The sequence below is a fragment of the Balaenoptera acutorostrata genome, chromosome 12, assembly GCF_949987535.1.
Source record: "Balaenoptera acutorostrata chromosome 12, mBalAcu1.1, whole genome shotgun sequence".
Classification (NCBI taxonomy): domain Eukaryota; kingdom Metazoa; phylum Chordata; class Mammalia; order Artiodactyla; family Balaenopteridae; genus Balaenoptera; species Balaenoptera acutorostrata.
The window spans coordinates 33,346,215-33,490,393 of record NC_080075.1 but is presented as its reverse complement, the minus strand read 5'-3'; the positions used below and the strand labels follow the sequence as shown (position 1 = coordinate 33,490,393).

At 43.5% G+C, this 144,179-nt stretch overlaps 1 protein-coding gene across 2 annotated transcripts; it reads right to left on the bottom strand.

Moving 5' to 3' along the window:
* Positions 1-37,445: 37,445 nt before the first annotated feature.
* Positions 37,446-143,692, bottom strand: TGFA (transforming growth factor alpha). 2 transcript variants are annotated; one of them, XM_007175564.3, is made up of 6 exons: positions 143,604-143,692; positions 106,988-107,041; positions 56,689-56,809; positions 43,635-43,784; positions 40,721-40,830; positions 37,446-38,761 (listed from the first exon to the last, which is right to left on the bottom strand). In XM_007175564.3, exons 1-6 carry the CDS (start codon positions 143,641-143,643, stop codon positions 38,754-38,756), a joined length of 483 nt encoding a protein of 160 aa, XP_007175626.2. In that variant the 5' UTR covers positions 143,644-143,692; the 3' UTR covers positions 37,446-38,753. The 2 variants fall into 2 exon arrangements, with proteins under 2 accessions (XP_007175626.2, XP_057414415.1); XM_057558432.1 differs by having other exon boundaries at positions 56,689-56,806.
* Between the last annotated feature and the right edge of the window lie 487 nt (positions 143,693-144,179).

Below are 144,179 nucleotides of genomic sequence, written 5' to 3'. Positions count from 1 at the left end.
CCCATAACAGACTTATTATTTAAGTCTCTTTTAGTTGGGTCTTCAGTTGCTTGCAGCCCAAAGTATCATGCAGGTGAGATGCAGCCCAATGGGATGACTATTTCCTGGCTTGCTGTCCTGGGGTCACAGTGGCACTGTTCATTTTTCTGACTTTCCCAAGGTCAGGCTCGCATGCTACAGGGTGTATTATTGAATACCAACTCTGCAGCCTGGCCTGATGGAGAAGTGGGGGATCAGGGGCTAGAACATGGGTCAGAGAGCCTGTCTCTCTTTTTTTTTTTTTTATACTTAAGCATTGTTATTTATTCAGCAAATATTCTTAAGCACTTACTACGTGCCTGGCACTATTCTAGGTGCTGTGGTGACCAAAGAAAAAGGCACAATTTCTAGGTTCAAAGAGGTGCATCCACTACAGAGGTGACCATGTAGACTGATGTAATACAGGAACATTGTGATATGCTTTCCAAAAGCATAAAGAAATGGCCAGTGAGTGAACTGTGTACAAATTAGAAATTATAAGGCTTTAGTTTCTTTCCTTTTGTGTGTGTGTTTCTCTGTTCTTTTTTAAATTGAAGTATAGGTGATTTACAATGTTGTGTTAATTTCTGCTGTACAGCAAAGTGATTCAGTTATGTGTGTATATATATATATATATATATGCATTCTTTTTTTAAAAAAATATATATTTATGTATTTGGCTGCGCTGGGTCTTAGTTGCGGCACACGGGATCTTTTAGTTGTGGTCTGTGGGATCTAGTTCCCTGATCATGGATTGAACCCAGGTCCCCTGCATTGGGAGCATAGGCAGAGTCCTAACCACTGGACCACAGGGAAGTCCCTGTACATCCTTTTTTAAAAAATATTCTTTTCCGTTATGGTTTATCATAGGATATTGAATATAGTTCCCTGTGCTATACAGTAGGGCCTTACTGTCTATCCATCCTATATATAATAGCTTACATCTGCTAACCCCAACCTCCCACTCCGTCCCTCCCCCAACCCCCTCCCCCTTGGCAACCCCCAGTCTGTTAGAGAGCCTCTCTTACAGTCTCATCTTACGCCAGAGAGTGCCCAGCACCTCCAGAAACCATGAGCATCCCAGGCTGGAAAGGCACCTTGGCCACCATCTGGGTCAGAGGGCAAGCAAGTGATTTAAATGAATGAACAGGCCTGTGTTAGCTTAGTAAACATGTAGGAATATCCTTTATTTCATGCAGAAAGATGTTCTCTTTAAGTTTTTCTTGATGCAGATGGACCTCTTGGTTTACCTTTCATTGTTCTCATGGGAATGGAAAAAGAAGAACTGTTCTATTGAAAAATAAACTCAGCCTCCAGGTTGGGGAGACATAGGCTATATTGGGAAATGTGGTGGACTGCAAAGAGTGCCCATCTAAAGGGGATGGCTGTGGGTGGCACCAAGTGATTGCTGCCATGTGGAAATCCCAGAGCAGTATGATAGGTCTTCTGATTTCTCAAGAGAAGCCCGAAATCTGATCTAAAAATTTTTGGAAGGTGGATATATCCTTCTGTGTGGTGAGCATGTGCATTCTAGGCACAAACATCTGGAAGCAGAACCTAGGGACAGAGGCATTTGGGGTTAGGAGTGCAGAGTGTGTGGGTGAAGATTCAGAGAGAGGGAGACAGGAGCTTGGGCTTTTGAGGGACAGAGGCTGAATTCTTGTCTAGGTGACAAACATGAAAATGAGGTTAAAAAGCACACTATAGAAAATACAGAAATGACTAAAGAAGAAAATGAAAACCACTCACAAGCCTGCTATATAAAGAAACATTAATTTTTAATCTTTTCCCTTATAGTCTTTTTTTTTTCTCTTATAGTTTTCTTTCCTGACTTTGTTTATTTTTTATTTTTTAATTTTTGGCTGCGTTGGGTCTTCGTTGCTGCGTGCTGGCTTTTCTCTAGTTGCGGAGAGGTGGGGGCTACTCTTTGCTGTGGTGTGCAGGCTTCTCCTTGCGGTGGCTTCTCTTGTTGTGGAGCACAGGCTCTAGGCATGCGGACTTCAGTAGTTGCGGCATGCGGACTCAGTAGTTGTGGAGCACAGGCTTAGTTGCTCTGCGGCGTGTGGGATCTTCCCGGACCAGGGATCGAACCCGTGTCCCCTGCATTGGCTGACGGATTCCTAACACTGCGCCACCAGGGAAGTCCCCTTTCCTGACTTTAGATTGTGAGCATTTCCCCCTCATCATTAAAAGCTCTCTACAGACTTACTTTGGAATGGCAATAATGTAAGTCTAATACCAAGGCCATGTCTCGTGTAACCCCAAATATTTTTATTCTGTCAGAATAAAACTCCTTCCTGAATCTTGGCTGGTTGCTGTGTTCGCCACATGTGACACTTGTCATGATACTGCAGTAGGTTGTCTGCATCCCATGCTTGGGGGCAAGATGGGGGGTAATAGGAAAGGATAAAATCTGGCAGACAGAGAAATCTAGGGAGAGGACCAAGGCTAACCAGTCACTGGAGATCTTTAAGTGAAACTTAAATGCCCAAGTGGGATTCCTTTTATGAAACTTTAATTAAATAAACTTCCTGGGTGTAAGCCACATCTGCTCCTGGGTTCTTTAGGGGCTCTGGGAGTGGGTAGGAAGTGTTTACATTGACCTCCTGCTAATGTTACTCTCAGATCGCCAGGCTAGGAGTGAAAGAAAGGGTACCAGCAAATCCATGCCTGGTCAATTCAAAGTATTTGCTGACAGATGGCCGAGAGGCAAATGAAAAGATGCTTAATATTGCTAATTATTAGAAAAATGCAAATCAAAACTACAATGAGGTATCACCTCACACCAGTCAGAATGGCCATCATTAAAAAGTCTACAAATAATAAATGCTGGAGAGGGTGTGGAGAAAAAGGAACCCTCCTACACTGTTGGTGGGAATGTAAATTGATACAGCCACTATGGAGGTCCCTTAAAAAACTAAAAATAGAGCTACCATATGACCCAGCAATCCCACTCCTGGGCATATATCTAATTCTAAGATACACGCACCCCAGTGTTCATAGCAGCACTATTTACGATAGCCAAGATATGGAAGCAACCTAAATGTCCAACCACAGGTGAATGGATAAAGATGTGCCATATATACATATAAATATACACACTATGTATATATTTATGTGTCTATACATATACACACTATATATATATATTTAAGTGTATATATATATACACACTATGTATATATTTATGTGTCTATACATATACACACTATATATATATTTAAGTGTATATATATATACACACTATGTATATATTTATGTGTCTATACATATACACACTATATATATATATTTAAGTGTATATATATATACACACTATGTATATATTTATGTGTCTATACATATACACACTATATATATATATTTAAGTGTATATATATATACACACTATGTATATATTTTTGTGTCTATACATATACACACTATATATATATATTTAAGTGTATATATATATACACACTATGTATATATTTGTGTCTATACATATACACACTATATATATATATTTAAGTGTATATATATATACACACGCTACGTATATATTTATGTGTCTATACATATACACACTATATATATATATTTAAGTGTATATATATACACACGCTACGTATATATTTATGTGTCTATACATATACACACTATATATATATATTTAAGTGTATATATATACACACGCTACGTATATATTTATGTGTCTATACATATACACACTATATATATATATTTAAGTGTATATATATACACACGCTACGTATATATTTGTGTCTATACATATACACACTATATATATATATTTAAGTGTATATATATATACACACGCTACGTATATATTGATGTGTCTATACATATACACACTATATATATATATTTAAGTGTGTGTATACACACGCTACGTATATATTGATGTGTCTATACATATACACACTATATATATATATTTAAGTGTGTGTATACACACGCTACGTATATATTGATGTGTCTATACATATACACCCTATATATATATATATTTAAGTGTGTGTATACACACGCTACGTATATATTGATGTGTCTATACATATACACCCTATATATATATATATTTAAGTGTGTGTATACACACGCTACGTATATATTGATGTGTCTATACATATACACCCTATATATATATATATTTAAGTGTGTGTATACACACGCTACGTATATATTGATGTGTCTATACATATACACCCTATATATATATATATTTAAGTGTGTGTATACACCCGCTACGTATATATTGATGTGTCTATACATATACACCCTATATATATATATATTTAAGTGTGTGTATACACCCGCTACGTATATATTGATGTGTCTATACATATACACCCTATATATATATATATTTAAGTGTGTGTATACACCCGCTACGTATATATTGATGTGTCTATACATATACACCCTATATATATATATATTTAAGTGTGTGTATACACCCGCTACGTATATATTGATGTGTCTATACATATACACCCTATATATATATATATTTAAGTGTGTGTATACACCCGCTACGTATATATTGATGTGTCTATACATATACACCCTATATATATATATATTTAAGTGTGTGTATACACCCGCTACGTATATATTGATGTGTCTATACATATACACCCTATATATATATATATTTAAGTGTGTGTATACACCCGCTACGTATATATTGATGTGTCTATACATATACACCCTATATATATATATATTTAAGTGTGTGTATACACCCGCTACGTATATATTGATGTGTCTATACATATACACCCTATATATATATATATTTAAGTGTGTGTATACACCCGCTACGTATATATTGATGTGTCTATACATATACACCCTATATATATATATATTTAAGTGTGTGTATACACCCGCTACGTATATATTGATGTGTCTATACATATACACCCTATATATATATATATTTAAGTGTGTGTATACACCCGCTACGTATATATTGATGTGTCTATACATATACACCCTATATATATATATATTTAAGTGTGTGTATACACCCGCTACGTATATATTGATGTGTCTATACATATACACCCTATATATATATATATTTAAGTGTGTGTATACACCCGCTACGTATATATTGATGTGTCTATACATATACACCCTATATATATATATATTTAAGTGTGTGTATACACCCGCTACGTATATATTGATGTGTCTATACATATACACCCTATATATATATATATTTAAGTGTGTGTATACACCCGCTACGTATATATTGATGTGTCTATACATATACACCCTATATATATATATATTTAAGTGTGTGTATACACCCGCTACGTATATATTGATGTGTCTATACATATACACCCTATATATATATATATTTAAGTGTGTGTATACACCCGCTACGTATATATTGATGTGTCTATACATATACACCCTATATATATATATATTTAAGTGTGTGTATACACCCGCTACGTATATATTGATGTGTCTATACATATACACCCTATATATATATATATTTAAGTGTGTGTATACACCCGCTACGTATATATTGATGTGTCTATACATATACACCCTATATATATATATATTTAAGTGTGTGTATACACCCGCTACGTATATATTGATGTGTCTATACATATACACCCTATATATATATATATTTAAGTGTGTGTATACACCCGCTACGTATATATTGATGTGTCTATACATATACACCCTATATATATATATATTTAAGTGTGTGTATACACCCGCTACGTATATATTGATGTGTCTATACATATACACCCTATATATATATATATTTAAGTGTGTGTATACACCCGCTACGTATATATTGATGTGTCTATACATATACACCCTATATATATATATATTTAAGTGTGTGTATACACCCGCTACGTATATATTGATGTGTCTATACATATACACCCTATATATATATATATTTAAGTGTGTGTATACACCCGCTACGTATATATTGATGTGTCTATACATATACACCCTATATATATATATATTTAAGTGTGTGTATACACCCGCTACGTATATATTGATGTGTCTATACATATACACCCTATATATATATATATTTAAGTGTGTGTATACACCCGCTACGTATATATTGATGTGTCTATACATATACACCCTATATATATATATATTTAAGTGTGTGTATACACCCGCTACGTATATATTGATGTGTCTATACATATACACCCTATATATATATATATTTAAGTGTGTGTATACACCCGCTACGTATATATTGATGTGTCTATACATATACACCCTATATATATATATATTTAAGTGTGTGTATACACCCGCTACGTATATATTGATGTGTCTATACATATACACCCTATATATATATATATTTAAGTGTGTGTATACACCCGCTACGTATATATTGATGTGTCTATACATATACACCCTATATATATATATATTTAAGTGTGTGTATACACCCGCTACGTATATATTGATGTGTCTATACATATACACCCTATATATATATATATTTAAGTGTGTGTATACACCCGCTACGTATATATTGATGTGTCTATACATATACACCCTATATATATATATATTTAAGTGTGTGTATACACCCGCTACGTATATATTGATGTGTCTATACATATACACCCTATATATATATATATTTAAGTGTGTGTATACACCCGCTACGTATATATTGATGTGTCTATACATATACACCCTATATATATATATATTTAAGTGTGTGTATACACCCGCTACGTATATATTGATGTGTCTATACATATACACCCTATATATATATATATTTAAGTGTGTGTATACACCCGCTACGTATATATTGATGTGTCTATACATATACACCCTATATATATATATATTTAAGTGTGTGTATACACCCGCTACGTATATATTGATGTGTCTATACATATACACCCTATATATATATATATTTAAGTGTGTGTATACACCCGCTACGTATATATTGATGTGTCTATACATATACACCCTATATATATATATATTTAAGTGTGTGTATACACCCGCTACGTATATATTGATGTGTCTATACATATACACCCTATATATATATATATTTAAGTGTGTGTATACACCCGCTACGTATATATTGATGTGTCTATACATATACACCCTATATATATATATATTTAAGTGTGTGTATATATACCCGCTACGTATATATTGATGTGTCTATACATATACACCCTATATATATATATATTTAAGTGTGTGTATATATACCCGCTACGTATATATTGATGTGTCTATACATATACACCCTATATATATATATATTTAAGTGTGTGTATATATACCCGCTACGTATATATTGATGTGTCTATACATATACACCCTATATATATATATATTTAAGTGTGTGTATATATACCCGCTACGTATATATTGATGTGTCTATACATATACACCCTATATATATATATATATATTTGTGTGTGTATATATACCCGCTACGTATATATTGATGTGTCTATACATATACACCCTATATATATATATATATATTTGTGTGTGTATATATACACGCTACGTATATATTGATGTGTCTATACATATACACCCTATATATATATATATATTTGTGTGTGTATATATACACGCTACGTATATATTGATGTGTCTATACATATACACACACTATATATATATATATATATTTGTGTGTGTATATATACACGCTACGTATATATTGATGTGTCTATACATATACACACACTATATATATATATATATATTTGTGTGTGTATATATACACGCTACGTATATATTGATGTGTCTATACATATACACCCTATATATATATATATATTTGTGTGTGTATATATACACGCTACGTATATATTGATGTGTCTATACATATACACCCTATATATATATATATATATTTGTGTGTGTATATATACACGCTACGTATATATTGATGTGTCTATACATATACACCCTATATATATATATATATATTTGTGTGTGTATATATACACGCTACGTATATATTGATGTGTCTATACATATACACCCTATATATATATATATATTTGTGTGTGTATATATACACGCTACGTATATATTGATGTGTCTATACATATACACACACTATATATATATATATATTTGTGTGTGTATATATACACGCTACGTATATATTGATGTGTCTATACATATACACACTATATATATATATATATTTGTGTGTGTATATATACACGCTACGTATATATTGATGTGTCTATACATATACACACTATATATATATATATTTGTGTGTGTATATATACACGCTACGTATATATTGATGTGTCTATACATATACACACTATATATATATATATATTTGTGTGTGTATATATACACGCTACGTATATATTGATGTGTCTATACATATACACACTATATATATATATATTTGTGTGTGTATATATACACGCTACGTATATATTGATGTGTCTATACATATACACACTATATATATATATATTTGTGTGTGTATATATACACGCTACGTATATATTGATGTGTCTATACATATACACACTATATATATATATATTTGTGTGTGTATATATACACGCTACGTATATATTGATGTGTCTATACATATACACACTATATATATATATATTTGTGTGTGTATATATACACGCTACGTATATATTGATGTGTCTATACATATACACACTATATATATATATATTTGTGTGTGTATATATACACGCTACGTATATATTGATGTGTCTATACATATACACACTATATATATATATATTTGTGTGTGTATATATACACGCTACGTATATATTGATGTGTCTATACATATACACACTATATATATATATATATTTGTGTGTGTATATATACACGCTACGTATATATTGATGTGTCTATACATATACACACTATATATATATATATATTTGTGTGTGTATATATACACGCTACGTATATATTTATGTGTCTATACATATACACACTATATATATATATATTTGTGTGTGTATATATACACACTACGTATATATTTATGTGTCTATACATATACACACTATATATATATATTTATGTGTGTATATATACACACTATATATATATATTTATGTGTCTATATATACACACTATGTATATATTTATGTGTATATACATATACACACTATATATATATTTATGTGTCTATATATACACACTATATATATATATTTATGTGTATATATATACACACTATGTATATATTTATGTGTATATATATACACACTATGTATATATTTATGTGTATACATATACACACTATATATATATATTTATGTGTATATATATACACACTATATATATATATTTATGTGTATATATATACACACTATATATATATTTATGTGTATATATATATACACACTATGTATATATTTATGTGTATATACATATACACACTATATATATATATTTATGTGTATATATATACACACTATATATATATTTATGTGTATATATATACACACTATATATATATATTTATGTGTATATATATACACACTATGTATATATTTATGTGTATATACATATACACACTATATATATATATTTATGTGTATATATATACACACTATATATATATATTTATGTGTATATATATACACACTATATATATATTTATGTGTATATATATACACACTATGTATATATATTTATGTGTATATATATACACACTATGTATATATTTATGTGTATATACATATACACACTATATATATATATTTATGTGTATATATATACACACTATATATATATTTATGTGTATATATATACACACTATGTATATATTTATGTGTATATATATACACACTATGTATATATTTATGTGTATATACATATACACACTATATATATATATTTATGTGTATATATATACACACTATATATATATATTTATGTGTATATATATACACACTATATATATATTTATGTGTATATATATATACACACTATGTATATATTTATGTGTATATACATATACACACTATGTATATATTTATGTGTATATACATATACACACTATATATATATATTTATGTGTATATATATACACACTATATATATATTTATGTGTATATATATACACACTATATATATATATTTATGTGTATATATATATACACACTATGTATATATTTATGTGTATATACATATACACACTATATATATATATTTATGTGTATATATATACACACTATATATATATATTTATATGTATATATATACACCCTATATATATATATTTATGTGTATATATATACGCACATATATATATATTTATGTGTATATATATACACACATATATATATATTTATGTGTATATATATACACACTATGTATAATTTATGTGTATATACAGATACACACTATATATATATATTTATGTGTATATATATATACACACACATATATATATTTATGTGTATATATATACACACTATATATATATATTTATGTGTATATATATACACACTATATATATATATTTATGTGTATATATATACACACTATATATATATATTTATGTGTATATATATACACACTATATATATATATTTATGTGTATATATATACACACTATGTATATATTTATGTGTATATACATACACACACTATATATATAATGGAATATTACTCAGCCATAAAAAAGGATGAAATAATGCCATTTGTAGCAACATGGATGGATTTAGAGATTATCATATTAAGTGAAGTAAGTCAAAGAGAGAAAGACAAATGATATCACTTATATGTGGAATATAAAAAAATGATACAAATGAACTTATTTATAAGACAGAAATAGACACACAGACATAGAGGGCAAATTTATGGTTACCAAAGGGGATGGGGGCACGGAGAGAGAGATAAATTAGGAGTTTGTGATTAACAGATACACACTACTATATTTAAAACAGATAAGCAACAAGGACCTACTGTAGAGCACAGAGAACTTATATTCAATATCTTGTAATAGCCTATAATGGAAAAGAATCTTGGGAATTCCCTCGTGGTGCAGTGGTTAGGACTTGGTGCTTTCATTGCCCGGGCTGGGTTCAACCCCTGGTCAGGGAACTAAGAGCCTGCAAGCCTCATGGTGGGGACAAAAAAAGAAAAGAAAAGAATCTGAAATATATGTATATGTACATGTATAACTGATTCACTTTGCTGTACACCTGAAACTAACACAACATAGTAAATCAACTATGCTTCAATTTTAAAAAATTGTTAAAAAAAATACTTGCTGAGCAGCAATTTCCAACAGTTAAGTCAGTCAGCGAGCAAGGCCCTCTAGCTGTCCCCTCTGGAGTAGGTGGCCCTGGGGCCGGCTGGAAGGAATGTGAGCGATGACGGCCTGCAGGAGTCTCTGGGGAATGAGGTTGTCACACGGCCTCTGAGTCTCATCTTTGTGTCTGTCACCTCTCACTGCCCTCTGGTTTAGGGGAGGGGGACCCTGACAGACACACTATACCTACTTTGTGACTGCGTGCCTCTCCCCGAGGGTGTGTTCCTGTGCCTTGTGCAATGACGGCTGAGTCGCCGGGCACAGGTCTGAATGCATTTCCCAGGCAGCTGGCATGATGAAAACTGGCTGGCCCAGCTCCCCAGCGAACACTTGGCTCCCTTCCTCTCTACTGTGTTCCCTTAACAGACACTTGACATGGTAGTGGGAACCGGCTTCAAAGATCATTCACAACACACCTGCGTGAGTGAGATCTTGCTTTGTGTGTATGTAACACCATTCCCAGGGATCAATGAGGGTGAAATCAATAAGACAAACTGATGTGCAATGCAGATTGTTTGTAGTGCTAATAATAATTAATACAATAACTATTTATTGAGCATTTGCTATGTGCCAGTTTTTGGGTGAAGGGCTCTTATGCATGAACTCATTTAAGCTTCATGAAACCTCCCTGAGTTGGATATCATTAATATCTTAATTGTAATGATGAGGAAACTGAGGCCCATGAGAGCATATTACAAACAAACAAAACAAAACACCTCCAGGTTGCCCAGGAAGGGTGAAGGAGAGCTTCCCAAGAAAATGACACAAACTCAGAGCTGGAATGTTACCAATTTTTGTAAAGGTTATATTTCATTTGGTCAACGAACTGAACTCTTTAAATTAATTGCAGTAGATTTTTCAGTTGCTTTGCTGGGTTTTTTAAGTGTACAATGAAATCATTATAATATTTCCTCTTTTAAAAAATTTATATTTCTAACTTCTGTTTCATGTCTATTGTACTGGCCAGATCTTTCCAAATAATGCTAAGTAACCATGACAATGGTGAGAAGTTCATGATTTTAAAATGAATAATTTAGTGCTTTACAATTAAGAATGATGGTAGCTCTTGGTTTGAAAGAGATAATCATGTTAAGAAAGTGGTCTCAGGCTTCCCTGGTGGCGCAGTGGTTGAGAATCTGCCTGCCAATGCAGGGGACACAGGTTCGAGCCCTGGTCTGGGAAGATCCCACATGCCGCGGAGCGACTAGGCCTGTGAGCCACAGTTGCTGAGCCTGCGCGTCTGGAGCCTGTGTTCCGCAACAAGAGAGGCCGCGATAGTGAGAGGCCCGCGCACCTCGATGAAGAGTGGCCCCCACTTGCCGCAACTAGAGAAAGCCCTCGCACAGAAACGAAGACCCAACACAGCCATAAATAAAATAAAATAAATAAATTTATAAAAAAAAGAAAGTGGTCTCTGTTCCTACTGATTTTATGTTTTGTGTTAAAAATGGAGATTGTATTTTATCAAATGTTCTTAGGAAAATATTGACCCAAATGTAAGGTTTTCCTCATTTGACTTACTACAGTGTGTTTTCTTAGCTGCCCCTTTTCCTTGTAGTCCTGGATATGCCGCATCGGGGAGGAAGAAATTTTCCTCTACTCTTCTAGGTTCTTCTGGCTGGGCTAAGAATTAAAGTGACATGAGACAGACGAACAAGAGAAAGTCACACAAAGTTTAATAACATGTATACTTGGGAGAGACCAGGAAAACTGAATAACTCTCCAAAATGGCTGAAGCCCTCACCATACATAGCATTCAGCTAAAGACAAAAGAGGATGTCGGGATAGCGGTTTGGGGCTTCAAAAGGGAAGAAGGCCAATTCACATGGAGATGAAAAAGTAAATGTTTGGTAAAGAAATGATTGACGGGTCACGCAGAGAAATTGGGACACAGAATTTTAATAAATAGACTTTGCTAGATTCCTCCCTGTCTACACACCTAGCTCAAACTATAGTTATCTATGGTGATGACTCCCATCCTGGAACAGGTCCTCTATCTACATTTTTAAGGCAGTTAGTGGGAAGGTCAAAGTTTCTTCTTGAGTTTTTTGGGCCTTAAATGTCTTCAGATTGAAATAATCTGCATGCCAAAGAGACATTTTGGCGCGGCAAATTTTGTTCCCCACAGATCTATTGGTTGTGATACTTTTTTTTAAAATGGACTTCAAATTAAAAAACCTAAAATTTTATTTAGAATTTTTCAATATTCATTTATAAATGAGACTGAGCTATAGTTCTCTGTCTCTGTTTCTCTTTCCCTAAGTTGTTTGGACACCTCATCATTTTTGCTTTGAATCTGAAATGAATGCTTTCTAAGCTCTGGAATTATTCTAATTCATTGAAGGAGAAAGGGAAGACTTTCCTAAGCAATACAGGAAACCCAGAATCAATTAAGAAACAAATAGACAAAACTGACTGCATACATAACAGTTTTTAACATGGCAAAATACACCATAAATAAAGCCAAAGATAAACACTTTGGGAAAGCATTTGTAATACAAATGACAGAAAAATAGTTACTATCACACAAAAAGATTCTACAAGTTATAAGTGTCAACTACAAATTGGCACTTGCCATTGGCACTTGCCATCTACTTCTGCAAGGATTAAATCATGTGCTGCTACAGCTGCTGACTTTCCCTGAAAGGAGTTCATGGTGGAGAGCAGAAATGAGGCACTCTTTGCTCTGGGAAAAACTGGCAGAACAGGTCTTCAGATAGATATTTTCAGGAGCCAATTTTATGATCCCAATTCTTGTATCTCCTCATATCTAGAAAAGCACTAAAATCCTTCATGGTGATGACTGCTCCTTGTGACTAGCAGAAACCTCTGCAAAAAAATATGTGCTTGATTGCAGGTACTCCCCCTTCACCAAAATCACATATGTACTGACCTTCCCCCCTACCTCTTTGGAGCAGTATCTCAGAGCTATCTAAAATGCTGTCTCCCGGGCTATAGTCCTCATTTTTCCCCAAATAAAACTTAACTCACAGCTCACATTGTGCATTTTTTTAAGTCAACATAAGGAAAACAAAAACAAGCCGATTAAAAATGATAAAGAATTTGAATAATAATTCAGAGAAGAGGAAATCTAAATGGCCAATTATCATATAACAAGATGTTTAATCTCATTAATTGTCAGAAAATGTAAATTAAAACATCACTGATATACTTTTTCACATATTAGACCAGTAAAAATGAAAAAGGCTTCTTTCTATATATAGAGGTGTTAAGGATGCAAAAAATAGACACTCTCCCTGTGATAGATATGTGAATTATTACAGTTTATTAGGAACCTGTCCTAGCAATAACTATTAAAGTAAAATATATGCTATGGTAGACACTGTTAGTTGCCTATCCAATATCCACAACTTTTATCTTCCTGGCAATAGAATCCTAATTTTGTTTATGGAAGCAAGGCGATAGATTGTAATTGAGTTAAACCATCATGAAAATCCTGTTCTTTTCTAGCTATTCAATTTCTCAGTTTCCCTTCCACCTGACAGTGGTCATATAACCCAGTTTTTGTCAACAGAATGTAAGAGAAAGACTGCTGAAAGATCTCTGAGAAGACCTTTGTTTTGCTAAGGTACAAATGTAAGTGTGGCTACCGTTTTCCCTTTACCTTGAATGTGAACATGATCGATGCCTGGAGTTGTGGCAGCCGTCTTGTAACCATGAGGAGGCAAACATGAAAACAAAATGTCAAAATGCTAATGTCGACTGAAACAAAAACACACAACATGAGCGTTGTGAGTTTCAGTTTTATTCAGGGATCTTACTGAAGACTATATGAGCCAGGAAACAGTCTCTTAGATAGCTCTGAGGAACTGCTCTGTAGAGGTAGGGGAGGAGCCAGTATACATACAAATTTTTTGGCTTGGAAATACCTGTAGTCAAGCATGTATCTTGGTGAAATACTACTGTCAATTACAAAGAACAGACATCTCAAGTTAATGATTTTAGTGCTTTTCTATGTATGAGAAGATCCAAGAATCTAGGGTCATTGAAATTCTTCTTGAGATATGCATCTTAACTTTCTAGGGGTCTGTTTCTCCAAAGCACAGAATACTTTATCCTGTTTTCTCCATCCTGAACTCCCCTCAGGGCTCCCTGTAGGTGGGTGACTGCAGTGGGTTGCAACTTAACCCTTTGTATAACTGGATGATGAGAAACACTCTGTTCTGTTTGTTCACACTAAGGATATGAGAGCAGAAAAACATATAAGAGCTTGGGTTTCTCAAGCAATACGTACTATTACTTACCTCCAGATGCTTGTTATGTAAGCAAAACAAATCCTTGTTTAAGCCTTTGTTAGTAGGGTTTCTGTTACTGGTAGCCAAATATACCTCTAATAAGACACACAAAAAAATTTTGACCTAGCCATTCCCATGTGTGACTCTATCCTAAAGAAATGAAAGTACCAGTATATAGAAAGTTATGTAGAATTTATGTATAACATTGATTTTTGGAAGCAAAGAACTGACAACAAATGGAATGTCTATCAATAGCCATATGGCTCAATAAAATGTAGTATATTCATACAACAGAATGCTGTATAACTATTAGAAAGAATGATTTGAACTGATGTCTATTGACCTTGAAGGATGTTCATGATGTATAATTCCGTGAAAAACAGCAAATTGAATTGTTAACATTTATAGTATAATCTATTATTTGTGAAAAAAATCTATATAAGTGTATAAATGTTTGTATACGTCTACACAAGCATAGAAAAGAGGGATAAAAAATGTCTACAGGAGTGAGTGAAGTAACACAATTGAATGAAACAAGTCTAACAGAAAAAATAAGCTGCCTGAAGTATTATCCAAATTTATTTTTATTGAACTATGAAGAGAAACATCTAATGTGATGTAAATATACATGATATTAGCAATTATGTTTTAAATATAGAGTTAGAAGAAAATTTTAAAGTGATATGTTTTTGTTTTCTCATAGTTTCTTACTCTTCTTTTTGTAGAATATGAATTCCAATTTTATTTACCCTTGTCCCAGGAATTTCAAGATAGGTCTTATTTTCTTTTTAATGATGAGAAGGCAGAAATCAGCCTGGAATCCTTTACCTAGTAGTGATACTTAATTTTCAGAATGAAAAATATCTGTTTAAAAGTGTGGTACTCCTAAACAGAGATATAGTGTTTGCACATTAAAACAAAAAAACCAAAAAACAAAACAAAAGCAAAAAACCTCACTGTAGTTCTTTACCACACAGTCAATATTAATTGAGAAAGACAACTGAGTAACGTTAATTCATTTTCATAATTTTAATAGATTTTTGGAATTCAGTTTTCACCTCCTCAAAATAAGAACAAATTTCAGATCATCACTTTCATTACTAGAAAACTGATTTTTGTGTAGGAAAGTGAGCCAGGTTATTTCTTGTCGAATAAGTTTCCCAAAGACACAGTTTCTCTAGAATGAATAAATCAAATCATACATTTGACAAACTACTTGTGAATGCCCTTCAAAGTCATTTTGGAGGTATCTTCTTGACAAAGAAAAATACCAAGAATTAATCCAATTTTAATTAGTGAACTGAGGTAGAGACCTTTCCTCAGATAACCTGAGCAATGCATTTTTTTTTTCCCTTTACAGTTAAAAAAATTCCATTCACATTAAGACACTGGTTAGTCACATAACCTCTGTGTAGTGCAGCAGCCCGCCATACTGTACTGCCAATTTATTGTGCATTGAAATGTTTGGGTTAAGCCAGGGTGGGAATCTAGTATACAGAGTTAATTACTACTTTCATATGTGTTCTCTTTTTAATGTTTTCACAACAAAGAGATTCTTGGTGAATGACACAATGAGTTTAAATTCTGTTTCCATGCTGAATGAGGACACCATGGAATTGTTTCATATGAAGTCTCAGCTTAATATCAACATCACAAAAGCACTGTTTGCAGTTATGCTGACTAATTTTGACCTGAGCACATTAAACTTTTCAAGAATGTTTTCAATGCAAGATAATTTATTCCTCAATATTTTGTCTGATATGGGCATATGTCCAAAAATTCTTTGCACATGTTAACCCCATCCCTGCCCAAAACCCCCAAACCAACAATACCTATTGGATCTCATGAATAAGTTTAGTTAGTTGTATGATATTATTTATATCTATGTTCTCATCAGTTACAAGAAAAAAATCACAAATTATCCAATTGTTTCTACCTAACTTGTCCTGAACGTTTTGAACCCTATCTTTATCATGCTGAGCAACAGTATTTTTGGTAAATGTGTATTTCTGTATAATTTAGACAAAAACAATGGAAAAGTCCATTTCTTCAGTTCAGTGATTTTTTTTTCATCTGATTGATTTTTTTCCCTTTTCTACACAATGGGATTTTTAGTTATTTTTTTTTGTTTTAGTAATAGCTTTACTGAGATGTATTTCTATACCATAAATTACCCCCACTTTTAAGTATACAATTAGCAGTTTTTAGTATAGTCACAAAATTGTGCAACCATTGCCACTACTTAATTTTAGTACATTTCAACATTCCCCCCAAAGAAACCCCGTACCCTTTAGCAGGCACACTCCTCTCCTATCCCCAGACCCTGATAACCACTAATCTACAGATTTACCTATTTTAAATATTAGACATTTCATGTAAATAGAATCATACCGATATGTGACTGTCTATTGTGACTGGCCTCTTTCATTTGGTATTATGTTTTCAAGATTCATTTATGTCATAGCATGTATCGGTACTTTATTCCTTTTTTTTTTTTTTTTTTGGTGAAATAATATTCCATAGTATGGATATACCACTTCAAAAAAATTCTGTTCATTGGTTGATGGACATTTGGGTTTTTCTACTTTTTAGCTATTATGTGTAATGTTCCTATGAACATTCATGCACAAGTTCTTATGCTGACATATATTTTCATTTCTCTTGTGTTTTATACTTAGGAGCAGAATTTCTGAGTCATTTGGTAATTTCATGGTTAATCATTTGAGGAACTGCTAAACTGTTTCCAAAGTGGTTGCATCATTTTACTTTCCCACCAGCTGTGTATGCGGGTTTTAATTCCTCCACCTCCTCACCAACACTTGTTATTATCTGACTTTTTGACTGTAGGCATTCTAGTGGGCATAACATGGTATCTCATTGTGGTTTTGATTTGTGTTTCTCTGATGATTAATGATGTTGAGCATCTTTTCACATGTGTTGGTCATTTGTATATCTTTGGAGAGATGTCTATGCAAATCCTTTGCCCATTTTTATTTCTATTTTAAATTTTTAAAAATTTAAAAAATTTTTATTAAAAAATTTTTGCCACACAGCTTGCAGGATCTTAGTTCCCCACCAGGGATCCAACCTGTGCCCCCTGAAGTGGAAGAACAGAGTCTTAACCAGTGGACCACTGGGGAAGTTCCTGCCCATTTTTAAATTGGGCTCTTTTTCTTTTTACTGTTGAGTTATGAGTTCTTCATATATTCCAGATACTTGACTCTTACTGGATATATGATTTGAAAGTATTTTCTTTCATTCTGTGGATTGTCTTTTCATTCTCTTGATGGTATTCTTTTAAGCACAAAAGATTTTTATTATGATGAAATCCAATTTATCTAATTTTTCTTTTGTTGCTTGTGCTTTTGGTGTCTTACTTAAGAACTGTTGCCTAGCCCAAGGTCAAAGATTTACTCCTATGTTTTCTTCTAAGAGTTTTACAGTTTTAGTTCTTTAGGTCTATGATCTGTTTTGAATTAGTTGTTATATATGGTGTGAGATAGGGGTCCAACTTCATTCATTTGCTGGTGGACATCCATTTGTCGAAAAGACTGTTCTTTCTCAATTGCATTGTCTTGGCACCCTTGTCAAAGATCAATTAGCCGTAGATGTATGGCTTTATTTATGGACTTTCAATTCTATTCCCATTAATCTATTCTTAAGTCAATTCTCCCCTGTGCCAATGCCACACTGCCTTGATTACCACTGCTTTGTTGTAAGTTTTGAAATCAGGAACTGTGAGTCCTCTCACTTTGTTCTCCTTTGTTTTAGCTACTCTACATTGCTTGCAATTCCATATGAATTTTAGAATCAACTCATCAGTTTCTATAAAGAAGTCAGCTGAGATTCAGAGAGGGATTGCTTTGAGTCTGTAGATCGACTTGGGGTATACTGCCATCTTTTTTTTTTTTATGAAACACAAAGCATATTTACTTTTTTATTGGTGCAAGATGAGCATTATTGAAGGATCAAATAAGTGCAAGGAAAGTGAAGCAGAGACCACGGGACTAAACAGTCTGTCCTTAACCAACTTCTCTTATTTGTTGAAATTTTAATGTAGCAGATCAAAGAATAAAGAAAAATAAAGGCTAAAACACAGAATTATGATCAACACCTTATGCAAATAATATTATTGTGCTTATACTCAATGGGTAGTATTGTATAGACTATACATAGCCCCAAGGCACATGTCCTTTTCCTCCCTCCACATATATGCATATTGCCATCTTAACAATGTTAAGTCTTCCAATCCATAGACATGGGATGTTTTTCCTTTACTTAAGTCTTCTTTAATTTCTTTCAACAGTTTTTTGTAGTTTTCCAAGTTTAAGTCTTGTAATTCTTTTGTTAAATTTAATCCTAAGTATTTTATTCTTTTTGATGCTGTTGTGAATGGAATTGTTTTCTTAATTTCATTTTTGGATTGTTAATTGCAAATGTATACAAATACAATTAGTTTTTTAAGTATTAATCTTGTATCCTGCAACCTTGCTGCAATTATTAGTTCTAATATATATTTTTAGTAGATTCCTTAGGATTTTCTATATACAAGATCATGTAATCTGCAAAGAGAGATCACTTCCTTTTTCTTGCCTAATTGCCTTGGCTAAAATCTCCAGTACAATGTTGAATAGAAGTGGTGAGAGTGGACATCCTTCTCTTGTTTCTGATCTTAGTAGGGTAAGCACCCGGCCTTTCACCATTAAGTATGTATTAGTTAAATGTGGGTTGCTTGTAGATGTGCTTAATCAGGCTGAGAAAGATTCCTTCTAGTCCTAGTTTGTTGAGTGTTTTTTATAATGAAAGGTTGTTGGAGTTCTTCAAAAGCATTTCTGCATCTATTGAGAAGATCATGTGGCTTTTATTTTTTATTCTATTGATATAATGTATTACATTAATTTATTTACACATATTAAAATAACCTTGTATTCCTGGGGTAAATCTCACTAGCTCATGGTTATAATTCTTTTTACATGTTTCTGGATGTTACTGGGTGTTACTGAATTCAGTTTGCTAGTATGTTATTGAGGATTTTTGCATTCACATTCGTGAGATACTGGTCTTTAATTTTGTTTTTGTTTTTTGTTTCTTGTGATGGGACATAACTTTTATATGAAGTCTGAGAAGTGGGGAAGTGAGGGGAGGGAAGGAGGAGGAGAGGAAAGGAAAGAAAAATAAACACTGAACTAAATTGGGTCTGAAGTCTTCTAAGCAAAGGAGGGTTATATTAGATATACTTCTCAAACTTTTCCCTAGATAGAGTGGCCTGCCTAGTTAAATTTTCTGCTTGTCGTAGGGTCACTTTTGGTGACATATTTTCAGCAGGAAATTGGTCAATTCATGGAGGTTTAAAAGTCATTAGCATAAATGATTAGCATTCTTTGAAAATAAATTTACTCACTATCTGTTATTATAATGCTTTATCATTTCGAATTTTGAGTTTTGGGTTTCTTTACCATTTTTTATTTTTCTTGTTTGGATTTGTTTGTTCAAAGAAAGCACACTTGAATTTATTTACTGAATCGAATGTTTTTCTGTTTTTGATTTATTTATTCCTGGTTTTATCTTTATGGTTTTCTTTCTTCTACTTTCTTTAGGCATTTTGTTGGTTCTTTTGTAAATTATTGAATTGAACATTTAGTTATTTTGTTTGTTCTTTGGTTAATTTAATTAAATAATAAAGATGATTTTACTTCTGAATCAACTGGCTACAGATTATAAATTTTGATATGTAATCTTTTTTTGTTATTTTGTAGTCAGTTTTCAGTTTTATATTTATCCATCTGTCTCCTGGCCAAAATTATTTGAATCTTTTCTTAATGAAAATATTAAGTTGTTATTATTGTTGTAGCTGTTTAAATTCATATGATTTATTTATAGTTTTAGTATATTGTCTTTAGAGAGTGTGAATTGTACACTTTCTGGGTCAACCTTAAAGTTTGCTGTTTCAAGGTGGATGGCCTGGTCTTCCCTTGTGGTGCAGTGGTTAAGAATCCACCTGCCAATGCAGGGGACATGGGTTTGATCCCTGGTTGGGGAAGATCCCACATGCTGTGGAGTAACTAAGCCCCTGCGCCACAACTACTGAGCCTGCGCTCTAGAGCCTGGGAGCCACAACTACTGAAGCCAGTGCACCTAGAGCCTGTGCTCCGCAACAAGAGAAGCCACTGCAATGAGAAGCCAGCACACTGTAACCAAGAGGAGCCCCCGCTCGCCGCAACTAGAGAGAGCCCGCACGCAGCAACGAAGACCCAATGCCCCCAAAAATAAATAAATAAATAAGTAAGTAAGTAATAAATAAAAGAAAAAGGTGAATGGCTTTGTGAGAAAAAGATTTCTTCCAGTGTTTGATATATGCCCTTTATTCCATGTCAGTATTTCAAATATTCACTCAAGGAAACATCCCAGTCACAGGTTGAATGCTTTTGAGAGTGTTTATGACCGCTCAGAGTTCAACTCAAAGAGCATAGCATTGGAATTGGGTTCTCAATATGCCTTTACTAGAGTTACATCATCTGTCCTTTCTTTTCCAGAATGGAAATAACCTAGTGTTCACCTGTATGTATATATTCAGGGAGTAAGGCTTGGATATGGCCATAATTAAACCCTATATAGATCAACCAATCATATTCAATTGAGAGATATTTATGTCCACAGATCCTTAAGCGGGTAGAAGGTCACAGAATGTTTGGAATGTATTTCTGATCCAATTGAAGATTACAGTCCATCAAAGTGTAGAGGATGAAGGAGATGAAAACGACAGCCTATACTGTGTGCCAGATACAGTTCTAAGCTTTATAAAATTTACATATTTAATCTCTGCAGTCACTTCTGAGGGTATCCTCATTTTATGGTGAAGGAAACTGAGGTGCACAGATATTAAATAAATTACCCAAGTTCACACAGCTAATAAGCTACAGATGGGGGATTTGAACTTAGGCAAACTGACTTTCAAGCTGTGCTCGTAACATTGAGCTACACTGTAGCAAAGATCAGTAGCAGAAGACTACTTGGCTTTGGGAGATCCACAGAGAGTTTTGGTGTCTTTTCCTGCATCCCTACTTTCTCCCCTACATAATCTAGAGGGAAATAGGAAGATTTTCAGATTGGGTATGGAAGGAGGGCTGGGGAGAATATCTGGGTTAGAGTGGTCATAGCGTCTTTAACTTTTCTTCTTTTGCTTCAAAGTTTGGGAAAAAAAACCATGGTAGCTCAGTCTGTATACATACTGTATACATTTTCTCTTAGTATAACACACTTGTGTTTACCTCCAGGGTATGCCCAAGAAGTTGGTTCTTCTCATCTTCCTTCCAATTTTAAATTAAATAAATGTCCACGGGTATAAATGTTTCTTTCTAGAAAGTGCCTTACCTGTTAGGAGCAGTATATACTCTGTGTTCATTTTTGCCTTATGTATTTTTGAAACAATGCCGTTTGGCACACACAGGGCACATTTTAAGTTTTTATATCTTCCTGGTAAATGTAACCTTTTAGCACTATGAAATGCCTTGGGGTACACTTTATCTTATGTGAGTATAGCCACACCAGCTTTCTTTTACTTGGCATTTTTATAGTCTATTTTTCTACTCTTTTATATTCAATTTTTCTGTACCCTTATTTTTAAGATACATTTCTTATAAGCAGTATACAGTTAGGTTTTTTAAAAAATTGAAGTATAGTTGATTTACAATGTTGTGTTAGATTCAGGTGTACAGCAAAGTGATTCAGATATATGTATATTCTTTCACAGATTCTTTTCCACTATAGGTTATTACAAGGTATTGAATATAGTTCCTTGTGCTATACAGTAGGTCTTTGTTGTAGGTTTTTTTAAAGATTGAAGTATAGTTGATTTACAATATGATATTAGTTTCAGGTATACAAAAGAGTGACACGATATTTTTACATATTATATTTTTATAGATTATAGCCATTACAAAATAAAATAATAGCTGTCTTTCCTGTGCTGTACAAAATATCCTTGTTGCTTATTTATTTTATACATAGTAGTTTGTATCTCTTAATCCCCTACTCCTATCTTGCCCCTCCTCACTTCCCTCTCCCCACTGGTAACCACTAGTTTGTTCTCTATATTTGTGAGTCTGTTTCTGTTTTCTCATATATATTTGTTTTATATTTTAGATTCCACATATAAGTGATAACATAGAGTATTTGTCTTTCTCTGTCTGACTTACTTCACTAAGCATGATACTCTCTAGGTACATCCATGTTGTTGCAAATGGCAGAATTTCATTCTGTTTTATGGCTGAGTAGTATTCCATTATATATATATATATCTCACATCTTCTTTATCCATTCATATGTTGATGGACACATAGGTTTCTTCCATATCTCGGTTATTGTAAATAATGTTGCTATGAACATTGGGGTTCATGTATCTTTTTGAATTAGTGTTTTTATTTTCTTTGGATATACACCCAGCAGTGGAATTGCTGGATTATATTTAGTTTTTAGTTTTTTGAAGATTCTCCATACTGTTTTCCATAGTGACTGCACCAATTTACAACTCCACCAACAATGTACTAGGGTTCCATTTTCTCCACATCCTTGACAACATTTGTTATTTGTAGGTTTTTTGATGTAACCATTTTGACAAGTGTGAGGTGATATTGTGGCTTTGAATTGCATTTCTCGGATGATTAGTGATGTTGAGCATTTTTTCACGTGCCTGTTGGTCATCTGTATATCTTCTTTAGAAAAGTATTCAGATCTACTGCCCATTTTTTAATCAGGTTGTTTGTTTTTTTAAATATTGTGTTGTATGAGCTATTTATGTATTTTGGGTGTTGACCCCTTATCAGTCATATCATTTGCAAGTATTTTCTCCCATTCAGTAGGTGGTCTTTTCATTTTGTCAGTGGTTTTCTTTGCTATGCAAAAGCTTTGAAGTTTAATTACGTCCCTTTCATTTATTTTTGCTTTTGTTTCTTTTGCTTTAGGAGGCAGATTCAAAAAAAATATTGCTGCAATTTATGTCAGAGTGTTCCACCTATGTTCTCTTTTAGGAGTTTTACGGTTTCAGATCTTACATTTAGGTCCTTAATCCATTTTGAGTTTATTTTTTTGTGTATGTTATGAGAAAATGTTCTAATTTCATTCTTTACATGTAGCTGTCCAGTATTCCCAGCACCATGTATTGAAGGACTGTCTTTTCTGTACAGTATATTCTTGCCTCCTTTGTTGTAGATTAATTGACTATAAGGGCATTGGTTTATTTCTGAACTCTCTATTCTGTTCCATTGATCTATATGTCTGTTTTTGTATCAGTACCATGCTCTCTTGATTACTGTAGCTTTGCAGTATAGTCTGAAGTTTGGGAGGTATAACTTCCAGTCTTTGTTATTTTTCTCAAGATTGCTTTGGCAATTCGAGGTCTTTTGTGATTCCATATAAATTTTAGGATAATTTGCTCTGGTTCTGTGAAAAATGTCCTGGGTATTTTGATAGGGATTGCATTAAATCTGTAGATTGCTTTGGGTAGTATGACCATTTTAACAATATTAATTCTTCCACTCCAAAAACATGGGATATCTTTCCATTTCTTTGTATCATCTTCAATTTCCTTTGTCAGTTTTTATAGTTTTCAGAGTATAGGTCTTTCACCTCCTTAGTTAAGTTTATTCCTAGATATTTTATTCTTTTTGATGCTATTTGAAATGGGATTGTTTTCTTGCTTTCTCTTTCTGATAGTTCATTATTAGTGTATAGAAAAGCAACAGATTTCTGTATATTAATCTTGTATCCTGCAACTTTACTGAATTCATTTATAAGTTCTAATAGATTTTTTTTTTTTTTTTTTGGTTTGGAGATTTTAGAGTTTTCTATGTATAGTAACATGTTGTCAGCAAATAGTGGCATTTTTACTTCATCTCTTCCAACTTGGATGCCTTTTATTTCTTTTTCTTATCTGATTGCTGTGGCTAGAACCTCCAATACTATATTAAATATAAGTGGCTAGAGTGGGCACCCTTGTCTGTGATTTTAAAGGGAAGGCTTTCAGTTTTTCACCATTGAGTATGATGTTAGCTGTGGACTTGTCATAAATGGCATTTATTATGTTGAAATATATTCCCTCTATGCCAACTTTAAGGAGAGTTTTTATTGTGAATGGATGTTGAGTTTTGTCAAATGCTTTTTCTGCGTCTGTTAGGATAATCATGTGATTTTTATCCTTCCTTTTGTTAAGGGGGTGTATCACAGTGATTGACTTGCAAATACTGAACCATCTTTGCATCCCTGGAATAAATTCCACTTGATCATGGTATATGATCCTTTTATATATTGTTGAATTTGATTTGCTAATATTTTGTTGAGGATTTTTGCATCTATATTCCTCAGAGATAATGTCTTGTAATTTTCCTTTTTTGTAGTGTCCTTGTCTGGTTTTGGTATCAGGGTAATGGTGGCCTCGTAGAATGAATTTGGGAGTGTTCCATCCTCTTCAGTTTTGTAGAACAGTTTGAGAAGGATAGGTACTAACAATTCTTGGTATGTTTGGTAGAATTCCCCTTTGAAGCAGTATGGTCATGGACTTTTGTTTGCTGGGAGTCTTTTTTAAATTACAAATTTAATTTCATTACTTGTGATCAGCCTGTTCAGACTGTCAACTTCTTCCTGATACAGTCTTGGAAGTTGTATTGGGTGTGCCAAAATTTCATTCGGTTTTTTCCATAAGATGGCTCTAGTAGCACTTAGTTGTCTGTAACTTTTGTTAGATTGTATGTGACAGCTGTCATATCAGTGTGCATTTAAAAAACGACATCAAAATTGGTGAATTTTTGTGTAGCCACTTTAATATTGAAGATGGAAGAAAAAAGCAACATTTTCCACATATTATGCTTTACTATTTCAAGAAAGGTAAAAATGCAACTGAAATGAACAAAAAGGTTTGTGCAGTGTATGGAGAAGGAGCTGTGATGGCTCGAACATGTCAAAAGTGGTTTGCGAAGTTTCGTGCTGGAGATTTCTCTCTGGATGATGCTCCATGGTCGGGTAGACCAGCTGAAGTTGTTAGTGATCAAATTGAAACAATAATTGAGAACAAATCAATGTTATACCACGTGGGAGATAGCTGACATGCTCAAAATATCCAAATCAAGCGTTAAAAATCATTTGCACGAGCTTGGTTATATTCATCGCTTTGATGTTTGGGTTCCACATAAGTTAAGTGAAAGAAACCTTCTTGACCATATTTCCACATGCAATTCTCTGCTGAAATGTAATGAAAATGTTCTGTTTTTAAAACAAATTAAGATGGGCGATGAAAAGTGGATACTGTACAATAATGTGGAACAGAAGAGATCGTGGGGCAAGCGAAATGAACCACCACCAACCACACCAAAGTCTGGTCTTCATCCAAAGAAGGTGCTGTTGTGTATATGGTGGGATTGGAAGGGAGTCCTCTATTATGAGCTCCTTCTGGAAAACCAAACGATTAATTCCAACAAGTACTGCTCCCAATTAGACCAACTGAAAGCAGCATTCGATGAAAAGCGTCCGGAATTAGTCAATAGAAAACACATAAGCTTCCATCAGGATAACGCAAGACCACGTGTTTGTTTGATGACCAGGCAAAAACTGCTACAGCTTGGCTGGGAAGTTCTGAATCATCTACTGTATTCACCAGACATTGCACCTTCAGATTTCCATTTATTTCGGTCTTTACAAAATTCTCTTAATGGAAGACTGTAAAAGGCACCTGCAACAGTTCTTTGCTCAAAAAGATAAAAAGGGGGCTTCCCTGGTGGCGCAGTTGTTGAGAATCTGCCTGCCAATGCAGGGGACATGGGTTCGAGCCCTCGTCTGGGAAGATCCCACATGCCGCGGAGCAACTAGGCCCGTGAGCCACAACTACTGAGCCTGAGCGTCTGGAGCCTGTGCTCCGCAACAAGAGAGGCCGCCATAGTGAGAGGCACGCACACCGCGATGAAGAGTGGCCCCCGCTTGCCGCAACTAGAGAAAGCCCTCGCACAGAAACGAAGACCCAACACAGCCAAAAATAAATAAATAAATAAATTTATTTATTTAAAAAAAAAAGATAAAGAGTTTTGGGAAGATGGAATTAGGAAGTTGCCTGAAAAATGGCAGAAGGTAGTGGAACAAGAGGGTGAAAACGTTGTTGAATAAAGTTCTTGGTGAAAATGAAAAATCTGTCTTTTATCTTTACCTAGAAAACCGAAGGCACTTTTTGGCCCACCCAGTATATTTAGGCGCTCTCGTATTGGGTGCTGAAAAGAAAAGACCGGCAACCTAGACACTGATATTGATATTTGATAAAATTATGGCTGAAAACTTTCCAAACCTGAAGAAGGAAACAGATATCCAAGTACAGGAGGCACAAAAGGTCCCAAATGGAATGAACCCAAACAGGCCCACACGAAAACATGACATAATTAAAATGATAAAAGTTAAAGAGAGAATTCTTAGGGCATGCCACTTCCTTTTGCAGAAAAGGAAATAGTTTCTGCAGAAAAATCAGCCTTTTGGGGTTCCCTTGTATATAGCTTTTTGTTTTTCTCTTGCTGTCTTAAGAATTCTGTTTCATTAGTTGTTTTTTTCAGGGTTTTTCTCTTGCCCTTTCAAGTGAAACAAATTCCGCTGTCTTCTCATTTTGCTTAACTTTCTCTTTCTCTATGAAATTAGGTGAAATGGTTACCTATTGTGGTCTTAAAGGGGTGTCCTTGTGTGGGAGCATCCTTATACAGTCTGCGTGTGCCCAGTGGCTTTGGTGGGAGAGCTGGATCTGACATGAACACCAGTCATCTTTCCTGAGAGTGTGCTGGGAGAGGTGGGGCTGGAGATGGAAGGGCTAGAGCCAAAACCAGGTGTTGGCGAGGACATGGAGTAAAGGGAACTCCTGTGCACTGCTGGAGTGAGTGTAAATTGGTGCAGCCATTATGGAAAACAGTATGGAGGTTTCTAAAAAAAATTAAAAACAGAACACCCGTATGGTTCAGCAATCCCACTTCTTGGTATATAACTAAAGAAAATGGAATCTGGTTCTCAAAGAGATATCTGCACTTCCTTGTGCATTGCAGCATTATTCACAATAGTCGAGATACGGAGACAAACTAAGTGTCCATCAGTGAATGAACGGATAAACATGTGCCATATATACACAATGGAATATCACCCAGCCATGAGAAAGAAGGAAATCCTGCCATTTGTGACAACGTGGATGAGCCTTGAGAGCGTTATGCAAAGTGAAATAAGTCAGACAGAGAAAGACAAATACTGTAAGTCTTCACTTATATGTGGAATCTAAAAAAGCTGAACTCAGAGAAACAGAGTAGAATAGTGGTTGCCAGGAGCTGGGGGGGGCGGGTGCGAGAAATGGGGAGGAGTTTGTCAAAGGGTACAAACTTCCAGCTGTAAGATGAGTAAGTTCTGGGGATACAATGTACAGCATTGTGACTATAGTTAAAAATATGTATTATAAAAAAAATATGTATTATACACTTGAAAGTTGCTAAGAGATTAGATATTGAGTGTTCTCACTACACACACAAAAATGGTAACTATGTGAGGGAGTGGAAGTGTTAATTTCCCTACTGTGGTAGTCATTTTGCAATAGATACATGCATCAAATCATTGCACTGTACACCTTAAACTTACACAATGTTATATGTTATTTCTTCTTCAATAAATCTGGGGGAAAAAAGGGAAAAATATTCCTGTTAAATTCACCTAGGCTGTGACAAAGTTCTTGGTAAGATACTGGTCAGAACATGTAATGTGTTTTTGCCTAGAAGCAAAGCTCTCATGATAGATAGGTCTTTGGGACTCTCCCTGGTTTCCTATTTGACCTGTGAGGTGTCCAACCATAGCATCCAACACCAAGTCCAGATAACGCAGCTCCACAGAACCCAGTGATCCCACATGACGTTGCTCTCCTGCCTCCAGAGACAGACATTTGTCCAACCAAAGCCCCGTATATCTGAGGATTTTGTTCAACAAAGAGTTATTGTATCACCTTGCATCCTTCAGCCATCAGGCTAAATGCTTAGGCTACAAAGATGCATAGGACAGAGGTTTTCGACCTTGAGAAGCTCATGACCTGGAGCACAAGATGATCCTGGGCACAGGGCAACTTGTGGAGGAGTTTGTCAACAGTGTCAGCCCAGTGAGATGAGGGTCTTAACATAAGGATGTACAAAGTGCTCTGGGTGCGTTGGGAAGGCTCTGCATGGGGGCTCCAAGAAGGCTCCAGAGAGGAAGTGAGGTGTGGGTCCCTTCTTAAAGGACCAGAAGTTTTCTCGGGCCAAGAAGCAGAAAAAGCCATTCTTAGTAAAGCGAACTGTGAAGGCAGAGAGGCGTGAAAGGGCCTGGCAGAGGTGGAGACAAGGGAGACAAGCTTGAGAGTGAAGGCTGACAATGGATGGTGACCTGCAGACAGATTTCGGTGTGGCCACAGAGTGGTTTATGAGTTTGAGTCACATTTAGAAATGGAGATGTTTCATGAAAAAGTCCAGATTTTCTGCTTCTCTTGAAAAAAATGGAAAATCGGGCCACCTTGCTGGATATCTATTATGGGCTGGAACTGAGACATGATTGCCCCCTTCAGAAGAGGTCTGTTCACCCCAGTTTATCCCAATGTCCACCTCCCATGCCAGGCGCAAACTACTCGTGGGCATTTACGCTCCCATCCAGCAGTTGCACTAATTCCCTTTAACAGCTTCACTCCTGAAGGCGTTTGAATTTTTAGCCTCCGGTTAAGCAGCCCTGGAAATTAAAGGGCAAGGTGGAGGTTGGGGGGGGGGCAAGATTGGCAGAGTTAAAACTGGCAACTGTGGGGAGCCTTTACCACCCCAGAGCAGAAGGGACAAGGGGAGGGAGTGGCGTAAATGAAGTGTGGTGAGAGCTGAAAGGAGGAGGGGCCCTGAGAGCCTAGTGCTGGGGTGTAATTATTGGAGACCCAGCACTGGAGCAGGAAGGGAAGGGGGTTAAAATACCTCCGTCTCAGATAAGCAACAAGAATGTATTGTACAGCACAGGGAAATATAGCCATTATCTTGTAGTCATTTTAAACGGAGTAGAATGACTTTATAAAATTTCATATAATCTATGAAAATATTGTCACTATGCTGTACACCTGTCACTAATATTGTAAATCAACTATAGGTAAATTTAAAAAAACAGAAAAGAATTGCACCATAAAAACAAACAAACTAACGACCCTGGTCTCTCCTCCAGGGCCTCCCACTAGCTGAACCAGAAGCCATTGGGCAAGAGAGCTCTACAGAGGCTGTCCACAGCAGGGCACTGGGCAGAGGACGGTGGAGAGTGGATCTGGGAGGGCACTAGTACATCTTGGCACTTGGGGATGGAGAAGGAGCCAGGAAAGGCCCTCTCCTGAGAGTTACTGGAGCTGTGGTCCCTGTATAGGGACCCTCCTGAGTATGGTCAAGCCACAGGGGCTCTAAAGCCAGCAGGTGGGAGGGAAGGGGGCTGGGCAGGGCCTGAGATGCTCCTCCATCACCGAGAAGCTCTGGGAGGCCACAAGACGCACAGCAGCACAAGGGGAGGACAGAGGCTGAAGTCTGGGCTCACAAAGACTATTGTGGAAGGGTGCTGTGGTAGGTGGAGGTTTGGAGGGCTGGGGTAGCCCGTGGACTCATGGGCAGGAGATGGTGGTCAGGATACTTAGAGGAAGACTGGTCCCGAGGTCTTCTGGCTCATGTTCTAGTTCACCAGGCACCCACTGTGTCCCTGGTGGCCACCCAGTCTCTGCTTGATCACTTTGGTGTTAGGGAGAACAGTAGTCCAGGAGGTGGCCCTGATGATGAGAATGACCCTCTGACGAGCTGAGGTCAACCTCTTTGCCTCTCGCCCTGCAACTTGAGGCCACAATGAACACCTTCCTACGTCCAAGGAGAGTTTTCCTCACCTCTCTAGGTCCTTAACCACTTCTAAAGTTGGTGTCCTGGGACCATGACCCTCTGGATGTGGCCCCTTTTGCCACTGGCTCTCTGGAAATAGTTCTCATACAATCTCCCCTCCTCATGCCTTCTTTTACCTTGGATTGAATGTCACTGGAGGATGGAGGAGTGAGGCCTCTCTTGAGTTGGGCAACGTGTCAATGGCATTTAGGACAGCACTAGATTTTTTTTTAAATTAATTAATTAATTTATTTTTATTATTTTTAGCTGTGTTGGGTCTTCGTTTCTGTGCGAGGGCTTTCTCTAGTTGCGGCGAGCGGGGGTCACTCTTCATCGCGGTGCGCGGGCCTCTCACTATCACAGCCTCTCTTGTTGTGGAGCACAGGCTCCAGAGGCGCAGGCTCAGTAGTTGTGGCTCACGGGCCCAGTTGCTCCGCGGCATGTGGGATCCTCCCAGACCAGGGCTCAAACCCGCGTCCCCTGCACTGGCAGGCAGATTCTCAACCACTGCGCCACCAGGGAAGCCCAGGACAGCACTAGATTTTTTTATTCCAAGAATCAGGCTGAGCAAGTGGGAGTTTTTAAGTTTTACCTCCCTGAGCTAAACGGGCAGGAGCTAAATAGGCAGGGACTGGAGGTTCAGAAAGAATTAGTACCGCCCTAGGGTGACACAGCCAAGAGCAGGGCTGCAGCCAACCCCAGGTCTTCACCTCCGGGCCTCCTTCCACCACGGGGACCCGGAGCCCCTGTGCTCTGTTTGGGGGGCTTCTTTTACAAAGGCAGGTGGGAGCGCTATGCTGCAGGGGAGGGTGCCGCTGTGTGCTCTGCTCTGGTGGGACAAGGTTTAAATGATGGCAGCTCTTTACAGCAGAGTCTTTCTGGGATGTCACATTTCTAGACCCGAGGAATCCTTCCCTGGAACAGGCAGGGCAGACCAGCCCAGGGAGTGGAGCTGTTCCCTTGCCCAGTTCTCAACGCCACTCCCCTGACCCCCCCTGAGAGGGGCTCCCCTGCCAGACTTGGACTTGCCCTGGAGGACTTCATGGCAGCAGGGGCTCCTCCCGTCCTAGGGCACCTGTTCAGCTGCACATCAGGGCCTGAAGCTTCCATTGAGGTAAATGTCCCTGGAGAGAGGATTTTTTTCCTCTCCTGTTCACTCTTCAGTATCAGTGTCACCACATTTTCATTCCCAATTGCAAAATTTGGCTCCTGAAAAGCCATCGCCCAGGTGTGCATAACCTCAAGCATCAGCCACATGGTACTCCTCAGGGGGCCCTGTTCCCACAGGTGTTATCTCACTTCTTTGCTTTAGATGATCCCACTTGAAAGGAGGTCCAAGCCCCCCTGTTTCCCCAGGGCTAACATCTGCTGGATATTAAGGGATACTTAAGCATGGACTAGGGTGGGACGCCCGGGATGGGTATCTCAGCTCCAGGCATCAAACCTCTCCTGTGCCATGTGCTCCCTGGGGCTTGGCATATTCCAGAGGGCAGTAGGGATGGGATTAGAATCACGGGGAGAGATTTTAAAAAGATGCTCAAGCTCCACCCATACAGATTCTAGAATTCAATTGATTTGGGGTGAGAGACACTAGCTTAGTGGAAAAGGGATTGCTCGACCCAGGGGTGTGTGACCATGGGCACTTCCTGTTTCTGGAGGTGAAAGGCAGAGGCAGAAAACTCAGGGCCTGCAGAGCAAGTCCTGTGGACGACCAGTGTGGAAGAGGGAGTTTCAGGAGACGGGGAAAGAGCGCTGGGGCTAGAATTCCAGGCTGCTGCTGGGCAAGGAGCTCCGAGCTATAGGGGAGGCAAGGCTAGGTCACACCCCAAGGCTGGGCCAGGCAGGAGTCAGGGCATACAGCAGCCAGGCAAAACAGGGGTCTGAAGTGTGGGCCAACAGCGTCCCCAAAGACTGGACCCTAACGATCCAGATCACAGATTCAAGCTGGCAACTGCGAGTCACCTGGATAAATGAGGGCAGGTCTGGCTGATTCCAAGTTCATGGGGGCTTTTTCCTGGATGGGTCCTCCCCTACCACCGCAGACAGTCCAGTGCACCTGAACGGCTACTAGACACCGGTAACGGCAGAGGCAGTCTTAGCAGGAGGGCTTGGACATCAGGGAGGAAGAGAAAGAAGGGGGCAAGTAGAAAATCCAGTGGTTTAGAAATCGGGCCTGGAGATGTCCCTGAAGACTGACTAGGGTCACCAGGGGGGCACTGAGTATGGGTAGAGGTCTCTCCCTCCCTCTCCCCAGAGGTGAGTAAAGGCTCTGCTGAGGGACAGATACCAGACCAGGGCCCTCAGAATAAGGAGCTGCCTGGATCACTTGTCTCCCTGTAAGTCAGGCCAACCCCAAGCCCTTTGAGGCCTGGACAATGGGCTCCACACACCCTTCCCTCGTTACAAAGAGCTGAACTTTCCTTGGGACCAAGATCTCACACTGTACGGCAGCTACTTTGCTCTCTGCCGCTTCTCTACGTGCTCCTCTTACTTTTCACATGCGAGGTCCACACGTGGGATGGAAGGGAAGAGGGTTAACCATGGGAATTCAAGGGCAGCGAGGCTTGTAAGAATTGGGTTGGTAGTTTTAGAACAACTCCTTACAGTTAGAAGCTGAGCAGTGGGGACTGGGGGTGTGGTAGGAGATGGACAGGCCTGTTTTTCTCTTTAACTAGGCTGAGCAGAGAAGATCCAGATAAATGCAGGCCTTTCTTCAAGACCGTACTGTCTGCTGGCCATTAACTTTGAACACTAAGAGGTAAATTGTGTTAAGTTTCGCTTCCTCTGAAAAGCCTCTAGAAAGCTTTTCCTAAAAACTGTAGCCCCACATGAATTTGCGCTTCACTGAGTCCTATAGCACAGTGGTTCTCGAACTTGAGCATGTATCAGAATCATCTGGAAGGTGGAGGGGGCATGGGGCATCTCTAGAGTTTAATAGGTTTGGGGTGGGGCCTGAAAATTTGCGTTCCTAAGAAGTTTCCAGGTGATGCTGATACTGCTGGTCTGGGGCCACACTTGGAGAATCATAGCTGTTAACACATACTTTCTACCTTAGAATTTCGGGCTTTATTTGTATTTTGGCTGGAATTAGTCTGGAATTATTTTCTGCACGTCAGTCAATCTCAGCCAAATTTTGATTCCTTTGGGGCAGGGATTGTATGTTTCATCTTTTCTTTCACACTAGTTAGTGTATTGTTGGACACATAGTAAATGAAATACTCATATATTGAGAAGAGCTTCAGGGAATTTGGTTTTTTACAAGCAGACAGGGATCAACTAAAGTTAATTTTAGGATTCCCACATTTTGCAAAAGAGCATCTAGTTTTTTCTCATCATTCACATTTGCAGAGAAAAATCTTAAATGTGCTTCAGCCATCTGCCAAGCTCATGAAAGAAAAGCTCTAGTCTTGATTTAGGAAAAAAAAAGAGTTCATTCCTTCATCCTTCCAAACAAGGTACAGTACAACGGAACAACAATACACATTACTGAAAAACACAACTGCATTTTACATTGCTCACTACTTTTAAATAAGTACAATTCAGACATTAAGGAAAAGAACTGCTAATCCCATTAATGCATTACAGAAGTCAAAATTAACTTACCACACAAAATAAATTAAAACATTAAATATTAACCTTTTCAGTGCAACATATACAGAAGTCAGAGTAACAAGTTCTAAAAAAAAAGCATCAGGTTTGTTATAATAAGATAATGAGAAGTTGAACACTTCAGTAAATTATTACACTAGGAAGAGGGGTTGTGTTCAGTACTATGTGTGTGTTTGCCATGAGATCTTTTAGAAAGCCTGGTAAAATCAGTGGCTACAGAGAACAGGTCTTATGCTAGAACATTAAGAACAAACATGTGTGTTCATCTTGTTTCTGTGACGTCCCCCTTGGTCCTGGGCTTTTGAATCATCCCCTGCCCCCTCCTCAGCTGAGCAAGTTGGGAGGAATCAAAGCCCAGATCCCACTAAGGGGTCGGGGTCTCCTGAGCACCGTTCCTGCCAAAACTGCCTGGAAGAGTAGCCAGCGGTTCTTGTGCACCGAGGCAGCCCAGACCTGGGAAAGCTGAAGATGCCAGACACTTTCTCCACCTGCACAGACCAGGCTCCCAAGAAGCTCTGGAAGCACACCTCCTCCCTCATCAATATGGGTGGGGGAATGTCAATCCTGCCGTCTCCTTTCATGGCAGATAGACTCTGGGGACCTTCTGCCCCCCTTCTCTGCTGGCACACAATGGCAAACTCATATCTTGCTTGGTTACACGTGCATCCAGATGTGTCTTCCAGATCAGGATTGGCTGCTGTCTCTCCTTTCATTAGCAGAAGACGTTTCCCGCCAGTATGCTTAAGGAAGTCACAGCCTGTAGAGCAGTGGGAAAATCCAGGCCCCACAAAAGATTTGGAAGCACCTCCTCCCTTTTTTTTTTTAAATGGGGGCTTTACATTTCTCCTGAGACAGACATTGGAAACGGCTGTGTTCCCCGCCCCCAGGTGTGTGGTTGCTTACCAGGTCAGATCTTGGGAATGATTCCCTGATCATAATGAACTTGGCTTTCTAAAAAGCAAGGAAACATGGGGAACCTACGGAGATGGATTAGGAGATGATTTTTAACCTGAAAAGGGGGCGTTTTTACAGCTAACCAAAGAAGTACCAATGCCATTAATGGCATAGGAATCCAATGCTTGTTGGCCGTCTGATTTCTAAGAGAGAAATCACTGAAGAAGCAAGGTTCTCATATCCTGGAGCATGGACAAAGGTCCAACCAGGCCTGCCTTGACCCCACCTCTGCTTCCAACTCTCTTCAGACCTGCTGGTTTACAGAGTACTGTTTTGAGAGGCACGTCTAGGACGGCACACATTTGAGCCCATTCACTGCATGGTTACACAGGCACAAGGCAGGGGGCACCGGCAGCCGTGACTTGCTGGACTGGGGCATTCACAGACCCTAAATATGAGGTCCCCACAGGGAACAAAGAAGGTTCCCTCTGCTTCCATCCTTATATTCTCACCCCTCTGCAAAGGCTCTTGGACACCTAAAGACTGGACACTGATCCTTCGACTCAGTAGGTGAACAAAGCCCCACAAGACATTCTCAACATCAGTTCATACTCTTTAAAGGCAACCAGACTGCAAATAGGCTCTAAAAGACTGAGTCAAGATTGTCCTAAAGTAAAAATGTGATCTCAAGTTAAAAACAAGTGATGCTACTCCACTTTCATTAGTCTCTCTGAACCGGAATCAGACCTTCAGGAGAGCCTGATAAGAAAAGTGAGTGCAAACTGGGGTCCACAAACCAGTGTCAACTGCATCGGTCTCCTATGGTCAAGCCTCAGCCCACAGATCTGCTGCTGTAGGACCAGCCTAAGGAATGCAAACTTAGGCGTATTTTCTTTTATGACTAAAACCCGGGAGCTGTGTCAGTTACACTGCTGGCGAACGGATCCCATTTCTGCTACGGGCGCTTTGGGTGCTGCATCATTCAGTAAAAGTGCCAGAATTAAGACACGTGTCATATAATTGTCTCAACTGTAAGAAATACAGAGAAAATTCACTTAAGTAGACATACTGGGGCAGAAGAATTCGAGGAGGACCAAATGACCTGGTAGGAATTTCAAGCCAACTTGACATATTTTAAAGGTCCCTTTCACGATGTTGAGGTGCTACAGGCACTGAAGGGTTAATAAGTAGAAATCTTCCATTTTTTCAAATATTAGTGAATAAGAGTTCCCTCACATATGGAGTCTACATGTTATTTCATTGTTTTCCCGTTTCCAAATTTTAATGACAATTCCTAGGGATGAGCTCCCACCGTGCAGTTGGAGGGAACTGGAATTTCCTACAGGCAGACCCACTGGGTTGGAAAGTACCCAGGAGAACAATTTCTCCTTCCCTGAGGGAAAAGTGAGACCCACACGGTGGAGGTGGCTTGTTAAGAGTTTTTGTTACAAAAAAAACAAAAAACGGCATCCTGGATGGAAAAGAAAAAAAAGGTCACTGGAATATTTCTCCTAATGCTTAAAAATAAATAGGAAAGTTCAATTTCTCCCTTTCAAAATAAAACAACAAATCAACCGAGTAGCAACATGGAAAATAAGTGACTGGTCCTCCTTCATGGACGCAGCCCCAAATGCCCGCAGCCCTCTGCTAATGCTCTATTTCTAAACAGATTCTCAGAGGGCCCACTAGGCAGTTAGTATGTTTAATCACAGAGCGAGGTAGTGTGTGTTTCCCCCATGTAGAGGCACACACAGGCATTCTTCCTCTTCCTTGACAAGATGCCAGATCTCCACTGCTAGATTTGCTAACTTTTCAACAGGAATGTATCCTGGGGCATTTACTAGTTTTGTGTATTAAATGGCGTGACCTCTGAACCCCAATCTTTGCTCCCATCAGCAACTCATCCTCTGCTTCCATCTCCACCTATCCTGGTGGTTTTTCCCAAGCTTTAGCTGTTCCAAAGAGACCAGATATTTCTAATCAGTCTAACTTTTTGGCCAGCAATACATACATCATTAATGCAGACGTCTGAAAGGGTTCTGCGCTTTTTACATTGACTTAAGAGATTTAAAATAACACCATCATCCATCTAATTAATAAGAAGTTATCTCTGAGGGTGGCAACAGCTCGGGAAGGTCTTCAACATCATGTGTCTGTGGAAGATATCGGGCTGGTTGAGGGTTTTGTGGACAGAGGACAGACATGGCTCCTCTTACACTGGTGTCTTCACGTAGCAAAAAGCAGGTATGCCTTTTTCCACCTTCTTCCCCCATAAGCGGTAAGAAAAAAAATGTAACAACTATAGGAATCTCCAGTGTCAGGCAGGATGGAGACTGCTGTGGGGAGATGGGCCCATTAAAACAAGCACAGCCTGGCATCCGTGACTGGCAGAACACACCTACACACACCTGGACGCAGATGCCAACGCACACACCTCATTAGGTAAACAGGAGGTCCACCCCATGCCGTTCATTTCTGACCAGTCTTTAGACTGTGGTCCACTGATTTCTTCTCCAGGTCACACTGGATAACCCCAAGCAGACAGAGCTGTGGACAGAGTTTTGAATGAAGGCCCACAAAAGACAAAAAGCCCACAGAGGCGAGGGCAGGCAGAGCAGGAAAGGTCTGCTGGCCCATCCCAGGCAGCCCTCGCCGTGCCATCCTCAAGAAGTCCTTTCTTTGTCAGGCCGCCGCAGGCCATCTGGCAGAACTCCCCCTCTGGGCTCTTCAGACCACTGGAAGGAAGGAAAAACAGGTTAAGCTCTGTGGGCCAGACCCCAGCCAGGTTGGGAAAACTGGCTTGGGACAGAAACTTGGGGATGCACCAGCCAAAGTCACCAGGTTCTCTTGGACAGACAAGTTCACCTTCTGCTGGTTCAACCTCAGGGGCAGAAGCTCCTGAAACTGCGCTTTCAGCGCCAAAGGAAACAAGAGAATGGGGATGCGCGCTGTCATGAGGGCCTTCATTCAACTGGAGGTGATTCAACCCCCTCTGCGGCCAGTTCCCTCATCAGGGGCGGCTTAGTGGGCAGCTCATGAGCTGGTCGGGGCTCTGGCGGCAGAATGGCTTCCCCCGAGGCTATATAAGAATGGACCCCCTTGTTGCTCAATGGGTGGGCCCTGAGGGTATCCTCTGTGCCTGTCACGGGGAGGCAGCGTGTACCCAGTCCCCAGCAGCTACTGAGTCCAGCCCAGCCTGGACATCTTCCTGCTCTGGTCCCTCCCATGGTTCCTCTGGAGGTGGGAAGGTACCTGTCAACTCAAGGAGAGGGGCGGCAGCCTTGGTGGCCATCTCTGGAAGGTCAGATCCATCCCCAGGTTCAAAGCTAACATTCTCTCAAATGTGGGTAGGGAAGAAGTGACATTAACAAGAAATTTACTCTATCCTAAATGACTCTGCCGAGGAGCAGACCGATGGCACAAAATCTCCTATAAATTTTCTTAAAAAGGCATACACAATTTTCCTATTGGTGCTAAAAGACAAAACAAAAATATTTATCTTCATTAGCTCAATGGATGGTCCCCTGAGGTAGTGGAGGAGATGTGAGTGGGGCCTTCAGAGGACTTGGGTCTCATCCTAGCTCCCCCAGGGACTCAGGGAGGCACCCACACAGGCCTTTGGCAGACTCAGTTTACCCACACCCTCCTCCTTAAGGCTATCGTGAGGATTAATGAATCAGCACCTTCCTAAATCAAAAGAGCTGCTCATGCACAATTACTATGGCTCTTGAAATGAAGACCAAGTGAACGGCGCTCCACAGCCTTCAGTTCCCTCCAGGTCAGATCACCAGGAGGCCTAATGAACACGGCAGCGTTCCAGCTTCCCAGGCGCTTTTCTTCCTGTCTTCTCCATGCAACTGTGAGCTTCTGGAATGCTGACTGTGCTACGGCCATACCACCCTGAACGCGCCCGATCTCATCTGGAATGCTGACTGTTTACTAGAGAAGGACACCCCCAGGTGGACGAGTCTGGGGTGATTGTCTCCTGATCCACTACTTCCTAAAAAGGAACTCTAAGTTTCTGACGGGCTTTGTGGGTCAACACAGCGTTCCAGAAACTTGTTCATGTGAGACTTTTCAGAGCCTGTCTGGATATATTTGCTATTTGACTGAAGGAGCCCTGAGCAAGGGATGCTTGGATGAGGGTTCCTGAGATATGAGTTTGGCTTCATATCCAGATGTCCAATCTTTTTCGTGGATGTTGGAGAAAATATTCAAGCAACAATGGTAAACTGAATGAAGATCACAGGATTCTAAGAGTTTAGAGTCCTTCAAGACCTTCTACAGGCCAAATCTCTCATTTCACAGATGGGAAAGGGGAGATGATTTCTCAAGGGAAAGAGAATGAACATCTGTCGCATGTCTACAGTCTGTGACACACTAGGTACTTTATATCAGTACTTATTCAATTTGCACAACATCTTTTTAACAAGAAAACCAAGGCTCAGAGAGGTTAAGTGACTTGTTAAGGGTCACACAGTCACCAGTAAGGATAAAAGAGCTCCCTTCTGAGTAAAACACACATTAGAATAAACTAAACCTGACTCGGTAGGATGAATATCCTCTTCTTTTTCTCCCTTCTTTCTGCTTCATCCTCCAAGAACTTCTGCCCTGACCTGGAGAAGGTGATCCTTTTCTCTACCCAATAGTGTCTCCCGAGGGAAAAAGGCCTCTCCTTGAGGCATCCCTCTTACCTGTTTCTGAGTGGCAGCAAGCAGTCCTTCCCTTCAGGAGGGCACTGGGCTTCTCGTGCCGGCAGATGAGGGCCCGGCACCATTCACAGTGTTTTCGGACCTGGCAGCAGCTGCAAAGGTGCAGAGAACACGGTTTTGGCAGGAGCCTGGCAGGGGTGCCCAGCTGGTGCAGCGTCTGCCCGAGGGGCCTGCTGGGCAGCTCTGGGCTCTAACCCAGCCTTCCCATGGTGCCTCCAGAGGGACAGACACAGCAGGGGGCTGAGGGCTTTGCAGGGTGGTGGTCTTTGGGGCAGGAGCTGGACACCTGTGAGAGGACCTGTTGGCCACCCCGGAGGACCAGCCCCATTCGGCTGCTCTGCTCTGGGCTGGCAGGGTAACCTGGCAGGCAGGTACCTGGCTCCAGCTGATAGAGGGGACCGGTCCCCCACCGGCTGCTTGCTCCATAAAGCAGCAGTTGGGTAACTCCAGAAATGTGGGAGCAGCCTCAGAATCGCTGTCCGGACTGGGCCAAAGCCACTACTTCAGGCTAGCCAGGGCTGGGAGGGCTAGGGACGGGGTCATCCATCAGGAATTGCCAGCAGAAAAGCTGGGACTGTGGGTGGGCTGCAATGGACCCACGGAAGGAATGAAAGAATAAATCATGCATCTCCGTGGCTTCTAATCTTTTTCTGAGGACTAACATTCTCTAGTCGTGGCAAACTCGACCTCTCAGTGAACCCAAAACCTGGAGTCCTAAAGCATCAGGACCATGAATGCTCCGGCCTCCCTCTGTGGGCAGGAATGAACGGTCTGCAGAGTTAGCACGAAAAAAGAACCAGAGAACCCAAGAGAAGGGCAGAAAAGAAAGCACTAAGACATTAATTACCTACAGACACTGATGGTTGTTTCCCTTGGGATACCACGGAGGACTGTTTCCACTCATTCTAACCCTAAGGTATATGTAAACCTATACATCCAGTGTCTGGGGCTGGAAGGGGTCTCCTGTCTGACATGAGCCTGGAAACAGATGAGGAAACAAGCATGTTGCCATGCTTCCCTGTTGGAGCCTGGTGACATTTCATGATCCCCACCCCAGCCCCTCTCTCTCGGCACTGCCCCAGGAAGGTTACTAGAGCCCCTGAATCTTTGGACAGCAGAGCTGAGAAGGGACCCTGCGACATTTCTGCCCAAGCTGCCTCTGCCATGGGTGGCCAGAGCAGTCTCCCGGGCCCGGGTCCCTCCTGAGCCACAGAGTCCGGGTTGGGACCAGCTCACCCCATGCGGGAGGGACCTAGGCCTGGACTCCAGATCTATCAGTGACTGCTGTCTTGCTGCCACCTAGCCAGGAGGGCTTGCCCCAGTCACTACCCAGACAGGAATGGCCCAGAGCAGTGAGATCAAGGCCTCTAGATCCCTCTGGCATGGGATGAGCTGGTCCCAACCAACTCTGCCGCTCAGGAGGGACCCTGTGACCCGGCAACCAGCAGTCTGGAGGGGGCTTGGTCTCTCAGGGATTCTGAACTTGATCTCTGGCAAGGACGGGCTTGGAAAGGACAGAGGAGAGATGGGATGGCTGCCTCCCTGGGAATTCCTCCCTGGGAATCAGAGAGGCTGCCCAGGTACCCTGGGTTGTTTCTGTCGTCAGAGAATATGGCAAAATTAGCTTCTCACTCCCCCTGGTGAGGCCCACATGGGCACCGAGTTTTGTTCCTACGGCTCTGGGACCCTCCTGGCCACAGAAACAGGACTGTGGGGGTGACGGGCGCCCCCACGTCGCCAGCCGGCCATGAGAATCGAGGCTGGTGGGCATTAGGTTGCGCCTGCTCCCCCAGGGGGTCTTCACGAGTAGCAGAACCGGAGCTATGCCCCAGCCTGAAAACATATCTACCACCTGCAAACATGTTTTCCCAGGACACATGGGAGCAGAACAGCCCAGCTGAGACCCCATCCCTCACCCTTAACACTGGCTTGATCCAGGAGCTCAACAAGCTGGGGCTCTAGGGGCACCCCGTGCATTCCCAGAACCAGGAGCATGTACTTTAGACGCTCCAATAGCAACAGCCAATAAACAAACGGGACGGAGACTATTATTTATCTGTCCAAAACCCAGGCAACCCCAGAGGGCTCAAGTCTGGCTTCCTGCGGGAACATGCACTGCTTCCTCCAGGCCTGGCTAGAAGGGCCTGTCTACTTACTGTTTCCACCATGAGCTACTCTACGCTGAGCTAACCACAGCCTTTGGCCGGTCTGTCGATTTCTTGTGCGTGTCCAATTAGGTAGCATACTCTGAGGCCTTGCTCTGTGACTTAGAGGTCTCCAGATACTTCCTGGGAATAAATCTGGCCAGATGCTGGAAATACAGCCCTAGGGCCTCTCCTTTTGCAGAGCAGTCCAATCGGGAGATACGGGCAAGCAAAGGAGGCTAAGAAACACTCGGAAAAGGGCTCAGTCTAGGGCTAGGGCTCAGGAAGACTTCCTGGAAGATGTCAGGTAGAGACTGAGTTTCGGAGGAGGAGGAAGAGGGCAGAGAAGTAGAGAAAGGGGGAGGCCTGTCATAACAGCAACAGTGGCTTTAGGATTCGCGAAGTGCCTTCTGTGGAGAGGAAGCGAGGCCGCTACTGCCCACGGGAGGCTGGGAGCCGTTTCTAGTTCCCTCTGGACCCCCTGCACATCCCCATCACAATGGTGAAGGCTCCAAGCCCACAGCAGAGAGAGAGCACCTTTGGCTCTGCTTCCAACGGGGCACCTCCCAGGATGCGTGCTGGGGACCTCCCAGGATGTGTGCCTTTCACACAGCTTGGCTGTCGCCAACGTTCCTCTTTGCTTTGCTAACAGTAATCAGACATCACAGCAGTAAACTGTCAAGGTGGCCCTGTTATGGCCCCGGGAGGGCCTGCAGGTGGGGGTCCCGGCCTCAGGGGTAGCAAAGACTCACTGTATCAGCACACACGTGATGATGAGGACAGTCAGGGCCACGATGGAGACCACCACCAAGGCAGTAATGGCCTGCTTCTTCTGGCTGGCGGCCACCACGGCCAGGAGGTCCGCGTGTTCACAGCGTGCACCGACGTACCCAGAGTGGCAGCTGAGGGAGATAGGAACATCAGCGTGCTTTCCAGGCAGAAGGCTCATTCTCCCCACTCCCCAGGAAGGCTGGGCCGGAGGGGAAAAGCCCAAAGGGGCCCCTCCAGCCTTTGCTACTGGAGGCAAAGGCATCAGCAAAATTGCTCCTACTCCCCTGCACAGGCTCCTCTTGTTTGGAGAACAAGGGATAACTCACCAGCTTATCATCTGAGGGGAAGGTGCTGCTGAGGCACTTCATTATTACGGTAACCGTGCCAAATCCCGGGGGAGTGAGGAGGGTGGCAAGTGTGTCCGAGACACGAAGCTCATTTTGGCAGTTCATAAAAATCCAGGTTATTTTTAAACTAAATGTGTGTATTCAGAATTCCTAGTGATGAGAGAAAGACAACATGCTAAACCAGCAGGAGACAAAGACTGTGGTTTGCTTTTTTTTATCTTCTTCATCAAGTTTAATTAGTTCCGCAGACATTTATCAGGTGGGGCATGTACTGGACTAGAGGCCAGGACCGCTAGCTGGTAATAACAGCTGGCCTCTCTCCGCTAGAGGATTAGTAACGGCACAAAACGATGCATGTTTATGAACATGCATGTAGCCTGTAAAGGGCCATAACAACACAAGGTGGTAGTATTACTTGTATTGCTACTATTCAGGGACTCTTTGGTGTTAATCATTTCAGTAGCGGCCTCCTCCTAAGAGCTGACGGCTGAAGCTGCTTCTTTCACGTAGCTCTCACCTATGCTAAACTCCCCCCACCCAGATTCTGGCTGGGGCCACAAGGGGTTCTTGCATGGTGATTCCTCAGGACATGTTCTAGGCATAAGCAAGCGATGGCAATTTTCTGATGCAGGCCTTTTTTTTTCCCCGCGAAGCTTATGATTCTTCTCAGTAGAAGATACTTAGCTTACACACAGGTCCCTTTGTCTGGGGTGACTTTTTTATTGTAATGAAAATGTTTGATCACCACTGCCTTCTCAGGTGGGATAGCTTCCTTCCCACAGGGGACTTCCTTGAGGAGCAGTCTTGCACCAAACAGCACACTGGATTTAAAGGTTTTCGTCCCTCCCCACTACCCTTTGGACACGACAATGATAGTTAAACATTTTTTTTTTTTAAGAGTCTACCTTTTGATGAAATAGCCAGACTGTCACCTTCACTTTTAGATTAAAAGGCTTTGGAAGAGCAAGGAAAATGAAGGGGGATTAAGGGTCCTGGTATGCCCGCTCTTGTGCAGGGCCAATCCCAGGGGCGTTGCATTTGTGATTCCCTTAAACCTGGGCTCCTGGGCTGCCAGACCCCACGTGCCAGAAGGAGTCACAGGACAAATATAGTGCATTTTCCTGGAGTACAGGTTTTGCTCAATGCTAGCACAAATTTAATCATTTTCAGGTACTGTATGGGTTTAAGGTTATGGCAAACAGGAGATACTGCAAAAATGGCTGCTTAAGGCTACAACCTGGGATACCAGAACATATAGCTTCTGTCTTTAATGCTGCTTAATGGAAAAGTCTCTCATTGGTGCTCTTTATCCCAAAGCCCAACTGTTACGTACCTCCTTTAAAGGTATTCTTTAGTTTGAATTCTTTTGTCTGAACTTGCTTTTCTGTTAGAGGTTAGTTTACATTTGACACAGGTTTTCTCATTTAGTCTTTGCACAGAAAAGTCAAGTCACTTGCCTGTGCCCACCCTGACAGGGAAGAGAGAGAAATCCATTCCCAGGTCTGCTGACCCCAGGGTCTGGGTTCTCGCTCACTCAGCAGGGCTGCTGGCCCTGCATACTATCTGGGGATTGTGATGAGAATGCCGCAGATTCAGCTCTTGATTAAATCTGGCTTTCGGTTTAGCCTCCAATCTTGAAAGTGTAAAGGAGATTTGAGGTTTTAGGTTCAACAAGGGTGCAAAGGGTTTGCAGTCTTCCGTTAGTAAGGAAGCTGGGGAGGGCCAACCGGGATGGAAAATGCCATGTAGAGTTCTCTACAGACCCAAGGAGGAGAGAGCAGGCTCCAGAGGGAAAGAAGATGCAGGAGCTCTGGCAAGAGGACCTTGTTGGAAAAAGGATCTGGACCACAGAAGTGTGAATAAGAACACAGACTCTCACAGACTTTGGCTAGGAGGGCGATGACTGGGGGCTAGGAAACAGGGGCAAGTTTGCTTTTGTTTGATCTTAATAACAAAATCATTTTGAGGGCAGATTCAGGAAACAGCTCACCCTGTAGGCTGGGGAGAAAACAAGGCGCTGGCCCCTTCCCACTAGGGGGAAGCTGATGGTGGACTGAACTTGAGACTGAGAGGCGATAAGCAACAGGCACAAGTGATGCACAAATTGAAGCTGTGGGTGTCTACAGCGAATCCTGCAAAGGGTCCCTCCTCCAACCCATCCTGAATATTCACCCTGCACCTGGATGGCTCCCACCTGGGTTGCGGGCTTCCTCCATTTGGTATCCAACACCCCTTATCTGCAGGACCCTAATCCACCCCCTCTACTTCATCTTCAGTCACCTAGGTTTCAGCCAACCCAAGAAGTCCCCCCACCCCCAATGTCAACTAAACTAGTGCCCAGCACATAGGCACTCAGGACACGTTGGCCTGTGAATGAATGAATGACTACCTTCCCCTTGCCCATCTCAGCTCCTGCCACCTTCTCTGCCTGGAATATTATTCCTCACTTTCTTCCTCAAACTCCATCTCAAAGACCACATTCTCCAAGAAGATATAATTTAAAGACTCACTCATTCATTCGCCCAGTCATCCACCCATCCATTTTTCATAGCCCTTTCTATGGATCTCCCTAGCCTCTCCTTCTCTGAAGGCCCTTAGGACTATGCCCACCTCTCTTGACTGCCTCTCTCACCAGCCTCACTTTAGGCCAGCCTCCAGGCTCCTGCAGGCAAGACCTAGCTCTGCAAAAACTCTGGTGAAGCATAGAACAGAAGAGGGTTGGGGAGCCTGGGCTTTGGGATGGATCGTTAGATGTCTAACCAGGAGTTGCAGTCAAGCCAGTGAGACTTCTCTGTAGTTGGGTGTTAGTCTGCTTCCTCCTAGGGCAGGGTAGTGTGATGAGGATTTGCACAGCTCTTCGTGAAAGGTCCGGGCTATAGGAAGAGCACCCCAGGAGGCAATTTCACCCAGCTAGAGATGTTCCTACTCCAACCTGCAGGCCCTGGGAGAGGAGGATTCTAACATCTCCTCAACTGCTAGGTTCTGGAAACCCTATGAATTAACACATCAATGCTGGGGACTCTAAGAAATCCCATTTAAATAAAATAATGGGAGCTTAGTGCTAATTACATTATCTTATCAATGAAGGCTATGCTAAACTCCCACATGAATTATCTCTGTTAATCCCAACAATGACTACTGCACATGAGGTCTGGGCTGCTATTTACCTTGTTTTACAGATGCGGGCGGGCAGATTCGGGAGTTAAAAACCTAAGGATCTCAACTGTGAAGGAGACCTTTCTGGGGTAATGCAAATTAATCCGGAAGATGCTACTCTGGGATAGTGATTCAATGGCAAACTCACAAACTGCACAGCAAAAAGGAAGAGGGGTGGCTGATTGCCCCATAAAGAGGTCTTCCTGCTGTGGGTGTAGCAAGTTGCAAAGATGCCCCCAAACAGTGCCGTCTTAACTCACTAGGGAAGATAATCCCCTAGGCTGGTTCACATTTTGCTGACTTTCCATGTTCTTCCTGCCACGTGTGTCCTGGGCCCTTTACAACCAGCCTGGCCTCAGTACTGCCCCGGCAGAGGTCTTTCCCATTAGGAAAGTCTTCATGCCAAAAAGAATGACTCTGTCCCCTTAGCGTCACAGCTGTAAACACTCAAACCCCAGTCTCATTGAGTTAGGGAGCTCAGCTTGCTTCTGAATGAAAACTTCCCCACTGAGGCATGGGGAGCACCTGGGTTGCTGCCTAATACACGAGACTCCAGGTCAGGGCCTAGGTGAGCTCCAAGGAGAGCAAGTCTTAGCACCAAACAGCCCAACTGCAGCTGGGAGGCAGAACAGCCTGTGGTCCAGATACTTGAGCTTCTCCCAGGACCTCCCAGATCAAAATCTCTCTGAAAATGGGGCCCGGGTGTCTTAAAGAAAAGGCCGAGGGTATTCTGATGAAGCCCGAGTTGAAAGCCACCGTGAAGGTTTACCAGTGAAATCAACTCTGGCTGCCCATTGGAATGGCCTGGGGAGCTTGAAAAAATCCTGATGTCCAGGCCACAGCCCAGACCAACTAAATCAGAATCCGTGGGGGTAAGGCCTGGGCATCAGCATTTTTAAAGCTCCCAGATGATTCCAATGGGCAGCCAAAGTTGAGAACACAATTTAGACTTTCTGGCCTTGGGGTGGAGGGAGGTCCTTTCTTCTCCCCAATCGATTGTAACACAGGGATGCTTCTCAGTTGATCTTTACTGGGGTGGGGAGCAAGAAAAGGTTTGGTGACATACATTTAAAAAAAAATCTCCCAAGCTTCTACTAATATTAGACTTAATTACGCAATTATTTTAGCATAAGTCACACAATGAGGGGAAAAGTCACCTCACCTGGTCACAAACGAATCACGCTTGACTCAGCTGCTGTCTCTACCTCAGGTAGGCACTGCCTCCCACCTGGCTGTACATTAGAATCACCTGGGAAGCTTTGGCGACTGCCGGGGCCAGGGTCATACCCTTGGAGATGCCCATCCAATTGGTCTGGGCACCCAAGTGACTCGAATGTGTGACCAGGCCTGAGAACCACTGAGGTACAAGGTCATTTAAGGACACAGAATCAAGAACCAACAATTCAAAATCTGCCCCTCCCTCTTCTCCTTCCTCTCTTTCCCCATCTCTCTCTGGGCATCTCCCCAGGGTGGGAGCTGTACAGTGGGCCCTCTCATTCAGGTGCAGGAGAAATGGGAGATGTGGCACCTCTGTTTAAGAAAGGAATCTGAGCAAAATAGGAATCTTTCTATCACGAAGGGGAATGGCACGTGTGTAAGCCTGAACATTTTCTTATAACATTTGACCATTCAATTTTATCTGTCGAGAGTGGATATCGTCAAACACAAGACTCTGGAATGCTGATTTTGTCTTCATAATTCTGAAAATGAGGCTCTGGAATCACATGTAGGCTGTTTCCCCCAGATAAGAATAAAAAAGAAAGAAGTACATAAGAAAGCAAGGAAAGAGTGTAGCACAGGAGGGGAAAGGAGCTTGTCTGAGCTGCAGGAGCCATCGTGGCTGAAGATGAAAGGCAATGGGCTCCAGCCAGGCGGGTCCCTGAGACCTTCTCATTTTTGTTACTGATTCAGTTTGGAGGTTGCTTTGGTGCTTTTCTTAGGAGCAAACTTTGTGGCTTAGGCCTCCTCATTTTAACAAGAATTAAATAATCAATGATATGCCTTTCTTTCTCCTCTGCTGAGGGCTTTCCCACTTTCTAGTCCTGTCCAGTTGCTCAGTTTTCCCCCTAAATCCTTTTTGTACCTGGTTCACAGTGCCTTTTAAAATTTTAAAGAAATAGGATAATGCATGTAGAGCTGCGCTCTTATAAGTGTTTTTTTTTTCTTAAGGGAAATGTTCTCCAACTAGAGAAAGAATGTTTCTAAGCAAATTGGAAAGAACATACATCACAATATAATAGAAAAGAAAGACAAAGAAAAGAAAAGTCCACATTGTTGCACACCCTACCACCTCAAATGGCAGTCTGATTGACAAGGAGTTTTTCTGGACTACTTCTATGTAGTTTTAAACATAGTTAAGATTTTTAAAAAGTACGATTTTGCATCAATTTCTCATTTAACATCTCTTCACCATTTTACTATGTCATTAGAAAACTGCAGAAGTTGTTTAAAATGGTTGTAAAGTAATTTATACATGATTTGCTTCACTGAACCCTTACCATTTAGGCTGTATCCAATTTTGATATCATAAACAATGCCAGGGGATTATCTTTGTGTACACATTTTGTTTGCATTTGAGATTACTTCCTCAGGACAGGATCCCGCAAGTGGGCACAACATGGTACAGACTTTGGAGCCAAACTTTCATTTGTTTGAATCCCATTCCCCACGTAATGCCTGTGTGATCTTGAGCAAGTTACTCAACCTCTCTGTGGCACTCATTCTGCATCCTTAAAACCTGATAGTAATAAAACTTACCTCATAGAGTTATGAGCATTAAATGAGTTAACATCTTGTGAAGTGCCTGACACAAAGGAAGGGTTGTACGAGTGCCAAAAATGTAAATAAAAGAATGGGAGCATTTTCAAGGCTCTTGAGAGACACTGTCTTCATAAACAATGGTGTACTCTCTGGCAGGAGGCTAGTGCTCTGATTTTTAGCCATGCCTTTTGGCACAGGTCCTGAGATAAAGTTTTTAATATGGGGGCCAAGAACCAAGGTGAGCAAGGGCCAGGGACCATGGTTTTAGAAAAACGTTTATACTAACTTGCCTTTATCACGGAGAAAATCTGTAGGGCTGGGGTGGGAGTGGGGCCACTTGAGTCGCAGGACACCTGTATTGGGTTTACCCATTTTTGGCTTCAAGAACTGGATTTACAAGTCCTAGAACCTCTCTGCTTGGGGCGCTTGGGAGGAGTGGGCTGGAGGGAGTAGGGGCTTCCTCTTCGTACAGCCCTAGGTTCCATGGTCTACCCAACTTTCACTGCTTCTTCAGCAGGACTTGGATCCTTCAGCTGTGGTGATGGTAACAATGTGCTGTTTACAATGGTGATCGTGCTGATGACGGCTGTTCTTATACTCTGCTAGGAACTGGGCTTCAATATTCTCTAATGTGCCAATAGAACTTTCCGTGATGATTCGACAGATGAATGGATAAAGATGTGGTACATATATACAATGGGATACTACTCAGCCATGAAAAAGAACAAAATAAGCCATTTGCAGCAACATGGATGCAACTAGAGATTATCATACTAAGTGAAGTAAGTCAGAAAGAGAAGGCAAATACCATATGATATCACTTATATGTGGAATCTAAAATATGACACAAATGAACCTATCTACGAAACAGAAACAGACTCACAGACATAGAGAACAGACTTGTCTATTGCCAAGGGGGATGGGGAGTGGGGGACAGATGGATTGGGAGTTTGGGGTTAGTAGATGCAAACTATTACACATAGAATAAACAACAAGGTCCTACTGTATAGCACAGGGAACTATAGTCAGTATCCGGGGATAAACCATAATGGAAAAGAATATAAAAAAGAATGTATATATATGTATAACTGAGTCACCTTGCTGTACAGCAGAAATTAACATAACATTGTAAACCAACTATACTTCAATAAAAAAATAAATTTAAGAAGAACTTTCTGCAATGATGGAAATAGTGTCTGTATGTGTGCTGTCTAATACAGCAGCCACTAGCTGCCTAGAGGTACTGAGTACTTGAAATGTGGCTAGTGAGACTGAAAAAAAAATTTTATTGGAGTATAGTTGATTTACAATGATGTGTTAGTTTCAGGTGTACAGCAAAGTGAATCAGTTATACATATACATATACCCACTTTTTTTTTTTAGATTCTTTTCCCATATAGGCCATTACAGTCTATTGAGTAGAGTTCCCTGTGCTATATAGCAGGTTCTTATTAGCTGTCTATTTTATAAATCAAGTAGTACGTATATGTCAATCCCAATCGACCCATTTATCCCTCTCCCCCGTATCCCCTGGTAACCATAAGTTTGTTTCCTACATCTGTGGCTCTACTTCTGTGAAAAACTAAATTTTAATTAAATAAATTAAATAGCCACACATGGCTAGTGGCTCCTGTCTTGGACAGCAAAAGCTCTGCATGCATTATGGTCACTGGGTCCTCATTACAATCCTGAGGAGTACTAATCTCTCCATTTTATACACAAAGAAACTGAGGCTTGACGGTGCTAAGTCACTCAGATCTGTCTGATGTCCAAATCCATGCCTTTAACTGCTGCGTTATCCTGCCTGCTGTGTGACCCTCAGTACCTGCTTCCTCTGGGGGTAGAGAGAGGGCGTGCACTTCCTCCAGACTTGTGGGTGGGTGATGTCCTAACGTCTTACCCCTACACCCCACCACCTGCTGGTTATTGAGATGATAGTAGATCTACATAAAGTGGCTCAAGCACCAACAAGAAAACCACTCCCAATCCTGATCTCTCGGGAGGCGTGTTCTTGGTCACACAGGCAGTCTGCTTGCGCAATGAAGGCGGTCACCCCTCTCTGGGTGTTTGACTCTGTTCAGATCCCACTGGAATGTACTGTGGCCAGAGCCAGGTGGAATGTTTTCCTTGGCTGACAGCAATGTGCTTTCACACTTTGCTGTGGGAAAGTCAGGGAGTTCAGTCACCGAGGGGCATTTTTTGGATAGGTGAGACACTTTGATGAGTTGTCACTGGCTGCCAACACTGGAACCCTGAAAACCTGGCACCTGGGTGGCATCCTTCAACTGTTTTGCTTTGTTTGAAGGTTTCTGCAGGCAGCAGACCAAAGGTTTGCAGAATCTGCCTCAGGGGAAAAAACGGTGTTTGAGTCCTAACCTTGCATTTCTATGGTTTTGCTTACTACCTTTGGAAATTCTTTCCCTATTTGTTTTCTGAAGTGGTTGGCTCCTAGCAGGGATTTATTAAAGGGAGACCAAAGATACAATCTAGGGTTCATCTGAAGCATAAATGTTTCAGGATAATGTTCACTACCTTTGGTGATTTCTGAGTAGTTATTTGCTTTAACTTTTTTTCCTTATCTCATATTTTAGTGTGACTGCCTTTGGTGATTTCTGACTAGTTATTTGTTTTAACTTTTTTTCCTTATCTCATATTTTAGTGTGAGACGTCATTTTAGTTCTCTGGAAACCTAAGGACTATTGTTCTTATGGAAAACAAAGCTTAAGAATGACAGTATTTTAGAAAGAGCTCCCTCTTTTCGGACTATAATCTTAGGCCCCTGTGGGTTACCTGTAAGGCCGTGTATGTCAGTTCAAGGTATGTCAGTTTTATTGACAAGGATGAGTGTATCAGCTCCCTAAAGCTGGGGTGGTTCTATGAGTGGGGACAGCATGTTTTGCTTCCTCTGCATGGACTCACAGTTTTTGGTCTGGTGGGAATTAATGAATTAGAACATTCTTCTACGTACTGTAAATTCAAAAAGGTATAAGGCGTGGTCCTGCCCTCACTGAGCTTACAAGCTCATGTGGCGGCAGAAGTGAGCAAAGCAGGCTGGTGTGAACAGAACAGAGCAGGCAACAGGACGACTGGGGACCGACTTTGGCTTCAGTGTTGGGGAGCGGCAGGAAGAGGTGGAAACTGGGGAACTGGAGGGGGCAGGCTGTGTTCCAGAGAAGCTGGGCGTCTGCCTGGAGATGTAAAACCTGACTTCCAAAATGTGGACAGCTAATTAAAACCACCAAAGAACATGGCAGACTCATCTACCGCGGTATGAAACACGCCTGTGGGCTGAATACCACCCCTGGGCCGCCAAGATCCAGCGGGGAAACTGAGGTAAAGAGGCGGTAAAGGCTCACGTGGCCACGCCTCCCCATAGACAGTCAGCTTTCCCACACTGCAGCAGGGTCTCCGCTGATTCTGTAGACCCTGCCCTCGGCCCACAGGAAGGATTCATTGAGAGTCTGTGCTGAGGGTAACGAGTGTAGGAATGACCCTGACCTTTCTCTGGAGGAAGCTTTACCTGCAGGGGGAAGATGCCAACACCTTTCCTGGAAATAAGAGCTATGTGAGGTGAACTCTGTGAGGCTGAGACAGAGTGCCCTCAGGGGCAACAGCTGAGAACATGGGTTTCGGGGTTGGAATTGATGGGACTGAACCCCAGCTCCACCATTTATGGGCTCTGGGGCTCCGGGCAAGTCGCCGAACTTCTCTGAGCCTCAGTTTTCTCATTTACACAATAAGGGCAAGAATCTCTACTTGAGAGGGAAGCTGGGAGGATGGGAGGACTCCATGAGTCACTGTATGTGGAGAGCTGGGAGCCGGGCCCGGCACACAGTTACAGCTTTTACAGAGAGCTGACCATTATCATTAACAGCAATAGTTACAGGGTGAGTGGGGACAGAGACAGCCGGTCTTCCTGACCACCAGCACGTAATGGTGTGTAAATGTGATGGACAGCGATCTCCCTGAGCCACGAGCGGGGCTTGGGACCTAGACTGAGCAGAACAAAGGAGCCACCACCCCCTGCTCTCAGAAGGCTTCCGCCAGCCGAAGGGGGCTCGGCCACAGGTAAGGTGACCTGCCGACCCAGGCTCAAGGCTTCCAGCTCTCAGAGTTTACAACAGTCCCTGATCTGGTGGAAAAACTGAACTTCTGACACACTTTTGATCAGAACTCCCCTCTCTCTCTCCAAAGAAGATCCCTCCCATCGCACGGCCCCGGGGCAGCCTGAGGTCCCTACACCGGGCACCGCTGGAGGGGAAAGGGCCTTCCGCCGCCTGCTGCGCTGGTAGGCTTCCTGAGATCTAGGCCGAGAAGCCACCCTTCCTTCAGGGCCAGTGTTTTTCCATAATGACCAGGCTACGATCAAAAATAATCCAATCAAAAAAAAATCCCATCAGCCTCCCAGAGGCTCCTGTGTGTATTTTAATAAGAATGATCATCATGAATGACGACGGACTACTGTCATCATTGTGCTTTGTATTTAGGGGTGGGGAGGGCTCTTGGCTCTGCAGACGTGGCCTGGGGGCCTCACCCAGGCCTCCCAGGAGGAAGGTGGCCAGTGTGCCTCTCCAGGCTTCAGAGGCACCCCAAGGGGCCTGCCCAGGCTCACACAGCTGCACCTCAGGAAGAGGAAAGCCCTACCCACCACCACTTACTGTGGTAGGCTTTCCCGGTCCCCAGTCTCTCCTGGGCTACTCATCCGATACCCTTAAGCATCATGGTTAAGAATGCAGTTTTAGGAGCCAGACAGGCTGGGTCTGAATGTGAGCTCTGCTATGTGATCTGGGCACAACTTCTCTGTGCCCACCTCACGGGATCATCTTGAGGATTACATGAATTTACACATGGATCATGCTTAGAACGATGCCTGGCATGAAGCAAAGCTCAATAAATGCTGGCTTTTATTAACATTTAGTATTATTTACTGGTATTATTAGTTTGGATCATATGAAATTGCTGACTTTTAACCGTTTTTGACCTATAAAAATGGCAACTTCATAGACATGGCTGGTTCTTAATGGGGGTGGAGGGCAATTCTTCCTCTGCCCCCAAAACCACCCCCCCGATCCTGGGGGACATTTGGCAATGTCTGGAGACATTTTTGATTGTCACGACTGTTGGGGGGAGGTGGTGCTACTGGCACCTAGTGGGTAGAGGCCAGGGTTGCTAACGCCCTTCATTACACAGGTGAGCTCCCACAGCAAGGGGTTACCCAGCCCCAAAAGTCAACAGTGCCAAGGCTGACTATAGGGCCACCTAACAGTACTCCACCATGCACAGATTTACTTCCCTAAAACACCCCTTCCCATGACTGGCACGGCTCCCACTGCCTAGAGAATAAAGGCTCACTTCCAACAGGCTCTGGCTTCCAATTCATCTCCAATCTTGTCTCCTCCCTACTGTGGCCTCACTGACTGTAACGGCAGGTCCCCCAACACTCCAGGCCTGGAGCAACCTCTCTGCTCTCCCCACCAGCCAAACCCTGATACCTGCTCTGGGAAGCTTTCCTTATGGGCCTTTCTTGCCCAGTCGGGCTGACCATGGCAATCACTGGTGGCTCTTAACTAATGTGACCCCTGGGTCCCATGCCTGGAGATTCTGATTCAGGGGATTGCGGTGGGGCTCAGCTATGTTTTCAGAAGCAGCCCCCAGGGGCTCATGCTCAGCCTGTGGTGGCAAATGCCACGCCCCGGCCTGCATCTTTATTTCCAAGTTGCTTTGCTCTGTTACCACTCACGTACCCCAACCCTCTGCGTGCACTTCTGGCTTATTTTATTAGCTGGATGAGGGCAGAGACCTCACCTTAAGAGACTCCAGCTATTCAAAGGGGTCCAGCCAAGTGCCTTGCCCTCCAGAAATTCTAAGTAGTGAATTAAACTTGAACCAAAATTAGGAGTTTGGGATTAACAGATATGCCCTACTATATAAAAAATAAACAACAAGGTCCTACTGTAGAGCACAGGGAACTATATTCACTATCTGGTAATAACCTATAATGTCAAAGAATCTGAAAAAGAATATATTCTTGATATAAAAAAAAATATAGAAATAACTGAATCGCTTTGCTGTACACCTGAAACTAGCACAACATTGTAAATCAGCTATACTTTAATTAAAAAAAAAAAAAGTAAAAAAACGTGAATCCAGGAATTTTCAGACTTTGTTGAACCCAGGAGCCACCTGAGGTGCTTGTTAGAAATGCAGATCCCGGGCTTCCCTGGTGGCGCAGTGGTTGAGAATCTGCCTGCCAATGCAGGGCACACGGGTTCGAGTCCTGGTCTGGGAAGATCCCACATGCCACGGAGCAACTGGGCCCGTGAGCCACAATTACTGAGCCTGCGCGTCTGGAGCCTGTGCTCCGCAACAAGAGAGGCCGCGATAGTGAGAGGCCCGCGCACCACGATGAAGAGTGGCCCCCACTTGCCACAACTAGAGAAAGCCCTCGCACAGAAACGAAGACCCAACACAGCCATAAATAAAATAAATAAATAAAATTTGAAAAAAGAAAATGCTCCCTATTAAAAAAAAAAAAAAATGCAGATCCCCAGGCTCTAAACTCTAGGAGTTCTGCCTCAGTGGCTCTGGAACCTGGATTTTTAACCAACTGGGTTTGAAGCAGGTGTCCCTCAGCCCGCTGTTCTGATTCTCTAACACGTCGGCTCCAAGGCTCTCAGGGGCCTCTGGCATGGCTTCTGGAGGGAAGTGCTCTTTTAATGGGTTGCTGGCGCGTCTGCAGCCCCCGCACCCCAGAACCCCAGGGGACACTTACACACATGCTGGCTTGTCCTCCTGCACCAAAAACCTGCAGGTTCCATGGAAGCAGAACTGACTGTGGGAAGCTGGGCAGTCATTAAAATGGGACACCACAGCTGCGGCCACGGGCGGGTCTGCTGGGGAGAGAAAAGACATTCGGCTCAGATCCAAGGCATAGCAAGACATCCCACGGGTCCACCCCACCAGAGAGGGAGCCTGGAAGGCTCGGGTTTCTGGTCTCTACCTCCTCCTCAGCTCTAACTTTCTAACAGCCAGTACAGGACCAGAGATGCCTGCATTGTGAGCTTTCCAGTGGGGCTTTACTTATAACTTAACTTTGTAGAAAACAAAACAATCTCTCCAAAAGACTCAGTGTAATTCAGAGACACCAGAGCAATTTTACTTTTAAAGCCTGTTCCCCAAGAATGACCTAATTTTACTTTTCCAAAGTGATAGTGATGATTTTTTAAAAGATAGCCTTCATAAACATCTGCTTTAAAGGCAGGAAACCGAAGAAAGGCACAAAAGAGTACTCTAAAGCCATTAAATTGATGCTGAGGAAGAATAATGATGCAAAAAGATGTTCATGATATATGACTGTAAGTGAACTAGTGCATTTCCAGTGTGGTCTGTATAGTATGATTCTATTTAAACAAACAAACAAACAAACAGAAATTTAGATGTCAAGAAGTCTGGGAAGGATTTACATGAACACGGTGGTAGGGCCTCTCTGAGGTGGTAGGATTAGGCGTGATCACGCCGTGAAGATGACTTAATGCATAGAAGTCCACCCAGGAGCGGCACAGGCAGTACTGGGAAAGCCTTGGTGGGGAGGGAGAGGCAGCAGAGTCGGGTCCACTCAGAGACCTGGCACCTGTAACTCTCAAGGGTTTGGGGCATCACCAAACCTCTCAGGCCAGCTGGAAGCCTGTAAGGAACCACACGTGACCTAATGGCCAGCCCAAAGGGTATCACTTTGGATTTATTTTATTAGACTCCAATAGCCTTGTTTTGTCCAAATAACCCTTGAGACATAGTAGATAGCAATTTCAAGATGGCATGACAGATGTTTCTGTTGCATCTTTCAGGGGGTCCTCTTATATTTTGTGTTTTGGGCATTTGGGGAGTGGGTCTTTCTCAAGTATTTTTTGGGGAAAAAAATATGTGCTTGGAGCTCTTGCTCTTTGAGTGAATTAAGCCCCAATTTCATATTGTGGGATTTTTGACCACCACGAAATAGTCAACTCACGTTGCTGTCTCTCTATTGCTTCCAGAAGAATCATAATTTTGGAAACCTCGTAATTCCGGTGGAAAAAGCAGAGGCTAAAAATATAGCAGAGTCCATGATACAGGAGGCGAGAGGGCACTCAGAGGTTATGAGCGTGGGCTTAGGAGGCAGAGAGACACGGGTCTGGGTCCTGCCTCTGCCGCCTGGATGCGGTGCTGAGTTTCCGCCCCTGTGAGATGCGGAGTCCACTGCCTCATCGTGGCTCTGAGGCTGAGCAAGGCCAAGCGGGTTAAGTACTGTGCTCGGCAAATCGTCTGGTACCTATCGCTCAGCTGTTAGCTCCTCTGTTATCATCACTGACAATCCCACTATGCTAATGGGTCCCCACACGTGACAAGACCACTCTAGTATATAATCTCCCCCTCCCTCCATAAGTTCAGTGCAGCCTAACTAAGAGTCCAGGTGGGCCCTTCAGCTACTAAAGATAGTGACTTTCACACGTGAGGACAAGCAGAGAAGCGCAGAGCCGGGTGGAGATGGCGACCCAGGGCTGCTGGCCAGCCCTGCTCCCGACTGCAGCACATCCCTGTCCGGCAGGGGCCTCTAGGACATGGGTTCCGACTGCCTTGGCTGATAACAGCTACCTGCGAGGCCCAGGCCCAGGCGGCTGATGAGTGACTTGGCCACTCGCTGACAGCGGACACTGGGATGGTAAGTTGAAGCTGGAAGGGTCTGCTGGAGTTCACATAACCGGTGTCCCTGTGCTTGACTAAGCTCGTCAAGGGGCAAATATGGCGAGATGAAATGGCTGGAGATTAGTGGATCTAATTTGATTCAGACATTAAAAAAGGCTTTTGATAAGCTCTACAAAAGGCCATTTAGACAACCACCTCCAAGGGGCTAGTGGGAGTCCCTTGTCAGGGCTTAGAGTCGGGCTTCTTAAAATGTGGTCTATGGACCAGCAGCTTCACACCCCCGAGAACCTGCCAGAAGGCCAAGTTCATGGACCCCACCCCACACTATGGAATTAGGGTCCTTGGGGTGGGGCCCAGTAATCCGTGTGACAAACTCTCCAGGTGATTTTTTAAAAGTTGGGTTTATTGAGGTAGAATTGATATACAGTACCATTTGCCCTACAGGTGATTCTGATGTGCACTAATGTTTGAGAGACAGGCTTGTATCAGAGGAAACAAAAGATAGAGACAAAAGGCCTCTCAGAGAAGTAAAATGACAGGGATCCTGAAAGGGATCCTTGTTGGAACTGATCATCTTCCAGCTCTTCAAACTCCTGTGTGATACTAAAGCCTGGAATCTGCTGAGGTTCTCTGTGGTCAAGTGTCAGGTCAATAGCAATACATTAAAAGGAAAACTCAGGATCTGTCTTTGGGAACACTATTCTCCAGAGCTGACAGGGGAGGGGTAGACTCAATGCCACGATCTCGTTTAACCTGTATTTATGGATATTTTGCCTCATCTCATAAATGACTTGAGGAGGCTTTATAAAAATAGGTACCATAAAAAGGAGATGCAAATGGGAAAGACGTGTGTGTGTGAGTGTGTGTGTGTGTGTGTGTGTGTGAGAGAGAGAGAGAGAAACACAGAGAGGGAGGGACAGAGGGAGAATTGGGTGGGGGGAGGAGGCAGAGGAGACACACACAGACAGGAAGGGAAAGAGGGAAGGAGGGAGAGACAGAGATGGAGAGAAAGGGAGAGAGAAGGGGAGTGGGGCAGAGAGGAAGAAACAGAGAGGCAGTGAGAAAGGGAAGGACAGAGCAGAGCAAAGGAATATAAGGGCAGGGGTTGAAAAGGGCAAAGAACTAGGGTATCAGGTTACATATGAAGACACACGTCAGACAGTCATGTGCATGTGCTGAAGCTCCGTGTCTCCTAGCCGTCCGTCTAAGCAAGGGTGTACACAGTCCATTAAGTAGAAATGCACCTATTCTGCACTTGCAGGACAGGCTCAGCTTTGCCCAAGTCTAAGGTCAGAGAGCAACTTCTCTTCTGCAGCTGCTTTTGAAGGGGACTTCATGTGTTACGGTGGACGACATCCTCCACGAAGACAACAGAGAGTTATCTGCCAATGTAAACCGTCTGTTGGTCAACAGCTCACTAAGAGCCGAAGAGCCCGGGCAATGAGGAAACTCCCTGCCCTGGTCACAGTGATGGCAGCAGATGCCTGCTGGATTCGCTCCCTGCAATCAGAGACCAGGGTGAGGCGGGGAGTCTGATGCTTAGAGCTTGGGCTCCCACTCCTCCACAATCCCACCTTTCCCACTCAACCCCAGGTGCTGAGGGGACCAAGGGCGCTTGATGCTAGTCAATGATCATGATGACTAAAAGGCTGTTTATTTTAAACACCTTTTTCCTGATTACAAAAGTGATACATCACTGCGGAAACATTTTGTAAATGCCAACGTAGAACAAAAAAACATCTTAGGGAATAAAACCCATCTTTAATCCACCGCTTAGGGAGAACTATGTAACTACACGCTGCCTGCCTGCACGTATGTAAACTTCCTGTTTCTATTCTGTTACAGAAGCTTGTCCTCCTAATATAATCCCAAGCATCTTAAAAGTGAGCATTTAGTTCAAGACTCTGCATCGAGTGCCATCCTGATCCGTAACCCCGAGCGGTTCATTGTGTATAGTGAGGGCGGGTCCTGTTTCCAACAGCACATTCAGCGGCTTTGGGGGGATGCGGTTTGCGCTGGGGAAGTGGACGGGGAGGAGGGAACCAAATACAGTACGCAGGTGGGCCACATCCTGGCCCTCTGCGCTTGCTGCAACCTCAGCGGGAGGTGTAGGCTCCTGTGCCTGGAGGTGCTGGGCAAGCCTCACGGGCTGAGGTGCCTAAAAGCCCTGCACAGAGTGCAAAGCTCCCCACAGGTCAGGGGAGGCACTGCTCTTGTTTTAGGGCTTTTATTTTTTGACTGTTTAAGTTTGAATTTATTTATTTATTTTAACGTCTTTATTGGAGTATAATTGCTTTACAATGGTGTGTTAGTTTCTGCTATATAACAAAGTGAATCAGTTATACATATACATATGTTCCCATATCTCCTCCCTCTTGCGTCTCCCTCCCACCCTCCCTATCCCACCCCTCTAGGTGGACACAAAGCACCGAGCTGATCTCCCTGTGCTATGCGGCTGCTTCCCACTAGCTATCTATTTTACATTTGGTAGTGTGTATATGTCCATGCCACTCTCTCACTTTGTCACATCTTACCCTTCCCCCTCCCCAAATCCTCAAGTCCATTCTCTAGTAGGTCTGTGTCTTTATTCCCGTCTTGCCACTAGGTTCTTCATGTTTTAGGGCTTTTAAAGGTGTTTGCCTCAGACACCACTAGAATCAGCAATGAAAACCCCAACACTGCAGCGCGCTGAGCTCACACAGACAAGACCGGTCCTACTGATGTTCCCAGAAGCTTCAGGGGTGCTCTGGAGGAGAGGGACTCTGGGGGAGGCTGGGAGGGGAGAAGACAGTCACCACTTTCTGAGTGTGGGTTACGTGCCAGGTGCTGGCCTTACATCCAGGCGGGGCAGGCGGTCACAACAAGTGGAGGATTTGCTAGTAACTTAAATAACAATGAGCTTTATAAGGAAACAAACGCCCCAACTCCCAGCATCTTCCCAGAGAATGAGTCTCGCAGCCTCTCTCTGTCTCTCTCCTTTCCTCCTCCTCTGCCTCTCCCTATTCTTCCTTTACCCTCCTCTACTTTCTTCCCCTCCTAATTTTTCTTTCTCTTCTTTCTGAAAACTCAAGGAAATATCAAAGTGAAGGAAGGAGAGGCCTAGACACTTAAAATGGAAAAACCCCCACCTCATTTAGAAAAGGAAGGCAGTAAAGGCCAACAGGGAACCTCCAAGGGGGGGCCCCCGGAAGTCCAGGCAAGGGAGCACTGGGCTGCCCCCCTCCCCCGGGCTCGGGACCCTGCCCTCCTCTCCTCCAGGCACCAGGTCTGATTAGCACGCAGGCTGACTGGAAAATCCAATGCTCTGGTTTGCGGAACAGACCTCATACCAAGCCCATCTGCAGCTGGAGTTTCAAAGCGCTCAGTTCCTGTTGCTCTGAAATTTACGAGGGGCCTCTCCGGCTTGTTAACCAAACGCATGTCTTGCAGACACCACTGTTGTCCCGAGAAGCTGTGAAAGCTTTGCCCAGAGACCACAGACCCACTCATAGGGCCTGGAGCCCCCGCCCGACTCACAGGAAGAGGGTCTGGAATAGCAATCGAGGGGCACGGAAACCACAGATTCGATTCACAGCAGGGGTCTCTCCAGTTCAGAAGGGCTGGGAAGCAGCCATCTGGACAGCGCCTCCTGACAGCCCTGCTCCCCTGGGAGCGGCGTCCACACCACTGAGGTGATCACCCCCTTTCAAAGCTGCCCTAACTGGACTTTCTGCTGGGCTGGTCGCTGGGAGCCGACTCCTCACTCTCTTCTCCAGGTGTCAGAAGTTGCGAACACATTTGCCTGTTGCAAAGCTTACATCATTTATAGCCGTTTCATTACTTCCTCAAATATCATGGCTAACTTTCTGACAATTTAAGAGTGACACCTGGCTTTTTAGTAGGAACGTTCAGCCAGGTTTTTGACCTGGGATGAAGTATGTTCTCTTCAGATGCTATAGTGGGAAAGCCAACTAATGCTTCTGGAATGTCTAAGAGAAAAGGCGGTAGATGAATTTAAAGAAGATGGGAGCTGGTCAGCAGACCCGGTGAAGCGAGGGGAGCGCGTGGACCTGAGTGCGTCTGAGATCCACGCTGATGCTCCCAGGGCCAGGCTAGAGTCACAAAGTCTTCTAGGCTCAGTTCTGGGATGGAGAAGCCTCGCTTTAGGCTGTCAGTGGGCCCATTTTACAGGGATGGAATTCTAGGCTTACATGAGGCAATGCAGGAACCTGCAAAATTAGCCAGCGTGTGAAGGAAAGGCTAGTACAGAGGCTTAACACCTGGGTGGCGGAAGTGCTAAGCCAGGGCTTAGAGAAATGGAAGGTACAGAGCACAGGCACCTCTCCAGACAGAGACTGGTGAGCAGGGACCCTGGTCTCCCTGGGCATTTGGGGAGTGAGAAAAAGAACTATGAGAAGTTTTATAAATGATCCCAACGAGGAAGAGCATTGTCAGTATCCAGCATGGCAACACTGCTGACCTTTACCACAGAGAGGAACGTCCCACAAAGGAAGACAATTAATAAGGGCATTTCCTGAGGCTGTGTGAGGGGGCAGATGAACAAGGGGGCAGTTTCAAGCGAGCAGTGGAAGTCAGCAGAGTACAGAAGAGTAAGCCCAGCTACATTCACAGGAGTAGGAAAACACATCTTATTCTTAAGGCCTACTGGCCAATCAAGGGGAATTCGATTTTGCTGTATTTGGGATGTGTGTGGTGGTGGTATGACATAAATATAATTACTCAACTCATTCACTATTAAAACTAAGGACAGTGGATACTTTAAAGATAATAGATATAAAGCAATTTGAAAGCAGTTTGGCTTCACAGTACCATCATTTAAGAGGGAGCGGTCATTTGTTTTAGTTAAGTGATGAGAGAAAGATAAGTAGCCCTGCAATTCCTCTTTCCATTCCACGGATGGGGGGGTAGCACTATTGTTTTCACTACCATCCCCCACCCCAAGATGCTCAATTTCCTGAGAGTAAATCTTATACTTAAAAGATATATATTTTTCCTATTACATGATCTCTGAATACAGATTTACTATTTTTTTTTTAAAATTTTATTTTTGGCTATGTTGGGTCTTCGTTTTTGTGCGAGGGCTTTCTCTAGTTGCGGCAAGCGGGGGCCACTCTTCATTGCAGTGCGCGGGCCTCTCACTATCGTGGCCTCTCTTGTTGAGGAGCACAGGCTCCAGACGCGCAGGCTCAGTAGTTGTGGCTCACGGGCCTAGTTGCTGTGCGGCATGTGGGATCTTCCAAGACCAGGGCTCGAACCCATGTCCCCTGCATTAGCAGGCAGATTCTCAACCACTGCGCCACCAGGGAAGCCCCCAGATTTACTACTTTTTAAGCAATCTTTTCCAACACCGGCTACTTTTGACCCTATTTGATCTTTACATTTCCCTGGTCTTAAACTGACTTTAGACCCTACCCATACCTTCATCTCCACTTAAGAACACGGATACCATTTTATCTCCTAAAACCTCAAACCACCCTGTGGGGTAAGCATTACTATTCTCTGTTTTTCAGATGAGAAAAGGAAACTAAAGATTAGATAAACTTGCCAGTGGACATGTAGCTAGAAAGTATTAGAGTTGGGATTTTATCTCAGGTCTCTCTGATTTTAAGAGAGTAAAGAGCTGTAGAAAATTAGGACACTATTCAAGTCCAAGAAGACGAATGCTGGGAAGGCACATAATCAAAATCTACAAATCACATGGCAATGAGGAAGGGGAATTCTTAGCTTGTTAGGTAGTTAGGAAACTAGATTACTTTCTAGTAATCAGAAAGGGGCACTTTTAGGAGAAGCAAGAAGAAGTATTACTTTTTCTGGGGGAGGAGTGGGGAACTATACATATGGGACTTATTATTCCCACAAGGGAGTAGTAGCTGAAAAACAAAGATGCAAAAGAGATTTCTATCCGTCCACAGATGTTGCTTAACTGAGGAGTAGCTGCAAGTAGGGTGGGGGGCTGGTCCATAGGATGGTACTAAGTGGTCTCACAAAGCATGCTCTCCCCAGAGCCCCAATCTCTGGGCTACATGGTGCTCATGCCCTAGAAATCGGGAGCTTCTGGCTTAGAGCATAGCTAAAATGGACTCTGAATTGCTTTTACAGCTTTAAACAAGATGTTGGGGGAACCTAAGGGAGCATCTGAGCTAATTTAATTCCCTCTGAGCATTTCTCACTTTGGGTAAAACCCAAGGGGAATCAGATGTGATGGAACCAAATTCAAAGAAAGGTATCGGTGAAGAAGCAGACAACATAGACATCATATTTCCTATTTTCCTACAAAGATACTGTTTTTAATAACACAACACCTGTGTGTGTGTGCGTGTGTGTGTGTGTGTGGTGGGGTGGGCGGAGGGAGAGAGAGAGGAAAACAGACACACATTCAGAGAGAAAGTCACCAGTGGTATTTGACCCCAATGGGGTTCATCCTGCTTGTGCTTATTTCTAAGGCAAAGGCAGAATTTGCATCACTTTTGGTGTCCTTTTCTAATCCAAGAGAAGAAGAGAATCACATAACATGAACATAAAAACAATTTGCTAGGTTCATATCCCACCTAAAGTGGGCTTAGAGTTTTTAACTGGGCGTAGAGTTTTTAACCCAATGTGGATTTTCTGGGGTTAGACTATGATGATGCGAATGATGATGATGATGACCGTTATTATGAATAGTAGCTACCACTAATACATTGTCTACTAAATGCAGACACTATGCCCAGCATTTTATACAGAGAATTCTGCTTAATGCTCACAGAAGTCCTGAGAGGTACTCATTACTACCCCAGTCTATAGATGAGGAAAGTAAAGCCGGGGGAGGTTAAGGATGTTCAATGTCGCTAAGTTTGCAAATGGCAGAGCTGAAACCAGAACTCATGGCTGGCAGTCTCTAAAGCTCCTGCTCTTCCTAATATACCATATTGTCGCTTCAGGGTGTGTGTGTGCGGGGTGGGGGTGGCGTGGAGAGACAGAGAGAGTGGGGAGAGGGCGAAAGAGAGAAAGAATGAGTTGAGGGTTAAATCCTTATGGGCATCTGCTGCAGTTAAGACAACTCTTTCGTTTGAAGAGTAAACAAATCAGGAATTACCATGAAATTCTCAGGACTGTTTTAGAATTAAAAGAGCTAAAAGTCCCAAGGCAAAATGGTTTTAATTAGCAAAGAGGCTTTAGGAATCAAAAATAAAATCTCAGTGACATCATGTGAAGTATGGGCTAAAACCAGACTCTGGGCGTACTCATCTAAAGATGCTCAGCATACAGATTTCAACTTGGCCTCTTACCTGCGTCCAGCTTTCACCAGTAACACCACCTCCTCCCCCAAAGCGCATGACGAAGGGAGAGGCATGTGTGAGATGCCCCGAGTAGCCCCCAAACTGCATTTTAAGTCCATGAAGGATTAAAATGAGATGGAAATAGAAGGGAAATGCACCACACATGGAAGATTACCCCTCCCCACCCAGCTCTTCCTTCTCCTCCTCATGACCCTGTTCTCCAGCCCCCCTGGTTGCCCCTTCTCTCTCTACCTTGGCCTTAGTGATTTAAAGCAAAAAACCAATTAAGAAAATTGCCAGTCATGATTTTGCTTTGAAGACTGAAAGTCAAACCTCCCCTCTCTCTTACAAATTAATAATTTGATTTCAAAGAGACAGATCATCTCTTTCTTTCACATCATCAAACCAGAAAGCCCCTTATTCTAATTACATCCTCTTGGGTGTCAACCAGCATTTTGAAAATACTTCATTTCAAATTTCCATTTACAAAGTAAACAAGGATATCTTCGTTTGGCTCTCATCAGCCAGCTTTGAATCAAAATGTGAACGGCGGGCTTCCCTGGTGGCGCAGTGGTTGAGAATCTGCCTGCTAATGCAGGGGACACGGGTTCGAGCCCTGGTCTGGGAAGATCCCACATGCCACGGAGCAGCTGGGCCCGTGAGCCACAATTGCTGAGCCTGCGCGTCTGGAGCCTGTGCCCCGCGACGGGAGGGGCCGCGATAGAGAAAGGCCCGCGCACCGCGATGAAGAGCGGTCCCCGCACCGCGATGAAGAGTGGCCCCCGCTTGCCGCAACTGGAGAAAGCCCTCGCACGAACCGAAGACCCAACACAGCCAAAAATAAATAAATAAATAAATAAATAAATAAATAAGAACATCCTTAAAAAAAAAAAAAAAAAATGTGAACGGCTCTGGGAACTAGAGCTGAGTCCTGCTGGACGGGGAATTCTGTTTTGGCTTTGTTGGAAGAACAGCCCCGTTGGAGCCTGGGGCCACCTAGGTTTGCAGTCTCTGTGTGTCTCTGTTCTCCTCTTTATTAATATCAAAATTGTTAGGTAAAGTGGTTGGCAGGAAACCCTCAATCCACCCTTAGGAAAAAATGTTTCCTCTTGTTGAGTCTTTGAACCATAATCCCTTCAAACCCTCCACACTGAGTACATGTAAATACTACTGGGACAACTGTTTTTCTAGAACATTCTATGCCCTCAGAACTTTTTGACAGATGCCTTGCTCATTTACAGTCTGCAGATGTGGTCTGGGTAGATGAATGACACTCCTCATTTTAAAGTGAGGAAACCGGAGGCATCCAGAGGTAAATTTTAGGCAAAGCTCAACAGCCTTAAAAACACAGATGTGATTTTTGCGGCTGGGACTTTGTCCCATGACAAATACGTGGCTCTTCCTTTTCAACCTGGCAGTTATACTGATGATTTTTGGTTGATCTTAGATAAAAGCCCTTTAATTAAGATTATATTCCAAAAGGAAAACACCAAGACGTTGAGAGGGTGGTGGGATTATGGGCAATCATTTTCTCTTTCATAATTTTCCAAAATTTATAAAATGAACATTTAGAGTTTGAAAATAAACATTATTTAAAATTAAAACTGTACAGTGTTAAAAAGATAAAGTTTAAACCATTTTTATTTTTCATTGTTTTACTCACAGATAAAACTGTAGTTTTATAGAAACTGGCCTTTATGAATCTAGATTTGAATCTGCATAACATAAATCATGTTACTGCCTTGTGTTTTATCATTAAAGGGGCCATAAGGAGGAGGGATACACAAAATAAATGTTTAGAGAAGACAGAGGATGCTAAGATGAAAGATGTTTAGTAAAAGCTGACCTCAGGCTTGGCCTCTAGGCGCAGAAACCTCACATGCTCCCACTGTAAACAACAATGAACCCCAGAAAGAACATGGCCTGTGTGATCCACTCCACTTCCAACTCCTACACTCATGTCGTTTTTTTGTTTGTTTGTTTTATTTTGTTTTTTAATGGAAAGAGGACATTTGGGAAACCATTCTATGAAGGAGGCAGGGAATGAGAAGAAGGAAAAAGTCTGGGGCAGAAACTCCCATGAGTTCCTCTAAACCTCTGTTACTTTCCCTCCTGGACACACAGACTACATTTCCCAGACTCCCTTGCAGGTAAGTGTGACCATGTGACCAGGTTATGGCCAATGGATGTGAGCAGAAGTTACATGCACCACTTTGGTCCATATAAACTTCTCCAGTGAGATCTCCCTTTTTCTTTCCCTAGCTGCTGGCTAAATGGAGAGAACTCCTCCAAAGGCATGGAGGAGGGAGGAGCCACAAGATGGAAAGAGCCTGGGTCCTTGGATAACTGCAAGGAAAGAAGTCTGTAAGGCCAGGAACACCTGCACAGACTTTGAGATACGCAGGAAATAAACAGCATTCAGGGCTTTTATTACAGCAGGGAGTGTTACTCAAGTGCTAAGTCTGAAGTATGAACAGTGTTTGGGGGTTAGTGAATTTCTGATGAGGAAGAAATCCTCTTAATAATCATTTCCTCTTCTCCTCTTCTCCCCTAGTTCCTTCTGGGAAACTCACCCAAATACCAACATGTCTTACACTTAGAATCTCAAGGCCATCTGACCCTTACTGGAAGCCTCCAGTTTGAAACCCTTGCTCCTCAGCTTATGGTATGTCCTGTCCACTCTCTGGTCAGGTCAACCCTCACAAACCTCTACAGGGTCGGTAATAATCATTTGGGGGCCATAAACTTGCTCAATGTTTATGAGACCAGCATTTGTAACTGAGCAAAGTATGGATGGAGCAAAGGCTACCTCTTCAAGTGTAAGTCTGAGAACACAACAAACTATAAAGCACTGTGGCCACAACTGAGAGCAGGCAGGGTCCAGCTGTCTTGTTTGAAATGACACAGCTGATGTGAGTTTACTAGATTATCAAAACTCTCTGGACAAGAAATTCACCAAGGCAGGATAGCAACGTGTCTACCACATCTTCAGTCTTCCTGATACAGAAGGTGGTGCCCTATAATTTCTCCAAATTGCCACATCTTGTATCTTACCAGTTACAAAATCTTAAATCATCTGCCTCAGAGTATCTTGATAATATCTCATCAATATCACTGGGGGCTTTCCATCCAGGCTTTAGTTTTACTGGTGGTGTGTTACATATAAAACAACTTTTTATAACAGCCCCAGAAAGAGTTTTATAATTTGTTATTTAAAAGGTAAGACATATTCATTGTAGAAATTTTAGAAAATAGAAAAATCTGAAGAAAATTACTTGCCATTGCTGAGAAACAACCACTGCTTTCACAGAACATTTTATAAATGCTTATGATTTCTAGTTGTTTTCCCTTTTTTGCTGTTGTCCTTTGCATAAGGGACTATGTTTCTTTGACTTCTTTTCCCTTGTAATGATTTAGATATACCTATTTATGGTTATCTTTAAATTAAAAATATTTAACTTATTTTCTCTAATTATCAATATTAAGAATGAAATTGGATGTTCCATTCGATATGGAATTCAGTGTACTTTTACTTCCTCCTTTCTCTTGTCCCCAGTTACCAGTTACTACAGCCTGATTTCATATCCCTTTTACATTATTTCTATATGTAACTTTTATTTTACTAATTAATTTTGACACTTGTATAACTAAATCAACAACAGTTACTTGGACACACATCATCACTGTTTTTTCTACACCATATCTTTCCCATTTTGGGGGCTTTTAATCTTGATACAGCTGCTATCTAGCTGTGTAGGATCTTTGGACATTTTTCCAGGAAGGGCATGCGAGGGGTATGTCTACATCGTGAAATATTATGTGTCTGCGAGTATCTTTCTATGTTCTCGTCCACATTCATGGCTTTGCATGTGAATGACAACTTGGGTCACAATCTGTAGACCCCGTAAGGCCTCCTACCACTGACTTGTGGCTTGTAGTTGATGAGAAGCCCAAAGTTAGCTTTATTGTATTCTTTTGTAAGAAACCTGTTTTTTGTTTTCACCTGGATGCTTATGAGATTTTTTTCTTTGTAATGAACACTTGTCAAGTCACATTGAAAGTTAATGCTTTCAACCTTAAGGACACATCTTCTTCAGCTTCAGAAAGTTCTCTTTAATTACTTCATCGATGACTGAGTCAACCTTAGTTTGCTTTCTTCTTTTGCAATTATTATTATCTGTATATTGGATCACTTAATTCTGTTTTTCAGATTTTTCTCCTCTGTATTTTTATCTTTGTGGCCTTCTGAGCTCTAAGAGATATTTCCCAGGTCATTTAAAAAAAAATTACTGATTTGGTTTACTGTTACATCTAATCTGTTACTCATTGGTCCATTATGAATTCAAAATTGAGTGCCATATTTTTCATCTCCTTGCAGTTGTTTTCTTACTAATAGCTCCCTGCTGTGGTTTCACAGATGCAGTGTCAGCTTCAGTCTCGAAGACACGAATTAGAGATAATTCAACATCTTCTCCCATTTCTTAGAAGTAGAGACAGTCATTGAAATTCCTCACAAATATTCTTCTCATATAATATTGGGTTGGCCCAAAAGTTCATTCCGGTTTTTCTGTAACATCTTACAGAAAACCCCAAACTAACTTTTTGGCCAACCCAATAAATCTTTCAGGTGGCCAGTAATTTCTTGCATCATCATCTTTACAGACGAAGATCTACTTTGTAGAGTATGATGGAGAGTTAAGATAGGTTCCGTCAGAGACTGTGTGGCCCTGTTCAATATTTTTGGCCCAGATAAAGACAGAAAGGAAAATATTGGCTTTAAATATCTGAGGAATCTGTTCAGTAGAAGCAGGAGACAGAGCAAGTACAGCCAAGGGTTTTATCTCTGGGACAGAAGTTTTTTCTTTTCTTCCCTTGTTTGCAAGGCACCCATGCCATGCCAGGAGTAAGAGCTGACGGAGTTCATCATTCAGTGTGGCCCTGACTGGTGTCCTTTCTTGAGGTGTAGACAGGATCCAGATGGACCTTCCCTAACCCCACTGCCACATGGCCAGCTCTCACCTACATACCCTGGCCTTCCAAGGTGTGATTCTGCTCCTGACAATGCCCTCACCTCCTGGAGGGGTGGATGCTGTTCTGGGGGGGGGGATGGGTCCCATCTGAACATTCACTGGCAGAAGTTCTTCAGAGCCTCTAGTACTGATATAAGTTTAGAAATAGTTTCATGTTCCACTGATCACTCATTTAAATGAGCATCCAAGGGCAGATGGGAGAAAGGAGGAGTGAAAGTGGTATGCTCACGTCTCCCTTCATTTTCCTATAGACATTTTCTACATTATGGGTGACCAGTGTAACACTCCCTCACCACCCCCCACCAACCCCCTTAAGTTTCTCCAGGAACTGCATTCTCAGTTCTCCCTATGGAATCCCCAGTGAAGTGTCAGCAAGTACTTTTGCATGCTCAGAGTGGACTGGTTTCCCCCTGGTAGATGTCTGAGGCTTACCTGGCCAGTATCCCCCAGAACTGCACACTCAACCCTCTCTCCAAGGTCTGCTGGGATTCCCAAAGAGAAAACTTAGTGCCAGTGTTCCTGTCCCTTCTATGAACTAAAGGCTTTGTCTCATAAAAAGTTGGGAATTCCTGGTTGTAACTCCACAGGCTAGGTGTAAACCAACCACATCAGAACTCTGTTCTTAAAAGGAGAAGTGTAAGGGGATTCCAGAAACACCAAGGTCATTTTACCTCTTAATAGCTTCTCCAAGCCACATTGGTTCAGAAACAAAAATCTTATATTTTGATGAAACATTTCTTTTCTATCGAAAGTAAAATAAAAAAAAGAAAAAAGCCCTAAAGGGTCCCATCTCCCCAGATTCTTCCCTAACCAAGGAATGAAATATTACAGAGATGGAGGTGCTCAAATCTAACTTTCTAGCTAGCCCAGAGACCATCCCTCCATATGGTGTCCCTGAGGGGGGCACCCCACCTGTGCTTGACTTTTCTTATACACAGGGTTCACTACTCCCTAAGGCAACTCCTTCTCTTTGGAGCAGTTTATTGCAAGGAGGTTCCTCCTTAAACTAAGTTGACATATGCCTGCCTGAAACCTCTCTGCTTATTGGTTTGACTCTTGGAAGCCACACAGAATAAGTCTCCCTCTTCTAGAAAACAGTCCTTTCATGTATCTGCAGTCGGTTTCCAAATCTCTGAGACTTTGTGGTGATAAACCGAAAGATGGTTGCTCCAAGATGGCTCCTAACGATCCCCAGCTCCTGGTATCCATGGCCTTGTGAATTCACCTCCCACACTGTCTCAGGATTGGTCTGTGTGACTGATAGAATATGGGTGGTATGTGACTTCAGAGGCTAGGTCACAAAAGGCACTGTAACTTCTGCTTTCTTCTACTCTGATCATTTACCCTGGTGGGGAAGCTAGTTGCCAGGTCATCAGGAGAGGTCCACATGGCAAGAAACTGAGGTCTCCAAACAAGAATTATGTGAGTGAGCCCTTATCCAGCCCCCAGTCAAGCCTTCAGATGACAGTGCAGCCTTAGTTGATATCTTGAAAGCAACCTCTATAAGAGACCCTGAACCAAAACCTCCCAGCTAAGCTGCTTTGGAATTCCTGACTCTCAGAACCTGTGTGAGATAAATGTTTACTGCTTTAAGCTGCTAAATTTTGGGGTAATTTGTTACACAGCAATAGATAACTAATATACACTCCAATTCCTATAAATGTTCTTTAAGTGAGAAAGTCTGTCAACTTTTTGTCTGTCTGACATTTTTTTAGTGCCATTCTTATAATAAATAGTCCACTACAGGGTAACACTGATAACAACAACTATTACAAAAACATTTACCAAATGCCTTAGGTTTACATGCATCATCTAAGTTAATTCTTATAAAAGCCCTGTGACATAGTTCTATGACTCTAACCATTTTACAGATGAGGAATACAGGTTTAGAAAGGTTTAGGGCCTTGCCCAAAGGCACAGAACTAGGAATAGGCAGAGGGGAAATCCAAAAATAGGTGGTGTGACCCCAGAGCCCACACCCTAAAGCTCTGGGCTATGGGAACAGAGGACAGCAGGAATCAATCTCCTATGATTTGATTTCTACAGCAATATAACTCAATTCTCCATCAATCTGCTAGCAGTTCTACAGCTTATATAAGCTTGTGGTCAACTAAAGCCTCTAGCTTTTCTCCACATATATGATTGTCAGACTTAGCCTCATATCCTTCCTAATTAAATAGTTATTCTTAACCTAGATACTGTTAAATGTGTCACTGTTCAATTTAACCTGGTTGGTTGGCTTTGATCCATTGTTCTAGCTCAATACTTTTTTTTTCCCCCCTTTTGAGTCTTCATTCTATCATCCAACGCTTCAGCTATCATTCTGGGCTTTTGTTACCTCTAAAGTTGATAAATTTGACTTATATGTCTTTTCTCAAGTTGCTCATAAAAATCTCAACAGAAAAGGAGGACAAATCTTGCTGAACCCTTGAGGCCCCCTCCCAGGTCAATATGAATACATCAGTGAACAGTTTTGGGGGATGTTTTGCTTACAAACTTCCTGTCCTTCCCAAAAGTTCACTGGTGAATCTGTGTAGGGTATGCCTGGGGACTCACTCATTTAAGGGGGTCTCTACCATTGTTCCATCTTACTGATCAGCCACCTTTTTAACTCACGTTTCTCCATTTTGTACTACTGAATACTTTGATTTGGTCCTGTGCCTTGCTGAAATCAAACTGCGTTACCTTGATAACACTGTCCTAGCTGCATTTTCCTCAACAATCTGTAACACTAAAAAGGAAATAAAGTTAGTCTGCTGTGACTCATTTTTGATGGATTCACTCAGAGGCCCAAGAATTCATTCTCTATCCCCTGTAATAGTTAGATCTGGAGTTTTTCTGAGAGTATCATCAAGTTTTATCATCTATAGTCTAAAGAATCTTAAGGTGTTTACTTATTTAAAGTCAGAAACATCTTTGTCTTTTTTCATTCACTGAGCAATTTTTACATTTCCTACTACTTCTTAAAAATTCCCAACAGGGATGGAAAGATTTTTGCTACAAGTGTCCTCAGTATACGGAGGTGTAATTCATCTGTACCCCTGAAAATAAATTCATTTATGGCCTTAGGTGGTCTTACTAGGATCCTCATTTGCCTTCTATTTCTTATTTGCTATGTTTTATCTTCTATAGTTAAAATTTTAGCCAGTAGTAGTCTTTTCTTGGTTCTGCACTAACCTCATTCCATCTGCCCCAAGGAACGGACATATTTCTTCCTGCTTTACCTGTCTGTTCCCAAGTATAGGGCTAAAAAGTCATTTTCTTGTGTGGTCAATAGCCATGTGGGCAAGCCTCTGTTTCTCATGTCCTTCAGTTTTCCTGACGTTCTCGTAAACACCTGCCAGCGCCCAGAATAACACCTGGCACCCAGGAGGCACCAACATACTTGTTCACTTAACAAAGTGCCATTCAGTACTGTTCTTTGTCATCTCTTGGGACATGTCTTTCTTTTGATCTTCTCCGTACCACTTATTTTTTTTTTTTAATAAATTTATTTATTTATTTATTTATTTATTTATTTTTGGCTGTGTTGGGTCTTTGTTTCTGTGCGAGGGCTTTCTTTAGTTGCGGCGAGCGGGGGCCACTCTTCATCCCCGTGCGCGGGCCTCTCACTATCGCGGCCTTTCTTGTTGCGGAGCACAGGCTCCAGACGCGCAGGCTCAGTAGTTGTGGCTCATGGGTCTAGTTGCTCCGCGGCATGTGGGATCTTCCCAGACCAGGGCTCGAACCCGTGTCCCCTGCATTGGCAGGCAGACTCTCAACCACTGCGCCACCAGGGAAGCCCTGTACCACTTATTAAATGGTACCACAGAGACCTCCCTCTGCAGATGCACTTGGGTCTTCTTCAAATGTTTACTCTTTGTCTTTATCATGCACCCTCTGACTATAAACTCGGAACCATTATGAGCCTTCCAACCTCCCCAGGCCATATTCCTTTTTAGAATCCTACTCATGGGATCACATTTGGTTTTCCTCTGAATTTTTGGAGACTCTGCTTTTCTCAAGTTGAACTATGCCTAGTGTTTCCTTCTTTCCTGTTAGAAACTTTAAAATGACACAGAGACACACTAGCCTGTTATCCTTTCTGGTCAAGGCTGCATTCAAAGAAGCAGGTGTCCCTGTCTTCTCTACTTTCTGAGTGATACGACAGCCGACAGGTATGTAAAGAAATTTTCAGGTGTTCAATTTGTGGCACACTGAGACTTCCAGAAAATGTACCAATCTGACATTTGCTGTTAAACCACATTCTATCCTTATGGCTACTTTGTAATCAGGATCCATGCAGTGTTAATTACTTGGATAAACCATCTACCCATAGAATTGACCCATGATGATATTACTTTTGGTATTCCCTCTTTTTAACCTTGAATTAAACACCCATGTCTCTGTTGAGTGCATGCTCAATAATTTAGGGCTGCGTGGCAAATATTTCTCCACTTCCAAACAGCACCCAGATTTTCTTTTGGGGAATTACCTTTTCCACCATGGGTTTATACTGGTTTATGGCCACAGTCAGACACCTACCCTCCCTTACAGAATTTGAATCTTGAGAAGACACAGAGATAATGAGGGTGGAGTTCATGCATTACAATGGCCGTGTGTTGAACACAGTTCTGTCCTGAGACGCCTGGCTCCCTGGAGGCACCTTGGTTACTGTTCATTTCCAAGCATGATTCTCCAGCTTTCTTGCTGATTTTGTGGGCTGTCAACAGCCTTCCAACAAGGTTGCTTTTGTTTAAGGTAGCCAGAATTGCTTGCTGCAACCAAAAAACCCTAGTTGATATACTCCAGGACAAGGCATATTCTCCAATCACTTATTCCAATGATGTTCTTCCCACCAAGTCTCCAATGCCCACAGCATCATGGGATCACCCATTCAATTCACTAGACTCATCCATTTATTTGTTTTTCAGAAATAGTTCCCTAACAAGCCCACACGGCATAAACCGGATTAAAATTTCAAGTTGAATTTATTCGTTGCCCCCAAAGAGAGCTCTGAGACTACATTTACCCGAAGTTTTAAGTATTGTTGATTGTAATGCTGTGTTCTGCATTATTCTTGTTCTTTGCTAAGCTCTCCCTTCCTAAATTGATAAAGTAACTTCATGGCCTCCTTTAATGTTTTGAGAAATTTAAAAATAAATTCAATATTGTAACTGAGAATTAAGAATCAACTCAAAGGGGCTTAGTGCTGCTTAATTTTCAAACTACACTTGCCACCCTCTCCACAGCATCTGGCTTTATATTTTTATTTGAATCTTTATCTTTCTCACCCCAAAATTTCTGTTTAAGGACATACTGATTAGCTGGGGGGCTCTTTTGCCAAACATGTGCTTACTTCCCTGTTTATACATGCTATAGTCCATCTCTTGATGAAATCTTTATAGGCCATGGTCATATATGTATATATACATATATATACACACACACACACACACACACACACATATGTATATATGAGAAAGACCAGACACCTACTAATTAGCTACACCGGGATCAACACTGTACCCTTCAACAGGGTGTAACAATTCACAACTGTATTGCTTCCTCCTGGAACTGAGGACTCTTAGGGTCTTCTACTCTTCAGGTGGTGTCAAGGTGATGGTATTTGAGAGGCAAAAGCTCACATAACTAGTCTCTTAATTAACCTGTCCTGAATATATTTTTCCTAGCCTTCCAAGTCAGAAGTCATTGCTTTCTACTACCCACTGGAGTGTAGCTGTCCTGCATGTACCCACTTGTGGGACGCTTTTTGTGAATGGGGAAGGTCTATATTTGCCTCTGGGCAACGCAGCAGAAATGTCCTCTGTAGACCTAGACAGTGAAACCACGAACACTCTGATCTATTGCTCCTTATGGGAAGGAGGGCCTGGGGAACAGGGCAGGGTATTTTACCTCCTTTGATCCTGGTTTGGGCACCTCTAGGGTGCATTCCTCCTAGTGGTACCAGGCCCCGACCACAAGCCACTTACATAGTCTCTCAAAGACAGCTGAGCAAATCCCACCCAGATTCTTACAACTACACCTCCTGCCTTTCTTTTTTTTCCCTTGTTTTAATAACTTTTGAAATTTCCAAAAGCAATGTATGTTCAAGGCAGAAAACTTGAGAGAATAGAAAAGCACAAAGAAGAAAAAAAAAACTAAGTCACTTGTAAGCCCACCACTTATAGATAACCACTGCTGACCCATCACTCAGGGATCACCAGTATCAGCACTTTGGAATATAACCTTTGTCTTTATTTGGTGCCCCCACTCTGTCCCCAACAGGAATAAAATGATGCTATCATGAACATTTCCCCAACTCAGTAACATTATAGTACAAGGCAATCTTCAATAGCTGAAGTTTTCCACTGATATACATTTTCTTTAACCAATCTCCTCTTGTTGGACATTGTGATAGCTTCCCAATAACTCACTCTTGTAAATAATACAGAACTGAATACCCTTCTACATAGACCTTTGTTGAAGCACATTTATGATTATCTTCCTGGGAGCAGAATTGGTGTGACAAAGGAATGCTCATTTCTAAGACTTCTGAGGCGTATTGTCAATCTGCATTCCAGGACGTTTGTAACAATTTATGCTCCAGTGAGGAGATGAATGCTCCTATCCTTCCCAACACTGGATATTACCTTCCCTTTCCCTCCTTGCCAATTTCATGGAGGCTTATGGAAACCTCTTATATAAATGTGCATTTTCTTGATTACTTATGATGTTGAATGTTTTTTTCATATTGTTATTAGTATTTGTGTTTCAGCTTTGGTGAATTAGCTGCTTATATCTTTTGTCCATTTTTGTACTGATATGTTCTTTCCTGTTTATTTGTAGGAGCTCCTTAAAATGATAGGAATGATAACTTGGTATCCTGTTATATACATATGTATATGTATAGCCAATAATGTATATGTAGAGCCAATAATCTGTGGTTTGCGTCTTCATTTTGCTTGTGCAGAAATCACCTCAGTGTTATGATTAGAGGCCTTCCCTTCCTTAAGATTATGCAAATATTTACCTACATTTCCTTCTACTATTTCATTGTCTACATTTAACTCTAAACAATCTATCATTTATTTTACATTTATTTATAGTGTGTACTTTATTGTTTTCTAAACAGCCAACCAATTTTCCCAACACCATTTATTGAATAGTTCATCATTTCCCTATTGATTTGAAATGTTATCTCTATCATAACTATACTTATTTTTTGGTCTTTCTGTTTAGTTCCACTGAGATTCTATTTCTATATCAGTACCAAACCACTTTATTTACTGTAACCCCGTAATATGGTTTCCTATCTGGCAGTACAAATTTATTGTTCTCCCTTGCCTCCATGACACATTATTAAAAAAATAACTGTTAGATATTCTCATCTGTTTATTTTTTCCAGTTGAGCTTTGGAATCATTGTCAAGTTCCCTCCCCATATCCAAATATTTTGGAGACTGACATTAGAAATTAACTTAGAGATAACTGGATAATATGAAGTTTTCCTAGTCACAAACATGCTATGCTTTTCCATTTATTCAAATCTCCTTTGTGCGTCTTGCAGTCTAGTTCTATGGAACTCTGCACACAACAACCATCGCTGCTGTGTAATGCCCTTGGCTTGGTGTGAACCGTCCCTGATAGGATCTGCAAAGGCCTCCAGCCTTGCTGGCCTGCTGTAGCCCTGTGCGCAGGAAGCTGCAAGGGTGCGCCAAGGCTGGAAGGATGGCATCATGAAACACTGAGGTGGCAGCCTGGGTCCTAGTGGTGGCTTGGACACCCACTCTTCATGACTTTGGCCAAGTCACTCCCTTCCCTGGGTCTCAGTTTACTCCTCTGTAAAATCGGTTCCCAAGGTTCCCTTCATATTAAAATTCTGATTCTATCGAAAGTGAGATGGTGGATGAGAGAGCCCTTTGAGGAGGATGGAGTCTCACAGAAATGAAAAGGTAATGTCTGTTAATAATGGTATGCTTAGATGCTGAAGGAAGGAATGGTGATTATTTAAATGCAGCTAGTTTAGCCTGAGGAAGCTTGCTGGAGAAAGTGAGCTTGAACGTGGGATCTTCAGAAGGGCAGAGCAAATATGTGCAATCAGTCCCCTGATGTGGAACAGATGTGCAGAGGTGCAGAGGCAAGAGGTAGGCGAGCGGGTGGAGGAGGCACATTCGATCTGCTCGGACGGGTCTGGGGAGCGAAACCACAGTGGTGGACAGAATTTGAGCAAGTTTTCATATGTCTATTTCTTTTAGCTCAGTCTTGGGCGGCCGTTCTACAGAATTCACCCACTCTCTACATAGAGGGGCCTCGTCCAGAAAGTCCAGCCCGGTCCTAAGACTTCCTTGGTCCAAAGACGGTCAAAGAAACCAGGTAAATTAATTTAGGGGTCTTGGCCTTGAATCAGACCTTTCCAGGCATTGAGAGGGCGTGGGGAACACAGAGCGAGATGATCTTTCCCAGCTCGGGGGACAGGACGGGGCCTGGAGACCGTTTGTGGGGTCCCCAGAGGGGGAGGCGTGGGCAGGAGCTGCCCCTCCAGTCCGCACCCAGGCCCCAGAGCGAGGCTCAGGCAGGCCGTGCCCCCAGAGCTCTGCCAGGACACCCGTGTCCTGGTGCTCGGCACCGCCGGCCTCTCTGGGCAGGTGAGCGCCTTCGCCCACCAGCTGCTGGAGAGGCGGGCGTTGGAATGCTGCTTCGAGGCACCCTGGCATCGCTCAACCTGGTGTTTCACACACCCATTCCTTAACCTCATTCTCAGCCCATTTCATTCCTCTTCCCATGCAGTGTTTACGGAGGTCTCTCACCCCCACCAGACGAAGCACGAGACCAGCGTTCCCGGGGCTGCCTGGGGATGTTCCCTCAACCAGGCGAGACGCCAGAGCACAGAGCACAGGTCGCCACCCTATCGACTGCGGCACCCAGCCACCCACTCGGGGGTGACAGACCCCAATCTCCACCTCGGGGGTGACTCACGTTCTCAAGGACAAACCGTCAAGTGAGGTCTGAGAAAGAGGGGTTTGCAAATAATAATCATTTTAAAAACCTCATAGGAAAAGGAAGATGAACTCTGGTGGCTTTGCTGTTTGTTTACAGAGCAGGGGACAGCAGTCGGGGACAGGCGGGAACCTGAGCAGCGTATTACCATCACTGTGTCTGCCTTCTGGCATCTAGCGGTAAGTTCTCTTCTGTGGTCTAGGACCTCGCTGCTCGGTGTGGTCGCTCCGCAGACCAGCAGCACTGGCACCACCCAGGGGCGTGTTAGAATGCAGAGTGCCAGGCCCCACCCCGCAGCTGCCGAATCAGAATCTGCATTTTAACCAGACCTCCCCGGCCCCCACAGAGGGTTGTGTACACACTGCAGTTTGCTAAGTGCTGCTCTGGTCCAGCCCTTCTCAATCTTGGCCACACGTTGGAACCACCTTGCAAAAGTACCTATGCCTGGGTCCAGCCCCGGAGATGACAATCTAATTGTTCTTGGGTGCAGCTGGGACAATGGGATTTTTTTAAGATTCCCCAGGTGATTCTAATATGCAGTAAAGTTTGGGAACCACTGGTCTAGTATACATAAATATATTAAAAGAAAAAAAATAAGAAATTCCTTCTGGAATTCCTGGACTATAAACAGAACCACAGAAAACTCTGCAAACAACTAAGCAAAATTCACTGAGAAGAAACTGGACATATAACCACTGATTTGATGTGCCTTTGCTATATGGTGTCAATAAATGATGTCCTTAAGAAAGAGAAAAATAAAAACAAGGTTGAATCATATTCTTTGGTGAAGTTAAAAGGTAACACTTCCTCTCTCCCATCTTCTGACTAATAAAAGAAAACCCTCCTCATACAACAATTTTCAAACCATGGCAAGTGGGAATATTTTTGTGCTCCTGTCTTATTGGAACAATTTTACTTCTGCGTTGCAAATTTCGGGTCTGATAACACATTCTGCACTACGGTCCCATAAGCACAGTGGAAGTTCTTGTGTTCACTGGCAGAATACAGAGTATCCTTTTACTCACATACTCCTTTAATGTAGCCGGACATCAATCTTTCTAGCCTAGAAAGGAGGTTTTATTTCATTGCCAAGGAACAGAACTTCCAAAAAACACAAATGTCTTTCAGCATCATGTTGGGTAAATAATCAAGGGGGTATGAATTGGTCTCTCTCTGACTTCCTGCCTTATTTTGCTTTAAACTCATAGGTGAGCTATGAAAAGACATCTGCCCTCGTGTTCCAGCCACCTAGGCAGGAAGGACATCAGCCCCAAAGCCAAGTCTCGGCTTACAGGGCTTCCTGCACTTTGCACATTTATCTGGCCCTGGAGCCAGCACAACAAGGTGTAGACATATCTGTGTACCAGTCAGCGTCTTTCCTTTCAATTCAAGCCATTCATAAAAGTGACTCAGGAAAATATAAAGTGACTCCTGGCTCAGGTTTCCCAAATCATATCAGGTTTGACATATGACATGACCATATTCAGTGGGAACTGACAGTGGAAAGAACGGTCAGTATTCAGTATTTCAAGCCCAGGGGCAGCACAGAGTTCACCCACCTTCCCACCCATTTTTAACTCCTAAAGAAGGCACTGTTAGCTCCCACGCGCCACCAGAAACCCAGCACGTTCTCTGAGAGCCGGGCTGAGGACAAGGACCTGAGCTGCTGGCTGGTGCTTCTCTCAGGCTATTCGGCCCCAGGTGTGCAGTGTCAGCTATGGTGCTGGAATGGGGTCCCCCAGGACAAACCCACGTTGAGGAAGGCGACAATTAGGTGTCAGGAGGTTGGCCAGGACCAGCAGCTTACAGTGTTCAGGGGACCAACAACCTTCCAGACCAGACCAAACTTTCCAGTGTGGCACGGTCCAGAAGTCACTCCACCATGCATGTGCAGAGGAGAACTGGTCTACTCTAGAGCGCTCCGCCAAAGCCCACCTGTGCTTCCGTGAGTTTCCTTGGCCTGTGAAATGGCCTTTATGAAAGTTGGTTTTTAAAGACATTCATTCCCTTCACCTCCTTGAGAATTCACAAGGAACACAAGTGTATACTGTGAGAAGTCTCCTTCTCACCCTGCCCCAAGCCAGCCAGGCCCCCTTCCTGAAGACAGTGGCCTAACAAGGTCTTATGCACAGGACTGTTGCTACCACTTTCCTTCTCAGAAGCGCTCTGCTCTGATGAGTGAAAGCGTTTCTTTGCTCTCCTCTGACCCCCTAAGAAAAGGCTCGTATACATCTTCTGCGCCATGTGGAAGATACCCCAACTCTGTCAGTTTCCTACCCTCATCCCTTGGGAACTCCCAGGGCCCTAGTCCACACAGCATGGGCTAAGAGTTCACACAGCCCAGGAAATGAGTTGCACAAAGGTACATCTCCAGTGTCTTGGAGGTGAGATCTTCAATTCTACAATTTTTTAAAACCAAATGTTAACTGAGCTCTTTACCTGTACAGGAAAACTTAGTACGGAAGAGAAAAACCACAAGCAAGTCATGCCCTACCTTCAAAGGATCTTATATTCGGGTGAGGTTACTACTCACACTCCAGTTTGTGCTGATACAAAGGGGAGAAAAACAAAGGTATCAAGAGGGATGAGAGGAAAGGAGGCAAGACTACAGACAAAACCTGGGTCTCAACACAATAAGGGATAGAGAAGGGGAAGAAGAGCAACAGAGCTTGTCTCATACCGACGGGAGCCTTCCACAGCCACCACGGGCCATGACAGGTACTTGAATGTGGCGCTTCCTTCTCCACACCTGGCCAAGGTGGGGAGAGGAGAGAAGATTCTAGAGCAGTAATTAATGAGCTCCATCTTGGATCATGGTCAGTTGAGCACTGCGCTGGCATCTTCTCAGCGGGGCTGTACATCTGATGAGGTCATTCATCATGGACAAGATGAGTGGCTGCACGTGTCAGCCATCACCCCTATTTCTCGCCACCACCAGACAAGAAGGTATTATTTTTTTTCCCATTTAATAGACAAGGAAACAGACTCAAGAGGTTAAGTGACTTGCCCAAGGTCGCTCTGCTGGTTGGCAGCACAGCTATGACTGGTTAATCAAGCCTGGGATTTTTTTTTCCCCTTTTTTTTTTTTTTACTGTGCTAGGCTGTTTTGTTCACCTTGATGTTCCTTGATATCCCTTTTGATGATTGAAATGATATCCCATGTTTAACTTCAAAACCCCAGTTCCATTTCACAACGTTTCCACATGTTGGGATAACAAGTTATAACGACACCCCCCCCGGCCCCGGCATGGTTCTCAATCACCAATTGTGCTTCCAATTGCTCTGAAAAACAAAGATGTCTTTCAAGTTATTCCCTGATAAACACAGCTTTACTTTTGGTGTGCATGCTAAATTCTACGGTAGTTCGTTCCCAATGGTGATAAGATGAATTCATTCTCATTTTAAAATGTAGCTTGGATCCCTCACAGGAACAAACTTCAATTTGAAAACTACGTGTCTGTATTTATCTTTAATATAGTCAAACTCAAACAGTAATGGATACTGACTGTGGTTCTTGTGCTTATATGCAGAGGAAAGAATGTACGTGATAAAAACCCGAAATGCCCGTGTACCAAGTCATTAAACATGCATACACTCTGGTATCAAGTGACAACTCTCACTGCTAATGTTTTGAACAGTTTTCTTCAGCAACATTTACTGTGCTCCTTCTGTGAGCCAGAGAGCAGCCCACATGTGAGGAGAGAAGATGAATAAGGCCCACTCTCCCTCCTGGGCAGGTCCTGTGGGTCTGCTGGGCAAGTGACTACGGACACATGGGCTGCTACACGGCAGGGCCGTGGTGTGACATTATAGTCTCAAACTTCTCATTCTGCACGTGCAAAACTCTGCAGTGATTTGGAGTAGGGGTCTGAGTAGGCAAGATCTAGAAAATCCTCCTAGAAAGATCTCGGATCACCATGGCAGAGTCTGTCAGGCTTGCATGCCCAATCTCAGGTCATTTTGTAATCCATTTGTTGTAGTTCTAATGGCTTCTGACCTCTGTGTGTGTCTTCACTTGACTCCACAGCACTCACTGTGATATTCCAAGATCCTCCATATGAGGACACACCACACACCCAGGCACACACCCCAAAAAGGCCAATGCTAACAATGGTGTAGTCAACTTCCAAAACAAATCAACGAAAATTTATTCACCAGCCTCACACACTTATCAGTGTCATCATAATGATGTATTTAACGACGGTAAGCAAATGCTGAGGAAGACCAGAACTTTATAGCAAGAAGTGAACCTTAAGGATGAAGAAAATGAGATCTAGAGAGGTGACTTCCCAAAGTCATGACCAGAATCTAGGTCTCTGAACTTCTCACCCGGGACCAACTAATGTATAACTACGGCTCAAGTATAAGTTTGATTTTTCCTCCTTTTCCAAATGTATTTGTTTTCTATTACACTATGCCAAATTACCACAAACCTAGTGACTTTTAAAATAACACAAATTTATCATTTTATTGTTCTGGAGGTCAGAAGTCTGAAATGAGTCTTATGGGGCTAAAATCAAGGTGTCATCAGGGCTGGTTCCTTCTAAAGACTCTAGGGGGCAAATCGTTTCCTTGCCTTTCCCAGCTTCTAGAATCAGCCAGAACTAGTCTTTGACTAGACGCAGCATCACTTCTCCTCTCCTGTTCTGACTTTGGGCCTCATGCCTTCCTCTTATAAGGGCCCTTTTGATTACATTGGGTCTGCCCTGATAATCCAAGACAAGCTCCCCATTTCAAGGCCCTTGATCAATCTGCAAAGTTCCTTTTTCCATGCAAGGTCACATATGCACAAGTTCTGGGGCTCACGATGTGGACATCCTTGGGGGACCATTACTTAGCTACCATACTTAACAAAAAGAATTCTATTTGTCCAGTAATCTGTTGTCTGCAGAAAAATATTTGCAAGTTTGATGGCCCTTCTAAAATGTAAAAATTGGTAGAGCGGGAGGAAAAGGAAACCTATACATATATATATTTTTTCTTAATAAGTTTTTTTTTTAGAAATTCACGTTCTTTTATTTATTTATTTATTTATTTATGACTGTGTTGAGTCTTCGTTTCTGTGCAAGGGCTTTCTCTAGTTGCGGCAAGTGGGGACCACTCTTCATCACGGTGCGCGGGCCTCTCACCATCGCGGCCTCTCTTGTTGTGGAGCACAGGCTCCAGACGCGCAGGCTCAGTAATTGTGGCTCACGGGCCCAGTTGCTCCGCGGCATGTGGGATCTTCCCAGACCAGGGCTCAAACCCGTGTCCCCTGCATTGGCAGGCAGATTCTCAACCACTGCGCCACCAGGGAAGCCCAATAAGTTTTTATTTATTTATTTTTGGCTGCGTTGGGTCTTCGTTGCTGCGCGTGCTGTCTCTAGTTGCAGAGAGCAGGGGCTACTCTTCATTGCCGTGTGCAGGCTTCTCATTGAGGTGGCTTCTCTTGTTGCAGAGCATGGGCTCTAGGCACATGGGCTTCAGTAGTTGTGGCACGCGGGCTCAGTAGTTGTGGCTCGCGGGCTCCAGAGGGCAGGCTCAGTAGTTGTGGCGCACACGCTTAGTTGCTCCGTGGCATGTGGGGTCTTCCCAGACCAGGGCTCGAACCCGTGTCCCCTGCAATGGCAGGCGGATTCTTAACCACTGCGCTACCAGGGAAGTCCAAACCTATATTTTTTGCTTGTACGATTATAATCCGAGGGCCAACACAGTTATAAATTCAATCAAATGACTATGTCCACAGGTACTATACAAACCTAAGCAAGTGTTCAATAGTTCAAAACTATAAATGAGAAATGTGGACCCCAATTCATAGTAACCTGAAAGATACAAACCTGAAAAACTTCCATCAAAATGAAAAAACAAAACCCTAAAAACAGGCCATCAAATGCATCATTGCCATTTACTTGTACACTTCATTGGCCCCTCAGATGGTGACCTGAGCACTAAACGTTCTGTATGGTACAGTAATATGGACACAGGCTCTGCCCATCATTTCAAAGCAATCCTAAACCCTCCCCAGCACCTCTTACCATCTCAATACTTGGAGTTTTCCTGAAAAATATCTTGCTTCCATGAACATCATTGTAGCTAAGTCATACAAATCTACCCACGCTTATTTCCTTAGGATAAATTCTTAGAAGTGTTATTTCTGGGTCACTGGGTAAGCAGGGCATTTTAAAGACTTACGATGAATATTACGAAATTGCTCTCATACACGTGAGACTTACAACTTACACACCCAACGGTATGAGTCTCCAACCTTATCTATTTTCTATACCACTTTTTACCTTAGCTAATTTGATCAATGAAAATGATATCTTGAGTTAATCTGCATTTCTTTGATGACTAGCAAGGCTGGATATCTTTTCTACGTTTATTGGCCACAGGTACTTATTATTTTGTGACTTATCCAAATAATTTGCTTGTTCTCTTACTGGTATATTAAAATTTTTGTTATTGGTTTGTAAGAGTACTTTATGTTTTAACGATTGGCAAATATTATCTATGACTTTTCTTTATAGTGTTCTTTCTGTGATATTCAGAAAATTATGATTTCTATATATCTATTTTCCTTTATGGTTTCTGTCTTCAGTATTCTGATTAGTTCTCCTTTTGTGTAAGTCATATAAATATTCACCTATATTTTCTTAGATAAACTTTTTGCTTCCATTTAAACAATTACTCTAGTCAGCTAGAACTTACTTTAGAATGTCATTAGGTTTTCATATCTAACTTTGTCTCTTTTTCAATGTTTAGCCTATGACCCCAGAATCATTTGTGACATCATCCCCTCTTTCCCTAGGGATGTGAAATGCCACTTTGTATTATGTCAACCTGTTACATGTAATTGGCTCTCCTCTGGAACCTTCCACGCTGGCTCATGAATATATCTATTCTATTTTTTTTAAAACATCTAATGCCTTTAAAAAAAAATTATTTGTTTATTTTTATTTTTGGCTGCGTTGGGTCTTAGTTGCGGTCCGCGGAATCTTCACTGAGGCATGCAGGATCTTTTGTTGTGGCGCATGAGCTTCTCTCTAGTTGTGGCATGCGGGGTTTCTCTTCTCTAGCTGTGGTGCGCAGGCTCCAGGGCACGTGGGCTCTGTAGTTGTGGCATGCGGGTTCCAGAGCACGTGGGCTCTGTAGTTTGAGGCACGCAGGCTCTCTAGTTGAGGCGTGGGAGCTCAGCAGTCGTGGCACACGGGCTTAGTTGCCCCACGGCATGTGGGATCTTAGTTCCCTAACAAGGGATTGAACCTGCATCCTCTGCATTGGAAGGTGGATTCTTTACCACTGGACCACCAGGGAAGTCCCGAATGTATCTATTCTTGTGTCAGTGTCATAATGTTTTAATTAGTGCAGCTTTATATTAATTGTTAATACTTGATGGCACAAATCCCTCCACCTTTTAAATCAACATTTTCTTGTGCCTTATTCTTAAAGGTAAACTTTAGAATCATTTAGTCAAGTTGCCCCTTCCCCATTCTGATCCTGTGTAAAGACTATCTAGGACTGCCTTGGGTTTATAAAGTAATAATAGGCAGGACTAACAGTTCATATCATTGTGCTTTGCTATGGAGGCATGGCTCTCTTTATTTAGTCAAATCAGTTACCTCAAAAGGAAAACTTTATGGTATCCTTCAAACAGATTCTGAGCACATCTTTTAAAGTTCATCCCTACATAGTCTATAGTCTATGTTTCGTAACTATTTTGCAGGTGACCTTCCCCAGCACACTTTTAATTGATTTTTAGGAAACCACTGATTATTTTCTTACTTGTACCCTACTGGATACTCTTAATATTTCTAACAGGCGTTCTGGTGATTTGTGTGTTTTCCAGGTATATAACAATATAGTTTTTTAAAGACAGCAATTTATCTCCTTTCCAACCAGTTTGCTGGGCACCCTCTGTCAGTCTTCTAGTCTAAGAGGTGTGGCTGTGACAGATCTCGGTGCAGCTGCAAAGCTGCTGCTACACCACACAGAGGAACCTCAGAAGCTCCTGCTGCTGGAGAAGTGTTGTTACCAAGCATCATCAGTGCTGCCTGGAGCTTAGCCCTGCTCTCCATTTGCTGCCATAATTATTTTTATTTTCCAAAACCTAGACTTTAAGACATGCATTACTTCTCGAATCATCCATAATCCTCAGGCTCAAGCAAACGTCTATAGCTCCCTCCAAAATATGCTTCTGCTGGAACATTTCCTTGTTTCCACCAGGTTCTTTTGCACAGAACTGTGGGAAATGACCTATTTCAAGGGCCACGGACAAGAATTTTTGAGCCACAGGAATAAACAAAATACTTGCTATTAACAAATCCATGAAGGTAGAGAATAAGGTAAAAATCTGAACCATAACCTCAGACCTGACTCTGGTACAAACTTTTGCAGGCAGGCAGACTGAGATCAGCTCTTTGTTACTAATTCTGACCTTGGGCAAGTCCCTGAAACCCCCTGGGCCTCAGTTTCCCATGTATCCATAGTGAGTGTTGTAAAGATGCAGTGGTAACGTAAAGTACAAATTCATTCATTTCTCCATTCACTTACGCAAATATCAAGTGCCTTCTATGTGGTCAGCATTGTGCTGGGCACGGGGAGCCGTTAATGAACTAGCCAGACAAGATCCCTGCACTCAAGGAACTTAGGGCGACTGGGGAAGGCAGGCAGATGATAAGTAAATAAACACATGAAATCATTACAGACAGCAGTGAGTGCTACGAAGGAAAGGAAGAGAGGTGTGATGGAGAGCTGCCGTCGGAGGTCACCATCCAGGGAAGAGCGCTCTGAGAAGGGGAAGCAGATCTGAGACCCTCAGGACACAGACAAGTCAGTTATGGGAAAACTGCAGAGAGAGCATCCCAGGCAGAAGGAAGAGCACGTGCAAAAGCCTCGAGATGGAGAAGGCTCTGACACTTCTGAGGAAAACAAAGGAGGCCAGAGACTTGGAGCACGGAGAGGAAAGAGGAAAGAGGAAAGAGGCATTTGCTGCAGCTGAAGAGGGAGGTTGGGGCTGCATGAAGCGGGGCCTCGTGGGGCAGGAGTGGCTTGGGTCTCTGGCTGCTGCTACTGCGGCAGCCGTTCTTACAGCCGATGGTGACGTGGGAGATGCTGCATTGGGTTGAGATTCAAACCAGAGCTCAAATACTTATTCAACTATCTTCATTTGCAAGAAAGCATACCAAGGAGATCCGACCTAAGCAGGCTCATTTTCAGATTGCGAAGCATTTCTGTTTAATTCAATGAATCTCTGATGTCTGTACGAGACCTGACACCATGCACAAATCAAGGAAAAACATCAATTGCACCTACCATGTGGGAGGCACTGGAAATAAGGAAAAGCTGCACCTGCGGTCCCTGCAGACAAGGAGCTGAGCCCTGGAGCTCTTTTCCTTTGGGCACACGGCACTTCAGCCCTGCTGACTTCTGAGAAAGAGCTCAGGTGGAGAGGACGCTCGGCTGATGGGCAGGAAGGAAGTGGGCTCCAGCTTTTGGAAAGGTCAGTGTGGCCTGTAATCTGATGTTTGACATAAAACCTCCACTGACAAGTTCCTCAGCCGTATTAGCTGGACCAGTAAGAATCATTTCAAAGGATCTGTATCACAGCTGTCTAGGCTGATGGATGCTTTTGATCCTTCTATAAAGTTAACAATTCACATCAAATGCACAAAATGGGTTATTTTCATAAGTGGTACTGCATTTATTTCCTGAGAGGTACTCTTGCATTGTTCTGCCTTGGAAACTGTTAGACATGAGAGGAAAAATAATTAAAAACAGCTTATTCCAGCATAAACTCTCAGCTCTGTCACTGGAAGAAAGCCAATGAGGTACTGTTAAAACTAAAGAAAACTGACTTCGGAGGCCATTCCCAGGTTATATAGAACGGCAGCATTTCAAGAAGTTGTTGCAAATCAGTTGGTTAGATCTCAGGATCTAACCTGAAACAAAATATTAAACCACAGGAAACAAGATATTATAAAGAGTGGGTAAGAGTGCTAGACCAGCTGGTCTTACCTATTGCACACTTTATCTCTCAAGTTCTGCTGAGTCTGCCAGCCCTAATGATACTGCTATGGGACAATGCCTTGGATTCCAATTTTCTGAGAATATGGATTTCCTATGCTGCTCAAACCCATCAGAAAGCAGGAAGGGGCCTCCTCCAGGGCCAGGGTGCTTGCTGTCTGCCCTGGCATGGGACTGGGGTGTCAGTGGGAAATGAGCTTTAGGGAGAGGTTGGCGACATGGTTGTAGGGGCTTAGAGTTACAAGGCACAGGTCTCAGAGTGAAGGGACAGTGAAGGGAGGGGCCTGGGAAAGGAGATGGCACAATCAGAGCCCTAGGCTAAGGGTTTTGGAACAGATGAGGGAGAGGAAAATAGAAGTGGGGAAGGGTTTTTTTCCCCCTCTTTCGCTTCCTTTTATCATGAAGATAAGCAGAGGGGAGGGAGGAGGGACCCCGCCACCCCCAATTTATTGACTGTAAAAAGGAGGCAGATGCAAAGGTGGGGAGGATGCTTTGCTTCCCCTCCTGGCTTTGTGTGGGGGAGGGAGAGGACTGGCATGTGTGCGTATAAGAATGTACATGAATCCAGTTTATAAAAAGTCCACACCTGCCAGTGTATAATTATAGCCAATATATGTTCAATATTGTAGCTGACAAATACTTTCACATTCGTTTGATCTTCACTGCCACTGACAGGTATGCAAACCAAGGTTTAGTCTGTACTGGAGTCAGGATTCAAAGGCCCTTGCTCTTTTTCCTGCACCTGTGGTTTTCTACTCTGGCCTTATACTAGAATCTCCTGGGAAGACTGAACAAATACTAATGCTTGGACCTCACCCTCAGCCTCTGTGAATTAGGGCCTATGGGGGGTAGGGCCAGGGCATCAGTGTCATTAAAACTCCCCAGGTAATTCTAATGTGCAGCCAAGGTTGAGAACTCCTGTCCTACCCAATGGTCCCCAAATGTTAGTGTGAATATGGACCAGCAAGGAGTTAAAAATGTGGATTCCCCAGCTCCACCTCAGAGATTCGCATTTGGCTTGTGTATCAATATATGCATCCCTCGACTTCTAGGCACACAGGCTTGGTCTCCCCAGGCCCTTGTATAGGTACGGCCATATGCGTTACTTCAGGCAATGAAATGTGAGCACTGAAAAGTGACCCATAACTTGGTGAGAACATTCAACTGTGGACACTAGACCTTACATCTCACAGGAGGTTTAACCTGAACTGTCGGTCTCCCGGCAGAGTGACCCAGGGCCCACGGTGAACTTTTTATTTATTAATTTGGCTGCGTCAGGTCTTAGTTGCAGCATGCGGGCTCTTCGTTTCGGTGCACAGGCTTCTCTCTAGTTGTGGCACGCAGGCTCCAGAGCACGTGGGCTCTGTAGTTGTGGCACGTGGGCTCTCTAGTTGTGGTGCACGGGATTAGTTGCCCCGTGGCATGCGGGATCTTAGTTCCCCGACCAGGGATCGAACCGGTGTCCCCTGCACTGCAACCACTGGACCACCAGGGAAGTCTCCCACAGGACTTTAAATGTGTGAGAAAATTTTGCTGTTAAGGCAATGAAATTTTGTTACTACAGCATGACTTAACTTCTCCTGACTGAACCTGTTAGTCTAGAGTGGAGCCTGGGAATATTAATTTTTATAAGCCTCTAGCTGATTGTTATGCTAGCAGCCTGTGACCTCCACTTTTAGAAGTAAAGCCAATGCTATGTTAACTTTCTGTATTTTGTGTCTTTATACAGAACTTGGTGTTACAGAGAGCTAGTGTTCATTTACTCATTCAACTTTTACTGTGCGCCCGCTGTGTCAGGCGTGGAGTTAAGCATTCACCTTATATAGAGAAGAACAAGACAGTCCCTTGTCCTCAAGGAGTTACCACAGGAGAGGAGGCAGCGGGGGGGAAAAACCAAATATTTCCAATATTTCAAAACAAGAGGATGGGACAGAGGAGGGACGAATTAATCTTGCCCAAAGATGGTCAGAGAAGCTTTCTAAAGAAAGAGATGTGTGACCTAGATCTTAAAGGACAAGTCCACACTCCCTAAGCAGAACATTGTTACAGGTACAGGTACACGAGAAAGCACTAGACACATGGGTTGGAGCAAGATACTGGGATGAGGCTGATGAGAGATGACCCAAGGGGCTGGCTTTTAGGGGAAGACCCAGGATGGAGGGAAGTGATGTGAGTGGGAACAAATGTGCTGCAAGGCCCTGGGGCTGTGCTGTCTAGTAGCAATTAACGGGAGCCGCTTGGGTGATCTGGCATTTTCTGAAAGTCACCTTTCGGGAAAAAAAAGTGAAATTGATTTGAAAATTTTATTTAACCCGATATGGTCAATATAGTGTCATTTCAATAGATGACAAGTATTAACAGGTATTAATAAGATAGTACATAAAAAGAGTAAGAAGTCTTCAAAATCTGGTGTTTATTGTATATTTTAACGTATCTCAACTTGGCTCCATAGCCACCGGCAGCTGCTGTATTGGACAGCGCAGTTCCAGACAGCTGCCAGCGGCTTCTGAAGACATCCTCTCTTCCAGGAGAATACACTGAGCACTGAGCGCTCATCCTCTTAAAGGCAAACCATGAACTGAGCATGCTCCATGTGCCAGATTTTTAATTATATAAGTCTTTGAAGACCAATACAAATATACTGATATTTAAAAATAGTGACATTGTCGGGCTTCCCTGGTGGCGCAGTGGTTGAGAATCTGCCTGCCAATGCAGGGGACACGGGTTCGAGCCCTGGTCTGGGAAGATCCCACATGCCGCGGAGCGACTGGGCCCGTGAGCCACAACTGCTGAGCCTGCGCGTCTGGAGCCTGTGCTCCACAACAAGAGAGGCCGCGATAGTGAGAGGCCCGCGCACCGCGATGAAGAGTGGCCCCCGCTTGCCGCAACTAGAGAAAGCCCTCGCACAGAAACGAAGACTCAACACAGTCATAAAATAAATAAATAAATAAATAAAAGAATGTGAATTTCTAAAAAAAAAAAAAAATAGTGACATTGTCAAAGCCTCTCCCCAGACAACATCCTGGTTCAGTGGATTCTATTTACTCATAAAGTTATACTATTTAAGCCGAGTTAAAAAAAAAAAAAAGTCAACCTGCAGCATTAATGGGCAAAAACATACCTCTGAAGAATTCCTTTGACTTAATTAGCCAACACGAGTTTTTACAAGAGTGACTATTTGCATAGCTCTGTAGTACCAACACTCCTTACCAAGGTTGATCATTTTAACTTGAAATGTGACCAGTAGGAATGTGACCTGCTCAGCGGACCTCCTTCCCTCAAGCACAGTAAAAACGGGCTGTCTGTGCCTCCCCCGCTGTGCCCTAATCACAGGTGCCCCTCGTGCTTCTAGAGGAGCCAACTGCGGGCATGACCGGCACAAGGCACGTCAAGGTGTACACGGGGAACGGGAGGCCTAGACTTCCCCTTGTTTCAGAATCCTCAACAAATATTACATTTCATTTGTTGAAAAATCGTCTGGAGGCCGTATCCTTTTCTGTGGTTCACAGACGAGAGATCCTGGACTCTGAACCACTCAGGTTCCTCCAAACACACATTTTCAAGCCTCCTGTTGTTGCTGAAGCTGATTCCAAGCTGAGAAGGCTGTCCTTGGAGCAGAACACAGATTATTCACAGAATTCACTCCTCTAAGGAGCCTTCTTCAGGCCCTCGGGCAGAGGACGGCCTGCACCTGACCCTTCCTGACAAGGATTTATTTACAATTCTGGTGGGCAGTCATTTACAAATTTTTTAAAAATTGTATATTGGAGTAGAGTTGATTAACAATGTTGTGTTAGTTTCAGTCTACAGCAAAGTGATTTAGCTATACATATACATGTATCTATTCTTTTTCAAATTATTTTCCCATTTAGGTTATTACAGAGTTTGGTGGGCAGTCATTTAACTCAAGTAAGGTTCGAAGTTTTACTCCTCACTTTTCCCAGTTAAAGGGCCCTGAGCGTGGGGACTGTCCCTTGCCCATCTCTGATGCCCAGCACAGCTGTCTGTAGTAAGCCCTCACAGTCAATCACATGAATATTTTTTTAAAAATTTTTAAAAAAGAAAGTAAGTCAACTCAAATTCGGCCAAAGATCCCTTCAGTATAATATCCTCTTTCTCAAGCTAAAAGCCATTTAATCCCAATAGCTCACAATCCTCAATTAGGTATGTTCTCAGTTTCACTTGCTAATTACTTCTCCATCTTTATACATTTCTAAGCTGTGCTTCCACTTAGATTCTGAAATCATTAGAATCAAAAGGGGAATTAGGACTGAACTCTTCTCTTATAATAGCTATAAATAGTCCCCACACAGGATCACCAGCCTCTCCCTGAAGCCTTCACAGGAGGGAGAGCAACCCATTAGCACTTTATTTTAAACAATGGTGTCAAAGGCCTTCCATGTAGCAGGAATGTGAATCCCTCAAGCATGTGACTGTGCCGTGACCACCTCCGTGCCTCTGCGGCCTGTGCCAGGTACCCCGTACAGGGAGCTGAGACCTTCGCCTTGCTCGTCTGCCCTCCGGTGCCTTGGCTTCTCATGGTGGTTCAGTTTCTCCAGCTTCTCTACGTCCCTCCTAAATCTCACTGCTCGGAATAGAGCACAACATCCCACGTCTCCCATCACTGTCACCGAAGGGCCAGGCTGTGTTTCCTCTACGTTGGGTACCACAGTTCTAAAAGGAGAGCTTAATTTTGGGATCTTCTAAGTGGCAGGTTCTATAACACCACTTCCCAACAGGCTGAGTGGGGCTTCCTCTGAACTGTCCTTTAAGTTTCAAGGGCAAGCCCCGAGCGTGGAGTTACATGGCGTACCCTGGCTCAGTCCTTTACAACTTTAAACTCAACTCGTGTCCTGGCCACCAACTGCTTCAGGCCATCTCCGTATTTCGAACACCATTTCTCACATGTATATCACTGCTTTCACTATCTTTGAAAAGATTTATGTGACCAATACACAGACCTTACTCTGCACCTTGCCCTGTTTGAGCACTTTACAGGTCATCTCTTTCAACCTCACAATGACCCTGTGAAGGATGCTCTGTTGTTACCTCTACTTTACAGATGGGGAAACTGAGGCACAGAATAGTTAACTTGCCTGAGATCACAGTCCCCAAAGGGCACAGTTAAGACCTGAATCCAGGCTGACTCTAGATTCTACTGTAACTACTGTGCTATCAGCCTTATGATTTTTATTTTTAGGCACCTTTTCATCAAGCCACACTTAAGTAGGTGAAAAGGCATAATTCCCTCACCTGCTAATGAGAAGCTGAAATCAAGTAAAACTGAAGCTCCAAGAATAACTGAGAATTTCTAACCACTTCCACTGGATATACACCCAAGGCGGCTAGCAAATGGGGCCACCACACACGACAAAGCTAAAGAGTGGGAGGGCTGTGTTATTACCCACATGGACTTTGTGACCTTGGAGTCCTCTAGATCTAACCCCTTGTGTTTCAAAAGCCGAGTTACAACCACCTTAGGTAAATCTATGAAAAGGTTCCCTTAGGAAGCACCTTTCTGTGACTAGATCTATGCAAACATTTACAATGATAATAGTCTATACACCTCAGAACAAAGTCCACGCACGGTCTTCCTCAGCTGGCTACCGCTTTCTTCCAGCCTCACCTCCACACACCTGCAAGCACGTCCTCTCCCCAAAAGTCTGCCTGCCTAACTCCATCTCGGCCTCCGAAACTCAGTTCAAAAGTCACTTCCTGTGAGAAGCCTTCCCTGATGCCTCCCAAAGAACAAGTTTAGGTTCCCTCTCTCCCTCAGCACCTCGTGCAGCCACCCGACAGCACATGTGCCACCCGAGGGTGTGACACTTCTGCCCTGAGATGCCGAGATTCTCAAGGGCAGGAACGATGTCTTAGTTGTTCCCCTGGGACTCAGCATATCCTAGGATTGAGTTAGTCTTTGTTGAATGGAAGAATAAATGCATAAAGGAAGATTCCACAGTTTTGTGTTACGAAGAATATAAAATTAAATAGAAGTTTATATATGTATACATATATGCTCACACATGAGCACTCACATGTGCACACGTGTATACATACATATACATGCCCATGCTTTGCTTTAAGATGTAGGTCTAATTTTTAGTGGAAAAGAGGATTAAAAACCCAAGAAAGTAGTTCCTAATTTGTCTTGTGGAAGGTAGAAAAAAAGAGAATTAGAGAGTTATTTAATGCTAGGTGTTGGTAAATCTTACCTCAAGCAATATCTGTTGTTTGAATGATACACGTGTATCTCTGTGTGTATATTTTTAAAGCCTAGTGGTGAAGTGCTTACAACAATGCTATTACCTGGGTTCAAAGCCCAGTTCTGCCGCTTTCTATGTGATCTTGGGCAAGTTACTTAACTTCTCTGTGCCTCAGTTTTGCCAACTGTAAAATGGGGCTAATGATAGTACCTTCTTCCTAGAGTTCTAGGAATTAAATGCGGATATATAGAAAAGTATCCAGCATACAGTGAGAGTTCTATAAGTGTGAGGTCACATTACTATGTGAACTCTACTGTGATCGATAAAATACAAATTTACTTCAAAGTGTTCCTGAGTTCTCATTGCAGCTTTCATATATTAATTAATTTAATATTAAAGGCACAACTACTATCCATGAGGTGTCACATACTTTTGATGTTCAAATTGGGTTTTTATTCTGAAAAAGGTTGGGAAGCACCGACTTAGGGTTAAATCCTTAGGAAACTGCCTACAATGACAACTATGATATGGTTATCATCTGGTTAGATGTGCATCTAGGTTTCTAGAGCCTTTCACTGTGCTGGGCTGTGGTTATTTAACAGGATATCAGGTGGAAAGCCTGCTAGACCCAGACTTTTACAGAGGCTCCTGTGGATGGTTACGTGATTCATGATTATATTTCCATTTGTCATGCCCCAGAGCACCAGGAAGATTCATTAGTGCCAGATTTCCTAGTAAGAGCTAACATTTTTCACTTTCAAGATTCAAAAAATGCCTTCCTAGACCTACTGTGTAAGGCAGGGAGAGATGTTTATTATATCCCAAGCCCTCAATAGTCAGGACAAAAAGGGCCAGAAAGACAGCTTCCTAGGCAGGCTGCTAAATGACAACTGAGAAGAAAAGCATCCTTCTTCTGAACCCAGCTCCATGGCATGAGTAAAACTGAGCCCTTCATTCTATTTCATCTTAGCCATTTCCCCCCTTGTTTAGTGCTAGGATGTTTTGGTATTTAAGAAACATTTTAGTCAGTGCAACCTAGTGATTAAATGGTCAAACATGTGAAATCACCTTCTGTTACACATTCTGATAAGAAAGTTGCACAATAACTTTCCGGACAGGAAACGAAGAAGAGAGATTCAGAATGAAACTGTAAATCAAAGTTACTGAGGCTGCTAGGAGGACATCTGAACCTGGCTCGATCAAAACGGCTAAAGGTCCCTTCATTAGTAAATAACCAGACACCCAGGCTGTTCCCCAAACTCAGAAGCAGGAGGTTTGGGTCAGGCTCTCAGAAAACAAAGCTGATGCCTTACCCAAAAGCCTCCGTGTTCATCATTTCATCACAGCAAGGGTAACAAGAAAGAGGATGTTTTGAGGTGATGGCGCAAGTTCTGAGGTTTTGGGTTGTCTTTACCAAGCTTCCAGGTGAATGCTAGTAAGTCAGTCCTGGAACACAAACATTTCACGGACTCCCAGAAACCGGTTCTGTCCGGCGAAGGAGCAAGAACTCCAGGGACGGGGAGGGGCTGTTGTCTTAAGGAGAAAGCCCCTCAGCCTACAAGGGTGTGTACCACTCGCCTTCTTCCCATCGGGCCTTAGCAAAATGTGGTTGAGGACCAGAAGTGCTGATTTGGGCCACATGATGACGGGGGCCCAGAAATCTGCATTTTAACACAGTCAGCAGGATGACTGTTCTGCACATTGATACACGAGAACCACTGCCTTAGAACTTAACTGCAGGGGATAAAAGCACCCATAAAGATACAGGTCTCGCGTCATGACATGTGCACCACCAATAATATAGTAAGAGGGGTAGCAGCAGAGTACCTATGTGTGTGTGCACACAGCTCCAAGTGTTTTACATGTAATCTTTTAACCCTCACAACAACCCTAAGAGCAGGTCCTATTATTCCTATTTCGTAGATAAGGAAGCTGAGGTACAGAGAGGTTAGGTAATTTGCTTAAGGTCTCACAGCTAGTAAGTGGCAGAGGGAGAATCTGAACTCTGTCCAGTTCCAGAGTTTTCACATTCTAGAGACTGACTCTAGGGCTGGGGGCCTGGGAAAGCCCAGCCTCTCTGTTGAAACCCAGAGATAAAACTGGATCAGGGGCTTCCCTGGTGGCGCAGTGGTTAAGAATCTGCCTGCCAATGCAGGAGATTGGCAGCCCTGGTCCGGGAAGAACCCACATGCCGCGGAGCAGCTAAGCCCGTGTGCCACAACTACTGAGCCTTTGCTCTAGAGTCCATGAGCCACAACTACTGAGGCTGCGTGCTCTAGGGCTTGCGCGCCTAGAGCCCATGCTCCGCAGCAAGAGAAGCCACTGCGATGAGAAGCCCGTGCGCAGCTGCGAAGACCCAATGAAGCCAAAAATAAATAAATAAAAATTAAAAAAAAAAAGTGGATCAGGATTTAGGAGCCAAAGGGTCACCCAAGAAGAGTTTGGATGAGCATCCCCAGAACTTGGAGGTGAACTGGCAATTATTCTGTTGGGGTCAACATGTCCAGACAGTGAGGTCCCTGGGGGTGGGTGCCAAGCTGCAGGGCCTGGGGCAGCCCTCATGCAGGCCAGTATGGCAGGTCCCTGTGGTCCAGAAACAGCGGCACTGCCCGAGCCTCAGTGACAGCTGCAGCCCTGAGACAGCAAGACCGAGGCAGCCTGTATTCAACCTGTACTGGCCAACAGACCTGCAGGGAAGGATGTCAGCCACAGCCTTTTCTTTCTTTTTAAAAATGTGGCTCCTTTCGGGACTTCCCTTGTGGCGTAGTGGTTAAGAACCCGCCTGCCAATGCAGGGGACATGGGTTCGAGCCCTGGTCCGGGAAGATCCCACATGCCGCGGGGCAACTAAGCCAGTGAGCCACAACTACTGAGCCTGCGCTCTAGAGCCCACGAGCCACAACTACTGAAGCCCGCGCACCTAGAGCCCGTGCTCTGCAACAGCAGAAGCCACCGCAATGAGAAGCCCACGCACCACAACGAAGAGTAGCCCCCGCTGCTGCAACTAGAGAAAGCCCGCGTGCAGCAACAAAGACCCAACGCAGCCAAATAAATAAATAAATAAGTAAATTTATTTAAAAAAATGTAGCTCCTTTTATTTCTGACTATAGTATTAAAACATGCTTGCTGTAGACAGGGTAGAAAAACAGGAAAGTACAAAGGAAATTAAAATCACCTATATTCCCATTAGCCAGAGATAATTAATGTTAATACCATATGATGTTTGCCCTTTATTTTTGCATCTCTCTGTACAATTCTGAGATATTATTTTCAATTTTATATACTACTTTTTCTGTTTATTTACATGTGCATTCTCCCATATCGTTAAATATTCTTCAGCATGATTTTAAAGGGCTTTCATTTAAAATCTATCCACCTGTCCCATAACTATTTCCTTCTTGCTGACATTTAAATTGGCTATATTTTACTATAATGGATAATAACCTAACATCTCTGGTTATTTTTGTAAAATAGATGGCTAAAAGTGTAACTGTTGAGTCACAGGGCACGGACAATTTTAAGGTTCTTACTAATACTAAGGAATCAAGTTCCCCATTAATACTAAGCTCTTTCCCAGAAAGTCAATATGCACATCCATAAGCAATATATAGCTGTCTCACCTCACACACACCAGCACTCAGTGTTGCCATTCTCAAAAATGTGCCGATTTGATAGATAAAAATATAATAGTATGTCTATCTTTCCCAGAGGAGTATAAGGTTCTTAAAAACAGAGACTTTATTTTGATCAGGGCCTGGCACATAATAAGTGCTCAATAAATCTTTGTTGATCTTTGGCACCTTGTTACCTGCAGCTTCCCCTTCCCAGTCCTGCCACAGCTGTTGGGTTACCACTTGACCAAGGGGGACAAACCGATCCAATTCTCTCTCTTGAGACTCTGAGCTAAGTGGCGCAGAGATGGAATGAACTGGTATTAGAATGATCTTCATGGTAGGTGCAGACTAAATGGCCACAATCTGTGGGGCCTCACTACTCAGCAATTCTGTGGATTTTGCCAGCTCCACAGATGCCAACCACAGCCCAGACGGGTGATCAATCAGATGGAAAACCAGCTCGGCACCACAGGCCAAACTGAGCACGAAGCAATTTATCAAAGAAAATAAAAAGTATACAGTTTGGCACTTGGATTAAAAATGGGAAGTCTGAATATAGTAGAAGCAGGTGTTTTCCTCAAAGAAATCCATATGGTAGATCACATGGTCTATGTTTATGATTTACTCTGAGATGTAAAAATCATCATCATCATCTGCCTGACCCTATGCTCGCTGATGTCAGGGCTCATAGTTACTTCTCATGTGTATCTCCAGGGCCTAGCACAACAGCTGGTATAAGATAGTACTTAATAAGTGTGTTAAATAAAAGTTGAAAACTAAAAAGTGGGAGAACAGTAGGTTTCTATAGGCCTTGATTTTTAGAAATCCAGGAGTTGTGTCACTTGCTTTGCTTTTTTCAAAGCTGGTAGATGCTCTCCTATCTGAGATCAACTTAAACCAGGGCCTTGATTTACCCAATCCATGCTCTCCATTCCTTTGTTAAAACAACTAGACCAATGTCCTCAGCGTGCAAAAGCTCAATTAGTTGGCTACTCTAGCTTACCAGCCCATTTCTGTTTTTACCAGTGAAGCTATATATTTACCAAGAGGACATGTGTGTTTGTTCCCAAACCTGTTTATGTCAGTTGCACTCATTATTGTATTTACATAATTTAACTACATATTACATAAACTAATGACATATCTATGCATAAGGAAAGAGCTGTTGTTTCTATTGTAAGTGGAGTGTTCTGGAAAGATTTGATAAAGGTGAGTAGATAAAAAAGAACTGCTGTCATATACACACTACCAAATGTAAAATAGATAGCTAGTGGGAAGCAGCCACATAGCACAGGGAGATCAGCTCGGTGCTTTGTGTCCACCTAGATGGGTGGGATAGGGAGGGTGGGAAGGAGATGCAAGAGGGAGGAGATATGGGGATATATGTGTATGTATAGCTGATTCACTTTGTTATAAAGCAGAAACTAACACACCATTGTAAAGCAATTGTACTCCAATAAAGATGTTAAAAAAAAAAAACTGCTGTCAAATTAGGGGTGAACAAGACAACTAAAAAGGACTAGGTGTATGGGGGGAAAAGTATAGGTAAATCTACAAAGATTTACAGCACTTACTTTGCAAGCGTCTAAGTTCTTACGCTGAAGAAATCAAATATGGAAATTACAGAGGATGCAGTATGGGTGCAGCTTACACAAGTAAACGAATGCAGAATGCCAATATATAAATCCATGAATAACCAAAACAAGAGTATCATGAAACACTACCTGACTTTCCTTCATGTAATGCACTCTGAAATTGTCTAGTCTAAACTATTCAATCTCCTTGTAAAAAATGTTGGTTGTGACCCACTGAAGCGATTTTGTGACTCACAGTTTGAAAAGACTGCCTTAATCCAACTCCTTAATTTTATCGAGGGGGAGCTGGGGTTCAGGGAGATTTAAGAGCACTACAGATGTCACACAGCTAGTGAGTCAGAATGAACGATCCTGGATTCCACATCCTATGGCCTGTCTACTACCCCAAGCAAACTTCCCTCTGATCCAGCACAGTTTCCTCTGCAGAAAGTAAAAGGTAAAATGAGGAAAGGAGAACGAATCCCTCTTTCTCTCCTGAGGCTCCACGGTCCACTAAGTGTCCTCTGAAGTGAGCTAGTCCCAGCACCTATGGCTGTCTGTGCCTTTAGCCCCTAACAAAGTCATACCAAGTCTCTTGTGCTACAGACACATATTTGGAACAGTGAACCATGTACCTGGGTAGAACACGTGAGCTTTCTAATTTTAGAATGACTTCAGCTCCACGTGGGAAAACTCCAGACAATGGAACGGGGAAGTGGTTTGCAGTTCTGAAAAGCTTTTGTTAGGTGAGATGAGCAATAAACAGATCCCTTGCTTGCTGGCTGACCCATGTTCTACCTGTTTTCCAAACAAGTAACGCCTTCAAAGACTGCTCCCTATAATCGGATTTGCCCTCTCTCTGCACCCCCAGCCCAAACTCGCCCTTCTCAACATAGTTAAGCCCAAAGTCCCCACCAAAATCTGACCACCATCTCCCCAAGCAAGCCGATAAGAGTGACCTTCCCCATGAATAACAGCACTGTGAATTTTCCATGGTCTTTTATCATCGCCTCTGAAGTCGCCCAGATGCTAAATTAAGTAAGGCTTCCAACACTGCCCAGTTCCCGGTGGGGGTCATTAGACACAGGCTAGAGGAAGGAGCAGAATTCAGAGGTTTAAAGAGCCACCCCGAGTACCCAGATCGTGCAAGGAAGATAGCACAGGAAGCCTGGCTCCCAGGTGCCTGAGCAAGGCCCTCACCACACCCCTCGGTCATTAGAGCAAGTCTCACGAAAACATGAGAACCTCATGGGCAGCGTGGGAACTACGCAACATTTCGGAGGGTTAAGCAAGCAGCCACCCAACAACTTAACCAGGATGCATTCTGTCCCTTGTCAGGGGCATTAAAAGGTGCCTTTGAAGATAGGTTGTAACTCTTTGTGAAGGATGCGAAGCTCTAAGCTGTAGGTGCTGCCTGCCACCCTCATCTTGCCTCCAGCTAATGTTTCTCTGCATGCTTTACAAATTGACAACCAACCAGATACAAAATTTTCTGTCCTGACCCCCAGACTACTGACTTCACTCTTGTAGCAATTATTTTCTAAATCATGCACTAAGCAGGCAGCTGTGGGTGCCTTCTGTCACTATGAGGCTCTCATTATGGGTTCTCATTATTGGTTCACCTGTGTAGTGGGGACAAGGACACAGAAGTTGTCCAGTAACTATAATGTTAGAACCTGAATGTAAAATAGCACCTGGCTCCAAGAGAATGAGATACATGGCGGTCACACTACCACCAGCCTATCTGAGGCCTGTGGCAGGCATCGCCAGTTGATCACTGCCATATTTCCTAACAGTCTGAAGGCAGCCTTATAATCCTCAGCAAAGTTTTCCAAGCAGTCTCTATCTATCCATCAGAGTGATCACGTGAAAAACTTCACAGGTTATTTCTGATTCAAGGTCAACAGATGAGGAAACTAAGATCCAAACAGGAACCAGATGAATAACTTGCCCAGGGACTCAACAAAACTCAGACCAGATGGGCCCAATGCCCAGGATTCCTAACCTTCAGCCTAAGGCATGTATCCCTCCAATGTCCCACCCAAAGCAGATGTCTGAGAAGCATTTACTGATGACAATAATGCCAGTTTCCCATGCCTCTGGCATCATGTACCCTCCACATATAGGGCTTTATTAAAAGGAAGATTGGAAGAAACCAATGAAACCTCAACAAGAAAGTCAGGAGCAACCATGAAGTCATGAGAACATTGAACTTTTTGGGGGGAAAAGCACAAGAAAGCCACATGGGATCAGCCCCTGTTCCTTCAAGCTCATATTCTACTCCTGATTGGCACATGGAGTTTGCAATTTTCTCTCTACGCTGCTCCATCAAAATGTTAGAGCTTAATTCTGAGTATGCCTGCAGTCCTTTGCTCCAGCACCATCAATCAGGAATGTACCGAAACCTTCTTATGTCCATTACTGTTTCTCATTCCAATCAACTCTTAGAGTGAAGAGACCTGCATATTTATGCCATGGGTGAAGCTCTCATAGCTTCTGTCCTAAAACAACCCATCTTCACACCTAAATGGATAGTTTTAGGATTTAGTAAATGAGCCCACCAACATTCAGAGCATAAGGGTTAGGAGGGACTCAGATGTGAAAGTCAGTCACCCAGTATATAAATGAGCACATTTTACAAAAGCAGTGTTGACCTGAAAGGAAATATAAGTAGAAAGCAAAATATGAAAACATCAAAGGGAATGAAAATTAGGGACTTCCCTGGCGGTCCAGTGGTTAAGATTCCTCAGTTCCACTGCAGGGGGGCACGGGTTCGATCCCTGATTGCGGAACTAAGATCCTGCATGCCACGTGAGGAAAAAAAAAAAATCTAGAACAATAAAAAAAAAAAAAAACTAAAACGTCTAATCTTGTGACAAAGGGAATGCAGATTAAATGAAGTGGCACAAATTTGAATTCAGCATCATCCATCCCCCATATTTAAGGATCTAACAAAAAAAGAATTCTTGTTGCTTTTGTTGGTGTAACTGAACTATGGTTTTGTTTTTAAAGTTCTTACTTGTTAGATATAAGCAGTGTTCACAAGTGAAATGGACTTTGTTTTTAAACTATCCCAACAAAGATAGAACTCAAAAAGGTGAGAGAATAGATGAAAGAAAAATTGCAGAGTGATCCTAACTGTTGAAGCTGGGTGACGGGTATATGGGGATTGATTTCACTATTATTTCTCCTTTTCTATGTATGAAGATTTCTATTATAAACAGTAACAAATAGTTTTACTTCCTGAATTAGTCAAGAGTTAAATACACACATACCCCAGTGCTGGGGTAGTGAGTGTGGCTGGCAGGGGTGGTCCCCAGTTTGAGCTGCATCCACAATAGGATTTTAGCCATGTCTGGAGAGGACAGAGTGGGGGTGGGATGGGATGGTCAAGGCCTACCAGGGCCTGGGGAGTCTTCTAGGAGATAGGAAGGTCACCCTAAAGGAAGAGAAAGTTGAGCAAACAAGCCTGATTTAGTCACAAAGCCCTAGCCCTTGGAGGCGTGGCTATGACATGGCCATCACCATTTGGACTTGTCCACTAACTAGCCCAGCCCTCTCTGGACTCATGTCTCGGTCCAATGGGGTAGGGTAGAGAGTAAGCAAACATGGAAAGAACTATTCCATTAACCTCTCTGGGGCACAAGTGCCATAGCTAAGTAACCCATCAAACAGAGAGCAATACAGAGGCCAGATTGGCAGCCCACCTCCCTTCTCCACATATCACCAACCAACTCCAAGATCTCAAGGCCCCCGGACACTAGAAGGTGTGGCACTGCCTCTGCTCTCACCCATCACATTGGGCTACAGAGTGGGACTCAGCCAGTTACAGGGTCATGTGCAAAAGGGCAGGACACAACTACTGTTTTCTGAACATACATCATCATGAGGGAGAGTATGTCTCTGATATCAACAAGGACCTGAGACTATCTCACAGAAGCAAGTCCAGAAAGGAAAGATGGAAGACAGGTTGGTCACTACTGCAGCAAGGACAGTCAGTTTTTGGATAAATGTCACAGGTTTTCCCATTTCTACCCAGAAGAGCCTGGGAAACCCCAAAGGGCCTCAGCAGGAGCCACGCCAGGCCCCTGAGGGGACTGGCTGAGGTACGACATCCCCTAGGCCTTTCTTGTACAAATGGATGCAATGGGAGGAGGGGATAAAATAACCAGGAGTACCCATCCCCATGGAGGCAGCATCAACATTTTCCATCATCACAAGCTGTCACCTACAAGTGACTTAGAGGAGATCCTGGCTCTTGGCCTACCAGGTCCTACAGTGAGGACCAGCAGGAGCTGGAGATGCACCTGGGGGGTAAATGCATCCCAGGAGGGGGGTTGGGGCAGTTCTGAAAACAGCATGGGGGACTCACAAAGCTATCTCCCCCTCCCTATATACCATATCTGTGTCCTCTGTGATGGGGGAAGTAATTAAAAAGTGAAAGAACTACTTCATGGAAACTCTGGCAGACCCTGGACTCTAAAAGCACCGCTTTGGGAGGGACAGATCCTTCTACCCCGAGTCCCAGAAAAGAATAACACAGAGGAAGAAAGGCATCTGTGGCAACATGGGCCACCAAGTGGCTTGGACACCTTAATGGTTCGAGTGCATCAAGGATGCACAACCTCCACTGTGTTTGGATGGAAAGGTCTGGAAGAAGAGAAGAGCCAAGTACCAGGGACACTGTGTGGTTGGTTAGAGAATTTATGAATGCATAGGACCACCTCCTGCCCAGGCACCTCCCTGAGATAACTAGGGAAACAGAGCAGGGGCCACTGCAATAACAGATGGGAGCATACGCCATGTCAACGAGGGAACAGTGAAACTGGCAGACTCATGCATTGCTGGCGTAAAAATCAGCTCAATTCACTTGGAGAGCTATTTGGCAATTTGTTAAAAGGTTCATAAATATATTTATCCTTGCTCCTGGAGATATGTCCCAAGGAAAGAATCCGAAAGAAGGAAACACCTTCTAGGCATCAAGATGTAGCATTATAATTTAAACTGGAGGCAACAAAAATATCCCATGGGAAATGCCCAATTAAATCACATATGTCCGTTTTAATGGAACATCATGACATTTTAAAAGGATACATTTCAAGACTTTCTAGCAACATGGAAAAACGCACAACTCCAAACGTTGAATTTAAAAAGCAGGAATCCAAATAGTTTCCTCACCATGACTAACTGTATAAAAATATTAGCGCACATGGACAAATGCTAAAAGCCGATGCTTTCTGTGATCCTCTGCCCGAGAATGGTTTGCCTCCCACGTTTCCCAACTTTCCAATCTGTTGATCGAGGATCTTGCAAACGAGACCGGGGAAATATGACTACAAATGTCAAAAAATAAACTGGAAAATAACTAAACAAAATCACCAGGCAGAAGGAGACGAGGGTTTAGGAATCTGGGTTCTTCTTTAGATGGATTAGAACGTGACGGTTCCCAGCTTGTGGGTCGTGCAGGCTCTGCTTTCTGGCACCCCTGCCCACAGTGATTGTCTGATCAGAGAAGGGAGAGGGCGAGCCCTGAGGCCAGCAGTTAAGACCTCCCAGGAGCGCTCCCTGGGCCCCTGGGACAGAGGACAGAGAGGGTGCAGGGGACAGCTGTGCGGGAGCTCAGCGGGCAGGAGCCCCGGGAGGAAGCTTAGAGCTCAGGCTCCACAAGGCAGCCAGGGTCTGCCGCCGTGCAATGCTCCGCACACCACCCCACCCCAAGGGGACGGGACTCACCACTCAGAGCGGACGTGCTGTTCTCCAGGGCCTGGCACACAGCCAACAAAAGACCTGTGAGGGGAAGAAGAGAGGACAGGTGAGAGTTTGGCCAGCAGCCCACGTTCTCAGGCTTCGAGAGTGGGCCCTTACAAGGGAGACTTGGTAGTTTCACAAGGTGGCCAAAGGCAGGCTTGGTGACGTACTTTGGGGAACTCAGTGCAAAGTGAAGACGTGGGACCCTCTGCCCAAAAAGCAGGAAAAAAGTGCCTATCTAATGGGCACTCTAAGTTACTAAAATATCAAGCTTTTCCCTTCCTTTCCTGGTCTCTCTGTCTCCACTTGTCATGATGTTTCTTGTTTCTGTCTTTTTAAAAACACCTTATAAATATTTTTATTGTGGTAGAACATACATAGAAGTTACTACCTTAACCCTCTTTAAGTGTACAGTTCCGGGGCTTTAAGTACCTACACACTGTTGCGCATGTCGTGATGTTTCTTATCTGCTCTTTCTGGTCTTGCTCTCTCTGGGGTATGAGGAGACCTGCAGGGTGAGCACAGATCTTCAGGGACGCCCTGGGCCCCAGCGACAGCGCGCAAGTGCGCACGTGACCCCGCACTGCCGCGCTTCCCCTCCCCCAGCGGCGGGATGGGTGTGTGCGACCCAGCTGGGGGCAGGGGACCCTAGTCAGGGGCTTCCTCTTCCCAGAAACCAGTCGCCCCAACCCAAGGTGGGCAGGTGACCCGCGAGGGTGTTGCAATATCCACCCTGGCAACCTGGACAGGGGGAGGGGAGTCAGTCATCCACGGAAACGCAGTGGGGCTGCCAGCCCAGGATGGGGCAGCTACCACCATGCCCTGCCCGGGATGCCGTGGGGTGTGCACACCTCACCCCAGCCTTTCTTGTGTCCAGGCCCCATGTGGCAGGGGTGAGAACCCACCCAGGGGAGGCAGGGAGGTGACGGTAGGTGGGACCACAGGAGGCGAGGTCCAAGTCCTCCCCGGTGCACACCCCACGGTCCCACTGAACTTCATTTACAAGATACAAATGCAAAGAGAAAACTGTTAAGAATTTCAAGACTGCAGGTGCACAGCGGCAGCGGTGTTAGCCCCCCAAGCCCAGGGCCCACCTGAGCAGGAGATCCTGTGACCACCTGTGAAACCGCCCCTGCCAGCAGATGACCTTATATGCCAGCATGTTACAGTACCAGAGGTTTCAGGAAACAGAGCAGCAAAATTCTGATGAAAAAGGAATCTCTCTGAGTTGTGCAATCAGCATGAACTAAGTTAGAATGACTTCCTAAAACCAAACTGCAAAAAGACGCCGTGGTGGCCATGCTAACAGGCTGGGCCGCCTGCAGGTTAGCCCAGAGGCGGCAGAGAAAACAGGGAAACTTCTGCGCTGTGACCCCTACCCCAATGCTCAGGACCAGCTCGCCCCCTGCCGTGCAGGCTGTGAGGGCTCCTTTCTCCTGTCCCTCAGCATGTAGACGCACCAGCCCTTGACTCTCAAGGGAGAAACACATTGCAACAGATATGGCAATCTGCTCATGACTTTCCTTCAGGCCTTTGACATGAGAAACATCTCAAAAACTTCAGACCGCTTTTACTGCAGGCTTGGCATGGATTTCCCAAATACTCCTACAGAGTGTTGAACCAGACATTTGTGCTGGAGTTGGGTTGGGGGAGACCAGTCGGCGGTGGGGGACAAGGAGAGAAAGTTAGTAAAATCACACATCTGCCCCGTGCAATTCTTTCTTGTTGCTCAATAGACACTAACTTTGGAAGCATGGTCTTAGGGTTCCCCTGGACATATCTAAAAGGCCGAGTTTGTAATCCGCACACCAAGCGTTAAAATGAGGCTTTCCTATCAAAGCCAGAAAAAGTCTTAGAGGTTTCTCACTGTCAGCTGGGGACCCGTCACAATCTGATTTTGCTGACACCACCACAAACCACTCTGGGCCAAAGGTGGCCCGTGACCTGTGGTACCAAAAGGAACGACTCGGGGATGCTTTGCATACCTCTCGACAGAAAGTGCCAATGGCCTGTCACAAACTGTCCCTGAACGAATGAATTACCTTCCCATCTCCCTCCCCGGCCCCATATCCTGTCAGTCAGTATAGTGGGCTCCACGCTGACCTCTGCTTAAGCAAAACCAGAACAAGAAAGCGAATACTGTCCAACTCTAGCCAGGACAGAGATGCTCGCCAGCCTGCAGGGTGCGTGGAGGGGGGCTCCCGCAGACTTGGGGTGAGCCCCCTTGCCCCCTCTGCTCCTCACCTGGGAGCTCTCAGCTGCTAACTTGCAAAGATGTCTTGGGAACCAATTAGAGTTTACAAAACCACCATGTTCCACAGATGAAAGACACTGGGTTTTTGTTCATAATTTGAGCAACAGGAGAAGAATAGTTCCTTTCTATACCCTCACATTCCCATGGAAAAACGTTTTAGTGCCCTGGGCTCTCTCTGCAATCTCCATTCAGGCACAACTTCAGCTGAGGCCCTGTGATGGGAGGTGAGCCCTCTGCTTTCCCTTCACTACGTGGTGGGCTCCCTAAGAGGGTCCCAGACCAAAATGACAGGGTCAGGCCTCTTTCAGTTCTCACGTGGGTGGATACCCCTTATTGGACAGGTGCCACTCTCAGGCCCACCACTTGGCTTTTACACGCATCATCTTATTTAGTCCTCACGATAACCCATGACACAGGGCACCTCCTGGCCTCCCTGCCTTCCGGTCCAGCCCATGGAAACACCCGGTTTTACAGATGAGGAAACTGAGGCTTAGAGAGGTTGAGAAGTCTGCCCAAGCTCCTGCAGCCAAATTCAAATTCAAGTCTGTCCAACTCCTGTGCCCAAGACAGTGTTTAATTACCACCCCGAACACCAGTCCTTCTGACCATAGCCTGTCATGACACACTGGAAGGTGTGTGTTTACCAGTTACAACCCCCAAATGAGTCCGGACAACAGATTCAGCAGGCTTAGCCTCCAGGTTGATCCGTCTTTTCCAGAGGCTACGTCAGTTACCTCTTGGGATACTCCCACTGCCTCCAATTCCCCCACTGCGAGCAACGTCTGCCGAGAAGGGGCAAGGGTGTGACTGTCCAGGCTCCCTGCAGCCCAGTATTCGTAAGCCCAGCTGCCCAGACTGCCAGCCCCCACCCCTGGGCTGTGCAGAGGCCTTCCAGAAACATGTGGACTTGGCAGGTTCCGAGGCTCATCAAAAGCACAGGAAATCCTTCCCTGGAGCACCTGGATGGGGACAGTCCAGGCCCGGGGACAGCGCCACAGTCGACAGCTCCGGGGAGACGACACACACTCCAGACGGAGGCCTGGCAGCCACAGGTGCCTCTGCCTGAGGTTCAAAGCCGGACCTCGCCTGCCGCAGGGCCACCCAGCCAGCCTCCCTCCCTCTGGGCCAGGAATCCCTTCTAGGCTGCTCCTGCCAGCACCCCATTTCTGTTTAAATAGCTCCAAAGAGGGGAATCCCTGCCTTGTGAACTTTAAAAAGAAAAGGGGGTGGTGGTGAGGGGAAAACCACATGCAACAGAAGAAAGACCTTATGAAAGGCGGACCCTGTTCCTTGAGGTAGACTGGGAACCCAGGCTGCCCTCCAGGAAGGACAAGGGCTGCAGTGCTTATAATTCAGCTGTTTGGAATGCAGACAGACGTTTCCAACAGGAAGAATGTCAACAGAAAGGCTAGCCTACTTATCTGGTGAGCTCACAGGATGGGGCCATTGTGAAGCCCACCCACCTCTGGGCCAATGGGAAATGCTGCTGACGGATGCTGGGCACTCCCCACCCCCAGGCCGCAGAGCAGGGTGCCCCCTCCATGCACGCCCTCACTCAGGCACGGGCCGGGACCTGGCTGCGCCTGCAGCACGGGACACCCTCCACCCATCACCTGCTGGCCTACTGACCGCCTCGCCTCCTCTGTGGACATTCAGCTCTAGTGCCCTGGCCTGGAAGAAGCAGCCTCAGGCCCCCAGTCACCCCAGCAGAGTTGACCATGCCCTGCTCTGGCCTCTAATACAGCCAGTATTTGCTCCTACCTACTCCACTGTATAAATCAGCTGTTCTGGTGATGGCCATTCTGACTGGTGTGAGGTGATACCTCATTGTAGTTTTGATGTGCATTTCTCTAATGATTAGTGATGTTGAGCATTCTTTCATGTGTTTGTTGGCAATCTGTATATCTTCTTTGGAGAAATGTCTATTTAGGTCTTCTGCCCATTTTTGGATTGGGTTGTTTGTTTTTTTGATATTGAGCTGCATGAGCTGCTTGTAAATTTTGGAGATTAATCCTTTGTCAGTTGCTTCATTTGCAAATATTTCCTCCCATTCTGAGGGTTGTCTTTTCATCTTGTTTATGGTTTCATTTGCTGTGCAAAAGCTTTTTCATTAGGTCCCATTTGTTTATTTTTGTTTTTATTTCCATTTCTCTAGGAGGTGGGTCAAAAAGGATCTTGCTGTGATTTATGTCATAGAGTACTGTGCCTATGTTTTCCTCTAAGAGTTTTATAGTGGCTGGCCTTACATTTAGGTCTTCAATCCTAATCATTAGAGAAATGCAAATCAAAATTACAATGAGGTAACACCTCATACCAGTCAGAATGGCCATCATCAAAAAGTCTACCAAAAAAAAAAAAAAAAAAGTCTACAAACAATAAATGCTGGAGAGGGTGTGGAGAAAAGGGAACCCTCTTGCACTGTTGGTGGGAATGTAAATTGATACAGCCACTATGGAGAACAGTATGGAGGTTCCTTAAAAAACTAAAAATAGAACTACCATACGACCCAGAAATCCCACTCCTGGGCATATACCCTGAGAAAACCATAATTCAAAAAGGGTCATGTACCACAATGTTCATTGCAGCTCTATTTACAATAGCCAGGACATGGAAGCAACCTAAGTGTCCATCGACAGATGAATGGATAAAGAAGATGTGGTACATATACACAATGGAATATTACTCAGCCATAAAAAGAAACGAAATTGAGTTATTTGTAGTGAGGTGGATGGACCTAGAGTCTGTCATATAGAGTGAAGTAAGTCAGAAAGAGAAAAACAAATACCATATGCTAACACATATATATGGAATCTTAAAAAAAAAAAAGGTCATGAAGAACCTAGGGGCAAGACAGGAATAAAGACGCAGACCTACTAGAGAATGGACTTCAGGACACGGGGAGGGGGAAGGGTAAGCTGGGACAAAGTGAGAGAGTGGCATGGACATATATACACTACCAAACGTAAAATAGATAGCTAGTGGGAAGCAGCCGCATAGCACAGGGAGATCAGCTTGGTGCTTTGTGACCACCTAGAGGGGTGGGATAGGGAGAGTGGGAGGGAGGGAGACGCAAGAGGGAAGAGATATGGGGATATATGTGTATGTATAGCTGATTCACTTTGTTATAAAGCAGAAACTAACACACCATTGTAAAGCAATTATACTCCAATAAAGATGTAAAAAGAAAAGGATACCTTGGATTTAGAGGTGGCGAGCAAAGGCCTATGGAGAAAGAACTAATGCAGATGAGAGGGGCAGGAACCAGGTGAGAGAGGCAGAAGGGAGTGTGGGTGTTTGGAGGGTAGCCAGGATTCCCCCTTTCTCTCCTGCCATGCTTGGGGTTGCAGGGTCATAAGGGACAGAGCAGGAGCTCAGGAAGTGAGGGTGGTACCTAGAAGGTGAGAATCCTGCATCTCAGCATGAGGTCTTCAGGTGACACTCATGGACAGCCACATAGGGCACAAAAATATATGGAAATGGGTCACGGGGAACCTAGGGCCTGCTGGTATCTTCTGGTACCAGATTCTAAGGTATCTTTTCTTATGAATTATATTCCAACATCTGAATTTTATCTGCAAACATGGCAGGATTTTTAACTGCATAGCAAAAACTGCAATATTGTGTGACTTTATCAGTATTTTTAAATGCAAGAGGTTTGATAGCCAGGTGAAGATGCTGGCTTCAGGGTCAGAACTGATTTGGAAGAAAGAAAAAGGGAACACACTGCAGACAGGGACAAGGAGGGAAGCTGGTAGGACCAGGAGACCCGGGCCTGCCCCGTCTTCGAGAATATCCATAAATGCCATGGTCAAAAGCAGCCACGAGGCATCCTCGTCGCCCCAGTGCAGTATTTCTCTCCAAGGAAGAGCTGACAATTCACAAGTGCTCCTACTTACAGAGACACCAGTTACACTGGCTTCAGAGGATGGCAGGCAAAGCAGCAGAGGAATTTGTGGAGGAACTGGCCAGATGGGATTAGGACAGCTCAGGGGAAGGCAAGGAGGGTTTAGAAATATGTGACACGGGAATGAATCACCTTAGGCTGATGGGCTCATGGGACAGAGGGCTCTTTCTTTCACCATCCCAGCATCTGGAACTCTGCTTTCAAAACACAGATTGGACTCTGCTACCCAAGGAGAATCTTATCGAGGAATTACTTGAAATGGTTAGTGCTGTGTTTCAGGTGGCGAGTCCAGACACACAGAGCAAAGAAACTCTCCCAACTCTGCAGGGAGAGGGCAGCTCTCAGTTACAAACCCACCCAAGTGAGGTTCTGACCCTGTGCCCAAACAGCCCCACATTGGACACATGAACTGAGAAGACACTTGTATGTCAGTGGCGGGTGGTAGAGGGAAGACCACCAGAGCCTGATTGGTCTTCTGAGCTCCCTCCTCACACCGTTCAGCCATAATTACTATTGTGGCTGATAACGTTATTAATAATAATAGCAGCAACATTTGAGCACTTATGACATGCCCTGCATCATCTCATTCAATACTCAAAGCCAGTCCTAGGAAGCAGGTACTATTTGTGCTCCCATTTCAGAGGTGAGAAAGTGGAGGTACAGGAGGGGAAGTCACCTGCCCAAGGTCACCCAGCTTCTAAGTGACAGACGTTGCAGGCTCATGTTACAGGGCCCAGCTGGCCCCCCTTCGCTTTCCCTTACCCTATGAAGTGCAGCCAAAGAACACAGACATGCTAGAAAAGTCCACCTCCTCCTCTTCTCCTGGATCTAAGCCAGACGTACTGGGATATGCAGGCTACCAAGGGGTCCAGAGACTAGGGTCATTCGTGAATGGTGTCACCTTTAGCAAGTCCCTTCACCTCTCAATCTTGGGTTCCTTACGTTTAAATGACAGAGTTGGGCCAGAAGATCAGCCCAGTCCTTAACTTCTGGAACAATATGGGGCCGTGCATCTTCTTCAACCATCTATCTGGGGAAGGGGGGTGGGGACATACTTGGCCTCATTCCAATGCTTTGTAGGTGGATCCCTCGCCTTGAACGAGGATCAGGCGAGATGCAGGCTGCGTGTGCTTATCTCAGTGAGTGCGCTCGGTTTACAGTAATATGGTCTTTCAGTTTAGCATGGCACTTCCATCAAATACCAGAAGACGGGAGAGATCCGAAAACCGCAGCCTAAAAGGGCACTTCTCATTTCTACATCTTCAATGCACTTTTTTAAAAAAAAATTAATTTATTTATTTTTGGCTGCGTTGGGTCTTTGTTGTTGTGCGAGGGCTTTCTCTAGTTGCAGAGAGCGGGGGCTCCTCCTCGATGCGGTCTGCAGGCTTCTCTTGTTGTGGAGCACGGGCTCTAGGTGTACGGGTTTCAGTAGTTGTGGCTTGTGGGCTCTAGAGCGCAGGCTCAGTAGTTGTGGTGCACGGGCTTAGTTGCTCCGCGGCATGTGGGATCTTCCCGGACCAGGGCTCGAACTCGTGTCTCCTGCATTCAGGTGGATTCTTAACCACTGCGCCCAGGGAAGCCCTTCAGTGCAGTCTTGACACCGGCTTGATGATATATTCCAAGCTTACAGTCCATGAGGAACGCTCTTGGGTCAGTGAGCTTGGGACCCTACCTAATGACCCCTGGGTGGCCATAAGCAGCAAAGCCCAACTTGATGCGTCTAAGGCAATACCTCATGACTATGACACTGTGGAAAATAAGCCAGTGTTACCTGAATGCTCATGGGTATTGTCCATATATCTGTGGATGGGAAAACCTCAAGTATTCAGATGGGGAGGATCTCAAAAACCTCAAGTATGCAGGATGGGGAGGTGAAAGAGACAGGCAGATGGGTGCCTGCATTGCAACCCTGTACCATTTTCTATTCCTGACTCAGGGTCTATTATGGCAGAGCAGAAAGGAGCCTTGCCGTCAGACCTTTGTTCAAATCCTGGCTCTGCCACTGCTTAACTGTGGGACCTTGGCTAAGTTATCTAACCTCGCTGAGCCTCTGTGTCCTCATCCATAAATAAGGATAACACTTCCTCACGTGACTATTGCAAGGATTAAATAAAATAAAATGGTGTATGCAAAGTCGGAGGAAAATGGACTCTTCCATACTATATCGAAGGCAGATGAGTATGGGCTGCTGAAGCCAACACACAAACCCCATGTTCCCATAGACACTTTCCCACTTCCAGGTCCCACACACCATCTCCAATCCTGACCCCTCTCCAGAGGCCTGTACCTCAAACGTCGTGTTCCAAAATAAACTCACCTGTCTCCTGACCATTCCACTCCTCCTCCTTCGTTCTAGGTGGGGTTGAAGACCCGACAGCTGTCATCGACCCTTCCCTCTCCTTTACCTTGTATCCAAGCCAAGGTCTCCTACACGTCCTGCCTCCACCTTATCCATCCCCCTGCATCCCCACTGCCCCAATTCAGCCTCATCATCTCTCCTGGGCTATCACAATAGTTGCCTGACTGGTTTTCCTGACAACAGCTTTTTTACCTTTGCTCCTGCTGCCAGAAGTGAGCTTCCAGAGCACTTCTGGGCCATCAGACTCCTTCCCTCTAAACCCCCGCTCACAGAGGCCCCTCCCCCAGCCAAGAAGTCCCAAGCAGAGATTTCAGGTGCATAACCTGGTCCCAAACCCCATTTCCATCTGGCTCCTCCCACCCGCTCCTGTTAGGCACCAGCCGCCCGGCACTGTCCCCCTTCCCTGCACACGACCTGTCCTCACTCAGCTCGGTGTCTTGGGGCTCACGCCACTAGGGTCCTGACTCGAGTCCTTGCAGCTGTGTGACCTTTGCTTAGTTGCCTGAGTCTCGGATTCCTCCGCTATGAAAAAGAGATAACGGTATTGGTCTCCCACACAGGGTTACCGTAAAGACTGAGTGAGGGGACTCAGGAGAAACGTGTAATACATGGAGTGGCCCATCACAACCATGCAACGTGGTCGCTGCTATGACTGAGAGTTCCCATTTCTATCATGCTACTCCCTGAGTCGGCCAGCCCCTTCCTCTACCTGTAAACAAATTCGCCTCTGAAAGCCTCGCTCAAATGTCAGAAACAATCATTTCTTCCTCAGTGCCGTCCTTATTAGATCCCACCTTGTAGTTAAGAAGTTTTCACGTCTCACCCCTCCCGGCCAGCGAGGTCGGCAGCTGTGTCCTACTCATCTCTACCCTCACACCTGGTGCAATGCCTGCCACCTACTTAGGGTTTGGATACATGTATGTTGAACTGGATTTCTCTAGGAGGTCACCAGCTTGAAAACAGAGTTGGAGGGGGGTGAGTACTGAGAACGTGCAGGTGGGGAGTGGGAAAACCCACCGACCCCCCGGAATTCCCCCCTCACTTCTCCCCCAGCTACACCTCTCAGTGTCGGTTCTTTTTCTGATTTCAGTGGAGTTGGAGAACACGGAAACCTGGCATTCACTCATTCAACAAGTGTTTACTGAGCACCCACTACGTGGCAGAGACTGCTCTGGAGGTTGCAGAGATAGGGGAGGGACTCAAAGACCCCTCTCTCACAACATCTGCAATGTACTCTTCTTGTGAGGAATAATTCTTCCAACCCTTAGAAACCATCACACTGAACTGCATTACAGAAGTCAGGCTGCACCATCATTCAGTCGGGTGCTGAGTTAAAATGCCTCTTCTCTTTCAATCCTGGTTAACGAGTCTCACTAGAATATAGAGAAGACCACTCAGGCTGGGGAAGCGTCACCCTTCTCCTGAGCCTGGAGTAAGTCTGCTGAACCAAGATCATGCCAAGATGACCCTGAGTTGTTTGATCACCTGATGAGACGACCCCTGAAATGTTTTACACCCTTAACTTATTTTGTCAGTTTTTCCTGAAATCTTTATGAGAAAGCAGGAAGATACGGCTGAAGCAAACACACCCACCTGTGTCCTGGGAGCCTCTCCCACGCTCGCTATTCAAGTCCTTTGTTCCACCCAAATGTGTCCACCTAGCCCAGGCTTCTTAAATATTCTCACTCGCTCTCTCCTGCCCGGAAAACCGTCAGGCTGCCCCGACCTCACTTCTTTGCAGCCCCCAGGCCCAGACTTCTTCTCCCACCATCTCTGACTTAGGAGAACAGATTACTATCTTCCTTTCCGTACTTCAAAGGCCAAATGAGAATATTTGCAAAATGCTTTCGGCTCTTTATAGAGTCAAGGTCCTAATAAATGCCCAGGACTTATACCACATGCACAGGCATCAGAGAAGCAATGCAGCTATAAAAGGAGGTGGCGTGCTCATCCTGACTTCTGGAAGACATGCAAAAAAGAAAGGACTAAATAAAAAGTCCGCAGAGACCCTTGCAGGAGGGGGTGGGTGCTGCCCTGTTGAGAAACCTTTGTTTCTAAGGCCTGGCAGGTGTGATGCAACCCCCTCACACTGCTACACACGTATCTTCCTCTCTGCTCTCCCCAACACCCACCCACGTCAAAGCCTTACAGAACGGGGCTGCCTACTGATCCGGTGGTCTGAGAGGACCCCCTCCTACAAAGCAAACAGCACACAGGAGCAAAATATCTTTGCCAAACAGTAAGTTAACCAGGATGCACAGAGCATCTCCTCTGGGCGAGGCGGGCCCTGTGATCGCTCCCATCTGTGCCCCACCCTTTCTCATCAGGAGGAAGCAGAACTGAGGGTTTATCAAAGACCTGGACCAGGGCTGGCGACTGAGTCAAACTTCCTCTTCCACAGGCCCCGCTCCCATGCTGGCTGGCCGAGGGCCCAGGCCAGGGATTGCAGGGCAGCAGGGCGAGTATCGCCGAGCCCTCCCGGAGTTTCCCGGCCGCTGAATCACCAACAGGCTCTACCAGGGCTGAGCTCCGAGGCCACAGGAAGCTGTGCGGAGGTGCTCACGACCCCGCTGCAGCCGACTGACACTGATTTGAGGAGTAAAGGTGTCAGTGCCAAGGGCCACGCTCGATTTTCCCAGAGTCCCGGAGGAAAGGAGGGGCGGGAGAGTGGACCTGAGACAGGGCCGGGATCAAGTGGTAGATGCAAGGACACCACCTGCAGGGCCCGGGCCCCTCAGCTGCCGGGAATTGCAGAAATCAAACACCAAGCCTCCTCCCGCTTCGTGGAGGCCCACTGGCCCTATCCCAGCTTCCCCCGGCCTTGTGGTGTCCCCATAATTACCATCCTCCGGGCCCAGGGTCAGCAGTGGCTCTGCCTGTGTGGACCTCAGCCCAGCAGAGTCAGCCTCTTGGCAGCCCCAACAAAGCCAGGCCCATCCCTCAGCTCTGTCAAGGCCCTATGTACACATCACTCACCGCTAGTGGCTTGGAAGTAGGCTACGAGCGGGGAGGTAAAAAAAATAAGCAATCCTTGAACTCTGTCCCATTTCCTCCATGTGAATAGCTGGGTGATGACAAACTCATCCCTTCCCACAGCTCCGCTCAGGACACCCCTGGGTCCCCTCTGTAGAAGGCATGACGAGGCATGGGGTTTGAGCCAAGATAAACACCAGTGTGACTTGGCCGAATTTCAGATCAATGCAGCGTCAGCCTTGGGGGCTGGGGGAGGGTTGGATGGAGGGTACAGCGCTGCACCAATGCTAATTGCCACTGTCAGCCTTCCATCGTGTTCTGTGTTCTCGGGGCTGACCACAGAACACCCCTTAGGGGAACTCACTTGACTACACGAGGACCACTGATTGAGAAGCAGGGTTCAAATGGAGAAAACAAATCCTCAGAAGCCTAGATTTTCAAGAGTTAAGGGAAAACACCCTGAAGTTCTTGAAATCCCACAGCACCCTGCAGGCTGGAAAAATGTCTAAGTTCTTCTCCTTGGGCCCTGGAAGTGAGGGGCAGGAGGACGAAGAGGGGAGAGTAGATGAAAAAGGATGTGGGTGAAAACAGCAGGTACCAGCTGCTGAGAAGGGCCCGGATGAGGAGTGGGCAAGAGGCACTCAGAGTGACCCCTTTTAACTAGGAGACCCTGACCAAACCACCCCTAGCCCAGGGGCTCTCATCGCTGGCAGGGCCTCCTGGGGGCATATGGTAACGGGTGGGGTAGTTTTGATTGTCACAATGACGTGAGGGGCTCTCTTGGTATTTAATGGGTGAGAGCAGGTATGCCAAATTGCTGTGATGCACAGGACTTTGTCCTGCCTAGGATGCCAATAGTGCACCTTGCTGAGAAATTCCCGACCCCAGCAGGGAAAGTCCCTTCAACCACAGGTCATTCAGCCTCCAAAGGCACGCGGGCAGAAGCACCCTAAACTCCGGGGAGATGGAACAAGCCGGCAGCCACATGAACGGACAGGGTGACTCAAGAGAGCCTTGCTAATGGTCTGGGGAAGCTCGCGGCAGGACTGTGGCGTCAGCCTGCCCTCAGGAAACTGGGATGCTCCCTTCCCCATGCAGTGATTCCCTCCGTTCTCTGTTCATCTGTCTGCCTCTCTATAATAACCTGAAGCATCTGGGTTGCACAATAGGAAGCCTACCTATAAAGTAACAAGACCGACGAGCCATCAACAAACCTGCTCCCAGGGATTTGTAGTCATGGGGCTCCAAACAGACTCCTGGGAGCCCGGAGAGGGAGGGAACTGCAGGAGGGGTGAGGCAGGCAGCTGTCTCTTGGTGCACTGATTTTAGGGCCCCTGACGTATTTCCCTCTGGCCAATGTATATTCTTCTGGCCACATACAGCAAAGCTGTTCAGTGAATGCCCCCAAAGCACTTAGTCGTATGGGAAGAGTCTTATTTACTGACTGGAGAGAAACCAGTGAGGAACAAGGTACACCTCACCCCACGGTTTTGGGTGAAGAGCATCACGTACCTTTTAGTAGTATCAACAAATCATTTTAAAGGAAGACAAAAAAACCCTGGGGAAGCATGGTAATTCTCCCCTACCAACCCTGCTTCCTCATTGACTTTTGGCATGGAGGGTAGAGGTGCGAAGCAAAAGAAAAGAGGGAGGGAAGAGGAAGTTTTCTGCTAGGATGGTTTAGCTCGAGCAAGAGGAAAATGACAGAAAGAAGAATGTGTGTGGCATCCCTGGAATATTCAGCATATTTCCGAAGCACTGTCCAGAAAAATCAGACTCCTCTAAATGAAAGTGGTGCAGGAACCAGAACCAGCTGATGAAATGGTACAGCCACTTTGGAGGACAGTTTGGTGGTTTCTTACAAAACCAGACATAGTCTTACCATATGGTCCAGCAATCGAGCTCCTTGGTATTTACCCGAATGATTGAAAACTTATGTCCACACACACGCTCAGAAAGCTGCACACAAATGTTTACAGCAGCTTTATTCACAATTACCCAAACTTGGAAGTAACCAAGATATCCTTCAGCAGGTGAACGGATGAGCTGTGTTACATTCAGACAATGGAATATTATGCAGCAATATAAAATGAGCTCTCAAGCCACAAAAAGACACGAAGGAAACTTAAATGCATATTCCTAAGTGAAATAAGCCAATTGGAAAAGGCTATGTACTGTGACTGTGTGATTCCAACTATATGACATTCTGGAAAAGGCTAAACTATGGAGACAGTGAAAAGATCACTGGTTGCCAGGGATTTGGGACAAGGGAGAGAGGGATGAACAGGGGAAGCAAAGAGCATTTTTAGGGCAGTGAAACTATTCTGTGTGATACTACAATGGTGGATACATGTCATCACACATTTGTCAAAATTCATAGAATGCACAAAGAATAAGCCTTAATGTAAACTAGGGACTTTTGTTTACATTTAACCTTAGGTAAAAAACATTAACTTTTGTTAATAATAATGTACCAGGGGCTTCCCTGGTGGTGCAGTGGTTGAGAGTCTGCCTGCTGGTGCGGGGGACACGGGTTCGAGCCCTGGTCTGGGAGGATCCCACATGCCGCGGAGCAGCTAGGCCAGTGAGCCACAATTACTGAGCCTGCGCGTCTGGAGCCTGTGCTCCGCAACGGGAGAGGCCGCGACAGTGAGAGGCCCACGCACCGCGATGAGGAGTGGCCCCCGCTTGCCACAGCTAGAGAAAGCCCTCGCACAGAAACGAAGACCCAAACACAGCCATAAATAAAATAAATAAATAAATAAATAAAATTTTGAGAAAAAAAGAGGAAAAAAATAATAATAATAATGTACCAATATTGGCTCATCAATTATAGTGAATGTACCACACTAAAGCAAGATGTTAATAACAGGGGAAGCATATGGGAACTCTCTGTACTTTCTGCTCAATTTTTCTATAAGCCTGAAACTGCTCTAAAAAAACTACAGTCTAGAGGGGGGCAGTGCTCAGCCCACCTGGACCCTCGTGGCCAGAGGAGGCCCTGTTATGGAAGCAACCTAAATGTCCATTGAATGGATAAAGAAGATGTGGTACCTATATACAATGGAATATTACTCAGCCATAAAAAAAGAACAAAATTGGGTCATTTGTAGAGACGTGGATGGACCCAGAGTCTGTCATACAGAGTGAAGTAAGTCAGAAAGAGAAAAACAAATATAGTATATTAACACATATATGTGGAAACTAGAAAAATGGTACAGATGAACCTATGTGCAGGGCAGGAATAGAGACGCAGATATAGAGAACGGACGTGTGGACGCGGGGGTGGGGGCATGAATTGGGAGATTGAGATTGACGTATGTGCACTGCCATGTGTAGCTGGTGGGAACCTGCTGTATAGCACAGGGAGCTCAGCTCGGTGTTCTGTGGTGATCTAGGTGGGTGGGATGGGAGTAGGGAGTGGGAGGGAGGTCCAAGAGGGAGGGGATATATATATCCATATAGCTGATTCACTCTTTTGTACAGCAGAAACTAACACAACATTGGAAAGCAATTATAGCCCAATAAAAACAAACAAAACACTACAGTCCATTACAGACAACTGTATACTGCTGGTGGCTGCCAGGGAGAGCTTTGATCGGTGGCTGATCTGACTGGACTGAGCCACCGTGGGGACCCTGAGCCTCACTCTCAAACTGGGAGCGTGTCAGGATGGGAGGAAGAAGAGGAGAACCCTCCGGAAATAGGCCACGGATAAGGCAGGTGGGAGCCTGGAGGGGAGGAAAGGGAGGAACAATGGGTGAGGGGTCTTCCAGAGAAGTCTTCCTATAGAGAGGTTGATAGGCACCACCGGGAATCTGAGCAGCTTTTGCAACAACCAAGGAAATCCAGTGCCCTGGTTTCAGGCAACTGGCCTTGCTTCTGTGGTTTCTGACGTAAAACAGATGATGTATCCTAGATGTTCCCTCAGCTGAGGACAACTGATCAATGCAATTTTCAACTGGTAGCCAGCCAGCTGTCACCTCTGAGACCGAGGGAGCAGAATTCGAGAGTTGCTAGAAGGATGGTTTAATCCTGCTTCTGGACCTTCCTGCTATATCTAAGAGGGGGGCTCCTATGTGGGTATCCAGCACAGCCTTTGGCATAACAAAATGCAGCTGCCGTTACAGAGAACTCTTCCACCCTCCTCTTCCTGTCCTTTCTTACACTTCAGGTAGGAAAGGAACAAGAGAGAACTGGATGGCTTTCAACTGCCCGAAAGCATCCTTCTGTGAAGACCGATTTGCAAGGTAATGAAGCTAGTGGCTCATCCCCATCCCCAGCACTGTCACAACCTGACATTTTACTGTAGGTTTATTTGTTTATTTTCTGTCTCCTTGGCACCAAGCGGGGGACACCCTCTAGGGAACAGTGCCTGACGCATCGACAGCTCTGAACAAATACCTCCTGAATGAATTCAGTTCCTTTTAAAGCCAAACCTGGGAGACAGTTCCACAGAGATGTCTAGGAAGTGTGAACTGAAGAAGGTGACACTTAAACTCCTATTTGAGCAGGAGCAGTTTATACAGACTTTGTGGAATACAGGTTCTTTCATTCTGGAATAAGAAGACACCATTAAAACTTTTCTGTGATGACAGTTCTCCAAGAAATAAGGCAGACACTGGAGCATTTTCTTCATCATGGGTGTGTGCATAGATAGATAAAGTCATCACAGATGTCCTTTCTGAACAGGTGACATCTAACAAAGACCTGAATACAATGAGGGAAGCAGTCCTGCAAAAATGTGGAAGAAGAGCAGTCAAAACTGAAGGAACAGCAGGTGCAAAGGTCCTGAGGTGGGAATGAACTTAGCATGTTCAAGAAAGAGCAGGAAGGCTGGTGCAGCTGGAGGACAGTGGTGGGAAACGAGGGTGGAAGGATGCCAGGCAGGTGTCTGTCACAGGGAGCACTACGAATCCGAATTTTTCCAAGCTGGGCAGCCACTGGAAGGTTTTGAGAAGAGGAGCTACAGCATCTGATTAGATGCATCACTCAGGGTACTGAGAACAGAAGAGGCCTTATAGAGGCAAGACCGGAAACCAGAGGAATGGATGAGGCTACGGCAGTCCAGGCGGAAGATGAGAGGAGCATCCGGGAGGGCATGAGGAGTGGTTGGGTGTAGAACAGAATCAGAGCCAGCAGGACTTGGGAACTCGGGAGGGCTGAGCGTGGGACCTCCTCTCCTCACCCTATCTCTTACCTCTACTATTTCCTTGCCTGCTTTACCTTCAAGACCAGCTCAAACATCAATGTCTTCAAAAACCTTTCCTGACCACCTCCCTCAAAAAATTAAAATAGCAAGCAAATGAGTCAACAGGAACACAGGTCTGAAGAAACCCATTCGCAAGTGCCAACAAGCACCAAAGCCACATAAGTCAATCTCATCTTGGTCCTGATGTTCTCACATTTCTCTAAAGAGTGTTCATTAACAGGGCCCAGCCAGGGTCTGTCCACTACCCCCAAGATCCTCCAGGATGCTACAAATTGGAATGAAGGCTCTGGCCCTGCTCATCCCCAGACAGTTGCTAGGAATCTCAGTCCAAGGGAACCCCAGGCTTACCTGTGAGACTCACATTCAACATCCAGGATAAGTTAGGGTCCAGACAACAATGGCTCTGCCCAAGGCTTTCTGGAGGCTCACACAGTATCTAATCCTGCTCACCGTACACCCCTCTGCTACCACCCCCGGGGTGGCCTAAAGCATCCCAGACTCAGAAGTGAAGGGCCCGGGGGGAGCAAAGCGAACAGGCTCCGAGCCAACCTGTGACCAGAGCGCAAGCAGCTGCAAATGTACAGACCCAGACACCATTCTCTGCTCCGGGTTTCTCTGCCCTACAAGTCCTGCCTCTGCCGCAACCTCTATGCCCTGTGTGGACACAGCCCTTCTCTCTGCTTTCTTTCTTACCCCCTCACAGTGCCTGTGGGGGACGATTAAACAGGGATGGTCACCCCCACTGATGCGGGTGTAAGGATGCTCATGACTGCTGGGGCGGGAGTGCCACGACATGCTACATACCCTCTAGGGAAAGGAGTCCCTCCCTCTAAGAAAGCGAGATATCAGTGTTCCCTTCTGACTAGCAGGCAAGCCAGAACACTCCTGCTAATAACCCAGTGAAGGCCCAAGATCGGCAGCCATGAACATCAACACAGAGCTTTGTCATCCAGCGTTACCTGTGGTTTTCTGCTTCTTACTTTGAAGGTAGGCAAATACCCCTGTGTCCTGAACAACGACAGGATGTACCAGTCCATACCCTCACAGGCTCCCTGCCTTGCTGGATGCTAATCCTGCCTAGCAGAACTCAGTAGCACTTCTACATGGTTATGGTATTAGGTTTATGGAACACATTTTAAAAATTCGAGTACTGTCTTTTTTAAAAGGCAGGAAATGTAAGCAACACCAGTGGGAACATCTTCAACTAATTCCTTGGAGAAACATATGATTTTTTTCTCATTCTTAAGAAAAACGGCCCACCATCTCAAGCAGGAATGCAAGTGTATGTGACACCACCTCATCACTGGGTCCACAACAGACATTACTAATTGATCACAGCATTATCTCCCACTGAACTCAGATGCAGCCTCCAAATCCTTAGAAACAGCCATTTCCAAGGGATCACAGTTGGCCTAGAAAATGGAACTATTTCCCACTTCTGCTCAAAAAATACCTGCTGCTATGTCAATGATGTTTTGAAAGTCAGAGGTGGGGAGGGGAAGGAAAGAAGGGAAAAGAGAAGTGAAGAGAGACTCTGGGGATAAATTATTTGTCATCGATAAAAACGTTAAGGATCAACCATTAAATGTTAGGTATTGTGTGAGGCACTGCAGAAGTTGAGGATGGGGGCAAGAGGAAGTCTGAAATAAAAAGCCCATGAAGTAGGAAACGAAACCTCTAGATGAAACACATGCACACATTCTCACACCCTTGCACACAATTATTGTCAATGGAGCAAGATGCCATCTGTCGGTATGGCTACAAATGAAAGTGGATTCTTCTTTTCTCCTCCAGGATAAGGGAGGCAGTACCAGAGAATACCAATAACTATTCATACCAATTTGTCCACCTCCTCAAAGCAAAAGGTTTTGTTTTTTTTAAAGGAACTCCTTTATTTATTTATTTATTTATTCATGGCTGTGTTGGGTCTTCGTTTCTGTGCGAGGGCTTTCTCTAGTTGTGGCAAGCAAGGGCCACTCTTCATCGTGGTGCGCGGGCCTCCCACCATTGCGGCCTCTCTTGTTGCGGAGCACAGGCTCCAGACGCACAGGCTCAGTAGTTATGGCTCACGGGCCTAGTTGCTCTGCGGCATGTGGGATCCTCCCAGACCAGGGCTCGAACCCATGTCCCCTGCATTGGCAGGCAGATTCTCAACCACTGCGCCACTAGGGAAGCCCAAAGCAAAAGGTTTTTATATAAATCAAAGCCCTAGATTTTCAGAAAATTTCTGCCTGTGTAGCCTCTGAAAATATCTCAGGTGATAAACAGCCCACGTGAAAACAATGACTGAACCAATGATAAAAGAGGCTAAAGTGGAAACAACCAAGAGCAGCACAGAGATAGGTAGTTAGAACAATGCGGATTTCTTTAGTGCTTTCTAATGAACTTACTGGGAACCTAAACATGCTCATTCACAAAAGGTGATGACTTTATCTTCAAGGCCAAACAGTGAGGCCATTTGCCCACTTTTGCTCTGCTTACAGTAGAATCAGATGACATCACAGTCCCCAGAGAACATTCTTGGCTGAGCCAGGACCGGCTTCTGGGGTCACAGCATGCTCAGGGATGAAGACCACACACCTAGAAGGGGGTCTCACCTTGCAGGCTGACCCCCTCCCCCATTCACCAGAGCAGCTGGTACCTGCCTTGTTTACGGAAGTATTTTTAAGAGAAGGTGCATATCATATCCTATTTCTTTAGGATAAAAAACACCCCCCCACCCCATAGCCCTGTGGTTCACTTCTCAAGGCTGAGAGCTCAGATAAACTCTCCATCCGCAGGGCGGGCTTGCGAGGGCTCTCAGCAGTGGGGGCTGCCACTCCACCCTTGGCCCGTGAACAGTCACCCACCGGAGCAGAACCCTCTCCCTGCCCCTCTCCCTGCTTCACACGGTTCTTCCCACAGGAGCACAGAAAATGGCCGGAAAGCGCTGTTCCCTGATTAGTAGGAGAAACACATGTGTGAATGATGAAGCACGTTTATTTTCTTCCTCCTGGAAAACAGCTAGGCTTATTTCCCTAGTCTTTTCCTCGTTATCACACACCAGCCCCGTGCAATTTTGGTTCCTTGGGTTCTGAGGCACAAGCTGAAGAGGTGAAGACATTTTGTCCCCAAAGGATTACTCTGTTCCAAAATGTTAAACCTTTCTTTTTTTCCCTCCTGTTGAGTGTCACAACTAAAGAGCATCAATCAGAGGAAGAAACGTTGGATAGCGGGTCACTAAGAGATGAGAAGACGCAAACAAAGATCAAGGAAGCCTGCAGCCCAGTGTGGAGAAGACCGTGGAAAATTCAAGCAGGCCCTCTGCTCTGAGAATATCAGGAGTTATACAAGGAGCTACTATCTGTGTGGGTAACTCTCGGGAGAGAGTTTAGTTTCTCGGCTCCCTTAAAACATCAACTTTTTCTCCCCCATGGCCAACTGGATGGGCTTTAACACAATTCCCAACTAGTCAACTTTTTTTTGAGAGGAGTCGCCACAGTAGAGGCAAACTACTTTAGGCAAACCAAGATGTGAATGATTTAGATTTACAAACCAATTAACGAGAGACTGTTCTAGAAAAGAATTATCAAATAAGGTCCTTTAAACAAGATACAGATTTTTTAAATCCCACATTTTTTTTTTTCAGAAGCTCACTCACTGCAAAAGAGGTCTGTCCCACTGGCTGCTTTGTGTGTTAGTAACACACTGATTGCCAGTGCATCTGACCCCATTACCTTTACCTACAGGGAAAAAAAATCACCTTGAATCAACCTTTGTCGACTGTCCACGCTGCGGCACTGTTCTAACACCTGGGCATCCGATACTCAACTGTCTATTCAGAGGTACAAAGGCCATCAAAAATGCTGCCAGCTGAATGAATGAAGTTCCTACACACAAGTGAAGCAGTAAATGCTCTTTCCGTTCTGATCTGAGATTCTATCAAGTCCAAGGAGATGCCTATGTTGTCTGTGGGTATGTGTCATCGCTACAGTTGGGGTGAAGAGGCTGAAAGTAAGCCAGCTATTAGCAAATGTGCTAACACAGATTCTATCTTTAGTTGGACTGGGAGGAACTAAAAGTGTTAAAGACTCTTCCACCTTCCACTCTTATTTGGGGGAAACATCAACCGCGCAGGCGTGAAAGGGGGCTGAGGAGGGCAAAGCCAGGCCCCCAGCAGAGGGCCTTCGAGGCTGCAGTTCAAGTGCGCTGTGATTTTTCAGGTACGTCACCCGTCGGGGACAGGCTGCCTGCATTAATGGAAGAGATCACCCTTTAAAACAAACTCCTTTTAAAAAATTTATGGTAGAAATGCAAACAGACCTCCATTAACGAATTTATTATTAGAGGCTCCCTGGTCACAACAAAATATATTTTAAGTCACACACACCTCATGTTATTATCTGTCTTCTGAACATCTGAACTTTTGATTGAAGAAGGGGGGATAAAACCTCTACCACACTTGTTTCTTTACATTTCATGGCATTGTGAAGTAGTACTATTTCTTTTTAGCCAGCATGACAATTACCTTCATAGCAATTACTCTCAATATGGTAAATATTATTTAGGGGAGCAGCTGTCTGAAAGCCTGATTACACTTAATGTCTACTACAAAACGGCACTCTCACACATGACTGATGCCAGGCACTTCAGTATCCACAGCCTTCCATGGATGACCTGGGGAAGCAGAACAGCGGGAAGGCTAGGACAGCAGGAAAGGGTCCTGGGTTCAAATCCTTGTTCTGCCACTTGCTGGCTGTAGGAACTTTGGCAAGTTACTTAACATTTTTTTGCGTCAGTTTCCTCATCTGTAAAATGCGGATCATCACCGTATGTTAAAGGATTGCTAGATGGGTTAAAGGAATGTGTGCAATATGTAAGGCACTTAAAGAAATTACCATGTGCCAGGCACTGTTCTAAGTACTGGCCATTATCTCCTCAAAGAGTGCCTTGCCCCGTCATACCAAGAACGCTCACCTTTTCTTTTTTCATTTTGGCCGCCACAAAGCTTGTGGGATTTTAGTTCCCCAGCCAGGGATTGAACCCCGGTCCTCAGCAGTGAGAGTGCGGAGTCCTAAACACTGGACCGCCAGGGAAGTCCCTCAAGGACCCTCCTCTTGAGCCCAAGGTATTCACTGTGTATCTCATGTCATACTGTGAAAAACTGTGTGTTTGCTTCTGCTACAATCTACAAAGAATTCAGGGGCTGGGGACAAGGGCTAGGTCATGGCCCTCTTTGCTTTAATATCACCAAACCCAGCAGAAGGTCTGATACACAGTTAAGTGTTTGCTGAAGTGAACAATCCATGTATAAAATAACCTAAACAAACAAACAAACAGCATCCCTCACTTTGAGCTGACAGATCTTAGTTTTGTTATTCATCCCTTGGGCTCTATAAGTGAATAAAGTAGCTACCTTGGGTGAATTAAGAATAAAACGTTAGGCCCAGTTCACAAAAATCACAACTACTGTTTCATCACTTGGATCTGTTCTACATGGGATGACAGCTGAGATACTCCAAATGCCTCTGTTATTACTGTTAGGAGAAAAATGTCCTGCCATTTATGTGAAATCCAAAAAAAATCCAATTTAGTTGAAAGGACTTTTTATTTTTCCCTCTGTTCCACAGTAGGGGAAAGGGGCACTTCTCAAGAAAGTAAATCAATATTACATAGTGAGTTGATGTTTTTCTAAGTGTAAATCTCTAACTCTCAAGTGATTCACTGGGGCATAAGCAATCCATTCACCGAAACCTTCTACAACCTACAGAGGGTTCAAAATAAGAACTGATTTGAAAGGATGGCTTCAATCAATGAAGGTCCCACTACCTTGATCCTAACAGAGCACTAGTCCAGGAACCTGCAGTAATGCCTTTTATATATTTTTCTCTCTCCACAAGGAAAGTTAAAATAGAGTTCTGCTTAACTAAGGAAGAAAGCTCTCCTCGTTCGCAAGTAGTAATGGAAGTTTTGCATTAACTACAGGTACCACATGTAGATAAAGGATTTACTAGTGATGATCTTCAGGCACTGGGAGACCCTGAATCATTAAAGAATCATTAAAGAATGATGAAATTACATAACAATTTTTAAACTGTATGCACCTAACAATAAAACATCAAAATACATGAGGCAAAAATGAATAGAACTACAAGGAGAAATAGATGAAACCACAATTACAGCTGAAGATTTCAACACCCCTCTTTCAGAAATGGACAAATCCAGCAGGCAGAAAATAAGAACATAGTTGAACTCAACGACACCATCAAGCAACTGGATATAATGGACATCTATAGACTCCTTCACCCAACGACAGCAGAATATGCATTCTTCTCAAGTTCACATGAACATTCACTGAGATAGACCACATTCTGGGCTATAAAACACACCTTGACACATTTAAAAGAATAGAAATCATACAATGTCTGCTCTCAGACAATAAAGGAGTTAAACTAGAAGTTGATAACAGAAATATAGCCAGAAAATCCCCACATACTGGAGATTAAACAACACTTCTAAATAACACATGGGTCAAAGAAGAAATCTCAAGAGAAGTCAAAAAGTATTTTGAAGTAAATAAAAATGGAAACACAACCCATCAGAATTTGTGGAATGCAGTGAAAGCAGTGTCTAGAGGGAAATTTATAGCACTGAATGAATATACTGGCAAAGAAGAAAGATCTAAAATCAATAATTAAGTTTTTACCTCAGGAAAACTTAGAAAAAGAAAGGCAAATTATATCCAAAGGAAGCAGAAGAATGATGAAGTTATTCATGTTAGTTACTACTCTGCTCTAAGTATCTGAAAATTACTCATCCACATGGGACAGTACTTCTCAAACTCTTCCATTAAAACCCCCAAAATGGCAAAGAGAAGGAACTCATACCCGCTCCTCTAGAGTCTGGGGGCGCAGCCTGAAACGATCGAAGTGAAAAAAAACAAAAAAAAATCACAATTTATTTGAAGTCTTGTATCCGAAAAATTCATTTTGATATTTCAATCTTGCATTCTATTTGCTAACATATCTGAGTTTGTTTTGATATATAAAACAATGTTACGACTTTCCAGTGACGTTCCTTTCTGATTCTTTAATGATTTCCTTTACTATGTCCTGGGAGATGTGCTAGGTTCGGTCTGTGGCTCCAGGTATGCCATGGCAGACCCCACCGTCCTCCCATTTGAGAAGGCGACGCGAAACATACAGCGTCAGTTAACCAGAATGTCACATGGAGCGAGGACTGCAGGCCTGCCTCCTGTCCCCCTACTCCTGCAAAGCACAAAGTTCCAGAAAAAAATAGGAGGGCAGAGGCAGGTTCACCATGCCTTTCAGGACAGCGAGACTCACTACCCACCTGACGCCTGCCTACTTCTCAAGATTTTTCTGCCCCAGCTTCCTGGGGCAATAACACATTCCCAGCCCCAAAGAATGGTTCATTACAGGGTGAGCCTCAGATTAATGGAACAGAACAGAAACTCCAAAAAGACTCGAGGACTCCTACGAAAGTCTCAAGTGACAAAAGTGGGATTCGAAATCAGTGAGCAGAGGATATATTATTCAACCAATGGTGTCTGAGGAACCGGATCATTTCGACAAAAAGGCAAGTTAGATTTTTATCTCACATCTTACACCAAAATGCATTCCCAAACAAGTGAAATTTAAATCCAAAAAGCAACAACGTAAAAGTACAAGGGGAATTGAGAGATCAGAGAGTCATAGCAAATCCCTTCCTACCACGAGACGAAAGTAGAAATCACAAAGAAATAATGAACAGATTTTAAGTTCTTAAAAGTTAAAAACAAAAACAAAACCATACTTCTGTAAACCCAAACATACACACACGTAAATTTAAACGGCAAAATGACAAAATAAAGAAAATATTTAATATATCTTTTATAAAACTGTTTACAAAACAATGAGAAGATAATTCACCCACCCAAAATGTGACCTGAGGACAGAAATGGGTAAGTCCCAAGAAAAGAAATACGAATACTCAAACATGAAAAAGCGTTCAATTGTAGCAAACTTTGGTTTTGGCCAAAGAAACACAAATTAAAACAAGGAGATACCCTTTTGCCAACATGATTAGCAAAGTCTAGAAAATGATAATATTCATCCTAGGCAAGTTTGCTGATAAACAGGCAGTCACACACAGGACAGAAGTATAAATTTGTCTACCTTTTGTGGAAGGCAGATTGTCAAAACATACTGAGAGGTGAAAAAGTGTGTGTGTACCTTTTGACCTAGTAATCCATTTCTGGGGATTTGACCATAGAAAATAATTCAAAGATGCTGGTAACGTTTAGCTGTAAACATTTTTATTTCAGGTTTGAATATTTAAAAGTTTGAAACAACCTACATCTCTATCAATAAGGGGTGGATAAATGAATAATGACAGAGCTGTGTAACGGAATGCGTTAGTCATTAAGAATAGATCGATAGATACATTTGTATCTTTGCCACAGAAATATTTTCTCCATACACTGTAAGTGAAAAGCAGATTTCAAAATACCAAATGCCATTTTTGAAGGAAAAAGAGTGAATATACAAATATATCCGTAACCACACACAGAAGCAGATCTGGTAAGATCCCTGACAGTTCAACCTCGTCAGCGGATGTCTCCGATGAGCTGAATGTGCGGGTGTTTTCTAGATACTTTTGTTCGTAGATTCTGATTTCTATTTCACTGTGGAAAAAGAATGATTAGGATTTAGCGAGGCTGGCAGACAAGGAGGGTACCCTGAGTGGCCCACATGGGAGGTGGTGACCAGAGGGTGTGTGTTCTGGTAACGCTAAGTGGCCCGCACTGGGGCCAGCACAAAAGATGTGTTTGTTTGGGTTTTTTTTTTGGTGGGGGGGACATGGGAGTCTTTGATGAGGTTTAGGGAGAGACCAGATCCAGAAGGATTCCCCATCAATGTGATCTATGAGTTTACCTCACCTCCCTAAAAAAATGCTCAGGCCCCGGGCTTGCTTTCATTCTACTTCAGGGACCTATGAATCATCCCCTGAAACTCTAATTATAACACCCAAGGTCTGCTATGTGCAAAAACATCTGTCATTGTGCAAATGTGCTAGCAGGGAGTGTGTACGGCATGCAAACCGGCCTGTTGATGTGCTCCTTCAGTGCAAAACTGGTAACCCAGAAACCAGTCCAAGGTGAGAAGTGCCCAAGCCCAGAGCTTCCAGCTGAGCTCAGTGACAAATAAAGTGACCAGGTTATGTCCCTCAGCAGCTCACATGCCAATTCCTCAAAGCCACCATGGCGGTGAAAGTTACAAGTTTTATGTGCTTTCTTTCAACCAAGAAAAGTATCCTAAGTTTGTGTTTTCCCTGTTGCCAAGGCCTGGCAGAGGGAGGGGAGCAGAGTGTGTAATTGCAAACCGCTCGTTTATCAGCTTTGGCTGCTTTTGTGTCACCACTTTACGTGGACCATTTAGCCAGTTAATCTCCCGTACCTCTTGGAAGCACAGTAGTTACACAGACAGTGCCTCAGCCCTTGAAAGAGATGACGAAAGAGCCATCAAGGTATATCTATTCGCTAAGCACCCAAGAGAATTGTTTACTAACCTCATTCAAACTCAGATTAAAGGCCTAAAATCCAAGAGGAAGACGTGGTCTCTTTGTCAGAACCCAACATTTTTTTACCTAGAAGTACTGATCTTAAAAATAAATGAAAAAAATAAACAAAAAGCAAATGAGCAAACAACAGAAATGTCCCATTTGCTCCAAACACTACAGTAACATCTAATGGACACAATAGTGTATCTGGAGGCTTTTAAACTTTTGAAAGCTTAAGAAACCATCAGGAAGCTACTTGGCAGCCTCTGCTAGAAATCACAGTGCCATGCATCATCCAAATCAGAAATGGCATTATTACAACAACTTTGGCACATGCATTTATGCAAATAAACCATCAAATATGAAGCTTTGACTTGAGTTTGGTTGATGATTAAAAAGAAGTTTTTCTTCAAAATATCATTATCAAGAAAAACAAATTAAAAATATATTTTATTTGGGGGGGGCCTAAGTGTTTACTTTGTTTCATATTTGGTAAAGTCATATTAACTGAGGTTGCAGGTGCGAAAGAAAAATTTTTAATTAAAAGGAGATCATTTATAAATCTGTGCTAAAGCTTTAGAAATCTGAATTGAATAGACTGTGAGGAAAATAAATAATTACCAAAAACACCTCAAGAAGTAGAAAATTTGAACTGATCACTAAAAAGGGACCAAGCTCAGAAGTTTCATAAGCAATTTCTTTGAAGCTTACACAGAACCATTTGATTTCCATGATATTTCAGCTACTCCAGAGCGTAAAACAGATGGAACATTTTAATATTTATTTTAGAAAGCTGACATAACACTGCTATCAAAACCTAAAAAAGAAAAAAGGCCCCAAATACTTCAGAACAGATCAAATCTAGCAGTAGATATGGAGAATAATACCACACAACCGAGAAGGTTCATTCCAGGAATTTAAGAATGGCTTTAATTTGAGTCAATAAACATCCTCAAAACATTTGGAAAAACAACAACAACACATTATCTCCCCTGCTTTAAAAAGCAAAGAAAAATACCAAATCTTTTAGTAAGTTATGAAGAGAAGTATATTTTACTAACATGATAAAGTTTATATGCATATATATACATATACAAATATATAGTCACATATATATGCATATTATATATAAATAACTGAAAAGTCAGCCTCTTATGTGACTTAGTTAAATGCTACAAACATTAGCAGTACATCAAGAAAAAAACAAGGATATCTACTGCCTTTAAAAAAATGTTGTTCTTAAAGTTCTAGTCAGCATGATAAGAAAAAGTAATGCGATGGAAATAAAAAAGGAAACAGGCAAACTAACCACTATTCAAAATTACATAATCATCTACGTAAGAAACCTGAATCAACTGAAAGACTATTAAAATTAACAAAACCCATTACAAAACACAGTTGATCCTTGAACAACAGGAGTTTGAACTGTGTGGGTCCATTTATATGTGAATTTTTCTTTGATAGTAACTACTACACTACTACATGAGCCGGGTAACTGAGTCTGCCCATGGGGAACCTTGGAAATGGAGAAACCAGTGATGTGAGGGCCGACCATAAAAAAGGTGTATTTTTGGAGGGTTGGCCCCCTAACCTTGTGTTGTTCAGGGGTCAACTGTAAATATAATTTTTAAAAAGCTTTTACATAGAGAAATGCAAATCAAAACTACAATGAGGTATCACCTCACACCAGTCAGAATGGCCATCATCAATAAATCTACAAACAATAAATGCTGGAGAGGGTGTGGAGAAAAGGGAACCCTCCTGCACTGTTGGTGGGAATGTAAACTGATACAGCCACTATGGAGAACAGTATGGAGGTTCCTTAAAAAACTAAAAATAGAACTACCATACGACCCAGCAATCCCACTCCTGGGCATATACCCTGAGAAAACCATAATTCAAAAAGAGTCATGTACCAAAATGTTCACTGCAGCTCTATTTACAATAGCCAGGACATGGAAGCAACCTAAGTGTCCATCATCGGATGAATGGATAAAGAAGATGTAGCACATATATACAATGGAATATTACTCAGCCATAAAAAGAAACGAAACTAAGTTATTTGTAGTGAGGTGGATGGAGTTAGAGTCTGTCATACAGAGTGAAGTAAGTCAGAAAGAGAAAAACAAATACAGTATGCTAACACATATATATGGAATCTAAGGGGAAAAAAAAAAGGTCATGAAGAACCTAGTGGCAAGACGGGAATAAAGACACAGACCTACCAGAGAATGGACTTGAGGATATGGGGAGGGGGAGGGGTAACATGTGACAGGGTGAGAGAGTGGCATGGACATATATACACTACCAAATGTAAAACAGATAGCTGGTGGGAAGCAGCCGCATAGCACAGGGAGATCAGCTCGGTGCTTTGTGACCACCTAGAGGGGTGGGATAGGGAGGGAGATGCAAGAGGGAAGAGATATGGGAACATATGTATATGTATAACTGATTCACTCTGTTATAAAGCAGAAACTAACACACCATTGTAAAGCAATTATACTCCAATAAAGATGTTTAAAAAAAAAAAAAGACAGTCATGTATCACAATGTTCATTGCAGCTCTATTTACAGTAGCGAGGACATGGAAGCAACCTAAGTGTCCATCAACAGATGAATGGATAAAGAAGATGTGGCACATATATACAATGGAATATTACTCAGCCATAAAAAGAAACGAAATTGAGTTATTTATAGTGAGGTGGATGGACCTAGAGTCTGTCATACAGAGTGAAGTAAGTCAGAAAGAGAAAAATACCGTATGCTAACACATATATATGGAATCTAAAAAAAAAAACAAATGGTTATGAAGAACCTAGGGGCAGAACAGAAATAGAGACGCAGACCTACTAGAGAATGGACTTGAGGACACAGGGAGGGGGAAGGGTAAGCTGGGACAAAGTGAGAGAGTGGCATGGACATATATACACTACTAAATGTAAAATTGATAGCAAGTGGGAAGCAGCCGCATAGCACAGGGAGATCAGCTCGGTGCTTTGTGACCACCTAGAGGGGTGGGATAGGGAGGGTGGGAGGCGGGAAGACGCAAGAGGGAGGGGATATGGGGATATATGTATATGTATAGCTGATTCACTTTGTTATAAAGCAGAAACTAACACACCATTGTAAAGCAATTATACTCCAATAAAGATGTTAAATAAATAAATAAATAAATAAACAAATAAACAATTTTTTTAAAAAGCTTTTAGATATCAGTAACCAATTAGAATACAAAGCAGCGGAAAAGGTCTCACCCACTAGAATACAAGATCCATGAGAACAGGGATCAGTCTTGGCTGATTCCCTTGCACCTAAAAGCAGTTGCAGCACAGAATAGGTGCTCTATAAATATTTCTAGACTACCTCAATGAACAAGTTCACAACAAGGGCAAAAATACAAAATAAAAGAACCAAACTGAAATCCCACAAACAGATTCAAGTACTTAGAAGAATTTAGCATATGATAAAAAATGGAATTTCAAACCACAGTAGGAAGGATAGATTATTCCACAAATGACAATTGAGAATATTAACTGGTTGGCTGTTTTAAAAAAATGAAACATGAGTTGTATTGATACCTCACACCATACATTAGAATAAATTACAGGTAGATTAGTTCAATATAATGAGACCACTAAAGAATTAGAAGAAAAAAATAAGTAAATATTTGCCCTCAACTTAGGATAGGGAAGGTTTTCCTAATTATACAAGCAAAGGTAGAAAGCTTAAGGGGAAAGATTTATAGTTTGTTACATAAAAACAAAAACCTTAGGCATGTCAAAAATATCATAAAGAAAACAGTAAAAGACAAACAATAAATGAACACTTGCCAAGTATTAACAACCTTTTTACATAAAGTGTGTTATAAAGTTCTAAGAAAAGGATGATCCATCAATAAGAAGAAATTTTGAAAAGGTTAAGATGCAAATAACAAGATGACAAATGACCCACAAACTTACTCACGCTAACAAATATTAAATACTAAATTGGGCTAAGATTTTTTTTCTCCAATCAACTTGGTAAATGTTAAAACTAACTTCTGGTTATAGAAGAGTCTAGAAAGTGAGCATTCATATACTGCTGGTGGGAGAAAAAGCCAATTTCTAGAAACTTATCCTAAATAATCAAAGATGAGCCAAACATTTATGTACAAGAATGTCTGTTGTGTCATTTATGCTCCTTGACTTTAGCATTATAAATTTAATATATGCTTGTTATAAAAAACTAATCAATTCAAACCATGGCCCGATACTATACATCTGGTTCTAGAACCTGCCTTTTTGATTTTAATATTTCATAAAAACCTTTATTCTTTTAAATAGATACATAATAAATAATTGTATTCATACATAAAAATATCTTATGTAAGGAATCTGCTTAAAAAACTATAACAGTGTGGTACTGGCAACTTTTTTTACTGGCAACTTGTTTACGATTATAAACAAGTCAACAATCATCACCCTTTACATTCTTCTTCACACTTCTGGGCAAGTATTTTTGTAGCATATATATCAAAAAGTGAAACTGATGACTCAAATTATACCCACATAAAATTGATAGCTATTGTCACGCTGACTTCCAAGAAAAGTTGTATCAATTTATATTCCCAACAACAGTGTGTGGATTATTCATAACAGTGAGAAATAAGAAAAATCTGTATGTCCAAAGGGCTTCAAAATTATAGTAAACATAATCAAGGGATTATTTCCCAGCCACTAAGAATGATGTTATGGATGAATGTTAAATGATATAAAAATGTTTATCATGAAAGATTGTTAAGTTACAAAAATAAGTTAAACAGTGTGAGCCTCTTGGAAGTCATACAAGTTTTTAAAGAATATCTACTGACCTATACATTCATCCAGCAGGCTGTGCAATAGAATGTTAATCATAGTTATCTTTGGGTGGTGGAATTACAGGCCATTAAAATAACTTTTCTCTTATGCTTTCCTGAATTTTCTATGTTCTAGAGAAAAAAAAATGTTTTTGCAATCAAAAACAAATCATAATCTATTTTTAAAAAACAATAAAACACTATCTGAAAACTAGCTGTATATGCAATTTATATGCAACCACTCTTGATTATCATAATGAAGAGGTTTTCAGGATAAACGTTACCTACCCAGCCAAGTGTTTGCCAACTGAGTCCACACTTGGAGTATTCAGTATGCAGCACCCCAAGGAGTCATCAAGTGCTCACTGGTCTCCCCTGAAGGTCGGCCTGTGCTCAGGGTGCCAAAGGCAAAGATGAAGACCAAGGGGCTCTGCCCTCAAGGAGCCCTCAAACTAGAAGGGAAGAGGGGGCAAGGACCAGCCAATGTTAGTTGAAGGCAGGACATGGAGGGGTCAGGACACGCTGTTGAGGTTCCCAGCCAGAAAAGTTAACACATTCAAAAATTAAAACCAAAAGAGGAGAGGCAATAGCAGGCTGGGGTTATACAAAGTTATACAAGTTTGTTATACAAGGGAGTTGTGTGTCAAATCTCTCCTAGAGGAAGCCCTAACCATCTGCAAGTACTTGAGAAGTATAAACCCTAAGGTGGGGAAAACTAAAAGCTTTTCAAGGTAAGAGGACAGCAGAATATTAAGGACAATAGTACTGGGCATATAATACACTAGACTAGGGAAGTGAAAGAAAATTTTGTTTCCTCTGACTTAAAAGAGAAAGAAATAAAAATACTAGCAAATACATAAAATTCCATTTCAAGAAACTTCCTACTTTTTCTAAGCCCAGGTAACAACTATTCAAGTCATATTTAATACAACTAATTCATAATGCTTCAAAAGAATTTACCCAGATTTTTAGAGACGGTCTAAAGGGAATGTGCCTTGTGCTTAAAATGAAGAGCTCCTAAGAGATGGTTCTGGTAGCCTAGATTTCTGGCTTTCCTGATTCTACGAAAGATTTTTATACTTGACATTTCACAGGAAAGAAAAAAGAAAGCAAAACAAAAGTCACCATAAAAGTGCCCCAATCCTCTATCTATACGCAATCTAATACATACTAGCTTGAGCACAGAATTAAGTTCATACTTTAGAATGAGGAGATGAAAAATATTTGAAATGACAGCAAAACAAGTCAATTTTTGGTGATCCACAAAAAAGAAAGCATGACATGATTAGCTTTGGTCAGCTTGAGTTTAATAACATGGGATCATTACATTTTCCATAGGTAAAGTACAAGAACACTTAGAACAGGTAAGAGTTCTCAGCACGACTTCTAACTCTGCTCTGGTAAACAAGACAGGCCGTAGAAGTGCCTTTAATAATGCTCATAAACCCACGGCGGCATTTAAAACATCAAACGTGCTTTAGACAAAATGCAACTCGTTAAGCTAGAAGCTTCCCTAACAGCACCGACTGTAGAGCGGTGGGTCTCAAAGTGTCCCTTTACTCTCCTCCCTACCAGCAGCACAAGCCACACTGGGGAACTCTTTACACATGCAAACTCTCCCACCTCCTGCCCAGCCATCTGGTTTACCAAGCTCTCCAAGTGGTTGTAATTTGAGGGTACTGTTGTGGAAGGCACTACAGAGGTTGTGAGTGTGAAACCAGGCACAAGATGCCCAATTCAGTGTGTCAGGCCAGTTCCATTTTGTTTGACCCAACCTCCACTTCCCATCCCCTGTCCCTTTTAGTGGGCAGCCCAAAGAGCAGGGCTTTGTTCAAAACATACTTTCAAAAGGCCTTTAGAGATAGGTCTAATGGAAAAACCATCTATTTTTCATATGTTACCACAGGAACATGAAGCATCATTTACTCCTATAAGAAAGGTCTCCTTTGCAGGGGACACTGAGTATTTACAGAAAGATCACTTTATCCTAGGAAACCAAATTTTGGAAAAGTAAATACAGGAAACTCAGCCTCTAAGCCTTCCATATACACCTTTACAGCCCTTGTTCAAAGTGAACTTTCCCTAATTACAGCTGCCCAACAAGGAAAACATGTGTCCTGGGCAAACCTCCACTGTTCACTCTGAAAGACATCATTACCATGTAATGGAGAAGAGAACTGTCTTACTTCATGCCCCCTGCTGCTCCCTCAGCCCCGAATCCACAGGGAAGCTGACCTGTTTCCTCTCTACCCAGCCTTCATGGCATTTCGTGTCCTAGGACATCCTTCTTTAGCCTACATTTAGTCCTACTTCTGGGAGCTGCCATAAAAATAATAATGCTTTTTTCTGGATGACCAGACCCATTATAAAATCAATGTCATTTTGTGTGTAGTGTTAAAGTTTATTTTTATTTACTTTTAAAGTTTATAAATAGCTTCCATATTTACCATCTCATTTTATTCTCATAACAACCTGTGAAGTGGGTAGTTTTATTATTCTCACTTTATAGGTAAGAAAACTGGAACTTAGTGCTGACTTCAATAAACAACTGACCACTGAACAGTAAGGAGGAAATACAAACGTTCTGCATCAAAAATTAAAGAATTCACATGGTCCAAAAGAACTCCCAAACGTTCTTGAAGTTGTCATCTGCCAAACGATATTCGCTAAAATCTCTGACTAGGTTTTTAGTTTAGGTGGTATTTTCTGTCTTAGGAAGGGTGGGGAGATGGAAAATGAGATAAGTAAGACAAACTCTCAGTTACAGAATGGACATAACCTGCAATGATACCTGGAATTCTATGAGGTTCAAAGTGATGACGATGATTGATTAAAGTCTTACTATGTGCTAGGCACCATTCTAGGTTCATTAATTATATTCAATGATCCTACTAATATCACCATTCTACAGATGAGGAAAACAAGGCACAAGGAAGCTAAGTAACTCGCCCAAGATTACACATCTTGCTCCCTTGACACAGGGAGGACCTGGGACTGGAGAAGCCAAGCCCCTGTGAGGTTTGCTCCGCCAACGACAGAAACCTGACACGGAGCGCAGCCACCACAGGAACCTAGATTATGCTCCCAATGTTGCCATTTAAGTAACAGTCTCCACATTCTCTTGGCCAAAACATCAATCAAGTAATCAGAAGAATCAGCTGAGACTCCTAACAGTTCCTTCTCAGACTGTTCCCATGGAGGTGGGGAAGGAGGGGAAAGATCCCAGTTCTCTAGATCTTGATTACTGATGGAACACAGGCTGATTTGCCTGAAACTGCCTTCAACTAATTTAAGAAAAATTAGAGAGGAAAGCAGCTCTGCAGGAAATGTGCAGAATAAAGATGCACATGGCACTGACAGGTATCTAGTAATCTAGCAGAAAGTGAGGTGGGAGGCAGAAGCGGTAGTCAATGTACAGAACGACATTGACTTTTTTTGGCCACGTTCAATGGCTTTTTTTTTTTTTAAAGCAATATAAATAAAAAGGAATCCTCACTGGTGTAAGTTCCTCCTGCCTGCTTTTCCTCTACTTTTTTCAGCTGCTCATAGTTTGGAACTGTATGAGCCAGCTTTCACATATTGATCAAGCTTTGCAAATTTATACATCTTTTTCTTAAGGAAGGAAACAAAGATCAAGTTGAACTCAGGCAAAAGAGAAAAATTCCATGATGAATGAATGCAGTCTTCATGGGCAAGTATAGTATGATGGGGGGGGCAGGGGCAACTTTACAAAGCTTCCTCAAATTTGCTTACCTTCATTGTTTCTTGCCTGTGATTTTCACTGAATAACCTAAGACTGCCTTGAGATCCTGACAGTCCAAAAGAAAACCCAATTAAAGCAATCTCCAGGGTATTCCACCCATCTCGACTCGAGGAAAAGTCCCAAACCTGGGAGATGGGACTACAGTGACCACAGTTAGGTGACTTTTAATATCCACATTCCTTCCACACTCTCGTAATTCTGGCCCAACTACCTACTAACTGTGGGACCATGGGCTTCACTTTCCTCCTCCATAAAATGGGGACGATAATACCTTCTTCATCAGGTTGGTGTGAATATTAAAGGACTTAACACATGCACAGCACTTAGAACAGTGTCTGGTACAGAGTAAGTGCTCAAAGAGTGTTAGCTATTATTATTATTACTATTAGCATTTGCAAAAAACATTACATAGGGACCCAAATACAGGAGGCTTCTACTGTACTGGTAATGTTTTACTGCTTTTAAAAAAAATCTAAAATTAGAACCATCAATACAAAAATATAAAAAGGTCTTGGAAAAAGAAAAAAAAAAAAAGCCACTCAGAGTCATGCCACCTGTTGGTGAGTTTCAGGTGAGGGTACACCTCGGAGCAGCTGTGGAACCCCGTTCCACGGCTGCTCTGTATTTCCCTTACATGATGCCTCCACTTCTGCTGCGGTTCTTAATCAGCATCAGCGTTTCATGGGCAGGATTACGGGCGGGTCCGTGAACCCCCTGAAACTGTACACGGAACTGGGTGGGGCTGCGGCTCTGGGCATTTTGCAGGGAGGGGTTCTATAGCTTTTCTCACGCTCTAATAAATGATCTTGTAGGGAGCAACTTGCTTTACAGGGTTAAACGCAGGAGATAGCGACTGAACAATTCATTTCACGTAAGCTGCGGCAGCAACCAGGACACCTGGCCTATCAATCTGCTATCTCAACACAAGAGAGACCCGGCGCCGCGAGGGTCAAGAGCCGGCCGGGCAGTGACCTTCACCGTCGAAAATCTCACCGGCTCCCCAGACCCGACCCGGGTTTGTCGGGTTTAACTTCCCCTCCCTTCCCCCATCCCTCGTTCTCTTCCAAGAACAAACTCAAAGGAAATCAGCAGCGCTTCGTCTAGGGTTTCACTCCTGTCCTCAGCTGACACTTAAACCACTTCTCCAAGGTAAGTTAATTAAAAGAACAATTAATCCGCACAAAATCCAAAACCCACCCCCCAAAGCTCGAGAACTCCCAAAGTTAGAAGACTGAGGCGCCGCTGCTGATGGTGAACATCTGCCGGTCGCTGGGGCTCACGGGTAGGCGGCGGGTACGAAAGGGAAGCAGCCAAGGTCCGGCCGGAGGGTCGGACGCTGGCCACCCTCTGCGAGTCTACGCGCTACCGACGCCGGTGAAGAAGGGCTTGGAGGCAGCCAGGTAAGCAAGTAGGTGTGGGCAAGCGTACGAGCACACAGAGAAGGCGGATTAAAGTTCAAGCCCGTTCACCCACCGCTCCCCCTTCCCCGGCGGGTGTTCTCACGCACGGCCCGGCGGCCACTTACCGGGGAAAGCCTGAGCGCTCGACGGTCCCCCTCTTCGGAATAGGCTCCCCCAATTGCTAGTAAGCCCGAGTGACTCCCCTTGCCTCCCAGCCTTCAAGCCTCGAAAAGCATTCGCCGCCCTCTCCTCTCCTAGGCGGGCGCAGAACACCCCCGGGAGAGAGAAGTGGAGGGGACAGGGGAAAGCGGGGTGTCGCGGAGGGCAGGTGCCACCGGGCGCGCAGCAGGCAGCGTACGTACCCAGCACGAAGAGGGCGAGCTGTCCAGCCGAGGTAACCATCTTACGGGCGGCGGGCGGCAGGCGCTCCAGCCTCCTGCCCTACCTGAGGTGCCCGAGTGGCGAAGCGGCGCCGCGGTGCGGGGGAAAAAGGCGCCGGCGAGGCAGGGCCAGCCCCCGGCGCGGGCGGGCGGAGGGAGGACCGCGCGCCTCTGCTGGCACTCGCCCAGCCGCGCCGCCGGCCGGGCGGAAATGGGAAGGCGGTTACCGTCACCTCCGCCACTCGGCTACCCGGCGGACCACCTTCGCGCCCCGGTTGGGGGACCCCTCTAGGGGCACGGGGCTGGGGGTGGAGCGGGGGTGGGGGTGGAGCAGGGGCGGGGACACTGCGCGCACCGTGCCGGGCGGGGCGGGGCGGGGCGGGGCGGCGCGACCCGGGAATATCCGAGTTCGCGGCGCGAGCCGGGCACCCAGGCCGAGGAAAAGGCAGGAAGCGCCTGATTTCAGACACCACCCTCGGACTAGCAGCTCATTGCGGAGCCCGAGCGGCCGGGCGCAGTGGCCGCTTCTACGTTCCAGGCGCGGGAGCGGAGCGGCCC

Coding starts and splice junctions, on each gene's coding strand:
- TGFA (XM_007175564.3), bottom strand. CDS start 143,643: ATGGTTACCTCGGCTGGACAGCTCGCCCTCTTCGTGCTGG. Junction 56,810..106,987: donor CAGCACGTCCGCTCTGAGTG/GTGAGTCCCGTC, acceptor TTCTCTCCCCAG/CAGACCCGCCCGTGGCCGCA. Junction 40,831..43,634: donor ATCACGTGTGTGCTGATACA/GTGAGTCTTTGC, acceptor GCACCTTTGCAG/CTGCTGCCAGGTCCGAAAAC.